Source organism: Arabidopsis lyrata, assembly GCF_000004255.2.
Source record: "Arabidopsis lyrata subsp. lyrata unplaced genomic scaffold ARALYscaffold_8, whole genome shotgun sequence".
In the NCBI taxonomy this organism is placed as follows: Eukaryota; Viridiplantae; Streptophyta; class Magnoliopsida; order Brassicales; family Brassicaceae; genus Arabidopsis; species Arabidopsis lyrata.
Window position 1 is genome coordinate 1415006 of NW_003302548.1, and position 137684 is coordinate 1552689.

General features: G+C 34.2%; 27 protein-coding genes, 3 long non-coding RNA genes and 2 other non-coding genes across 36 annotated transcripts; 16 read left to right on the top strand and 16 right to left on the bottom strand.

Annotated features, from left to right (window-relative positions):
• Positions 1 to 4368: 4368 nt before the first annotated feature.
• LOC9301296 (protein DELAY OF GERMINATION 1) lies at positions 4369 to 5984 on the top strand. The gene is made up of 2 exons (XM_021023539.1): positions 4369 to 4936; positions 5358 to 5984. Exons 1-2 carry the CDS (start codon positions 4543 to 4545, stop codon positions 5795 to 5797), a joined length of 834 nt encoding a protein of 277 aa, XP_020879198.1. The 5' UTR covers positions 4369 to 4542; the 3' UTR covers positions 5798 to 5984.
• Positions 5985 to 7128: 1144 nt separating this feature from the next.
• Positions 7129 to 9065, top strand: LOC9299528 (CBL-interacting serine/threonine-protein kinase 20). The gene has a single exon (XM_002863406.2). It carries the CDS (start codon positions 7636 to 7638, stop codon positions 8953 to 8955), a length of 1320 nt encoding a protein of 439 aa, XP_002863452.1. The 5' UTR covers positions 7129 to 7635; the 3' UTR covers positions 8956 to 9065.
• A 1032-nt stretch (positions 9066 to 10097) lies between these two features.
• LOC9299529 (CBL-interacting serine/threonine-protein kinase 19) lies at positions 10098 to 12044 on the bottom strand. The gene has a single exon (XM_002865176.2). The coding sequence runs from the start codon at positions 11743 to 11745 to the stop codon at positions 10294 to 10296; it is 1452 nt and encodes a 483-aa protein (XP_002865222.1). The 5' UTR covers positions 11746 to 12044; the 3' UTR covers positions 10098 to 10293.
• Positions 12045 to 19212: 7168 nt separating this feature from the next.
• LOC9301297 (probable LRR receptor-like serine/threonine-protein kinase At2g24230) lies at positions 19213 to 22778 on the top strand. 2 transcript variants are annotated; one of them, XM_021011769.1, is made up of 2 exons: positions 19213 to 20856; positions 21576 to 22778. In XM_021011769.1, the coding sequence occupies exons 1-2, from the start codon at positions 19476 to 19478 to the stop codon at positions 21665 to 21667; spliced, it is 1473 nt and encodes a 490-aa protein (XP_020867428.1). In that variant the 5' UTR covers positions 19213 to 19475; the 3' UTR covers positions 21668 to 22778. The 2 variants fall into 2 exon arrangements, with proteins under 2 accessions (XP_020867428.1, XP_020867421.1); XM_021011762.1 differs by having other exon boundaries at positions 22013 to 22778.
• Positions 22779 to 25617: 2839 nt separating this feature from the next.
• LOC9299530 lies at positions 25618 to 26234 on the bottom strand. The gene is made up of 2 exons (XM_002865177.2): positions 26163 to 26234; positions 25618 to 26067 (listed from the first exon to the last, which is right to left on the bottom strand). Exons 1-2 carry the CDS (start codon positions 26205 to 26207, stop codon positions 25783 to 25785), a joined length of 330 nt encoding a protein of 109 aa, XP_002865223.1. The 5' UTR covers positions 26208 to 26234; the 3' UTR covers positions 25618 to 25782.
• A 129-nt stretch (positions 26235 to 26363) lies between these two features.
• LOC9301298 (protein ROOT PRIMORDIUM DEFECTIVE 1) lies at positions 26364 to 27974 on the bottom strand. Its single transcript, XM_021030246.1, has one exon. The coding sequence runs from the start codon at positions 27891 to 27893 to the stop codon at positions 26616 to 26618; it is 1278 nt and encodes a 425-aa protein (XP_020885905.1). The 5' UTR covers positions 27894 to 27974; the 3' UTR covers positions 26364 to 26615.
• An 827-nt stretch (positions 27975 to 28801) lies between these two features.
• Positions 28802 to 31939, top strand: LOC9301299 (probable LRR receptor-like serine/threonine-protein kinase At5g45780). Its single transcript, XM_002863408.2, has 11 exons — positions 28802 to 29172; positions 29259 to 29391; positions 29483 to 29554; positions 29641 to 29784; positions 29866 to 29937; positions 30034 to 30093; positions 30170 to 30243; positions 30325 to 30471; positions 30561 to 30899; positions 30988 to 31379; positions 31512 to 31939. The coding sequence occupies exons 1-11, from the start codon at positions 29058 to 29060 to the stop codon at positions 31803 to 31805; spliced, it is 1842 nt and encodes a 613-aa protein (XP_002863454.1). The 5' UTR covers positions 28802 to 29057; the 3' UTR covers positions 31806 to 31939.
• Positions 31940 to 32109: 170 nt separating this feature from the next.
• Positions 32110 to 33723, top strand: LOC9299531 (60S ribosomal protein L11-1). Its single transcript, XM_002863409.2, has 5 exons — positions 32110 to 32214; positions 32306 to 32413; positions 32537 to 32579; positions 32660 to 32855; positions 33368 to 33723. The coding sequence occupies exons 1-5, from the start codon at positions 32212 to 32214 to the stop codon at positions 33564 to 33566; spliced, it is 549 nt and encodes a 182-aa protein (XP_002863455.1). The 5' UTR covers positions 32110 to 32211; the 3' UTR covers positions 33567 to 33723.
• A 2695-nt stretch (positions 33724 to 36418) lies between these two features.
• On the top strand, positions 36419 to 37789 carry LOC110229651. The gene is made up of 3 exons (XR_002333021.1): positions 36419 to 36684; positions 36771 to 37143; positions 37222 to 37789. It is a non-coding gene; the product is annotated as an uncharacterized LOC110229651 (long non-coding RNA).
• Positions 37790 to 38301: 512 nt separating this feature from the next.
• LOC9299533 (receptor-like protein 55) lies at positions 38302 to 40196 on the bottom strand. Its single transcript, XM_002865179.2, has one exon. It carries the CDS (start codon positions 39768 to 39770, stop codon positions 38505 to 38507), a length of 1266 nt encoding a protein of 421 aa, XP_002865225.1. The 5' UTR covers positions 39771 to 40196; the 3' UTR covers positions 38302 to 38504.
• Positions 40197 to 40374: 178 nt separating this feature from the next.
• On the bottom strand, positions 40375 to 42518 carry LOC9301300 (WD repeat-containing protein 53). The gene is made up of 10 exons (XM_021032371.1): positions 42240 to 42518; positions 42040 to 42136; positions 41890 to 41951; positions 41743 to 41805; positions 41588 to 41647; positions 41443 to 41499; positions 41318 to 41360; positions 41170 to 41247; positions 40663 to 41081; positions 40375 to 40581 (listed from the first exon to the last, which is right to left on the bottom strand). The coding sequence occupies exons 1-10, from the start codon at positions 42345 to 42347 to the stop codon at positions 40492 to 40494; spliced, it is 1077 nt and encodes a 358-aa protein (XP_020888030.1). The 5' UTR covers positions 42348 to 42518; the 3' UTR covers positions 40375 to 40491.
• A 527-nt stretch (positions 42519 to 43045) lies between these two features.
• On the bottom strand, positions 43046 to 44648 carry LOC9301301 (ras-related protein RABA1c). The gene is made up of 2 exons (XM_002865181.2): positions 44248 to 44648; positions 43046 to 43636 (listed from the first exon to the last, which is right to left on the bottom strand). Exons 1-2 carry the CDS (start codon positions 44466 to 44468, stop codon positions 43207 to 43209), a joined length of 651 nt encoding a protein of 216 aa, XP_002865227.1. The 5' UTR covers positions 44469 to 44648; the 3' UTR covers positions 43046 to 43206.
• A 192-nt stretch (positions 44649 to 44840) lies between these two features.
• Positions 44841 to 46339, top strand: LOC9301302 (ubiquitin domain-containing protein 1). Its single transcript, XM_002863411.2, has 4 exons — positions 44841 to 45207; positions 45790 to 45912; positions 45993 to 46112; positions 46191 to 46339. The coding sequence occupies exons 1-4, from the start codon at positions 45165 to 45167 to the stop codon at positions 46271 to 46273; spliced, it is 369 nt and encodes a 122-aa protein (XP_002863457.1). The 5' UTR covers positions 44841 to 45164; the 3' UTR covers positions 46274 to 46339.
• Positions 44844 to 44915, bottom strand: TRNAG-UCC. The gene has a single exon. It is a non-coding gene; the product is annotated as a tRNA-Gly (tRNA).
• A 497-nt stretch (positions 46340 to 46836) lies between the features above and the next one.
• Positions 46837 to 48877, bottom strand: LOC110225912. Its single transcript, XM_021016262.1, has 2 exons — positions 47259 to 48877; positions 46837 to 47180 (listed from the first exon to the last, which is right to left on the bottom strand). The coding sequence occupies exons 1-2, from the start codon at positions 48856 to 48858 to the stop codon at positions 47089 to 47091; spliced, it is 1692 nt and encodes a 563-aa protein (XP_020871921.1). The 5' UTR covers positions 48859 to 48877; the 3' UTR covers positions 46837 to 47088.
• Positions 48878 to 57324: 8447 nt separating this feature from the next.
• LOC9299535 (ubiquitin domain-containing protein 1) lies at positions 57325 to 59643 on the top strand. Its single transcript, XM_021022374.1, has 5 exons — positions 57325 to 58042; positions 58140 to 58304; positions 58919 to 59041; positions 59125 to 59244; positions 59330 to 59643. Exons 2-5 carry the CDS (start codon positions 58262 to 58264, stop codon positions 59398 to 59400), a joined length of 357 nt encoding a protein of 118 aa, XP_020878033.1. The 5' UTR covers positions 57325 to 58042; positions 58140 to 58261; the 3' UTR covers positions 59401 to 59643.
• A 6725-nt stretch (positions 59644 to 66368) lies between these two features.
• On the top strand, positions 66369 to 70468 carry LOC9299536 (protein STICHEL-like 4). 2 transcript variants are annotated; one of them, XM_021015343.1, is made up of 7 exons: positions 66369 to 67088; positions 67217 to 68770; positions 68840 to 69059; positions 69137 to 69514; positions 69605 to 70019; positions 70096 to 70159; positions 70247 to 70468. In XM_021015343.1, the coding sequence occupies exons 1-7, from the start codon at positions 67077 to 67079 to the stop codon at positions 70346 to 70348; spliced, it is 2745 nt and encodes a 914-aa protein (XP_020871002.1). In that variant the 5' UTR covers positions 66369 to 67076; the 3' UTR covers positions 70349 to 70468. The 2 variants fall into 2 exon arrangements, with proteins under 2 accessions (XP_020871002.1, XP_002863460.1); XM_002863414.2 differs by having other exon boundaries at positions 66369 to 68770.
• A 233-nt stretch (positions 70469 to 70701) lies between these two features.
• On the top strand, positions 70702 to 70773 carry TRNAE-UUC. The gene has a single exon. It is a non-coding gene; the product is annotated as a tRNA-Glu (tRNA).
• A 117-nt stretch (positions 70774 to 70890) lies between these two features.
• On the bottom strand, positions 70891 to 73117 carry LOC9299537 (heat stress transcription factor A-4c). The gene is made up of 3 exons (XM_021015622.1): positions 72692 to 73117; positions 71932 to 72218; positions 70891 to 71838 (listed from the first exon to the last, which is right to left on the bottom strand). The coding sequence occupies exons 2-3, from the start codon at positions 72145 to 72147 to the stop codon at positions 71017 to 71019; spliced, it is 1038 nt and encodes a 345-aa protein (XP_020871281.1). The 5' UTR covers positions 72148 to 72218; positions 72692 to 73117; the 3' UTR covers positions 70891 to 71016.
• A 132-nt stretch (positions 73118 to 73249) lies between these two features.
• On the bottom strand, positions 73250 to 74169 carry LOC110229508. The gene is made up of 3 exons (XR_002332900.1): positions 74048 to 74169; positions 73855 to 73936; positions 73250 to 73400 (listed from the first exon to the last, which is right to left on the bottom strand). It is a non-coding gene; the product is annotated as an uncharacterized LOC110229508 (long non-coding RNA).
• A 585-nt stretch (positions 74170 to 74754) lies between these two features.
• On the bottom strand, positions 74755 to 75891 carry LOC9301303 (probable C-terminal domain small phosphatase). Its single transcript, XM_002865183.2, has one exon. The coding sequence runs from the start codon at positions 75732 to 75734 to the stop codon at positions 74916 to 74918; it is 819 nt and encodes a 272-aa protein (XP_002865229.1). The 5' UTR covers positions 75735 to 75891; the 3' UTR covers positions 74755 to 74915.
• A 2118-nt stretch (positions 75892 to 78009) lies between these two features.
• Positions 78010 to 79627, top strand: LOC9301304 (oil body-associated protein 2A). Its single transcript, XM_002863415.2, has 4 exons — positions 78010 to 78328; positions 78669 to 78751; positions 78881 to 78995; positions 79239 to 79627. Exons 1-4 carry the CDS (start codon positions 78040 to 78042, stop codon positions 79493 to 79495), a joined length of 744 nt encoding a protein of 247 aa, XP_002863461.1. The 5' UTR covers positions 78010 to 78039; the 3' UTR covers positions 79496 to 79627.
• Positions 79628 to 85187: 5560 nt separating this feature from the next.
• On the bottom strand, positions 85188 to 86925 carry LOC9299539 (peptidyl-prolyl cis-trans isomerase FKBP13, chloroplastic). The gene is made up of 5 exons (XM_002865184.2): positions 86529 to 86925; positions 86346 to 86438; positions 86190 to 86250; positions 85533 to 85601; positions 85188 to 85411 (listed from the first exon to the last, which is right to left on the bottom strand). The coding sequence occupies exons 1-5, from the start codon at positions 86865 to 86867 to the stop codon at positions 85347 to 85349; spliced, it is 627 nt and encodes a 208-aa protein (XP_002865230.1). The 5' UTR covers positions 86868 to 86925; the 3' UTR covers positions 85188 to 85346.
• Positions 86926 to 87387: 462 nt separating this feature from the next.
• On the bottom strand, positions 87388 to 89649 carry LOC9301305 (GDSL esterase/lipase At5g45670). The gene is made up of 5 exons (XM_002865185.2): positions 89089 to 89649; positions 88874 to 88998; positions 88272 to 88517; positions 87900 to 88155; positions 87388 to 87815 (listed from the first exon to the last, which is right to left on the bottom strand). The coding sequence occupies exons 1-5, from the start codon at positions 89318 to 89320 to the stop codon at positions 87592 to 87594; spliced, it is 1083 nt and encodes a 360-aa protein (XP_002865231.1). The 5' UTR covers positions 89321 to 89649; the 3' UTR covers positions 87388 to 87591.
• A 1602-nt stretch (positions 89650 to 91251) lies between these two features.
• Positions 91252 to 93157, bottom strand: LOC9301306. Its single transcript, XM_002865186.2, has 2 exons — positions 92460 to 93157; positions 91252 to 91745 (listed from the first exon to the last, which is right to left on the bottom strand). The coding sequence occupies exons 1-2, from the start codon at positions 92967 to 92969 to the stop codon at positions 91575 to 91577; spliced, it is 681 nt and encodes a 226-aa protein (XP_002865232.1). The 5' UTR covers positions 92970 to 93157; the 3' UTR covers positions 91252 to 91574.
• Positions 93158 to 95851: 2694 nt separating this feature from the next.
• Positions 95852 to 97503, top strand: LOC110225655. The gene has a single exon (XM_021015497.1). It carries the CDS (start codon positions 96200 to 96202, stop codon positions 97376 to 97378), a length of 1179 nt encoding a protein of 392 aa, XP_020871156.1. The 5' UTR covers positions 95852 to 96199; the 3' UTR covers positions 97379 to 97503.
• A 3676-nt stretch (positions 97504 to 101179) lies between these two features.
• Positions 101180 to 101727, top strand: LOC110230011 (uncharacterized protein At4g04775-like). Its single transcript, XM_021031532.1, has 2 exons — positions 101180 to 101347; positions 101425 to 101727. The coding sequence occupies exons 1-2, from the start codon at positions 101180 to 101182 to the stop codon at positions 101725 to 101727; spliced, it is 471 nt and encodes a 156-aa protein (XP_020887191.1).
• Positions 101728 to 102572: 845 nt separating this feature from the next.
• On the bottom strand, positions 102573 to 103876 carry LOC110230013. Its single transcript, XM_021031536.1, has 2 exons — positions 103481 to 103876; positions 102573 to 103374 (listed from the first exon to the last, which is right to left on the bottom strand). The coding sequence occupies exon 2, from the start codon at positions 103203 to 103205 to the stop codon at positions 102573 to 102575; it is 633 nt and encodes a 210-aa protein (XP_020887195.1). The 5' UTR covers positions 103206 to 103374; positions 103481 to 103876.
• Positions 103877 to 113161: 9285 nt separating this feature from the next.
• LOC110228015 lies at positions 113162 to 113735 on the bottom strand. Its single transcript, XR_002331614.1, has 2 exons — positions 113456 to 113735; positions 113162 to 113361 (listed from the first exon to the last, which is right to left on the bottom strand). It is a non-coding gene; the product is annotated as an uncharacterized LOC110228015 (long non-coding RNA).
• A 753-nt stretch (positions 113736 to 114488) lies between these two features.
• LOC9301308 (subtilisin-like protease SBT5.6) lies at positions 114489 to 120262 on the top strand. The gene is made up of 9 exons (XM_002863417.2): positions 114489 to 114678; positions 114891 to 115083; positions 115203 to 115418; positions 116252 to 116363; positions 118009 to 118576; positions 118665 to 118759; positions 118846 to 119203; positions 119300 to 119513; positions 119630 to 120262. The coding sequence occupies exons 1-9, from the start codon at positions 114604 to 114606 to the stop codon at positions 120172 to 120174; spliced, it is 2376 nt and encodes a 791-aa protein (XP_002863463.1). The 5' UTR covers positions 114489 to 114603; the 3' UTR covers positions 120175 to 120262.
• Positions 120263 to 122064: 1802 nt separating this feature from the next.
• LOC9299540 (subtilisin-like protease SBT5.5) lies at positions 122065 to 127843 on the top strand. Of its 3 annotated transcripts, XM_021028769.1 has the most exons (9): positions 122070 to 122333; positions 122519 to 122711; positions 122825 to 123055; positions 123288 to 123399; positions 125162 to 125729; positions 126066 to 126160; positions 126302 to 126692; positions 126768 to 126981; positions 127132 to 127843. In XM_021028769.1, the coding sequence occupies exons 1-9, from the start codon at positions 122262 to 122264 to the stop codon at positions 127677 to 127679; spliced, it is 2424 nt and encodes an 807-aa protein (XP_020884428.1). In that variant the 5' UTR covers positions 122070 to 122261; the 3' UTR covers positions 127680 to 127843. The 3 variants fall into 3 exon arrangements, with proteins under 3 accessions (XP_020884421.1, XP_020884428.1, XP_020884432.1); XM_021028762.1 differs by having other exon boundaries at positions 122065 to 122333; positions 126302 to 126981; XM_021028773.1 differs by lacking the exons at positions 122070 to 122333; positions 122519 to 122711 and having other exon boundaries at positions 122985 to 123055; positions 123281 to 123399; positions 126302 to 126981.
• Positions 127844 to 128582: 739 nt separating this feature from the next.
• Positions 128583 to 129458, top strand: LOC9299541. Its single transcript, XM_002863419.2, has one exon. It carries the CDS (start codon positions 128931 to 128933, stop codon positions 129264 to 129266), a length of 336 nt encoding a protein of 111 aa, XP_002863465.1. The 5' UTR covers positions 128583 to 128930; the 3' UTR covers positions 129267 to 129458.
• The last annotated feature ends 8226 nt before the right edge of the window (positions 129459 to 137684 follow it).

A 137684-nucleotide genomic window follows, 5' to 3' on the forward strand; every position in this document is an offset into this window, starting at 1 on the left:
TATTTTAAGATAATAAAACGTTTAAAGTATTTATAATATTAAAATTTTATAAAAAGTTTATAATATTAATGATATTTGAACTCTATAATAATTAAATATATATATATATATATATTATGGGAGCCGTTTAAAGCAAACTTTTAAATTGACTCAAATTATATATGTCTTTTAAATTAAAATATTATAAAAAACAATAACAAAATAATGTTTAATTTCACGGGACATGGTTATATGGTAGGACGGGTTTGAATCAATATTAATACGAGGCAGTACTACGAGTGAAACCGTATAATTAACTATCAAAATACAATAAATGCTAAACAAAATAAACAATATTAACAAAATAAATTCAACTTAAAATTTCAATTTTTAGTTATCAAAAATCGACCCGTGGGTTTAATGCGGAGTAATATATATATAATAAGTACATTTAAATCAAACAAAACAATAGATAATTTTCAAAAAATTTATAGCCCCGCGGTGTACCGCGGGTTAAAATCTAGTCTATATATATTTGTTCCCACGAAATTAAAAGGAGGTGAGTTGAAGTCATTATTTATGACCGGGTAGCCAAATGTGTCAACACCTCTTCACAATTTAAAAACTGATTGATATTTAATATACTGCAGATACCCATTAATTTTCTACATTTTCTTTTGTTTTTGTCAACTGGAGTACTACATAAAATTTTCAAAATCCCAATTACACAAATAATCACAGTCAAATAGGATTTTAAAAAGACAAAACCGACGAATTCATATAATCCTCATAAAACAAAAGTCCAACGAATAAAACCATAGAAAAACAGCAAAAAAGCAAAAGAAAACTAAGAAGTAAGAATTAAATTTTGACTGACATATAAAAAGGAAATAATGCAAATACCCAATAATGTATAATTAAAAGATATTAGTCATATGTTCAATAACCTGATACGGATAGAAAACGACGACCGTGGCGTACATTTTTTTTATCAAGCACGTTACACGACGAGACTCGCCTGGAACGTGTCAAACTATCATCATACGTGTCTAACTAAATATAGCCAATTATATCTTTGGTTTCATATTTTGGACCGCTTGTCCATAATTTCCTCGGGAACCAAAACAGGTAAATTAATCTATTTTCTTAGATCAAGGATTCGACGTCGTGATTTTGAGCTGCATTCTTTTTTTTTCTATAGGTTTCCTAGCGCAGAAGTTCACTACAGTGGATCAGAATTTTATTTTAGTAATTTAAGCAAACTTTTTATATATAATTTCATTTCGAAAATGAAATCTACCTTTCGAATATGTCTTTTTTCTCTGCCGCTTCCATTTGATGCTTGTGAATAATTTTCGCTATTAGTACTATATATATCGATTTTTCTAATCATTTTCTCCGTAGTAAAAGACAAAGTAACTTAAAGAAGCTCGTTAAAATCCATTAGTTGGAGAGGACTCGTTCCAACACATTCTACACCTCTTTTTAAGTCTCTGATCCCCAAAGATATAATATATTTATATCAACAATAAAAATAAGGAATAATACTTTTCCCAACCCGTTGTCTCAGGACAATATCCAAATTAGACACTAGCTAGTAACTAAAATATTTTTTCCTTTGCCCTAGCTAGTAACTCCGTGAACTTATATTGTTTATAAAGTTAAAAAAGATATATATCGTAAAAATAAAATAAAGTTTACAAACAAGTGATAGCAACGAATTAGTTGTTGATAGCACTGATTTATAAGACTAGACTAATACATACAGTATTTTTTTGGTGAATATTATAAATGAAAATTATAAATGTATATATATGGTAATTCTCCAACTCTTTTCCTCTTTAAAGAGGTAAAGCTGCCACCATTTGACATCATTCTGAATTTCTGATTCCGGAACGTTGTATCATATCTGCTCGTGTAAGTCTTAGATCGATTTAGAACTTAGAAGAACCATACTTATTGTTTTATCCTAACTAATATATACAATATATCCATGTAAAATCTTGTTTTTTTGTGAATTGATATATTTTTTTTTCTGAATGAGTGTGTCGGCTTCCGTTACTTAGATGAAGGGTTTTCACTTTCGTTTTCCCGATAATGAAGAAAAAGAATATACAACCAAATTTACACAAACATAATGGCAAATTAACTATTTTTGGAACGACAAGTCGAACTTTGTCTATTAGTCCTCCACGTAATGCATGCATGCGTTATATCTTTTCTTTTTTTTTTTTTTTTTTCAACACTAATAATACTCGTTATATCTTTTCTATTCCTCGCAAAGCACGTATGTAATCTTCTTAACTTTCAATACTAATAATACTCGTTTTAAAATGTGTCCAATTAAACATTTTCTGTCCAAGTTCATTTTCGACGTTTGAGTTGTCAATTTTCCACTTTTCTTAATTTGTTGACATTTGTCAATGTTTCCATATATAAAATTTGAAACGATAATAATTCTGTTTGATAACCCTTTTTTGCGTAAATAATAGTATTTAACTTATGTTTTAATTTGAATTGAGCTTGTAGCTAAATAGGTATTACTAATTAATTAGAAGAAACATTAATTGTTTTTTCATTATATTCTGTTTATTCGACATTTTTATCCATTAATATTATGTTGTATTATATATTTATACTAGGATTTAACCCGCGGTACACCGCGGGGTCATATTTTATTTCTTTAATTAACAATGTTTAAATTTTTTTAAAAAATAGTATTCAAATTAGATGATATAAATTTTTGATGTTTTTAAATTTGACCCGTAGAACATATATAATTCAGTAACATAGTATTGTAATTACACATTTAGAAGTGTCAAAAGAGATTAAAAGATTCAATATCCGTTGTTGCACTTCTTTCTCTGTTTGTATAACCCGTCAAAATAAAAATTAGAATTTAATATTGTCATTTTCTCTTTACAAATTTATTTTATGATGTGTTAGTATTACGATTCTCAATTTTTTTTATATGCAAACAATATCAAATGCATGGAGAAGAAGGTATGATACATTTCTGCTTTATATTTAAATATTCAATATATTGATAAAAACTGAAATCAAATTTTTTTTAAAAAAACTAAAAATTGAAACTCTAAATTCAATCCGACGACTACTTCTATCTCCTCGATCATCTCTAAGCCTAGAAAAAAACAAAAATAATCCAAATCAGTACCTTCAATACAATCGAGAAAGGAGTCTCTAAACTGAAAAGATGATTTCAATTCAAGAACAATCACCTATTATGGTCACGATCACGGCATTAGCCATAGTCATCATCATCTCTTCTACCACGTTCTCTTCTTTCACTACGCTCGGTTCTATGATCCATGACGACTGTTTATATGATGACGCTCACAATTTCTGTATGTTCTTTCCATTTATATCGCTTCTTCTAAGAGAGACTTTAGAGTCATTTTTCTGTCCTTATCACGGCCATTCTCTCTTTCTTTATCATTACCTTTTGAAGTCTCTCTTCCATGGTCACGTGTTTCTCTCTGCACAATTAAAAACACAACTCATAAATTAGTTTTAAGAATCAATGAAACTAAACGAAAATCATACACAAAATCAATGAAACTAAAATAGATTACAGCTAGTAGATAAACTAATGATATAAGAATAACAAAATTGTACTATATTTATAGTGTTAAGAGAGTTGTTTGTAATTTTCGGGTTGATAGAATATAATTTCTCGAATAAATAATGAAATCAAATCTAAACGATAAAAATTTTTTTTGTAAAGAACGCATTTGGATAGTAATTATTATATGTGCATGTATACTATTAAATAGGTATTAAAACAGAAATGTAGGATACTGTTTAGATTTTTTATAGAAATCTTAAACTAATTAGATTCCAAGATTTGTTACGTGAGAGTAATTAGGGGGATCACATTAAATAATCGAAATTTTGAAAAGAAAGATGCGAGATTATTGCAAAAGATTAGAGCAAATATTTTTAATCCGGCGAATATATTTAATGTTTTACTTGGAGATGACAGATGAGTAAATAATTTATTGATTTTAATTTTCTTGTTGTAGATATGGTTAGTAGGATTATCGAAAATGTTAAGTTGGTAGTAATTAAATGAGATTTGAGATCTCGGATGAAAATATTTTTCAAAATATAGTCGAGTTAATATTGAGAGATTTGGGGAATAATTGGTTAGTAACTAATTGTTTAAAATATGGATCTTTAATTCAAAACGTGTAATCAATAATAACAACCATTTAATGTTTTTTTTTTTGTGCAAAATTAAAGGAAGATCCGTTTAAAACGATTTCGGGTCAAAAAATAAACAAAAACCCAACCCACCAGTGGCATTCTATTGTAAATACTTATCAACTTCAGAATTTATTTGCTAAAAATCATCCAAAAATGTATATATAGATAGTATTCTTTTTAGAGATAATCATTAATTAGAAATAAAAGATGGTTCGGGTCCATTTAACAACTTTATATAAACTCGACGAGATGGAACCAAAAACACACAAAACACACCAAAAGAAATAAAACCAAATACCAAAATATTCATCACTATATCAAAAAAGGTAAAGAAAAATGAGGTCTTCAACAAAGAACATCGAACAAGCTCAAGAAAGTTGTTATCACGAGTGGATGAGTTTGCAGTCTCAACGCATAAATGAGGTCAAACAACTCTTAGTTCAACGACGATCTCACCGCGATGAAGAACACGATAAGAAGCTCCGTGAGTTAACGGGAAAGATCCTTGGAGATTTCAAAGATTATGCCGGAAAAAGAGCTGATCTTGCTCACCGATGTAGCTCGAACTATTATGCACCGACGTGGAATACTCGTTTAGAGAACGCTCTAATTTGGATGGGTGGTTGTCGACCATCTTCTTTCTTTAGGCTCATTTATGCTTTGTGTGGGTCACAAACTGAGATACGTGTGACTCAGTTTCTCCGCAACATCGACGGCTACGAATCTTCAGGTAGGGTTTTGGACGTTTTCGGTTATTTCGGTTTTAAGAATGGGTTTGTTTGCTAACTAGACACTTTTAGAATAATAATTATGAGGAATTAAAAATAAAATAAAAAGACAATTTTTTGGTTCGGTGCAGCAAATTTTTGGATTGGCGTGGTTTATCCGATTTTTCATATTTTCCAATAAAGAGTTTTGAGAATTTTGAAAAATGAAATTAACATTAGATTGGTTTGGTTTTAATCCGATTTTATGATCATTCCGATTTAACCGAGTTTAAGAATCTAGTATTCGGTTCATTTTTTGTTTCAAACAAAAATGTTTTGTTTTTGTTTTGTTTTTTTTTTTTTTTTGAAATATAAAAATGATGAAAGCAAACTTACTTCGGTTCCGGTGGTTCGGGTTTGGTTCAATTTGGTTTGGTTTGACAGGTGGCGGCGGTGGCGCATCACTTAGCAATCTAAGTGCGGAGCAGCTAGCAAAAATCAATGTGTTACATGTAAAAATTATAGACGAAGAAGAGAAGATGACCAAGAAAGTCTCAAGCCTACAAGAAGACGCGGCGGATATTCCCATCGCCACTGTGGCTTACGAGATGGAGAATATCGGAGAGCCTAACATGGTGGTGGATCAAGCTTTCGACAAGCAAGAAGAAGCTATGGCCGGTTTATTGGCCCAGGCTGATAATCTAAGAGTGGATACTTTAGCAAAGATCGTCGAGATTCTATCGCCGGTACAAGCAGCGGATTTCTTACTCGCCGGGAAAAAGCTTCATCTTTCGATGCATGAGTGGGGAACTACGAGAGATCGTCGCCGTCGTGAATGTATGGTTGACGCCGAAAGCGATACCGGAGGAGAGGAAGAAAACTAGTCGTTATTATATTAGAGATGATCTTAATATTATAGGTACGTGTCATATATAAAATTACATAATAACAAGATTTTTAATCTTGATATTATAAAGTTATATATATGGCATATATTTTAGGGATATATAACCCTTATATGTGTTACTTTTATTTTCTGAAGACTTATGGTAGTAAGGTTGCAATGCGTTATATATGTTGGTTTATATTATAAATAATTAAAATAGGACTTTGTATAAGATAGAGATGGATGTTTTTTTAATGAATGTAAATTTATTGAACAAAAAAGTTTTATTATTTCAGAAATATAGTTTTATATATAATTTTGTCTAAAAAATTATTGTTTGATAAATTTACATTTATAAAATACATTTTGATGTTTTAAATATTTTATTTGTCAAAGATATATTTGAATGCCGACAAAATTAAATTTTTGAATTTTTTTTTTAGAGTTTATTCACGTGACATTTTACGAAATACATATTCGATGCATCATGCATGTGAATAAATGGCCCACGCCCCATGGAGACGACAAATAATGAGAGAGAAAAAGATCTCGTGTCGACAAGTAAGCTAGGACATTTTTATCCAAGCAGTGGATTTTTATATTCTAAATAAGTAGATATTTTCTCTAATTTTATTTTGTATGTTAGGGAATATCCAAAAAGAAAATTGTTGGAGTATCTAATGCCATATAAATAGATGATTAATTAATAAATTGTTGGAAGCAAATAACCACTATTATGAGAATTTAATCTTTATACGTTTCGAAAACTTACATGGCGGTTATATACAGGATCGATCTTACTATTTTTGTGGCTTAAAGCATATTTGGCTTTGAAAAAAAAAAATTTAAAAAATTAAAAAACATCATCCATGGGGACTCGAATATGAGTTGAGCTGAGCCAGTTCATGAGTTGCGAGCTCATTTTGACACCCTACCAAGCTCTATATATCTTAAGATAAGATTCCACCAAATTTGAAGTATTCATAATGGTGAAACAAAAATACATTATAAGATTCCAAGTATTCATAGTGATCAAATTCTTAACTTTAAATCATTAAACCTAACCACTAATCCTCAGCCAATTCATGGTAATATGGTTACATGATTCATCCTGTAAATTGATTTGAGTCTGTTCAGTGCCATTTGATGATCACTAAAAACTAGTTTTTCTACAAATTGGCAAGAGATCAAATCTAATCATTTAAATGAAAATAACACACTAAAACCTTATTAAAACTGTTAAATTTAATCAACCCACTTGGTTGTTTTTTTCTTAGACTCAAATCAAAATAAATTTGATTTAAGCGTCAGAAGTTTATCGAAAGAAAGATATCATTTCGGTGCCCCATGTATTTGCAACTCCAAGATTTAATTATCCTCCACTATTTTCAAATCATGACATTTTATGCAACAATTCTTAGTTTAAATCATCTCAAGATTTATGGACAGGACCGTCATCGAAGTCCACATATATTTGTAATTACAAAGCTATTAAATACACACAAAAAATCTGGGATATTCAATAGTAACAACAACTAGCCTTCACTATATTTAGAAGGCCCACTCGAAGCATCACCACGACCACACAAATCTAAGATCTTTTCCTCTTGTATTTGTTTTTAGCATTACTATTTTAATATAAGCAAGATTTAGACCCAAATAATAATAAAAAAATAATAATAATTGAAATTTAGTCTTTTTCTCCTCTCATGAACATTTCCAGAATTTGAGCTCTGTCTCTTCTAAGCCATGGAAGAAACATTCCAAGACTAAGATAATCAATAGCTCATCCTCGGATTTTTCATAAAGTTCCTTGTTCACCAAAGTGTCAAAACAATGGATAAAAACGGCATCGTTTTGATGCGAAAATACGAATTAGGTCGACTTCTAGGTCAAGGCACTTTTGCAAAAGTGTACCACGCACGCAACATAAAAACAGGAGAAAGCGTAGCGATCAAGGTGATCGACAAACAGAAAGTCGCGAAAGTCGGATTAATCGATCAAATCAAACGAGAAATCTCAGTGATGCGTCTCGTTCGTCACCCGAACGTCGTCTTCCTCCATGAAGTAATGGCGAGCAAAACAAAGATCTATTTCGCTATGGAATACGTTACAGGCGGAGAGCTTTTTGATAAAGTCTCTAAAGGAAAGCTTAAAGAAGACATTGCTCGAAAATATTTCCAGCAATTGATCGGAGCAATCGATTATTGCCATAGCCGCGGAGTTTACCACCGCGATCTCAAACCGGAGAATCTTCTTCTAGACGAAAACGGCGATCTGAAAATATCCGATTTCGGGCTTAGCGCTTTGAGGGAGTCGAAGCAACAAGATGGCTTGCTGCACACGACATGTGGAACACCTGCTTACGTGGCACCTGAAGTGATCGGCAAGAAAGGTTATGATGGAGCGAAAGCCGATGTTTGGTCTTGTGGGGTTGTGTTGTATGTGTTATTAGCTGGATTTCTTCCGTTTCACGAGCAAAATCTTGTCGAAATGTACCGGAAAATCACAAAAGGCGAATTCAAATGCCCAAATTGGTTTCCTCCCGAGGTCAAGAAGTTGTTGTCTCGGATTCTTGACCCTAACCCTAATTCAAGAATCAAGATCGACAAAATCATGGAGAATTCTTGGTTTCAAAAGGGTTTCAAGAAGATCGAAACGCCTAAATCTCCCGATAGTCATCAGATCGACTCACTGATCAGCGATGTCCACGCAGCGTTTTCCGTAAAACCGATGTCTTACAACGCGTTTGACTTAATCTCTTCGCTGTCTCAAGGATTCGATCTCTCGGGTTTGTTTGAGAAAGAAGAGAGATCAGAATCAAAGTTTACAACGAAGAAAGAAGCGAAAGAAATAGTGTCAAAGTTCGAGGAGATAGCATTAAGTAGTGAAAGATTCAATTTGACGAAGAGCAATGTAGGAGTGAAGATGGAAGATAAAAGAGAAGGAAGAAAAGGACAGCTTGCGATTGATGTTGAGATATTTGAAGTGACAAAGAGTTTTCATATGGTAGAGTTTAAGAAAAGTGGAGGTGATACAATGGAGTATAAGCAATTTTGTGATCGTGAGCTTAAGCCTTCTTTGAAAGATATTGTTTGGAAATGGCAAGGAAACAACAACAATAGCAACAATGAGAAGATTGAAGTGATAAATTAAATCTGTTTTTCATCTTAAGATTTTCTTGATTTGGTTGTTTTTCTTTTAATCTCTTTGTAAAATGTGAGATTTATGATAATGGCTGCAATCATCATCACATATCTTGGATTGTTTGTTTGTTTTTTCGGGTCAATAGTTACACAAAGATTTGAAGTAAAGGAAAGTGACAGAAAAAAAAAAAAGATGGATTAACAAATTGTATATGGTTAAAAGGTGCTCTGTGCTCAACTAGAATTTAACATATTTATAATAACAACACAAATTTGAAGTAGCTAATGGTGTGGCAACTGTCTTATAGGAGCCAGATATCAGCGACTAACTCTTCACACCTTTACTCAAAACGGAAGTTTTGATCTGAACTATCTCTTGTTAGACAAATTCTATCAATTTTTTTTTTTTTTTTTTGATATACCCGATCGGCTAATCCGATCAGCTCCGGAGGAAACGCACCGAAGTGCTACCATGTGGACTCGTCGCCAACACCTAGGTGTTGGACTACCACACTGCCTGATCCCGACTAATGCCCGGGGGTATCCAGTTAGCTTGATCCCGAATACCATGTGAATTGCTTGGGTCAAAGTACAAGCCCAGACTTTCCACACAAATGTGAACGATTTTTGTTTGCAGAGTGGATCGAACGTGGGTTAGACCACAGTCGTGTAGGCATATTCTATCAAATTCCAAAGAAATATTGTTTATTAGAGTTTGTGAATTTTACGACATGCTCTTTTCATGGCCAGCTTTTACGACACACTTGGTTTATTTTTTCCGCCTCAAAAGAGAGTACACTTATGTATCTTTATCGATAATCACTAGCTCGTACTTTAAATTCTAAAATCGATTGTTTGGCTTGCAATGCTATACTTTTTTTTTTCTCAAGATGTGTAGTTTTTGTAAACTCTACATGTTCAATTTGAGCTCCTAAACTGTCAGGTTAATTGTAGTTTATCAGTATACAAAAATAATTACCTAAATTTTGTTATAAAGTTATTTTCCCATTCCAACAAATCCCACGATATTTTTCGAAGTAAATTCTGCCATATTTCAAATCTTACTGCTTCGAAATATGGCAGAGATTAAGACCAAACTTCTGCGGAAAAAAGATTATTAAAAAAAAGAAATCAAAATCGCAAACGATCAAATGTGAAATAACAAACATGTTTATTCAATCAGTGTTTTCCCCGTATACACATCAATGATTCATATCTCACCACTCTCTTTAGGTCTAATTCTAATGTCTCTCACACACCATTCAAAGAACAAGAACATTACAATTCGTCAAAATCACATATACTTCACAAATCTAAAACAGATAACATAATTTCATTTTTCATCTTCCTAATCAGTATCAGAAAGTAAATAAGCTGGCAAAGAATGCGAACTAGAAACCGATTCGCCGTTTTCCGAAGACAAATTCTGCAATTTCGGTTTCAATTCTTTATTACAAAACTCATCATACTCCATTTTATCACCTCCTTTCTTCTTAACTTCAACAACAACCAAAGCTGGAGTCAATTCAAATATCTCAGCAGCAATTGACAATGGACCTTTCTTACTTCCTTCTCTTGAACCTTCAAGACTCACTTTACAATCCTTCTTTCGCACCGTAAAACTCACGATTTTCGCGATTTCCTCCAATTTAGATATGATCTGAGCAACAGGAGCACCAGACACAAACCTAGAGCCTTCACGATCATCCTCAAACAAACCCGAAAGATCAAAACCAGGCGAAAACGAAATGAGATCGAAAGCATTCAAACTCGCGGGTCTAGGCATCGAAAACGCCCTTCTCCTCCCATCAAAAGACTCTAAGTCATCCGGTTCAGAAACCGTAGAAGACCTCCCCGAAACCGATTCAATCGATTCGATCTCATCATCATCAACAACATTACAAAGCTGATGATCATCTTCAACATAAAACTTAATATGCTTAAAACCTTTCTTGAACCAATTAGTCTCCATAATCTCCGGCATTGTAAACCGTCTTTCCGGTTTAGTCTCCAACATTCGAATCAACAACCGGTTAATCTCAACCGGAAACCATCTCGGACACCTAAAATCTCCTCTATAAATCTTCTTATACATAGCCATAACATTCCGATCATGAAAAGGTAGAAACCCCGCCATTAACACGAACAAGATCACTCCACAAGACCAAATATCAACTTTAGCTCCGTCGTAGCCTTTCCGAGCAAGAACCTCCGGTGCCACGTAAGCAGGGGTCCCACAAAAAGTATGAAATAACCCATCTTGTCGGATCTGATCTGAAACAGCACTAAGACCAAAATCAGAGACTTTTAGGTTTCCATTTTCGTCTAAAAGAAGATTCTCCGGTTTCAAATCTCGATGATAAACACCACGGAAGTGACAAAACGATACGGCGGAGATCAATTGTTGAAAATATTTACGTGCCATTTCTTCTTTTAACCTTCCTTTAGCTACCTTGTTGAACAATTCACCTCCTTTAACATATTCCATTACGAAATAGATCTTGGACTTCGTAGCCATGACTTCGAATAGCTGAACGATGTTTGGATGACGAACACGACGCAAGATCGAGATCTCGCGTTTGATGTGTGCGATTAAACCAGATTTGAGAACTTTCTCTTTGTCTATTACCTTGATGGCTACGCTTTCTCCAGATTGAGCGTTTCTTGCGAGATAAACTTTAGCAAAGGTTCCATGGCCAAGAAGCCTACCCATTTCATATTTGCCAAGGATCAGAGCTTGTTGATTGCTCTGATCCTGCTTCTTCTTTATCGATTTCACTTTTCTTAACAAATCCGCCATTGAAAGTTTTGATTTTGTGATCAAGATCGTCTTGATCGGAGATCGAATTTTTCAAAAAAGATCAAGTTTTTTGGGTTGATTCTTGAGAGGTTGTAGAAGAAGACGATCTCTCTGACTCTCTCTCTCTCTCTCTCTCTTTTTTTCTCTGTTCTTCTCGTCTTCGTCTATTTGTCTCTGCTCTGTTTTTAGGGTTTTTTTCCAGAAATAGGATTTTTTCTTGTGTATATTTGGAATTATTTCAGAATTGGTATGCAAATAAAATCTCACTTTCGTATTGTACACCGACACATATATATAGCCTATTGGTCAACTGTTTTAGTTTTTTTTTCTTTAATTACTAATACTATGTTAGAGAACTAGGATCGGATCCGCAGTCCACCGCGGGAGAATATTGGTTTACATACGTTGCGTTTAATATTGTGTGTGTTTTTTAGTAGAATGAATCGTGTAGTATACTTATAAATATTCATAATAACGAAATGTAGAGAAAATGTAAAATTGTTTATAAATATACCCATCGTATTAATTATGATTTACAAAATAGAATTTTGTGTTTTAAAATTCTAAAATTAGACGATTCATAGGAATTAGAGCAGTCAAATAGGTCAAAAACCGCGGGTCGAGCCCACATCATCTCACTATGGGGCAGATTTGGGAAAATATATTAAACCCGCAAATAAGCGGGCCACATGGATTAATTCGCAGTGGGTCATAGGTTTAATCGGTTTTCATCCGCAGGTTGGCGGATCAGCCCGCATATTAGTATTTATTGATAAAATTATAACTTATTCAACATGTGGTAATTTAAACAAACTTTTAATAGTATTTTGATTTATTTATTTATATTAGTAGTATTATAAATTTTGGTTACTTTAAAATTATTTAAACAAAATTCATGGACAATCCCGCAAATCCGCATACATTCGCGGGACGGGTTTGTATTTCATATATGCTACCCGCGGGTCGTGCGGACCGACTAACCACAAGTCAAAATATTTTTTGTCTATCGCAAAACGAACTTAACGGGACGAATCAACTCGCTTTGACAGTTCTAATGGCAATATTATTTAGTCATACAATAAAATGAAGTTTGGACATAGTAATAATAGAATATGTATCTTATTTGTTAGATGAGAGATTGAAAGATGAAGTATAATGATTACAAATTAATTATTATTTTTCATGATTCACAAAATTTAATAAATACTTATCATCTTGTTGAATAATTCTAAAATCATATTCAAGAAATCTTTATAAATTGAAAATTAAACTTCTTTGGTAAGCTATAGGTATGAAAATATCATAATTTCGATTTAATCTAATTAAATTAAAATTAGTTACATGGATTTCATATCTATTTAATTTACACGACCAAAATAAAAATATCTATTTAATTTACACGACCAAAATAAAAATATCAATTTAATTTATAAAACAGATGGGTTATTTGTGAAAAAATTTCTAGAAATCTTTAGAAGCAAGTAAATATCTTTCAATTAATGATAATTGGCTAAAATGAGCGAAATTAATGACAAAAACGTTGATTGTTATGGAATTAGTCCCAAAAATATATGAACAAATTTATTATACGTAATTAATGTATAATATTGTTTGGAATATGCTTTTATTATTAGTTACCATAAGTACAATCAGATTTTATTTGATTTCCATAAATATTTGATTTTATTTCGATTTTTCATTATCAATTCGAATTTATATTCCAAAAAAATTTCAAAGATCCGATTTCAGAATTTCGAGTCAATTTTCTAATTTTAACCCGATCCATTTTCATTTGTACTTCTCTTTTAATAGTATAGAGATTTTCTAAAACAGTTTGATGATACAAGAAAAGTAAATTTTTATTCAAATAGAAAAGTAACAACGATTTTTTTTAACATATATATAGAAATAATGGAAATGGGATATAAGTAAAAAATAAAATGTTTTGTCTTGGACTCGTAACTAGAGAATTTCCAAGCATCAAGACTCGAATCTAAGACATTGAAACGCAGAGTCTATCTGAAGAGTAAAAAACGAAAATGATCACATCTTGGCATTATAGAATATTCAATTACAAATCGTAAATGTCATTATCATTGTAATGGTTTTTTCTAAGTTTCTACCTTGTACGTGTTTTGCCTACGCATTTTCTCAAAAACGAATCAACAGCTGTGAATAATTTATAACCATTAGATGCATGATATTGTACGGTGTAGATCATTCGATAATACTCAATTAAGAAATTATATAGTTTTAAAATCTTACACCACAAATAAAGAAGTGGCTAATTATATTAGACTATTAGTAGACAAGTACTTAATTAATTCTAACACATGACTAATTCCAAAATTGAAGTATCACCTAATTAAATCATAAGAAAACTCAACACTGATGATATATTGTACTATATAACTTCTTTCAGATTTTCATGTTTTTGAAATATAATTTCATCGATTACATATCATTCACAATATATTGCATAAAATAAAACGATAAAAAAAAATTAAGATAACAAATAATTTATTTTTTCACTCCCACAATCATCTATCGTAGTTTTTTGGTGTTTATTTGAGAGTTGAGATTACTAGTCAGCTCAATATACAAGTCGTATTAATTGTTTTTAATTAGAAAACCAAAATATAAGTCAACGTAACATAATGGTCGGTCAATATTTAAATAAAAGCAAAAATGAAAAGTTTCCACTTGTCGTGAATTCGAACTTATTGCTGTATTTGATATATAACCCAACCCAACTAACAAATCTTATTAATATTATTAAGAGTGTTACAAATATTTAAATCTAAGGTTTTTTATAGCGTACATTTTGATAATAACGTGCACGTATCAGGCCACACTTGTAGTTTGGTGAATTAACCTCTTTTGACAGGTGTGATTCGTGTGAAATAGAGCAATAAGTTCATTTCTTTTGGAAAAATTTAGTCATGTTTATTTTCTTTATTGAGAATTTGAGATCTTTTAAAATTAGTCAACAAAAAAAAAATCTTGTAAACTTTTCTCTTTTGAGACTAGGCTTGCCCCAACAAAAAGAGAGAGATTTAGGTCAATATATAATCATGGACCAGAACATTGGGCTGGATTTTAACTTTATTATGGGCCTGAAAGTCCAAAATGAATGAATTCGGCCTAAATATTGTCTCTGTCTAAAACAATTTATCTATTGCAGAATTGTGATTTTTGCTCTATAGAAATTTAAAATATACATCGATTCAAAACTTGATTGATTTTACAAGCTGATATAACTCTTATCAAATCATAGTTGCGCCATTGTAAAACATACATATACCGATCAGTTTAAATTTTGATTATCACACAGAGGCAACACTGATACAATCTATCAAATCATAAGCTCCAGTCAAAGATCCAGTCAGTAACATAAGAATAACCCAATAACATTAAACTAGAACAAAGAGATCGCACATACACATATAAGCAAGCACATGGACCAACCATGTTGGTGGGGTGAGTGGTTAAAATGATAAAATAAAGAATGTGGATTAACTTTTAGGTTTGGTTGCTCAAGGAGAATGTGAATGTGTTAGATACTTTGTGGAATATTAGTTGGCATTCTATGGATCTTTTTGTCTTGGGATTTAGTGGATTTGTTTGGAATTTCCCAAGGTCATTCTTTCTTCATTTTTTAATTAGTTGTTATGACAAGGTATTTTTAACATAAAAACCATTTTGCAGCACATTACTTTCACAATAATTACGTGTTGCTAGACTTAAATATATACACCGTGATGTTCTAATTGTGAAGAAGATGAGACTCCGACTAAGCGTTTTTAGGAAGTTCAGTGACTTACTACTGGAAAACAAAAATTGGATGGATCTGAAATAAAACCTTTTGTATATAAGTGAATTAAATTTTGGGAATTTTTTAATCCTACCATCATGACAAGAACAAATGGCCACACCAAGTACATATATCATCAATCTTATTAAAAACATTTTGTTGCAATATGTAAAAGAGGAGCAAATTACTTGCTCTTATTTAATGGGTAGTGTTGGCTGAATTCAATGTTTAGTCATCATGAAATTTATGTAATTAATACATAAATGTCCTGAGGTAATCTAGACTTTTGTTTTAGGAGATCTAATACCAAAAGATCTTATTTTTTGGTCAACACCAATGTCATAACACAATGAAATAAACAGGAATATGGGGGTTATATAGTATATGTTTTTCTTAGACAGCTACAAGCACAATCGAACCACATGCATTTGGATATACATTTTGACTAGAACTCTTAAAAGTTTAAGAAATTTTAACTAAAGAATTATGTAATTATGAATTTTCAATTTTTAGTGGTGAAGAATTTTTCCGGTTGGTATCAATCATGCAAGTCCTCCAATCTACAAATTTTATTATTAGTTTTTTTTTTTTGGTTTGTAAACGGTTTAAGTCGCTAAACTTTAACATTTTTAAAACCTAGTTTTTTTTTTTTTTTTTTTTTTTTTGCATATTTTGGATATTTGATTAAGTTTTAAACTTCTAGGTTATATATCAAAAAACAATAAATAATGTCTTGATAAAATATGCTTCCACAGAATCCGGTCCAACCGATCTCCTTGGTGCATGTACCATATATTTATATACGGACGTATGTCCATTAAAACATTAAACTATAGTCTTTTCTCCGGCGGACATTTTCTTTAAGTCATAAAATTTGCAATGTTTTATTAAAACTTTACAATTAGTAAAGTGTTAATATGGTAGTAAAGTCTTAATATGTTTGAATCTTTCAAAATAGTAACACACTAACACCAAAAATAGTATAATATTCATATCATTCAACGCAAATTTGAATTTGTGTGGTTTCTCATTAGAATGTTTTGGACAGCGATATATACTCTACACAATTATCAATATAATCAAGCTTTACTTAGCTAATTTAATAAAAATGTTAGTCCTCTTGAAATAAGTTAAATGTAAATTCAGACTATACATACTGCGAATCATGGACACATGGATATGTGTATATTGTTTACGGCCCATTTGAAAACTTGGGGGATCCTACCTGTAGGACACCCTCTCCCCAGGAATTAGTCTTACGAATTTACCCTGAATTATCAAAAAAAAAAAAAAGTTAAATGTAAATTTTGATACTTTAATAACCGAAATGTTAGATCAAAACAGAGACTCGGATAAAAATCTTGTTATTCAAAAAGTAATTGTTTTGTTTTATTCAACTGCACCATTATTTACTTTTCAACCAAACCCATCAACAAATAACCGATAGTAATAAATATAAACATTTATTACAAGACATGAGTAAATTTCTTAAAACACGTTTTTTGTTTTAAAATTTAAAGATAGTGAGGATATGCAAAATTACACCTGGGATACAACACCGAATGACATTAGATAATTAAATGGATTTTGTTAAAAGATAGGGTCCACGTTTCTATTTCGCATCATCTGCATCAAACTACCACACAAAGTCATCGCACCAACCATACCTCTTTGCTTACTTCACTTGAGTTTCAAACCCATAAACAACAACAGACTATACATACTGCGAATCAAAATATAATTTTCATTTTTATAGTAATGTTTTTTTTTTTTTTGACATATTTGGATCGACAAAACCCGATCCATACTCAAATCCTACTACGCGAGGTAACGCGAGTTAGTGGAGCTCGAGTCGAACTCCGGTCGGAAGGCAGAGTCAAATGGACTTAACCACTTGACTAAAGACACATTCCCATAATTTTATATATATGCAACGATTTGCATATATATTGACAACGTTGATTATTTGATTATTGCACTTTAATATCACATGCGAACCTATAATAGACTCATATTGTAAAAAATTATAGACAATAAATATTCAATAATTAATAGATATAATAATTAATATTTATAGTGCTATACTATTCTTTCCTTGTTTATGTTTCCTGTATATAAACAGTGTTTTCACGTCCGACCCGGACCGCCCGGTCCGACCGGTTAACCTACGATCCGAGCACTTTTCCGGTTTGGGTTTAGTGCTAATATCCACCAATTTCAAAACCGGAAAAATCCACAAAAACCCGCCATTAACCCGCGACCCAGTGAACCGGTTGAACCGGCTGGGTATGAGTTTTGAAAATATCATTTGATTTTGGAATAAAATATAGATTTTTAGACTCTATTTAGTTATTTAAAATAAAAATTTTAGTTCTTAAACTCATTTTGTTTTAGATTTTGATAAAACTTTACAGTACCGTCTAAAGAAAATGAATGTAATGGTGAAAGAAATAATCAAGATTAGTTGTTTTGAATTCGCGATGTTTTATTAGTTTATTTCTGTTATTGGCTATTTTCTACTATTTTAATATTTGGTACGGTTTTAGACTTTTACTTGGATTTAATTTTTTTTTTAATTTGAATCACTTTAGTATTATTGTTAGACTTCATATTTTGTAAATATAGTATAAATATTTTTATTTTTATATTTATAAAAACTATATAATTTCTATAAATATTAAATATATTAAATAAATTTTAATCAATTGACTCGTGGTCGAACCCAGTTGATCCAATGATCCAGTGACCCAGAAGATAATCCGGTTCAATGTCTGGGTCGGGTTTAAAAACAGTGTATATAAATGACAATCTAGTAGTCAAATTCCACTGTAAAATCAAATTCCACATAATGCACCGATTTTCATTTTCAAACTAATGGACAATTACATAGTAGTATAATGACTGATGCATGTCTTTCGTATTATTACACTAAATTCAGTTATTGCCTATCCTTTTTTGAAGTATACAGATTTGTCCATGATTGGAAAAAAAAAATGAATTCCATGATTTCTCTTTTGATTTATAGGATACCAATCATGTACTTATCATCATTATCTTTACAAGGTACTTTTTTCTTTGCCTCTCTTTTCTTTTGAAAAAAGTGAAAGGTAAAAATAAAAGTTTTTAAGGAAAAATAGTTTATCAATAATCCGAATCACTAAAATTATTTGATTCACTAAGTATATATAATCTAAATATATACACATTTCTTTGTTGAAGAAATCAATTTCAATTTACCACAAAGTAAAATTAATTCAATGATTCAAAATAATTAAAATTGTTTATTTCCTACATGAAGTTTAGTTTAACTTTCGCTTTTCCAAAAGAAAAAGAAAAAGTACCTTATAAAGATAATGATGATAATAAACACTTGATTACAGAATCCTATAAATCTATAATCCAAAAGATAAATGATTCAATTCAACTTTTTATAAACAGATAATGTTCATGCAAAATTTTGAGATAATTATTTGGGAATGGTTTTTATAAATGTAGAATTTCACCGTTTTTATAATACATTTTAACGTATAGTTACTACATAAATCGATTGTTAATAGCTAAAATTTACTATTACCACACAATAATTTTCTTTTATTTTTGAAAAAAACTTATTTAACTAATTAAAAATATTTTTTGTCAGTTGCATAATATTATTTGCCATCATTCCACTGATTAATTTATTATCGAACTAGTTTATAACATTTTGACTTTTACTTTTTGCATCATAATCCACGTCATCGTTAGCATATTATCAACCATATGTATCTCTCTATCTCTCTTCTCTGATAAACCTCACCAGCTCCTCTCAAATACTGCAACTACTAAACCCTCTCTCTCTCTCTCTCTCTCTCTTTCTCTCTCTTCACCATTTCTTTATTTTCCATGGAAAAACAATCATCAACAACAAACTAAAAACATGTTTCTAAAGTTGTTTCTTCTCTTGTCTTTGGTCTCCTTCTCACACTCAGACTCTTCCACAGTTTCTTGTCCTAACGGCACAGACTTCCGTCAATTAACCAGAGTTTTCCGTTACGTCTCCGGTTTCAACTCTTCTTGGTTCTCCTCTAACTGCTCCGCCGTCATCACTCACGTCGTTCTTCCGTCGAGAAACTTAAACGGCACCGTTTCTTGGAACCCTTTACGTAATCTCACGAGCTTACGTGTTCTTGATCTCTCCAACAACTCTCTCGATGGTTCTCTTCCCACTTGGCTCTGGTCTAAACCAGGTCTTGTCTCTGTTAATCTCTCCCGGAATCGGTTTGGTGGCTCTATACGAGTGATTCCGTTTAACGGTTCGGTTTTGTCTTCGGTTAAGGAGTTGAATCTCTCGTTCAATCGGTTTACCAACGCGGTAAACCTAACCGGGTTTACTAACCTCACATCTCTCGACCTTTCGCATAACAATCTCGGTGTTTTGCCTCTTGGTTTGGGTTTTCTCTCCGGTTTACGCCACCTTGATCTCTCCAGATGTAAAATCAATGGCAGTATTAAACCAATTTCCGGTTTAAAGTCATTGAACTACTTGGATATGTCGGAGAACTCAATGAACGGTTCGTTCCCGGTTGATTTTCCGAATTTAAACCATCTCCAGTTCTTGAATTTATCTGCAAACCGGTTTTCCGGTTCGGTCGGATTTGACAAATACCGAAAATTCGGCAAATCGGCTTTCTTACACGGTGGCGATTTCGTCTTCAACGATTCCAAAATCCCTAACCACCACCGTCTCCACCATCTCACTCACCGGAGTCCTCCACCGCCGTCGCGTCATCGAACCGTCAAAACGCATCGTTTAAAACACACTCCTTTGGTGATTGGTTTATCGTCTTCGTTAGGAGCTTTGATAATCCTAATCTTCGCGGTGGCTATAATTTTAATCCGCCGGAGAATGAAATCAGCGAGGACGAAATCGAGATGGGCGATTTCGAATCCTACACCGTTAGATTTCAAAATGGAGAAATCTGGACCGTTCGAATTCGGAACGGAGTCAGGTTCGTCGTGGGTCGCCGATATAAAAGAACCAACGGCGGCTCCGGTTGTGCTGGCATCTAAGCCGTTGATGAATCTGACTTTCAAGGATCTGATTGTTGCCACGTCACATTTCGGAACGGAGTCTGTTATATCTGACGGCACTTGTGGTCCACTTTACCGTGCCGTTTTGCCCGGAGATCTCCACGTGGCGATCAAAGTTCTTGAGAGAATCAGAGACGTTGATCAAAACGACGCCGTTACTGCGTTTGAAGCTTTAACTCGGCTTAAACATCCAAATCTTTTGAGTCTCTCCGGTTATTGCATCGCAGGTACTTAACTAATCTTTCCGAATATTTTTAATTTCTTTTTAATTATGACCTAAAGTTTTGAAATCGACTTTAAAGGACATGCTTATGTAGCAAATATATTTTGATGCTATATATAACTTTCGATAATATGTAACGGAACAAAGTATTTCCGTTTTTAACCAAGTTACTAAACGAAGTATAAACGCTAAAAATCTCATAAACTAAGTATATTTCAAGCAAAAAATTAGAAAATAGGTTAACTTTTTCTTTTTGTAAACAAAAGATAACAAAATCATGTAATTTTTTCGCCAATTATAATTAGTGAAGTAAGCTAATTTAGAACCAAAAATATTAAGGATTTGACTTTTTTTACTTTTTCTGTAGAACATTTTTTGGGGTTGGAATTTAAATCAATAAAATATGAAGGCGTAGACGTCATTTAATGAATTTTTGTCTCTACTTTCACGGGTTTTTGGATAAACACATTAATGAGGCATTAAATGCTGAACGGTGTCGTATTCAATAGTAGTATCTTCGTATGCGTTGTTGTACAGACGAAAGAAGTCAGTTCTGTGATGATACGTCACGTAAAAAAAATCTATATGTTTTTTGTGCCATGATTACTAGATTTTATGATTTTTTGTGATCTTAACGTAAAAATGTATAATTATTCCAAAAAGTTTCTCAGAGAAAATAAAGTAATGTGTGTGTGATAGATTCTTACAATGACTTGTTTTTAGGGTTGTTTCATTTGGTGTTTTTGTTAGTGGACGACTGGGACGACTTTAAAAAATGTGCAGACAAGTCACATCCTTTGCTTTGGGACTCGTAGAGATTATATTTAGCTTGTCGGGTTTCTATAATCTTTTTCCTTTACGTATATGCTAAATATGTTTTCTTTCTGACCTTATTTACCATGTTCACCACAATATGTTTTGCAGTATTAACTCTGTTTTAAATGGTGAATTTAAAATTTAATACTTAAGAACAAGTTTAGCATCAGTTTATTAATTTAAGTATTTTAACCAAGATTTACATTTTATTGAATTTAATTGTCATGGTGAATTAGGGAAATGCAATATTAATTTTCATACGTAATTTAAAACATTTTTGTGAAAAAAATCAGCATTATATTTATTTGTTCCTAACTAATATTGTGGTTTATCATTAATTTTAGGAAAAGAGAAGCTTATATTATATGAATTTATGGCTAATGGAGATCTTCACCGATGGCTACACGAGCTCCCGGCAGGAGAAACCAACGTGGAAGATTGGAGTGCCGATACATGGGAAAGTCACGTCGGAGACTCATCGCCTGAGAAAACAAACTGGCTAATACGTCACCGTATAGCCATTGGAGTTGCACGTGGTTTAGCCTATCTTCATCACGTTGGTACTACTCATGGACATTTGGTCGCTACCAACATCCTCCTAACCGAAACCCTAGAGCCGCGAATCTCTGATTTTGGTATAAACAACATTTCGAAAACCGGAGATGATACTAATAACAACAATGTAGAATTCGATGTGTATAGTTTCGGGGTGATTTTATTTGAGCTATTAACCGGGAAGCAAGGGAGGGATGAGAATGTTAAATCAGTTCGACGGTTGGTTAAGGAGAGAAGAGGAGAGGAAGCTCTTGACTCGAGATTGCGGTTAGCGGTTGGAGAATCGGTTAATGAGATGGTCGAGAGTCTTCGGGTTGGTTACTTTTGCACGGCGGAGACGCCGGGGAAGCGACCAACAATGCAACAAGTCTTGGGTCTTCTTAAAGACATACGTACGGTTTCACGTTGAGTTAGGAAGAAAAAAAGTTGGCTTTAGATAAATCATGTGAGTATTAGATTCGGGTGTTGTTGATTTGCGGTGTGTGAGATATATGCACTTTTGTCAAGGTATTTTGTAATTTGTTTATCTAAAATTACAGAAAGTTATTTTCAAAATTGACAAAATTTTGTTAACCAATGCAATTGTAAAAAAAAAAACTTAATTTAAAATCTACTTCTTTTTACTACAAGTGACGAAAAGTCCTAATAATCACTAACACGAGATCTTGATTATTGGTTTGACACTCTGAATTAAATTAACTGGCAAAGGACTAGAGTTTGGCATTGATATTTGATACGTTAGTTGTAATCTCAATGAAATTAGAGTTTAACATTGACACGTCAGTCATATATAGTCCGAATTAAATCAGGGTTTGACAATGACTTATAAAAAATGAGGTCAGAAGCCAAAAGAAGAGCAAAAGTTAGAAGCCAAAAAAAAAAAAAAATGAGGTCATGAAACGTTAAGCATTTTAACAAACCACTAACGATATCATCGCCATTGCTTAAAGATATTGATGGTATCACTTAAAAGTTATCGAAAGAAGTATCTTAATCTTGGATTCAATAACTAACATTTACTGAAGTATATATATGTCATCGATTTGTCCAGACATTTCTATTCATTGATTTTTTTTTCTCGACCCGTACTACATCATGTGATAGAATCACAGAATAATGAGGAAAAAATGTTAAATGAGGGAAGACAAAACAAAGTGGGTAAGGTGGAAAAGTATTGGTAAGATAATGCTGAGAAGCTGGTGAGAGCTTATTGGTTTTTTTTGTTTGTTTTTTCTACGATGCATAACCTTATTTTAGTCCAAGTATTATATTCGGATTCTAGCGAATAAGACTCACTTGACAATAAGATGTAGTTTTTTTCTTTTCTTTTTTTGGTCTGAATCTTTTCTATTATATTATATAATTGAGATATATAAGGTGAAATACATTTTTAATATATAAAACTCGCCAAAATTAAACCCTAAATAGAGAAGCAAATAAAAATATCGAAGTTCCACAGAAAATAAAGCAAAAAACCATGATTAACGACAAAATCTCTTAAGAAAACTTGCCAACTAAACTCCCCAAAATTAAAATGATCAAAGCTAATCGCTTATAACAACCCGATCAGCGAAACAATATTACCTTCCAACCAAAGCGAACCTAGATTTCTATTGTGGCAAGAAAGACCGACAAAGAGTTTAGGTCTTCATATTTCTTCCGAAAGCAACAATGTCAAACTCAATGACTTTAAACGGCTCTATAGAAACCTTTGAACTGACCAAACTTCGATTAGATTTTGAATGCTGAGACAAAGAAGCTAAACCAATCTATAATCTGGATGATACCATACTCATAAAAACATAGCGGATCTAGTTTTGTTTATTTTGGTTTAAATTAAGGGATTATTACTGAATTGGGCATTTATTGGGCCAAAAATTTTAGATAAGGGATTATTTACCTGGGCTTCAGTTTTAGGTATTTCTGGACTACACGAAATTACGCATTTACCCTTTTCTTCTACATCTCTTCATCCTCCTCTTCCCGAGCACAACCCACGTTTCTTTCCCAAAACCATAACCCTTTTTTCTGACGACAACCATCATCTCTTTTCCCAAACACAACCATCTTTTCAATTAATCAAGGGTTGAATAAAGAAAACTAAACCCTAGATAATATAGACTAAACCCAAGGGTAAATGCGTAATCGTCGGAGAGAGGTTTTCATGACCGGAAATGCTATTTCTCCATTCATCTTCAATTCCAGCAATTCAACTTCATCTCCATCTTCTATATTCTTTGGAGATCATTCTCTTTTGCCTAACTGAATTGAAATTTGATTGAATTTAAAGTTTAGATTGTTGTTTCTTTGAGTTAGGTTGTTGCAGTTTTGAAGGGTAAAATCGTCATTCTATGATAAAAGTAATGCCTAAAACGTGAGTCCCGACGATCTGTCCCAAATCTATAATTTTTGCTGAAATAAAGCCCAATCCGGTAATTCATTCTTAAATTAAACAAAAAATCATTTAAAAATGTATGTGACATGAGTGTTCTATTATTGTGTTCTATTATAATTGCAATTTAAATACTTTTGACATAATTTGTTGTCAGTGTAAAATTAATATGATATATACCGGTAATAATACTAGTACACTACAAACTATTACGTTAAACACTTCAATCAAAATACTATATATTATACTCCCTTGATATTTATGCCTCTATACTCTCTTGGCTGCCTTCATTTTGTTTTGTCTGATCCATATTTTTTTTTTCTCATTTTTCTCTTTGTTTTGTTATGAATTCCACTTTATTCCGCTTTCAAACTTTTTATTTATATATTAATTTTCTTTTAAAAATCATATTTCGATGTTGATATTATTCTTCTTATATTCACCAAAAAGAGAAAACAAAGTAACTTAATCCTTAGCACTTTCGTCACGTCTATATCTTCACATCCTTTCATTCTCTTCTTGAGTTTTTTTCTTTTTCACTTTTCTTTCTTTCTTTGGTTAAAATTTGTCACTGTTTTATATAATAAACAAAACATTTATTTGATCTCTCCACCTTTTTAGTTTTACTGGCTATTTCTAACATTCAAAAACACTTTAATATCTGCAAGAAAATAATATTTCTGAAGCATTTTTACAAGTTGACAAAACCATTGTTAGGATATCTATACCAAGTAAGATGTTTATGAGCCTACTACGTGAATACTGTTCTAAAGTTTCATGGGCCTTATTGGGCTTTAAGTCGTATAAAACCTTTACTTGGAGATTTGATCGCAATATAGTCCGTTGGAGAATACTCTTACTTAACTCTTCTCTCCTCCATGATCAACCAAATTGTTTGGAGCCCATTTTGCCAAAATCATTTCTCTTAGTTTCAATTGTTGTTACTGAGAATTTTCGCATAAAGCCAAAGTGATTTTCTAATGAAGTTATCTTCATTTCGTGTTCCTCTTCCTACTGATCAATTCTTAAATCAAAACCCACCAAATAGTTCTTGTTTGCTACAATTTCATCATAAAAAACATTCATGGCGACAAAAACAAAAATTTACAGAGATATGCAATCAGATATGAGACAGGATTCATCTAATTCACAAACATGGTTTGCTAGCTACTCCAAAAGCCGTTCGTTTGCGGTCAAGGACATTGCTGATGAGTTTCTAGTTCTAGAGACAGCAGAGAGTTGTTTGTGCATGCCAATCTCATTCTTCATCCAAGAAGTTGTTCTTGAACTGCTAGATGAAGTTTCCTTTGCAGATAACTCGGTGTTTGAGTGAGGCAGAATTGCGATATCATTGAGCAATTCTTGCACCGCTTTGAATTGCTTCATTAACAGACGTAACAGGTAAAGTTTCCTTTGCCTAGTACTCTTAAACGATCTCTCAAAAGAACCAATCTTATCACCATAGACCACAAATCAAAGGCCAATTTCGTATCAAAAGCAGAGGCATGTAATTATGGGAGATATAGATAGAGAGAGATATATCGAACCTTATTGGCTTCGGCTTGTCGTTCCCCAACGCTTCGTCGAGCCATAGGGTTTTGCAGCTTCGAATAGAGAGCTAGGGTTAATGGTAGAAGATAACTTACACGAAAAGAAATCCGACTAAAATTGGATACCCTAATTAATTAATAAATAATCACTTATTGTTTTTAGGAAATTTTAAATAATTTTTTTTTTTTTTTGGGCAAAGGAAATTTTAAATAATTTAATCAATAAAAATACATACTACTGTAGTTAGTGATTTTCTGATGAAGTAATCTTCATTTTGTGTTCCTCTTCCTCCTGCTCAATCCTTCAAATCAAAACCCACCAAATCATAATTACAGTTATGGCCACAAGAACAAAACTCTGCAGAGATATGAGAGATAGGATCATCTAATTCACAAACAAGATCAATCTAATACACTTTCATACATTAAGATGAGACTTTTGCACAGACTTCATTTCCCCAGAATTGGTAAGACCCAATCTCCATCTCTCTCTCCTTCCCAATCTTCATGAGAGCTAGTCAAAACATCTCTACTCTTCTCTTCTTCATGAGTTTCATCTTCTGTTTGTAACAACTTTCTCGTATGTCGCGTTTTCAACAACACAAGATCCAGCATTTTCCTCCGCACATTGTATATCGGATTTGGCTCAATCAAACAGCCTTTGCTATAAGCTTCTCTTAGAAACAAAGTCTGCGTACTTCCTTTCGTCGATACATAGAAAATCCCGGGATGTTTCAATATTACTTCCCTGACATTTACTTCAATGCCAAGATCCTTTCGGAAATGAGCTAATCTCTCGACTTCAACCATTTTCTCTACCGTTAAGCTCAGAAGCTCATGGATCACTGCAACAACTCGCTTCTCGAATCTCTCTAACCCTCGAGAAATCTCCTTTCTCTCATATGGCTTCACATAAGGAACCCTTTGCCAATTCTTTAACTCTTCTCTGAAACCTTTCTCAATCTTGAATCCTGTAGGAAGATGAATCGGAAACGCGTAATTCGTCTCAAACTCACTCAACCATTTCTCTCTATATTCAACTTCTCTCCACTCCTCAACTTTTGCCACACACAAACTCTCATTCTCACCACCTCCATCAACTAACTCCAAAGTCTCCAAATCAACCAACCTGAAATCTGAACTATACTTAGCCAAAATCGAATCTCGAAAATCCTCAGGCAAACCCAATTCCTTTCTAATCAACCTCAAAGCATGAACACGAAGAACACCGGTTTTCGACATCAACAACAACTTCTTTACCCTCTTCACAGCATCAACCTCACACTCTCTAACAACACTCTCTTCCTCATCAATCAAAACCTTAAACTTCTCAGTAATCTTACAACACAGATTCTTCCTAAAAGGATGTGTAAAGATCTCAAAAGCATGAGGATACTTACCAATAAAAGCTCCAACATTTACATTCAAACCAACGAGATTCTTCCATCTAGACATAAGCTGCAAAGACACAAAAGGACCACGCTTTTTGCTACAACAAAGTCTAGAAATCTCGAGAATGATGTTTAGTTTCCTAATCTGGGCAATAAGTGTGTCTAATCGATGATCTCTTGTTCGATTCTCTAACCTAGTTTGTGCTGAATCTACAGGCTTTAACCATCTTTTTTGATTGTAGAAGTAAAGTGGACATAAAAATGGAGACTTTGTTGGGTTTTGATGTGTTAAAACTTCTCTAATGCTACTGTATCTCAAAGATTTTAGAGAATTCATATCTTTTTACTGTGAATTTGGAGAAAAAGAAAACATTTTACAAATATGAACATCGATCACCATTTGAGAGAGAAAGCGGCGCAGAGACGATTTTAGAGGGTTCGGTTTTAAGGCTGGGCGAACCAAACGGTTATTCCCGAACCGAAATTTTATCAAACCGAATTCAAATTGTCTGAGAATAAACCAAACGGTAATCAGATTCAACTGGGCATTCGGGTAAGCGAATCGGATTCGGATAAAACCCGATCGGATACGAATCTTTTTGGGTAGAGGAGTTTAAGATCCAATAGGATAACAAAAAAAATTGGTTCGGGTTCGGTTCGGGTCGGTTTGGATATAGATTTTTAGATCCGTTAAATACTCGCTATATAAATATTCGGTTAAATTCTCGGATTTTAGGTAAATACCCGGATTCAGATAAATACCCGGATTTTCGGGTAAATATTCAAGTTTTCGGATAAAATTTCGGGTTTTCAAATAAAATATTTGGGTATTTTTGGGTTTGGATCAGGTTTGGATTCGGATTTTCGAATATATGAGTTTATGACCTACTCCCTCCGTTTCGTTTTAGTTGTCGTTTAAGGTTTTTTCACATAAATTAAGAAAAGCATTAAATTTCTGTTTTACTCTTTATTAATATATTTTATAAAAAAATTCATTGGTCACAACATTAAAACAATAGGGATAATACTGGAATTTTTACCAAATATTTGCATTGAAAACCTAAAACGACAACTAAAACGAAACAAAATTTAAGTCCTAAAACGACAACTAAAACGAAACGGAAGGAGGAATAGATAAATCTAAATTTTCGGGTTCCAGTCGGTTCCCATTCGGGTACTGAGTGTGTGCCGGTTGTACCATTGTTATCGTACGTTTGATTACAGAGGATCTAATCTCACTAACACTGTCAAAGTCAGATATAAAAACAAAAAAAAAAGTCTTACAGAACAGAAGACAAGGGAACAATGGTGTGACAATTTCGAGGATTTTCCCGCTTCCATTTTTATTTGTCTTCTTCTTCATCTCGATTCAATTCGTACACAATTTAATGCAAAAAAATTTGTCTTTTTAATGTATTTATAATGGTCTGCCCTAGAAGAAAGGGCAGACAAATGATAACTGACATTGAAGTCCAGAGATTTCTTTTACGTACTCTCTTAGATGGAGATTTTTTTGATAAAGTTTCTTTTTTTAGGAATCTGGGTTTATTACTCTGTTCTTGATTCTGTTTTTGCAATGGATAGTCTCTTATCTCCAAAGGGTGTTAACTATGAAGGTGAAGAATTTATCAAAAATCTTTTTTTTTTTTTTTTTTTATTATGTAAAAAGGTTTTAACTTTATCGATTTTTTGGTTCTTGTAGTGGCTGCTTTAATGTCAGTGAAGAATAAGATGAAAGATGAGAAAGAGGTTTTGTCTGGTTGGGATATAAACTCTGTTGATCCTTGTACTTGGAACATGGTTGGTTGTTCCTCTCAAGGTTTTGTGGTTTCTCTGTGAGTATCTATCTATGCGCACCAATTGTTCGACTAAATGTCTCTGAGAAACGTTTTTTTTTGCTGAGTTTATTGAAATTTTCTGATGCAGAGAGATGGCTAGTAAAGGATTATCAGGGATAATATCTACTAGTATTGGGGAATTAACTCATCTTCATACTTTGTGAGTTAAAATGAATTTTTGGTTAATGTTGGAGTTCAAGAATGTGTTTGTTGTATCTAATTCGGTTACTTTTGTTATTTTTATAGGTTACTGCAGAATAATCAGTTAACCGGTCCGATTCCTTCTGAGTTAGGACAACTTTCTGAGCTTGAAACTCTTGATCTATCTGGGAACCGGTTTAGTGGAGAAATCCCAGCTTCTTTAGGGTTCTTGACTCACTTAAACTACTTGTGAGTTTTGATATTAATGATTCTTGTTTCGGTTAATGTTGCAATTGTTATTATCTTACAAGTTCTTTTTAAGTCTTGTAGGCGGCTAAGCAGGAATCTTTTATCCGGGCAGATTCCCCACCTTGTCGCTGGCCTCTCAGGTCTTTATTTCTTGTATGTCTTACTCTACCTAACATTACAGTTTATCGAAGTTTCTATTTCGTATAATGTTTCTTAGACTAATGTTTTTTTTATCAAAAACTTGAATAGGGATCTATCTTTCAACAATCTAAGCGGACCAACTCCAAATATATTAGCAAAAGACTACAGGTAAGATATGCGAAAAACACATGATTATTAACCGTTACAATGTATGTGAAAGCTTCTTGATAAATTTCTGTTATAGGATTGTAGGAAATGCATTCCTTTGTGGTCCAGCTTCCCAAGAGCTTTGCTCAGATGCTGCACCTGTGAGAAATGGTATCTTGCCTCAAAAATTCTCTGGAAAACTTAATTTAAAACATGATTTCACTTGTTTAACTTGCTGCAATCAATCTGCAGCGACAGGCTTGTCTGAGAAGGACAATAGCAAACATCACAGCTTAGTGCTCTCTTTTGCATTTGGCATTGTTGTTGCCTTTATCATCTCTTTAATCTTTCTCTTCTTCTGGGTGCTTTGGCATCGATCACGTCTCTCAAGATCACACGGTACACATCTCATAGTCTCTATCTGTCAGTCCTTTATGGTAAACGTCAAGACTTTGCTGAACTCAGCATTATTTTTGTGGATTTCTTAGTGCAGCAAGACTACGAATTTGAAATCGGGCATCTGAAAAGGTTCAGTTTTCGCGAAATACAAACTGCAACGAGCAATTTTAGTCCGAAGAACATTTTGGGACAAGGAGGATTCGGGATGGTTTATAAAGGGTATCTCCCAAATGGAACTGTTGTGGCGGTTAAAAGATTGAAAGATCCGAATTATACAGGAGAAGTTCAGTTTCAAACCGAAGTCGAAATGATTGGCTTAGCTGTGCACCGTAATCTTTTACGTCTCTTTGGATTCTGTATGACACCAGAAGAGAGAATGCTCGTGTATCCTTATATGCCAAATGGAAGCGTGGCTGATCGCCTGAGAGGTTTTAACTTATAACATTTCTCATCCTTCTTGTTCATTTGATTTTGATATATAACACAAAAAGTTCATTAAAAGAGGACATGTTTCAGACAATTATGGAGAAAAGCCGTCTCTAGATTGGAATCGGAGGATAAGCATTGCACTCGGCGCAGCTCGAGGACTTGTTTACTTGCACGAGCAATGCAATCCAAAGATTATTCACAGAGACGTCAAAGCTGCAAATATTCTACTTGATGAGAGTTTTGAAGCAATTGTTGGAGATTTTGGTCTCGCAAAGCTATTAGACCAGAGAGATTCACATGTCACAACCGCGGTCCGAGGAACCATTGGACACATCGCTCCTGAGTACCTTTCCACTGGACAGTCCTCAGAGAAAACTGATGTTTTCGGATTCGGAGTACTAATTCTTGAACTCATAACAGGTCATAAGGTGATTGATCAAGGCAATGGTCAAGTTCGAAAAGGAATGATTTTGAGCTGGGTAAGTAAAAAAGATTGAAGCTTTCTGTTATATCCATTGAGTCATTTGCTTAAAGTATGAAACTTTACTCGACTTAGACAGAACCCATGAGGCCAAAACTTAATTCAAAACCATTGGCTTTTGTTGGATCAGGTAAGGACATTGAAAACAGAGAAGAGATTTGCAGAGATGGTGGACAGAGATTTGAAAGGAGAGTTTGATGATTTGGTGTTGGAGGAAGTTGTGGAATTAGCTCTGCTTTGTACACAACCACATCCGAATCTAAGACCGAGGATGTCTCAGGTGTTGAAGGTACTAGAAGGTTTAGTGGAACAGTGTGAAGGAGGGTATGAAGCTAGAGCTCCAAGTGTCTCTAGGAATTATAGTAATGGTCATGAAGAGCATTCGTTTATTGTTGAAGCTATTGAGCTCTCTGGACCACGATGAGACTTCAAAAGTGCATAAATTGTCATTATCCTTGTAGATGAGTCACTATTCGAATTCAAACTTTGTATAATGAATTGCATGTGTCGATTTTTTTCAACCTAATTGAATCCAAAAAAAAAGTCTCGTAAAAGTCATCAATTGTCTCGTTAAATTCAAAACTCATTTGGTGATTGAAACTTGAAAGACTTTTTGCCTTATAAGGCTCAATATATGGTTTTCTTATGGGCTTCGTAATTTGGCCCATTAAGCCATTTTGATAATTCAAAGGGGTAATTTCGTCATTGCGTTGGTATCAGAAACCCTAAGTACCAACACATATAACTCCTCTCACTTCGCACGCAACGCAGTTTCGTTTTCGCAAACTCTACATTGCTTCCTCTCTTAGCTCGACTTTGATCTCCTTAAAATGGTATTTGTTTCGTACTTCTCTGTAGATCAATTCAATGAAAATGTGTTTTGTTCAATGGGTTTATGATTGAACTTTATTTTGTTTCTCGTAGGCGTCGGAGAAGAAGCTCTCGAATCCCATGAGGGACATTAAGGTTCAGAAACTTGTTCTCAACATTTCCGTTGGTGAGAGTGGTGATCGTCTCACTCGTGCCTCAAAGGTTCGATTTTGTTTGTAAAAATCTAAACTTTATGATTACCCTTCTCTGTTTTTAGTCTAAATCAATGGCTGGCTTTTTTAGTGATTAGTTTTGAATTGATGTTTTTGGTAATATCGGTTTTAGGTGTTGGAACAGCTCAGTGGTCAAACCCCTGTCTTCTCCAAAGGTATGAATGCTAAATCTCTTAGGGATTTTGATTTTGTGTTGGTCTTGAATCTGATGTATGCTATGGTTTTGTTATGACAGCGAGGTACACTGTGAGGTCTTTTGGTATTAGGCGTAATGAGAAGATTGCGTGTTATGTGACTGTGAGAGGTGAGAAGGCAATGCAGCTTCTTGAGAGTGGTTTGAAAGTTAAGGAGTATGAGCTTCTTAGGAGGAACTTTAGTGACACTGGTTGCTTTGGATTCGGTATCCAAGAGCACATTGATCTTGGAATCAAGTAAGTTTTGCAAGAAAATTCCTTGAATTAGTTACATTATTGGCTTTGTATAAAGATTTTGGTACTTCGTGTATGTGTATATGTATAAGATTATTTCAGTTGCATCTAAATGACTATTCTCTAAATATGTATAAGAGTGTTTCAGTATCTAGTCTCCAAATTTGTGGTTTTGTGCAGGTTGGTCAGGATGGTAGGTTTTAATTTTATATAAGATGAAGACTTTCATTGGTTTTTGGTGAATGTGTTAGATTTGTCTTTGATGTACCCTGGCTTTTGTGGAATGTTAAGTTTGGAATAGATTATAGATGCGCCGTTTACTGGTTTTTGTTGAATGCTAGATTTGGGTTTAGTAAATGATGAACGCTTTACTGGTTTTCAAGGATGTTATATTTGAAACTGATTAACACTAAAGCCTTTACTGGTTTCTGTGGAATGTTAGATGTGTGCTTGATGAAAGATGAAGTGATTACTGTTTTTATTTTATTCTCATGTGTTTTGTTTTGTGTATATAGGTATGATCCTTCCACTGGTATCTACGGAATGGACTTCTACGTTGTCCTTGAACGCCCAGGATACCGTGTGGCTCGTCGCCGAAGATGCAAGGCTCGTGTTGGTATTCAGCACAGAGTAACTAAGGACGATGCAATGAAATGGTTCCAGGTCAAGTATGAAGGAGTTATTCTCAACAAGTCTCAGAACATCACTGGTTAAAAAGTCTTTTGATCTTTAAAGATTTTTGTTGATTCTAGCTTATTTCAAGTTGTTATCTTTGGATGTTAAAGAGTTTCTTGTTGTAGTAAAACCTTTTTGACGTGAGTTTGGTAGAATCTGAATCTTCCAAGAACCTTGGAGATATGTTTTTTATTTATTCATTGTCATCATCAAAACTTAAATCAATCAAAAGCAAGATAGTTAATTTTCTGATATTGTTAGAATTTACGAAGACAGAAATTGCCCCGAGAGATTTATCATTGTTATTGAGGTTTGATGAAATGAAGAATATCATTGACCGATTTTGTTACAAGTCACAATGCTTGATCTTATCTATACTAGTATTTTCAAAATACTTTGGTGACGGGTGAGTAAAAATGCTTCTAGTTAATCGGATATCGGATCTGTTTCAAAAAATTATTCACAAAAAAATTTATTGGGTCGGGTTATATTTAATCTAACTCATACACAGGATATTCTATATTTAATAATTTAGATGTTTAGAAGATTTGATCAAGATTTATAATTATGATTCTCCTATCATCTTTGTTTGATTTGTTTTTAACTATTTTGAATCATCATATAATACATAAAGTAAAAAAAATCAATTTTTTTCTGCATATACTGTGATTCGAAATTTTAAAAACGGACATATATTATCCAATTGACGAAAATGTGTGTTCAACGTTCTACATCGATTAAAATATTTAGACAATGATTCAGAATCATATCATGAATAAAAAAATTAATAAAATAAATGAGTTTTTTGGCCGGACGGGTTTTTGAATCAACAATAATAAAAAGATTAAAATATCATTAATCCGCCGCTTCAATACTGATTAAATCCTTTTTTTTTGTAATACCACAAATATTAGACATATTAAATCATTCTCATTTAGAAAAGATTGTATAAAACCAAAAATTGTCCCGTGGTATAATGTTACTTAATAACAATATTTATAAAATTTTAAAATATCATTAACATGCCATTTTAATACATATTAAATCTTTAGTTTATTTAAATATAAATGTCTTAGAGAAAGATATGATTTGTAAACTTTTATATATAATAAATAATCATTAAATTTAAAAATAAAAACAAATCACGGGACGAGTTAATAAATTACGGAACAGATTATATTTTGGAAAGGATTTATGTGGCGGACGAATTTGAATCAATATTTATTACCGCTTTAACACAGGTTAAATCCTCAGTTTATTAATAATTGTCTCTTGGACTCAGTATACCGTTACTTAATAACAATTGTAAACTATAATATAAATAAATATGTTATAAGGAGATATAATTTACAAAATATTTTTATACTAACTTTACAATTAAATCATCCCGCGGTGTACCGTGGATTAAAATATAGTATTCTTTATAGCATGAACAAAGCTCTAAATAAAGCCTAAACGAGAGATCAAACCAATCTTACTTAGGCCTTCAATCTACCAAGATTACTCTGAACCAAGTTTACACTCACATTCCCTAGCTTATCATTTAAGGATCTATTATGAATTATTCACATTAAATGTAAATAGAAAAATGTTTGATACTCCCTCCGTTTCATAAAGAATGTCGTTTTAAGGTTTTATTTTTGTTTCACAAAGAGTGTCGTTTTAGGTTTTCAATGCAAAATTTAATGATTTTTTTTATGTTTTATGACTATTAGTATTCTGCATATTATTTTACTATTGGGCAGATTATGTTTAGGTATATAGTTAATGATGTTTTTGTTTTCAAAAAACAAAAAATTAATGTTTTCTTAATCTGTGTGCAAAACTCTAAAATGACACTCTTTGTGAAACAGAGGGAGTATTTAGATTTTTTTTTTCTTTTTCAAAATCTTGTATCTAAGTTTCAAGATGATGCTTTTCTTCAAGATTGGTGGTCTATGTTTATTTTTCTCATTATTCTCTAGACGGAACCATTATCAATCTTCCATGGATGATCAAGAGATAGACTATGTGAAGAGTCTTCCTGCATTGTCACTTAGACTCAAGGTTTGGTATAAAAGGAAAAAGGTTCACGAAAAAGAGGCAAAAGATAAAAGAGAAAATTCAGTTTTTCGTGACAGGTTATATCTAAACAGAGTTCGTAAATTTTCTCGAGGCTAACTCGGATGGTGTTAATGCACCTGTTGATATCGCTACCTTTTAGTGTGAAATATTTCAAATAAATTTTAAATAGTATTTTTAGTAATATATAGTTTTGGAGAATTTAGATTTTGTACGAAAGTTTTACAAACTAAATTCTACATAAAAAGATAAAACTAAACGTAAAACAACTAAAATGACAAAAACTAGCATGATAAATCTACGGTTGAAAAGCTTCATTATTTATAAGAAAAAGAGAAATTACACAACTATCGATAGAACGTATAAAATTTCACTCGGAGATGAGTTGTTGAATCAGTAAATCGATTTGCAAGGAGTTGAATCTCACTCTACGGAGAACCAAGAGAAATGTTTTCTTCGGATATGTGGTTCAAGCTACAAATAAGACCTTTTTCACATTATTTTCTTCTTGAGAAGTATTGTATTCGAAATGCGTTTAATTGTGGAGTCAATTTTTGATTCACAATAAAATATTTTTGCTATCATGACATTTGTTTATAATAATAAACAATATTTTTGCGTCAATGGTTGTATTGGGAATGTTTAGAGCATCTCCAATGCAGGGTTCTCTTCAATGTTTTGATGAGTTCTCATCTGAAATTGGCAAAAAAATAATTCAAAATTAAGAAAAAAGAGAGAATCGATTCTCTTTAGAGTGCTTTGAGATTTTGAGAGAGCCGGACATGTGTCAGTGTTCAATTGGAGGGACTGTTATAACAAAAGAAAAAAAAAAAAACATGAGTTTTTTCTCACGACCAAAAAAAAACATGACTCCTCTCTCTCTCTCGATTGCGATCAAAGAAGCTGATGAACAAACGCCGATTTCGTGAGATTCCGATGAGTCTATGCTGGAATCGTGGTATGTGAGACTTACCTACCGCCGGAATCATCAGCGAGATAGACGGTTAAGACTATCGGCGAATGGAGTCAAAACGAATCGAAGATTGGCGATGGAGAAGAAGGATTCGTTGAAGGATGGTCCAATTTCTTGTTCCAGGTATGAATCTAGCCCCTTCCCCATGTGTATCATGACTTAATTCGTTGTATTTTGTGTTTTAACAAAAGAATTGAAACCGATCGTAGCAAGATCAGTTTCATACTCTTCCTCGCCGACAATGATCCCACCACCGGTCAAAGCTGGTGTCCAGGTCTCTATCACTCTCTTAGGGGTTTCTCAATTTTCGTCCAATTTCGATCGATTTCATCTTCTCGATCGAATCAATGGTTTTGATTGGTGAATCAGACTGTGTTAGAGTTGAACATGTGATTTACAAGACTTTAGAGGAATTTCCAGAGGAGGAGAATCTTATTCCTGCTTACGCCGGTGACATACCGGCGTAGAGAACTCCGACGCATTCGTGGAGAGTTGACTCTGTTAAGGGACGGCTTGAGGATCATCAAGCTCACCTGATTCTGCCCCTTCTTGCGCCATCCACTTGATTCGTTCGATTTCTCGGTAAGTTTGTTCTCGGGGTTTAGGTTAATGAATCTCTAATCTTCTTGGAACATTGATTGATATTGTTTTATGTTTTAGAGACTATGGTGAGATTGAGGATTTCTTTGTGTTGTTTTCCAATAAGTCATCATTCATCTGCTGGGAATTGCTTTCATCTCTGCTTAACAACTCTCTTAATCTAGAAACTCTCATCATCAAGTTATTATACAAAAGCAGTTATATGTTGGAGGTCGGGGACGTTTCCAACTTTCCATTGTGTGATGGGAGTCATGTGAAGCACAACAAAGCTAATAATGGAGATAACGTTGGTCCTCTTCTTCTCAATAACTAAATCATTTGTGTCTCACATACAATATTGGCGCCAAGGCTCGCTCTTGACTTGTATCAGTATCAGGACAGTGATGCTTGGCCATAACCATGATCTCACATTGGCTGCTCAAGAAACACTAGCAAAGTTGGTTAGAGTGAGAAGCAAGATTTGAAACTACACTCAAACATTTCTCCTGGTTATTATTTCCACATTACTACTCTAAACTCAGTTTTGTTGAAGACATCAAATCATGTAATGGGTACTTTAAACCTTTTTAGAACAATCTTATTCCTATGTACATTACCATCTTCCTTAATGATCATAGTCTTATTTTAATTGAGTTTTTCATAAAAGTATAACTAGAGAGAGCATCAAACAAAACAACGTTTAAACGCATTGAATTCTCAAGCCAAAAGATAAGTTAAACCAATCAAACAAAAGATTCTATTGTCTCTTGTATTTCTTTACTTTGTCCCAATCAAACAAATGTGTTTATCAACACTTAAACACATTAATAGTTATTCCGGTTTTTTATTTGCACACCTACTTTTAAATGTTTGAAAATAATGTATGTTTAATATTTTATGAATTGCTATAATTATTAAGTTTTATGAATTAAAATTTTTAATACATTTTTTTTCTAAGAGAACTCCACTTGAGAACCTACCATTGAACTATGAATTTTTATTTAAAAAAACAAAAGTTCTCATCTCACATTTTCACAAAATTTATACTAAAAAATTTGAGAGAGTCTCATGGAGAGAGCTTCCCATTGGAGATGCTCTTATATACTTAGTAAACTCTTCATGATATAATATGTTTGATTTGTCGGAAAAAAAAAAAACAAACACAACAAACTGCAGTTACTCATAATCACAATTCACAAATACAAAACAGACAGTACATTTAGAGGAGGAAAAGGGTAAAATACCAAACAAAAACATAAACCGGATTTGTACCGGTTTGGACATAGTAATTTCTTGAAGACCCGGTCTGGTTATTCTCAAAAGAACCCTAATAAAGTAAAGTCCACACAAAAAGATCAGACTTCTCAAATCCAACGACACCTTTTAGCAAGATAAAAGAGGAAGAGGATTAAGAACACAATCGAAAAAAGACCAATGCCGAGACCAAACAGAGTCTTGTTGGAACCATTGTGTTCTTCTTCTTCTTCCTTCTTCTTCGTCATCTTCTCATTTCCTCCTTCACCGTTGTAATCGCCGTAATCGTTTTCTCCTGACAAAGATTCCTCCTTTTGCGACGGAGACCATAAAGGAAACCCGTATTTATCACACGGAGCAAGACCCTCCAATTTCAAGTTCGAGGATACAACAGTTTTGTTGTAACAGAGCTCACTGTTCCCTCCAATTTCGAAAAAGTTGAGATTTTTAATGAAGATTTCGTTGAATGGTAAAACTCCATGGAAGGAGTTATCAGCGAGATTCAAGTGTTTGAGATTCTTCATCTCGGAGAAGAAACTTGGAACCGTGCCGTTTAGTTGATTCATGCTTAGATCCAAATGTGTAAGTTCAGAAATTGACGAGAGTGAATTTGGGATTGTTCCTGTTAATCTGTTTGAAGCTAAAGATAAGTTTTTTAGAAAGATTAAGTTTTTGATTTTGTTTGGTATTTGGCCGGAGAGAGAGTTATGAGATAAGTTTAAGGACTTGAGGTTTGTGAGACGAGTAATGGAAATGCGTATTGAGCCTTTTAGTGAATTGTTTGATAAATCGATGTATGTGAGATTGGAGTGGAAAGATTTAGGAATAAAGCCAGAGAGATTTGAGTTTGAGATTGTGAGGGAAGTGAGTTTATGCATGTTTCCGAGGATTACATAAAGACGACGAGAGGTTGAGATTGGGGTTGAGGAAATGTAGAGGGTTTTGAGGTTTTTGAGACGAGCGAGGAAGAGGCCGGAGAGGCGGGTATGGTTGTTGTGGAGGAAGGAGGAGACGGCGGAGAAGGAGTGGAGGGAGATTGGGAGATGGTATGGAGGAGAAAGTGAAGGGCAGTTGTTGAAGGAGAGAGAGAGGAGAGATTTTGACAGTGGTTTGAGGGTTTTGGAGGGGAGAGATAGAGTGGAGGAGCAGTTTGTGAAGGAAAGAGAGGTAATGTGGCGGTAAGGAGAAGCGTTGTCGCAAGTTATGGAGGTGGAGGAGGATTGGTTGTTGTTGCAGGGATCATTGGTTGGTGTAGAGATGTTTAAAGATTGGAGAGATTTGAGCTGTTTTGGGTGTAGTGGAGAGGCGGAGACGGTGGCTAAGAGAAGTAGGATGAGGAGGAGGAGCAATGACGGTTGCGGTTGCTGCGGTTTCATAGTGGACAGAAGAGGAATGTTGGAAAGGTTGGAATTTGAAAGAAGGGTCTTGTAGGTTGTGACAGTTTAGAGACTTCTTTACTTTTAAGAGGGAAGTGTTTGATTTGTTATTTTTCCAAAGTCTCTCCATAGTATCCAAAAAAAATTACTTGTTGCTCCAAGCTTAGATTGTTAGAATGGTAGGTTATTTTTTGGATTTATGTATTTTTGTTATGATTATAACATAATTTATTGAAAAATAAATTGGATTTTAACTTCGTAACAAAGTCTTAATTGTGTAAATGAGGACAACAAGAAAAATCTGACAGGGAGAAGTTGAATATAAACACACAAAAAGTATAAAACAAGCAAATGGTACGTAATAAATTTGATGATAGTAAAAGAATTTAACAATTCAAAAATTAAATAATCATGAGATCTTTTATCAACAAAATTTGTTTTTTTTTTAATTCAAGTAAACATCTTAAAAAGCGTAATAATTTTAGACAAATATAATTCAATGAAACAAAATAAAATCATATAAAGCAACACCAATATAGTAAGTTCATATAGCATTTTGATCCAAGTATTGTTGTTGGTTTAGAAGCCGGTTCTGTCTTTATAATTTGGTTGTCAAGAACAAATAAACTAACTTGTAGATCAAGCAACCACTTGAGAAACTCCACTTATAATACCAATGTCCAAAATAAAGATGAATCTTTTATGGTCCCATACGGCCTATTTAAGAGATTGAGTAAACCTTAACTACTCTCGTTGTGTCACAGACAACAAGATTCTCAGAATCAGATTGATTCGTGCAAAGCCAATTCACCTGTTTAAGAAAAAAACCCCAATTAAGTGTCAGAATCAGACAAAAGAGAAAGAGCAGAAGAACAATGTGACCTTTAGTTACCTTCTTGCTTAAGTTAATATTCAAATGGAGGAAATCTCTGTTATTGTTGTTGTTGTCTGGATCAAGACATTTAAAGCAATCCCATATTTTGACTGTCTTATCATTACCACCTGAGATCAAGAATCTACCTTTCTCCTTAAACAGAGAAAACGCTACACAAGAAACAGCAGCATTGTGTCCACCAACAGAGTAGTCTAAACAAACCCTTTTGATCACATTGTTGCTGCTGCTACTTCCTTTTGATGATGTTCCTTTTCGGGAAAGTTCTGATTCGATATTGATCAAATCGACAATTCCATCACCTCTAGCAACCACGCATATCTTGCCTAACTTATCAACCATGTCCATTTCAGGGATTGCTATCGAGTGAACAAACGCAGGGTTTAGGCATTGTCCTGAGTTGCTTTGTGTATCAGACCCTGAAAGTTACCACAAATAACTCGCAAAATCAGATTTGTTGCATATATATATGGCTAAAGATACTCGAATCAGTGGCATAGTCTTTACCAAAGTCTATAATCTTTTGCGAGCGACCTTTTGAGAAATCCCATAAAACAAGCTTTGAATCAAGTCCACCAGTTATAACTGAAAGAAATTAGACATTTTAGAAAAGATGTGTTTATATAATAACAAATCACATTAAGATGTTAGTTACCTTCCCAAGGTCTCCATGGAATGAATTGTACAGAACTACATATCTTAAATGTCACATTAAGGTGTTGACTTGAGAGATTTTTTCGAGACTCATAGAATTACATAGACGCAAGGGAGCAAGGATACACTTGTATGACCAGCTCTAAGGGTTTTATAAAGGCATTTTTGACCAATGTCGATGATCTGTGTTCGAGCAAACTTATCAAACCGAGAAAAGTCCCACAAAAATTCATGTTATGTAATCTGTAAGTATCAAAAACAACTATTGAACCTTAACATCACCAGAATCATCTGCAGAAGCAAGAAAAGATGATTTTCCATTGCATACTACCTTTAACAAATCAAGAAACTCAAAAGATATCAACATCGATTTCATAGGTAAATATGACAACTTTTCGAAAAGTCTGAGTTTTTTAGTATCTCTACCTGGTTTACTTCATCTTTGTTGTAACTAAAACTCTCTAATGGCTTCCATGAATTAGCACTCAGCTATGAAATAGCAGAAAGAGACGAGCTTTTAACTGAGTGAAGAAATTTGTTTACAGTTTATCAAAGTTTCGATTTTTGAATTACCGTATGAACATCGAAAGACTTGATATCGTTTCCATGAGAAGCATAGAGAATGTTCTCATTACCTGAAACCAATTCAAAGTTATCACCAAATGGAAACAAAGAGATGAAATTGAGAGAGAGAGAGAGACACACACACAAAGAGACAAGAACCTGTCTTGAAACAAAAAGATGAAACCGGTTCTGTTCCAACGTCGATAATGAATTGAACATCTTTACACCGTAAATCAAACCAGCAAACGCAACCATCCTATAATCAGAATGATCGGAAACTATGAATCTTGCCAAGTAACAACAAAAACGAAGCCCTAAATTCATCGGAAGAAAGAGATTTGAAGTAGAGATTTAGAAACCTCGCCGGAAGTGAGAACAAGACCAGGCCGATCACGTGAAGCTATACAACAAGTGGCAGTTGATTTGTGGCCTCTCAGCTTCCGTGGCTCCTCCATTGCCATTGCCATTAACTGTGAGTGAGTTTCTCCTGCGATTGCTGCACAAAATAGGGATAGACAAAAAAAGCTAACCGAACCGAACCAAACCGTTTATACCAAAATTAAACCGGATATTTTCATAAACCATTCGGTTTTGTTACTTCAAAACTCGATTGCTGTAGGATTAAAAAGTTCGCGTAGAAGTCTTTCACCCCTTTATGCAGAATTGGAGACTCTCTTGTGGTCGATGAAGTGCTTATTGGCGATCTCTATGACGAGTATTCTCATGTTGACAGATTGCTCTGATCTTTTAGTGATGACTACCAACCCCGAAGAGTGGCCTACTTTTTCTATAAAGTTGAAGGATTTTGCGTTTTATAAGGCTTTATTTTCTACTTTTAGACTTTTAGTATTATGCATATCTCTCGTAGTGGAAATACTTTCGCCGACTATTTTGCGAAATGTGCAAAAAGTTGCGAGTTTTGTTTTTCTCATGTAAGTTCGACGGTACCTATTTGGCTCTCTTTAGAAGAGAGTCTTTTTCCGTGACTTAATATATGGTGTTTGATTGGAAAGAAAAAAAAAAAATCGAACCGAACAGATTTTAACTTAAGCAAATTGAACCGATACAATGAAATTAAACCGAACTGAAATCATCAAAGGCTGAATCTTTTATCTTTCTTTTCAACAATCCTATTGTTTGAGATGATATAATTTAGGGTTATGAAAATTTGACAAAGCATTTTCAAACAATAACATTGATAAATTTATATAAGTAACAGAAATACACCAAATGGTCATAACTCAATCTAAAAGCAATCTTCATATTCGATAGGAACCGTTAACAAAAACCGATCCTCAGGTCGTTAACAATAATTCTACTCTCTTATTAGTTTGAGCAGCATCCACCTTTCTTCACAGCGGAAACATCTTTACCGATATCGATTTTGTCTCCTTTCGATGGAACATTAGCGGATTCACTTGCAGCTTCCATTGCCTTCTTACTCACAATGTGGTGAATCTGAGTGAGTACTTCCGCGAAAGCATTCTCAACATTGGTGGCTTCGAGAGCTGAGGTTTCCATGAAGTAAAGAGATTCTTTCTCGGCGAATGATTTCGCATCTTCTGTCTGAACAGCCACGAGATGACGGAGATCAGATTTGTTGCCCACTAGCATGACTACAATGTTTGGATCAGTGTGGTTTCTGAGTTCTTTCAGCCATGTCTCAACGTTTTCAAATGTTGAGTGTCGGGTCACATCGTAGACAAGAAGCGCTCCAACAGCTCCTCGATAGTACGCACTAGTGATGGCTCGGTACCTATTCAAACATTGTTAACGAAACTGAGAATTAAAGTTAACCAAAAACATCAGAACATAGCTAATACGAAGAAGAACCGACTACAAAATCATAAAAAAGCAAGAAGCTTTTCAGTTTCGAATGCAGACTATGTACGCTTCGAAGCTTTTCAATTTCGAAATTAAGACCAAGTAAAGCTTCAAATTAAGAATCCAACTGAAACCAATCACTCATACATAAACAAGCAAAAACAAGAGAAGAAATCTGACTAAGCAAAGCTTCAAGACAGTGATCCAAGAGACCGATAAATCTGAGAAAGAAAAAGCTAGGAATCGTAGAAATGAAGCAACTGAAACCAATCAGGCTCTCTTACATAAACTAAATTAGCAAAGAGAAGAAATTAGATAAAGCTAAAAACTTTTTAATCATAATCGTATCTAAATTTCAAAATCACATACCAATCCAGATCTCTTCTTGTCAAAACCAATGGATCTAAATCAATTGACACAGATCTAACAACCTAAGCTCTAAAATTACTTTCATCGGCAATCAAACAAACCATAAAGCTCAAAACTTTCCTAATCAAAGAAACCAGATCGAGAAATGAACAATGTGGTTGAAAAAGATGAGACCTTTCTTGACCAGCAGTATCCCAAATCTGGGCTTTGATGACTTTATCATCAACATTCAAACTCCGAGTCGCGAACTCAACGCCGATCGTGGATTTAGACTCGAGGCTAAACTCGTTCTTGGTGAATCGTGAAAGCAAATTGGATTTGCCCACACCCGAATCACCAATCAGAACAACCTTGAATAGGTAATCGTATTCATCATCTGCTCTGTAACCCGCCATTGATTCTCTCCTTCGAAGCTTTTAACTTTACTCCTTCAGATTCGAGAAAACAAAACAGAGAGATAAAAATGGTTCCTTTTTTTTCTCAAAATGAAAAACCCTAATGAGATTTGAAACTTGCAAGATCTTTTCGATTTCAACAGAGAAAGAAAGACGCGGAATTGGAAAATATCAAACGAGAAAGAGAAAGGACTTGTGTACTGTCTTTATCACAAAAATCTAGCATTTGTTTTACCGAAAATTACTAAAACGCCCTTCTCACGCGTTCTGATCTAATTAAGATCATTGCTTCGATAAAACTGAGGCGTCATTTACTATTGTCTTTTATCTTTAATGTTATTTGTTTCCAAAGCAAAAAGAAAAACCAAAACTAAATGCGTCTGCCGGGAGTCGAACCCGGGTCTATTGCTTGGAAGGCAATTATCCTAACCGTTGGACTACAGACGCTGACGTTTAATTATTCCAAATATTATATACTAATCCGAAATAATATGACGTGGCAATTATAAATATCGGAGAGATCTGTTTGACTTTCTTCTCTAACAAACTAATTTCGGAGTCAAAACGGGATTGACTCTTGAAGACGACTCTCCGGCGATTCTACCGCCGTTTCGTCCCCGGCGGTCGATTTTGTACTGACATTTTACTTACTTGTTCGAAGCGACTTCCAATTTTACCTAATCAAACGGTTCGAGAATGGGTTGTATTGGATCTTCTCATGCCAGAAATGAAGGCGGAGGTTAGTGGAATCGATTCTCATTTAACCTTTAAATTCGCTCTCTGTTCGTCTGAATTTCGTAGAGTTTGTTCGTTCATGTTCACAGAATTTGGACTACGATTTATACTTTGTGTTGTAACGTTGAGATTCTTAGAGAGATTTCGAAAGAGTTGTTAGTTTTTGAACGAAATCTCAGTTTATTCTGGTGTTGTAATGTTGTGATTCTTGCGTGGAGGGATTTTTTAACGAAGTCTCAGGTTTCAAATGTTGCAGCTAATTCACCAATCAGAAGAGAATTAGAATGCTCTTGAACATTTTTCTACTGCTCAGAATTAGAATGTTCGATCAGAGAAAGTTGTTACCAATGGTGGGATTGAAATGGCCATTTACTAATATTGAAATTTTGTTCTATGAACAATAGACTATATCATCTGATTTTTCTGTTCTGCCTTCTACTGCATTTGTTGTCTTGATGAATTTAAAATTGTGATGATCTTCTGAAGTAGATGGATTTTAATATTGGTCTTAGTGAAAGAACTGTTTTAGAATTGGTCGTTGTTTATATTGTATCAGTCTCTTATGAGTTTTGTATTTTCGACACAGTAAAAAAGAAGAAAATCAGGAAACCTAAACCGTGGGCACATACTGAGCCAATCACAAGGGCACAACTTACGAATATGCGTGAGGAATTTTGGGACACTTCTCCACACTATGGTGGTCAAAGAGGTATATATATATATATATATATTTATATCTCTTTCGTGTAATCTGCATTTGGAAGCTGAGTTAAAATTACTGAAAACCAGAGATTTGGGAGGCACTTCGAGCTGCTGCTGAAGCTGACTTGAAACTAGCGCAAACTATTGTTGACAGTGCTGGTGTGATTGTCCAGAACCGTGACCTAACATTGTGTTGGGATGAAAGAGGTTTGCAAAACACAATCTGATGCAGTTTCTTTTTTCGTTACCTTACTTTAATAGTTTAATGTTCTTACTCAAATGCAGGTGCTAGATATGAGCTTCCTAGGTATGTTCTAAGAGCATCACCAACGCTCGTCTCTCTATTTCAGTTTCTCATATATGTGTGAACACAACTTTTAAATGTGAACACAAATAAATTCATATTTTATTAATAAATATTTTAGTTAGACTAATTATAGTAGGACATCTGTGAGAAACGTTTCTTAAAGTCTCCCAAAAGAGCGACGATTCTCTCCCTCTCTCCTCTTTTTCCTATTTTTTTCTTTATTTTAATAAAGAGAGACTTTGCAAAACATACCCGTTGGAGATGGCCTAAGTGAGCCCACGAATCTGATTCGAGAGGAGGGACAGTAACTTCCAAGAACATTGACACAATACTTAGTAAGTAGTAGAAGAGAACTAGAATCTGAAGTAAGTCTCTCATATTCAATACTTTTTGCAATTGATAGTGAATAGAAATGGTATATTAGTAGTAGACACTCTCTGTAGAGAAATAGAAGTAAAATCCAAGAGAAATAGAAAACTGCAGAGAAAAGGAAAAGCAACCAAGAAGAAAATAGAAAATGTTTAAACTTGTGTGACACGATAAGGATGTGCTGCATGAAACTTAAAGGAACTGAAGATAATCATTCCTCTGTTGTTATTATTAAAAAAAAAATACTGCATTACATAGAAGCAAACAGATCCTATTTATAAACCAAACCCCTCACACAGGTTTCAACAGGATCCAAATACAAATTGTCAAATTAACTCAGATTCTAGAAGAATCCCAAATACATGTAAAGAAAGAAAATGAGATAAAAATGATACAGAAGATATCAAGCAAACGTAAATATACTATGATACATCATATAGCTTCCCCTTTCCTCAAATAGGAGTTTGGTGGGTTTTCTGTGCCTTGTGGATCTTTCAGACATACTCATTACTCACAGTTAACTTTATCATACCACTCCTCCCAACGGTCGTGGCCTCGGTATGCACACTTTCTCGAACAAGCGTATACAACAGTTGAATCTGAATAACCAATACCCTTTAAAAAGAAAGGAAACATGCAACGCTTTTCACAAACTATGCAAAAAGGTCTAGTCATACCATCGTTGGGAACTAGTTCACCTCCCAAGTATTTGTTCCCTGGCTTGAAGTAATTCATGTCCCCAAGGACACAGTTGATATGGAGAGTGACCCCACAATCATCACAACTATAATACCATACGCTTGGATCTGTCTTTCCCTCACAAATATCACACCACAATTGACCGTTGGACCTTCCAGCACCATGATGCAACGATAAAACATGATCGTCGCATCTGTGTTTCACTTTTCTTGGTAAAGTGGCACACTCCATGCCTAAGGTGAACTGACAAACAATACAGCTTAAGACATACTCCGAATCTTCACCACATGCTCCACAAGTCTTCGGCTCGTTCGAGGTACGAAATAAGGGATGGGGATGCAGTTCATGCTGAAAAGGCTCAGAAATGGAACTACACCGTATATCTGATAAAATTCTCAAATTGAGACACATGTAGTAAGAACGGCATTTGTACCCGAAGCCATCGAAATGTTGAAGACAATATGTACACTTGAAATGCTTGCCATCCGCATCGTTATACACTACTAGAGCAAGCTTGTGGTTGTGCAGGATATTTCGTTTCTTCCGGGGAAGATTGGCACATACTTTATGAAGGAAGAACTCGCATTCCACACATTTAAAGAACGGATCAGAATTGATTGGCATGATGCAAGCATCGCACCGCATCTTTTCATAATGGGCAGCATTGTCATCATCACCAAGTCTTAGATTATGTTCTTCATGACTAAAATGAATGATTTCTTTCTCATTTATTACCTTGTATGGATCTTCTTCTTCCTTATCTTCAGGCTTATCTTCGAGTTCTTTTCCATCCCACACATCTTCCCTTGTCGCACACTTTGAATGAACAGCATAATTAGGACAAAGCGAGCAAGAGAAAGCTCCAAGGGTCCAATCCATCTTTTGGCGACAAACTCCACATTCCCAATCGCCGTGACCGAGATGATAAGTGCGATAAATCTTGTGGTCATGACGATTTATGTTTATGACTCGGGGCAAATTGATACAACCTTTGTGCAGCATGTAATCACACTGAAGACAAACGTAAGGATTACGGTCACCAACCAACCCGCATGCGTTACAAGTGAAGGAGTCCTTTCTCGCCATGAGGGTTAATGTATGGTTGTGGCTCTTTTGCTTATATATAGTAAGCGGTGCGGGGTTTAACCAACATCTCAGATCTACACTGAAATTACATATGGAACAATGATACATGAGATCAACAAGTGGGCTTCTACAAAACTGGCATTTACCATCAGTATAGTCAATTGTCTCAGGTGAGACTTTCTTGAGAGGATGTCTCGAGTGACAGGGGTGGTTGATGATGTCTGGCCAACCTATGCAAGCCACATGAGCTTGAATATTGCAGCTATCACAGTAATATCCGTAGCCAGAATCATCACCGCATCCATCGCAGTTATTTGACCGATCTGTAATCACTCTGTCCAGCTTCATTCTACCGTATCTTAACGGATGATTGCAGAATTGCTTCACTCTCTCCCTTTGTTGGTCCATTAGTGGATCTGGAAGATCTGCTTGAGTTCTTTTTGTTGGTACAAGTCGAAATATTGATAAGGCACAAGTTTGTAAGTTTCTCATGAGAGGGTAAAGTTCCTTGTTAATATCGGAGATATATATATATTAATGAATTAGCCAGTCAACCGATGCCACTAATATATTGCCCTTACCGACACAACCAGCTCATCGTGGCAGATTACACCATTTATACAGATCAATAGAATATATATTAATCATAGTCCATTACTCCATTAGTTTAAATTTTAAAATAGTCTACTCGCGGTTTAAGCGGTTTATAGACTCCATCTAGACGCTAGATGTTCAAATGACGTGTAGACAATCGTTTCCGCCACTTAAAATTCCATAAGTTTCGTTTGAATCTATTTTTTCAATTTCCAACTACATAAATTTATATTATAAGTTTTAACTTCATACATATTGTTTGATATAAATTAATTAAATGTTTTAGTCTAATTATTGTTCATGATTTAATATTTTTATTTTTCTAGTAGATAGTTTTATATGATTTTATTTATGTTTTAAATGTTTAACTACCTAAAATTGTCTAGCCTCCGATTAAACGTTTTAGACGTTAGGCGCTAGGTCACTGTCCGCTTAGCGCTTAGCGCTTTCTTGAACATTGGTTCTGCTTATAACCAGGGCGGCTCAATATGTTTAACTCAATATGTTTAACTGCTTCTTTTTTTTGTCATCCGCAATTAATTAGAACTCAAAAGAGTCATTCCTGAGGAATGTTTAACTGCTTCATGCGCTAATAATAAAAAGATCCTCTTTATACTTTAAGTTAAGCCTAAAATTATTTAACTCATCTGACAACTAAAGAATTAAAGTACCAAAGTCGATGGGTCAATTTAAAAATGTTGGTTCCGATTGGTACCACTGCATAAACGCATAATAATATAAGTTGCATAAATAAACTTGCAAAAAGAAAAAATCGCAGAATGAAATTACTTTAAAAAGTATATTGATTGGATCATTTTACGTAATGACAAAATATACTATTATACCACCAGTATTTTTAATAATTTTTAATTAATATTTGATAGTAAAAATATAAATATTAAAAGTTGTTAAAATGTTGTGAAATTTAAAATTTAAAATATTTTTTTGAAAAATGGTATAAGTTCCATAATGAGGCATTCCAAATCTACCACATTTGAGAAAAGCTTTCCAAATGTACCACATTTTGTTGCCACATGCCTAAATCCGGACGAAATTGTCCTTGATGGAGAGAGAAGTGTGTGTCAGAGAAAGGGACAACTTGGGACAAGAGGGAGCAGTCTGCATTTAATGCTGCACGTTTACAATTGTTCTCTTAATATATTAGATAATATTAAATTAAAATCGGAGACAAGTTCATATGGAATGAGTAATATAATTAGATCGGGGACAAATTCAGATCGAATAAGTAATATAATTATATCGGAGACAAGTTCATATGGAATGAGTAATATAATTAATTAGATCGGGAACAAGTTCAGATCGAATGAGTAATATAATTATATCGGGGACAAGCTCATATGGAATGAGTAATATAATTAGATCGGGGACAAGTTCATATCGCATAAGTAATATAATTAGATCAAAGACAAGTTCATATCGAATGAGTAATAAAAGTAGATCATGGACAAGTTCAGATCGAATGAGTAATATAATTCTATCGGCGACAAGTTCATATGGAATGAGTAATATAATTAGATTGGGGACAAGTTCATATCGAATGAGTACCAGAATTAGATTGAGGACAAGTTCAGATCAAATGAGTAATAGAATTAGATCGGGACAAGTTTATATGAGAAGAAACCCAGATCTAAATGTGTAGAATTAGATCGGAGACAAGTTATGATCGAATGGGTAATATAATTAGATCGGGGACAAGTTCAAATCGAATGAGTAATATAATTAGATCAAAAATTGAGCATGATGATTTTTATCATCTAATTCTCTTGATTGTCCATCGCCAGATGGTGTAGTTTTGTCCGCCAAAAATCTGGATTTACTCGGAGACAACTAGATCTTTCTGTTATTCCGCAATAGAAGGAAAAAAAGTTCAATAATCCGGGTAGGTGAAGACAATAGTGCTCAACGAATCTGTGGACCAGAATAGATGATGTGAAATCTATATAAAATTCAAAACTTTTAAACGAGAACAATTGGTGGACAAGATGTGAGATTCATGATAATAGAGCAGGATGATTAAATCGGGGACAAGATCTAGACGCAACAGAAAATTTCCAATCGAAGACAAGATTTCGAGACAAAACCGAAAGTTAATTGTTTAATCTCATGAGAGATAATGTTTCTCTGTTAAAGCGCACGTGTCCCGAGGGATGAGAGATAAATAGGAAAGCAAAACAGTTAAAGAGAAGTCAAATCGTTGCATCGTGGAACGCGAAAATTGCTTCAACAAGAGAGGGTAAAATTGTAACTCCACAAACCAAATGTGGTAGGATTGGAAAGACAATTCCAAATGTGGTACATTTGGAAAGTTTTGGGGAAAATGTGGTAGATGTGTTAGTTTTTTCTTTTTACTTCTGTTTATGCAAAATAAACAACGATATACCCATTTATTTGCATAATGAGCTTTTACTTCTGTTTTTTATGTGAAAACATAAATCCTACGTTTTGGTGTTTTGTAATGCGATTATGCAGATTTTTTTTATTGACAAACTTTTTGCATAATTGTTTATTTTGGAACTTTTAGTTGGTTCAAAAGATTCGACAAGGTTGACAATCAACCATAATCTACTTCTGATCTAATTCGTTTTTCTCGGTTTTTTTTGATAAATATGTGAAGATTTATTATACCAATTTTTGGTAAACACGGAAACTCAGGAAAGGAAACAAAAAAAAACAAAATCTACAAACAAACAACATTACAAAAGTACACGGCAAAACAAGAGAAAAACAATGGAATTAGCATTGTTGGAGGAGGAAGATTCCCAATTCAATCGGATTTTCCACGCAGCCGAGAAGCGCCCTCAAATCCTCTGACGTACGGGCCTACAGCTTTTCCGTGCGCAAATATCATCTTTCACCTGTACAAACAAACCATGTTGAAAGAATGATGCAGCGGGATCGTGACTTGGAAGTCAAGAAAAGAACGTGTGTTTATTGGTTTTGGGCATTATTATGGTGTTGGGCTTTAAGTGTTTTTTTATTGCTTTCGTCTTCTTCACTAGTCTAGGGTTTTTAGTTTCCAACTTCTTATTTAAACGTTTATCATAAGTTATTAGAGGGCAGCTTTTTTTGAGAATATTAATAATAGAGAGATTTCTCTTCTTCCTTGTTCTTGATTCGATTAAATTCATCAGACAAGAAGCCTTGTGTAGATTTGATTAACTTCATCTCACGAGAAGCAGGTCCCAAGCGAGGATTTTAACAAATCCCTTGGTTGAGCTGATCTATCCGGTTCGTACGCTGCGCCAAAGAACTTACACCAATAAGTGCCACCACCTCGGAGATACACACTTCGAAATTGTATAACCCGGCAGCAAAGAAAACTCGAGCTACAACACTAGAGCCAAGGTCAATGGAGAACCAGCTTCGCTTCAGCTTATGTCCAAAGTAACTACGAGCCACATCAACCCCGCCACGACAATTACAACTGCAGCTTCGCTGGAAAATCTAGGGGCTCTCGCCATTGGTCTCAAAACAAAGAATCCGTCCAAGCCACATCGGATCCACCACAACAGAAACGTCGCAGCTTCTCCGGAAAAAAGGCACCGTTAGCCGCACCACTAGCCAGCGTGGTTGACCATCATACCACCGTAGCAATACCGCGTCGAGCAATGGAAAAACAACACTGGGACAAAGAAGCAAAAACTATAACCGAAAAAGCACAACCAAGCGAAAGGAGCCAAAATCGAAGTTGGAGAAGAGGAAAATATAGAATTTGAAAAAAGAAAGAACACAAGGATTCAATAAGAATAACTCTCTTTATTGATGTTTAGAAACTAACTCAAAACTAAACAATGATTTCTCTCTTTCTCAAACTCTCTCACACAAAACTCATAAGGACTACCACACCTTGGCATCTCTTATATAGTAAAACCCATAAACCTAATCCAACTCCAACTAGGTTTAGTATTTAGATATCTCCTAAATACTTTAAGGATAATTTCCAAATCTCTCAAACTATATCCTTTTGTTAGCTAACTTATAGCTCAAGTTAACTAACCCGAGTTAACTAACTCTTATGCTTTGATCAAGCTTAACTCAACATTCTCCCCCTTAAGCTTGAAGTCTTCTTTCTTCACATCTTGAACTCCAATAAATCCTCTCATCTCCTTAAACTTGATTCTACCAAGTGGCTTTGTTAGGATGTCCGCCTTTTGCTCATTGCCGGGAACGTGCTCTACCTCTACTTGCTCATTCTCAACACATTCTCTAATGAAATGATATCTTCTATGTATGTGCTTACTTTTTCCATGAAACACCGGGTTCTTTGTCAAAGCTATAGCCGATTTGTTGTCGATTCTCAACAAGACCTTCTTCCCTTCAATGTTTAGTATTTCACTCAACAACTCTTTAAGCCATATAGCTTGCTTTGCAGCCTTTGTAGCCGCCATAAATTCAGCTTCACGGGAAGACATCGCCATGGTTTCTTGCTTTTGAGAACACCAAGTAATAGGCAAATCATTGAGGAAGAAAATGTGACCCGTTGTACTTCTACCATCGTCTAAGTCAACATTGTGCGAGCTATCACTATAGCCCATCAAATCTATCTTCTCTGTCCGTTTGAACAAGAGACCAAGAGAGGTGGTTCCACGTATGTACCTCAAGACTTGCTTCAATGCTGCTCCATGGGATTCTTTGGGCTCTTGCATATACCTGCTCAAGACACCAACACTATAAGAGAGATCCGGACGAGTGTGAATCAAGAAACGAAGGCAGCCAATACTTCTTCTATAATCTTTCTCATTAATACCCTTCTCATTCTGAGACTTAGACAATTGTAGGTTCATCTCCATTGGAACATGAGATAGATTGCAGCCTTCCATTCCTGTTTCTCCCAAAAAAATTTCTGCATACCTTTCTTGCTTGAGACTAATGCCACCTTCATGTTGATGCACTTCAATTCCTAAGTAATAAGTCAACTTTCCAAGGTCACTCATCTTAAATTTTGTTGCCATCTCTCTCTTAAATTCCCGAATCAACTTTAAAGAGGAGCCTGCAACAAGCAAGTCATCTACATACACTGCCACAATAAGTAGATGTCCTTTCTCTTCTCGTTGATAAAGTGATGGTTCCTTTGAGCACTTATGAAACTTGAATTCTCTGAGAATTGTGTTTAACTTGTCATTCCAGGCTCTAGGCGCCTGTCTTAAGCCATAAAGAGCTTTGTTCAATTTATAGACCTTATTTTCAGTACCCGAAACAACAAATCCTTTAGGTTGACTAACGTAAACCTCTTCTTTTAACTCTCCATGTAAAATGCAGTCTTAACATCGAGGTGATGTATTTCCCAGCCATTAGAAGCCGCCAAAGCGATAATGAACCGAACAGTTTCAATACGTGCCACAGGAGCAAACACCTCGTTAAAATCAATGTCGTGTCTCTGAACATACCCTTTGGCGACTAGACGTGCCTTATACTTGTTAACACTCCCATCTGCATTTCTTTTTATTTTGAAGACCCACTTTAAGCCAATTGGCTTAACTCCTATGGGGAGACTAGTCAAGTTCCATGTCTTGTTCTTCTCTATTGATGAAAGCTCTTCTTTGCAAGCATCTATCCACACTTTCAGTTCTCTGGCTTCGCTAAAGTCCCAAGGCTCTTCATTGATTACCATCAGAAGTTTTTCACACTCTGTTTCAGCGAGAAGGACGTAATCATTCAAATATGCAGGCTTTACTCTTAGCCTTTCTGATCTTCTCAGCGGCGGTGGTGGTGTTTGTTCCCTTTCATCATCACCACTGTCTCCATTACTCGGAGCATCACCATTCTCTTCTTCTTCTGTATCATCTTCGACCTCTATCAAATTTTCATCCGCAGCTTGAGTGATCCTTGTACCTTCCCCTGTTTCAATGTCTCTTATGCCTTTATTACCAAATTCTCCCAAGCTAATAAAGAAGGTTCTGGAGGTTTTATGAACTTCTCTTTCTCCTCTGTTCCAGATCCAAGCTTTGCTTTCATCAAAAATAACATCACGGCTCACAACTATCTTCTTAGTTGTAGGATCATATAATCGATAGGCTTTTGTACCAGGCTCTGTTCCGAGATGTACTAACATTCTTGACCTGTCATCAAGATTCTTTCTCCCAACAGTCTCTGTTCTTGCGTAACAAATGCAGCCAAATACTTTAAGATGTCCAAGATTTGGTTTCTTCCTTTTAAACACTTCATATGGAGTCATTTCAGTTAATGATCTTGTTGTAATCCTATTAATCAAATAGGTGGTGTGTCTCACAGCCTCTCCCCATAAAGAATTTGGCAAGCTCATGTGTTTAAGAACACTTCTAGTCATCTCCAAAAGAGTTTTATTTTGTCTTTCAACAACACCGTTTTGCTGAGGAGAGTAGGGTGCAGTCAAGTGTCTTTGGATGCCATGTTCATCACAATAAGCTTGAAACTCTTTTGACACGAATTCTCCTCCCCTATTTGTTCGCAGTGTCTTGATTGTTGCTCCTGTTTCTTGCTCAACAATTGCTTTGAACCTTTTGAATTTTTCAAATGCCTCACTCTTTTCTCTTAAGAGAACTGTCCACATATAACGTGAATGATCGTCAATGAGTACGAAAACGTACTTCTTTTTAGCCGGAGTGGAAGGTGTAATTGGCCCACATAGATCTCCATGAATGAGTTCAAGATTTTGATTTGCTCGATAAGAAGTTGCTTGCGGAAAGGGCTTCCTCGTTTGCTTCCCAAGTAGACATGATACACACGTTTCTTTATCAACTGTGAACTTTGGTATACCAGTTACCAATTCTTTGTTAATCATCATCTTCATTGTTTCCAAGTTAGTGTGTCCAAGCCGTGAATGCCACATAGTTGACTCGGTTGGTGACATCAATTGTAGGCATTTGAGATTTTCAACTTCTAATATGACCTTGTATAGACGATTCTTGGACCTTGTTGTCTTCACCAGCAGATGTCCAGACCGATCATAAAGAGTTAAAAAATCTTCTTTCATTCGCACTTCACACCCTGCTTCTGTCGCCTGACCAAGACTAACAATATTGCTCTTCAAATCCGGTATAAAGTATACATTCTTCAAAATTTTAAGCACCTTTCCCTTTCCATCTCCAAATACGAACTGAATTGACCATTTACCTTTGATATCAATGCGAGAATCATCTCCAAAACGCACCTTTCCCATGACTGTATCATCAAGATCCAAAAAGAAAGACCTATTGCCACACATATGGTTGCTTGCACCATTATCAAGGTACCATACATTTTTTGTGTCTAGATCGGCTTCAAAACAGCTTGGTTTTACTTTATTTTCATTAAGATAAACCACCTCATGCATCATTAATTCATCAGCTTCTTGTGTTGCTTCATCCTTCTTTTCAACAGTTTCTTGTAACTTAAGCAGTCTATCGGGACAATCCGATGCATAATGCCCTAGTTTATCACATCGATAACACGTTATCATTGACGCATCTCTTTCCTTTTGTCTGTATGAACCGTTTTGATAGTTGTTAAAACGTCTGCGGCCTCTACCTCGCCAATTAAACCGACCTCCTCTGCCTCTTCCTCTGTATCCTTCAGTATAAGATGCTTGTGAGTCTGAATTTGCATACATCAGCTTATTATGATCCTCTTGTTGCTCTTCATCTTCATCAACAATCCTCTCTTCATACACTTTTAAACGTCCAACAATGTCTTCGAAAGTCGTTTTGTTCAAATCAAGAACTTGTTCAAGAGCTGCGATGATATGGATGTATTTTTTTCGAGGCAAACTCTTGAGAAATTTTTTCACAAGCTTTGGTTCTTCAATGGTTTCTCCAAGGGATGCTGCTGTAGAAGAGATCTCCGAAAGTTTCCCTACAAAAGCATCAATTGAATCTGTCTCCTTCATCTTGATTCTATCAAATTCCGCCATCAAAGTTTGTAACCTAGCCTCTCTAACTCTCTCAGCTCCAACGTGTCTTCCTTTTATTGCATCCCAAGTTGCTTTAGCAGTGGTGTGTTTTCCAACTTGTAAAGTCAAGGCCTCTGGTATAGATTGGAACAATAAAGCTATTGCCACATCGTTCTTCTCCTCATCTAGGTCCCCCGGATCTATGGTGTTCCACACCTTGTTAACCCTAAGACCAACTCACATCCTCATAGCCCAAACAGTTTAATTAGAAGAGGTGAGCATCAGACACTTTATGGCAGAGGATCCGATCTCCTTTGACGTTGCTTTTACGGTCGGCTTCTCGTCTTCATCGTCAGACATGATAAATTTCTTTCACGTTAAGGCTCTGATACCAAATATAGAATTTGAAAGAAGAAAGAACACAAGGATTCAATAAGAATAACTCTTTATTGATGTTTAGAAACTAACTCAAAACTAAACAATGATTTCTCTCTTTCTCAAACTCTCTCACACAAAACTCATAAGGACTACCACACCTTGGCATCTCTTATATAGTAAAACCCATATAAACCTAATCCAACTCCAACTAGGTTTAGTATTTAGATATCTCCTAAATACTTTAAGGATAATTTCCAAATCTCTCAAACTATATCCTTTTGTTAGCTAACTTATAGCTCAAGTTAACTAACCCGAGTTAACTAACTCTTATGCTTTGATCAAGCTTAACTCAACAGAAAACACATGTTCACCAACACAGAAATCCATCAGCCACCATCAAAGGAGATCAATCTCCCAGCAAGCAACGGAGAGGATCTAACCACCACGAACCAAAGCGAGCAACACACCCGATGTGAGATAGGCCATCGAGGAGAGCCTTCACTCATACATAATCACCGTCCTCAAGCAATCATGGAAAATAGGAAGATGACCGAGAAGATGGAGTCGTCGTTGTAAGGAGGAGAGCCGAAACAAACCACCGTCGATTTGGCCTCAAATATACCTCCGACCTGAAGAAAAACGGTGCAAATCCGCCGCATGTACTTACAGAAAATTGTGGGAGATGGAATTGTGGGAGATGGAAGGAGCCGAACAGAGAAGACAACGGGCCCTCTCACAGTACCGACGAGGAGCGCTGGTGACCGGCGAGGCAAATTAGAGCAGATCTAAAGGTCTATTGCTTGGAAGGCAATTATCCGTATGACGTGGCAACTAAAAGTGGGTATAAATAAAATCTGAGAACTAATTTCCTCTTCTCCAAAAAACTAATTTCGGAGTCAAAACGGAATTGACTCTTGAAGACGACTCTTGACAGTGACTCTTGAAGACCTCTCCGGCAATTCTACCGCCGTTTCGTGTCCGGCGGTGGATTTACTTACTTGTTCGAAGCGACTTCCAATTTTGACCTAATCAAACGCCGCTCTCAACGGTTCGAGAATGGGTTGTATCGGATCTTCTCAGGCCATAAATGAAGGCGGAGGTTAGTGGAATCGATTCTCATTTAACCTTTAAATTCGCTCTCCGTTCGTCTGAATTTCGTAGAGTTTGTTCGTTCATGTTCACAGAATTTGGACTACGATTTATACTTTGTGTTGTAACGTTGTGATTTTTGAAGAGATTTCGAAAGATTTCTTAGTTTTTAGATGTTAATGTGTACTAATCTTGCAAATTTTATGATTCTTGGAGTGATTTTGAACGAAATCTCATTTTAGGGACTTGCTAATCTTGCTTGGTAATTTCGTTAAGATTGAAAATGTTGAAGCGGATTCACCACATTTGTGTCTTTTAGTTCCGATTAGCAGAGAATTAGAATGTTTGATCAGAGAAAGTTGTTACCAATGGTGGGATTGAAATGGCCATTTACTAATATTGAAATTTTTTTCTATGAACAGTAGACAATAGCATCTGATTTTTCTGTTCTGCCTTCTACTGCTTTTGTTGTCTTGATGAATTTGAAATTGTGATGATTTTCTGAAGTAGATGGCTTTGCCTTTAGTATTGGTGTTACTGAAAGAACTGTTTTAGGATTGGTGCTTGTTTATATTGTATCATTCTCTTATGAGTTTTGTTTGTGAATTTGTATGTTTGACACAGTGAAAAGGAAGAAAATCAGGAAACCTAAACCGTGGGCACATACTGAGCCAATCACAAGGGCACAACTTACTAATATGCGTGAGGAATTTTGGGACACTTCTCCACACTATGGTGGTCAAAGAGGTATATATCTCTCTCTCTTCTTGTAATCTGCTGCATTGCACTATGAATCTTTTGGAAACTGAGTTAAAATTACTGAAAACCAGAGATTTGGGAAGCACTTCGAGCTGCTGCTGAAGCTGACTTGAAACTAGCGCAAACTATTGTTGACAGTGCTGGTGTGATTGTCCAGAATCGTGATCTAACATTGTGTTGGGATGAAAGAGGTTTGCAAAACACAATCTGATTTGTTTGAATGTTTCTCTCGTTTCTTGTTTTGTTACCTAAATGGCTTATTCTTATTCAATGTAGGTGCTAGATATGAGCTTCCTAGGTATGTTCTAAGTGATCCCACGAATTTGATTCGAGAGGAGGGACAGTAAGTTCCATGAACATTGACACAAAAAGCAAAGCTTAGTAATAGTAAGTAGTAGAAGACTAGAATCTGAAGTCTCTCATATTGATTACTTTTACCAATTGATAGTAGTACACACTCTCTGTATAGTTACTGGAATCTAAAGTGTGAGATGGTGACATGTGGTGTTTGAGGTACAGATGTACAGTCAGGATTTATGAACTTTTTTGGGGGTCAAAATGATCTAATTAACCTTTTGACAGTTGACAAACTCTAAGTAGTTTGCTTAGTTTTAAAATTTTAATCAGCTTTGAGTTTACTGAATTAAGGATAGGATTAAAAATAAGTTGTGACAAGAAAATTAGAGTTTTTTTTTTTATGTCACTAGGTTTGATACAAAATGATTCCCTCCCTCCACATTTTTCTATAAAATTATCGAGAATGACAAAACTTTAAAAAACATTTGTGTCAGAAATGGTCTTCACTCTTATTCGTCTTTTAAGTTATCATGTCTTTTTGTTCCTTGGATTTTGGAGCTATTCATTTCATTTATTTACTAGCCAATTACAGTATTTGCTTCTTCTTTTTTTTAACAGTATTTGCTTTACATTGAGTTAAATGATCAATTTGTCAAAAAAAAAAAAAAAAAAAAGAGTTATATGATCAAAAGTAAGTATTATTTCTTGGATATATAATAGTAGTAAGTAATCAGTGTATGTCATTATCAGTGTACAGAATTAACAATAGTTTAATTTATAAGTCACAACAACTGATGGTGATTGGTGAATGAGTATATTCCAAAGTATTTCTAGTTTTTCTTAGGTCGATTGGTATTATGAGTCTAGATCTAAACTAATATAGTTTGGTAAACCGTTTGAACGAAACGATTGGATTATTTACCTGATTAGTTATTTTTAGGGTTTTAGAGTTTTATGGTTTTTCTTAAAAGGCTGGGTTTTTAGAGTTACGGATAATTTTGTATTTGCTTATATTAAGAAACTGGTTTAATTACATTTGTTAATATCTTTGGGTCCCAAAAAAAGACGATAATTGTCCTTATTAGAACAAGAGATAAAAGTGATTTAAAGAGATTAGGTTTAAAAGATCTCAACGTCAATAATATAAATTTATTTTCATTGCGATTTATAGAGAGAATTAACAAACCACCCAAATTGAATAAGCTAATCATCACTAAATGTGATCACGTGACAATGTCATTGACCATCGTACCATCATTATTATCGCCCTGAGTTTTAGTATATTTTTATACTATTTTGTTATTTTCTTAACTAGATATTAACCCGCGGTACACCGCGGATCTATAATTTTATTAAATAATAATAATTTTTTTTTTTTAAGATGATCTATACATATATGCCTTGTTTGAAAAATCGCTAGGCGCTAGTCGGGCGCTCGGCATGGGCCTAGCGATTAATCGGAAAATCGGATTAAAATCGGGGATTAATCGGAGATTAGTTTTAGGGTTATTTTAATATGTTTAAAATATATTAATCCAATATTGTTTTCAAAATTACAATAAAAACAAATTTTTATGATTTTTATTAAAATTTGAACACAAGTTATGTAAAACATCACAAACTCCCAATTCAAATGATTGAATAACAAAAATAAAATGTTTTTTTTATACTTGCAATCTAAAAAATAATCGGAGTATGTAAGATTAGGCGGAAAATAATCGGATTAGGCGGGAAGTAATCGGATTAGGCGGAGAATAATCGGGTTACTGATTTTTTAGGGGATTAGTCATTAATCGAGGCGGAGAGGGTGGGCCTAGCGATTAAGCGGGGAGTAATCGGGGTTAGGCGGGGATTTTTAGAACAGGGCATATATGCTATTGTTTTATTTGATTTAAATGTATGGTACACTGTATGACGATATTTATAACAAAAGATTTAAAATTTGAAGTTTTATTTGTTTTGTTAATATTATTTGTTTAGTTTTGTTTAGTGTTTAAAATTGTATAGTTATATTTTGATTGTTAATTATAGGATTTTACCCGTAGTATATCATATTGTATTAATATCGACCACAAACTCCTCCACGACCATATAACTCTGTCCCGTCCAATCTACATCATTTTGTCATTTTCCAATAAAATTCAAAGATTTCTAATATTTGAAACTTCATTTAATATCGACCCAAAATTCATAATAGTATTTTTATTGTTATATCTAGGATTTCACCCGTAATATATCGTCCCGTATCTTTTGTAAATATTTATAATGTTTAAATTTCTTATAAATTATTATTAAATTCAACTATTTAATATTTGAAACTTTATAAAATTCCTAATATTATAAATATTTACAACGTTTTATAAAATTAAACTTTTTAAAAAGTTTAAATAAATATAATATTTTACTTTTAATAAAGTTTAATAGATTAAATTAAGAACTTATATTTAAAATGTTTTCTTTGGAAACTTTAATAGATTAAATTAAGAACTTATATATAAAATTAGTCAAAACCAAAATATACATAAAAAAAGTATTAGAAAACATTAAACATGAAATACATTGGATAAGAAAATAAAATATATATGATGTGATTTTTAACCATATAAAACATGTAATTGTTATAAAAGGTTTTAAAAGATTAGAAAAATTACACTTACCAACCAAAACACGGATCCACAGGTTTTTGTAAAAGTATATATCATAAAAACAATTAAAATACATAACATTAGAATAATGAAAATTAAGAATAAGAACTTTATTTTATTAACAAATTCGTTTCCTTTTTTCGTTAAAGAAAATGAATTAATAGAATGGACTTGTTATGTTAGCCTATAAAAGAAAATCATTTACAATCATTATGAGGAAACATGAAATTCTGAAAATGTAAAAAAATACTGGACATTAAAAAATTTGTATCTGAAGATAAGAAGAAGGACTAACTAACCTTTTAATGCATACCTTATTTGATAGTTTCTTTGGAGACGGAGATGATGATGTTCATAGTTTCCAAGATCTTAAAATCGAAAGCTGCAACATAAGAAAAGTAGGTGACAATTAATTTTTTAAAAGAAAACAAACGTGAAATATAAAATATACTAAGAAATTGTTTAAAAGAAGCCATATAAATCTCTATTACGAAAACGTTTAGTATTGTGGATGTTTAGTATTGTGGATCAGTGGTTGAAAAGATCTTCTTTATATAGATGAATGAAAAGTACTCGAGAAGTTTAGGTTTGACCTACAAATTAAAACAATTTTGCAAATATTCGAAAATTATATATTTGATTCATAATATATTCGATTTTGTATTATCAACTGAATAACGTCTATATGCATGGTGAGATTTATGAATGAGGAAAGCTAATTAAAGATATTTCCATTTGTTTTAGGAAGTTTGTTGAATAATATCTAAACGAAACAAAAAAATCTTTTAAAGATATTTTATGAGAAATAATATATTCGCCAATTTGGGTTGGGGATCAAGTATATGAAAATCTCGTAAATATTATATGTTATATTTATTACATATACTAATTTTCACATTGTAGTTATTTAAATCAAAGATTTTAATGAGTTAATTATGGAATACAAAATATCTATGTAAATCAAAAAGTTTAAAGAACCAATAGCGCTGGAATTGATTTTTTTGCTATAACGATTACTAAAACATTTAAGTAAATAAAGATATTTCGTTATGATTTTTCAGCATATTCGAATTGTTGATTATTTCGAAATTTAAGGATGTTTAAGAAATCATGATTGATTTCCGATTTCATAAATTTTGATTAGAATTAAAAATAAAAGATTTAGTATTTAGATAAGGAATATACTATAATAATGATTATTAGTACTCGAATATATTAGGAATATTCGTATTGTTAGTTTATTTAATTCAAAAATTATAATTTGCGGATTTAAAGGAAGATCTTCTCGAGATTTTAGGAATATAATCGAGATTTTAGTAACAAATGTGATCACATTAAATTTTCGAAAGATTTGAAATATTTGTATCCAAATTGTTAGAAACAAATTAGGATAGATAATTTTTGGTTAGTATCTTTTTTAATATTTTCAAATCTTAAGAATTAAACCCATTGACATTATATTGTTGAATTTATTTTTTTAAAATTACGTAATATTAAATAAAAAAAATTAAATAACTAACTATTTTCATTTGATGGTGTAGACAAATTATTATTATTATTTATGTAATTTAATTACAAATAACAAATATTAATTTTTATAACAAAACAAATTATTTTTGTAAGAACAATTTTTTCCCAAATCAATATTTTACAAAATATTTATTTTAATCACATATTCTTTCTATATAGAAATAAATAGTTAAATAATTATTGTTAGAAGTAGTTAAGGTAATTAACAAATATGGTTAGTTTAGATATATTATATATATTTCCAATTTAGGTGTTAATTAAGAATTAATGTGGTTTTAAGACAACATTCCTAAAAATCCTTATCCTAGATCCGAATATAGTTAATCCCGGATAAAACCCGGATCCAAAAGACTTTTTGCAAAAATCCCCTGTAAAAATGTATATGTAGATGTTTCTTGTTTCTAACAAATTTGAAACTAGTCGGATTTCTTGTTTCTTACAAATTTGATTATTATTTTTTGAAATTTTCTTGTTTTCTACCATTTAATTTTGAGCATAGCTTGTGAGATAAAAATCATTCGTTTGATGAAATATATTAAACAATTGAACAAATAAGTATTCAGCTGTGATTCATACACTGTCCACTCAATCATTTGGTGAGCCTAATTCATTACTAAAGAGAACCTTATAAGTTGTATATAGAAAAGAAGAAAAAAGATTCCATAAATTGAGTAGCTTCTTATTGTTTGTTGGTCAAAGGCTAACATGATCAGTAACATTTTCATTTTGCAACTTCTGCCGAGTACAAAAGATTCGACTAAGTTTGTCAGTAACCAATCAATCATATTATAAGACTAACAAAACTAAAAGCGACGCAAGAATCCCATGCTATAAGAACAATAAAAATGATGATTCTTTATTTTGTTCACTTCAAAGATAATTTTATGATAATTCGATTGAAAATTATAAAAGTGGAATACGGTTTTGATACATGAAACTGCCAAAGGTCACATCCTTCCAAAAACTATTAAAGATCTAACCTTGCCAGTCAAACTCCCTTAAACCACAATTGTCAAAGCCAAACACCCAGCTAGCAAAACCTCTTATAACGAATCAATTCTACCTCACAAACCAAGTAAATCTAGACTCCAATTTCGCAAGAAAGAATCAAGACTAAGGGTCTAATACCCCATACTTCTCCCGATAACGGTAATGTCGAGTCAACCAAAAAAATAATTATTTAATTAAATTATTGTTGGTATTGAATATAAGAAGTACTTAGGCGACGAAAAAAAAGATATAAGAAGTATTTAGGTATATAAATTTTTTGAAAAAATAAACTGAAAATTTAGATTAGCATTCACTAAAATTTTAATAAATAATCTAAAATTATAGAAACAAAAAGTATTATATATAAAAAAAAATTCTTCCTTTCTTCTCTTACCATCTAAATATGCATAATGAACATACAAATTGCAGTTTGCCAAAAAAAAAAAAAGAACATACAAATTGTATAGTGTAAATTTTTTCTTTTTTTTGTATTGTTGAGGTACATATGTACAACATCACCCATCACATCATCACTTAACTACAATAATACAAACAATGAAACAGCTAAATTCAAAGGGGAAAAATGTCATTAAAATCCCCAACTTATTCAAAACGTTGATTTAAATTCTCAACTCATGACGAAACGAAATAAATATCAAACTTATGTTGACTTTCCAAATAAATATTAAACTTATGTTGACTTTCCAAATAAACACCAAACTTTCGTTGACTTTCTAAATAAATATCAAACTTCTGTTGACCTGACCATATTAGGTACGACGTTAAGTGGGTTAATAAATCCTCAACTCATGACAAAACGAAATAAATATCAAACTTATGTTGACTTTCCAAATAAATATCAAACTTATGTTGATTTTCCAAATAAATATCAAACTTCCGTTGACCTGGCCATATTAGGTACGACGTTAAGTGGGTTAATAGATCTCGTTAACGGAGGTAATTTTCTATTAACATATATGTTAATTAATAACGACATTGTTTCATATAACAACAAAACGACGTCGTTTTGTCGTAACGATTGAACTAAATCCCTAAAGAAAATCTTAGATCCCCAAATCGAGCAAAATCCCTAACCCTAAATAGAGTATGATTTGAAACTCGGGATTTTATTGAACAGTTACGACAAAACAACGTCGTTTTATGTTTAGAAGGAATACTTGTTAGTGTTTTGATCAACAAACGAACTCTGTTTTAACAGAGTATGAAGAACAAAACCAAAATGAAAAATAGAGTATAAAGAAACTTGATCTTTATTGATAAGATAAAATGTATTACACACAATGATGTTATTGAGTTTGACTCGATCTACTTATACAACACGAAACAGCGTGTACGTACATGTGTTAATCGAAAAGACACAACTTTACGAACAGACACAATTATACGAATGTATACGTACATTCGTGACTTACGTAAATAACTAATTTATATGAAATACGAATTTAGGTTATATATAGATGAGATTTGATTATAGTTCAATAATACTGTCATTTTTAATTAGCGGGTCTGTTAACAGAGAATTAATCCCGTTAACATTGTCTGTTAACTCACTTAACGTCATGCCTAATATGGCCAAGTCAATGAAAGTTTGGTGTTTATTTGAAAAGTCGACATAAGTTTAATATTTATTTAAAAAGTCAACATAAGTTTGATATTTATTTCGTTTCGTCGTGAATTGAGGATTTAAATCAACGTTTTGAATAAATTGGGATTTTAACGATATTTTTCCCAAATTCAAAGGTACAAACTCTTTGGTCTCATTTTTTTTCAAAACCCAACCAAATATTTTTTTTTAATATATTTTCCCAACAATTTATTTTTAAAATATGTAATTTTTAATATCTTTTTCACTTCCCGGAAACGGACAAACCGCTTTATTGGCAATGTGCTCTGCTTCTTCTCCATTGCCTCTGTGTTCGTGTCCGTAAACAGATCTCAAAATACAAAAACCCATCAAACCTCTCTCTCAAGATTCCCACTCTTTCTCTCTCTCTCTCTCTCTCTCACTCTACACTCGATAACTGTGTTTTCCTTTTCCTGCCATGTGAATGTTTGGTAAAGAAAGAAAGTAAGAAAAAGAGGAGAGACATCTGTGACTGCTTTTAAGAACGGTTTCTTCTTTTACTATTTGTTTGCTTGTCTCAAATAGTAAAGTTTGAATCTTTTCTAAAAAGAAACAGAGCTTTTTGAGATTTTAGCATTCTGGGTTTCTTTCAAATGTTTTCGTGTACTGGAAGAAGCACATAGCTCAAAAAAGTTTACATTTTTACTCAAATGGGTCCTTAAATTTCGGATTTTGGGGAGTTTTTTGATTGGCAAGTTAAGTGAATCTTGAGGAAATTAGGGCTTATTAGTTATTACTAAAGTCAGTGAAATCGTTTTCAAATTTGGAAACTTCAAAGATTACTCAAAAGAAAATGAGATACAGCTTGATTTGGTTCTTCTATAGATACTTAGACAAGATCCTATCGAAGAAAACAGAGCATTTGTGATCGTATTCATGAGTAGGGTTTCTTCTTCTCGGATTCTGAAAGATTCTAATGGAGATATCGGTGAGCATCTTCGTAACCATATTCATTTAACCAACTGTATTCACTTGAAGAATCATATGCACAACAACAAACAGAGTCCGGTTTTAAACGACCGGTCTCTTCTTATGAGAGATCTTGTCGTTCTCCAGAGATCAACATCACTTCGTGACCCATCAGCGAGCCCGAAGTTGAGAGAAGATCATAAGGATTCACGTGAGGGAAGAAGAAGATCTGGTCTTAGGTTGTCTGGTTCTTCTCCAATTGTGAGTTTTGGGACATCTAAAGTAACTCCTTCTGATGAAAAGTTTGATAGGTCGAGTAGGAAGAGTTATGGAGTAGAAGATGTGAATGAGTTTTATAGTGTTGCTTCGGTGAAATCGGTATCGAAAGATAGGGTTAATAAGGTTAATGAGGGTATTTTCAAGACTTTGTCTGATCAGTTAAATGAGGTTGGAGGTGATAGTGATGATTTAGTTTCTTGTAATGTTGGACCGCGCTGTAATGGGCGAAAAAGACGGAAGTTTAGAGGGACGAGGAGAGCGGGACGGGCGGTTATTGTTAGAGACAATGCTGGTAATGAGAGTGAGATGGCTATTGCTTCAAACTCGGTGCCTCGTGGTGAGAAGTATGAGGGAGAAGAAGGAGGAGGAAGAGATAGAGAACAGAACATGAGTGGAGCTGTTCCGAGAAACGGTTGTGGAATACCGTTTAATTGGTCAAGAATTCATCATAGAGGTAAAACTTTTCTTGATATAGCTGGTAGAAGTTTATCTTGTGGAATGTCTGATTCAAAGGGAAGGAAAGGCGAACTTGGTAGGCCAATGTTGTCTGATTCAAGCTCCTCTGATCGCGAGGCGTCACCTCTTTTAGTCGATAGCGCAGAGAATGAAGAATGGGTGCATGATTACTCGGGTGAATTGGGTATCTTCGCCGACAATTTGCTCAAGAATGGAAAAGATTCAGGCTTTGGTAAGAAGAGCAGCCGTAAAAATGCTCGGTGGCATCAAAGTTTTACGCAGAAGTACGCTCCAAGAACATTCCGGGATCTTTTGGGACAGAATCTGGTTGTACAAGCTCTATCTAACGCTGTTGCTAAACGAAGAGTTGGACTTCTTTACGTATTCCATGGTCCAAATGGAACCGGAAAAACATCTTGTGCTCGGATATTTGCTAGAGCTTTGAACTGCCATTCTACAGAACAATCAAAGCCTTGCGGCGTATGCGGTTCGTGTGTTTCTTATGATGGTGGTAAGAACCGGTACATTCGGGAAATGGGACCTGTAAAAAGTTTCGACTTCGAGAATTTGCTCGATAAAATGAACATTCGTCAGCAGCAAAGGCAGCAGCTTGTGTTCATATTCGATGATTGTGATACTATGTCAACAGATTGTTGGAATGCGCTTTCGAAAATAGTGGATCGAGCACCTCGTCGTGTGGTTTTCATTCTTGTATGTTCGAGTCTTGATGTTTTGCCTCACATTATTGTTTCGAGGTGCCAGAAATTCTTTTTCCCTAAGCTCAAAGACGCAGATATCATCAATTCTTTGCAACTTATTGCATCAAAAGAAGAGATTGATATCGAAAAAGATGCGTTAAAGCTTGTTGCTTCGAGATCAGATGGTTCCTTGAGAGACGCGGAAATGACTCTAGAACAGCTGAGTTTGCTTGGCACAAGAGTATCTGTTCCTTTAGTTCAAGAAATGGTAACGATCAGAATTATTTCTATAATTTCCATTGACATTTTTTCTCATTATGTTCTTGTTTTCTTTCAGGTTGGGTTAATATCTGATGAGAAATTAGTTGATCTTCTTGATCTAGCCTTATCCGCGGATACTGTAAACACCGTAAAGAACCTAAGAATAATAATGGAAACCGGCCTAGAACCATTAGCTTTGATGTCACAGCTGGCAACCGTCATAACTGATATCCTCGCGGGAAGCTATGATTTCACTAAAGACCAATGTAAAAGAAAGTTTTTCCGGCGACAACCACGTGAGTTTCATACATTTCTATCATCCTAAATGAGAAATATTTGTAACTATAATAACCGATTTTTTTCGTTGTTGCAGTGTCTAAAGAAGATATGGAGAAGCTGAAGCAAGCTTTAAAAACACTATCTGAATCAGAAAAACAGTTGAGAGTATCGAGCGATAAACTAACTTGGCTCACTGCTGCATTGCTCCAGCTAGCTCCTGATAAACAGTACTTGCTTCCACATAGTTCTTCCGCTGATGCTAGCTTTAACCATACTCCAATAATGGATTCGGATCCTTCAAATGACGCTGTAGCCGGAACAAGAAGAGATGGTAGTATGCAAGGTTTCAGTTGCAAAAACCGACCTTCGGTTGAAGATATTTGGTTAGCGGTTATTGAGAAAGTTCGAGTTAACGGTTTAAAAGAGTTTCTTTATAAAGAAGGGAAGATCTTTTCGATTAGTATCGGCTCAGGTAAATGCATATACAGAACATTGATCATATTAAAAAAAGCTTTTTCTAAACCGTTTATGTTTGATGATTCGAACTTCTTATCTTTCGCAGCTCCTACGGTGCAGCTATTGTTCAATTCGCCAATAGCGAAATCAACGGCTGAGAATTTCAAAGACAACATTTTGAAAGCGTTTGAGGCGGTTCTTGGATCTCCAGTCACGTTGGAGTTCAGAATCGAGTCAAAGAAACAACCGAAAAACGTCGATTTATCGTCATTACAAGGTTTAAGCAACGGTGAGAGATTCCGTGAAAGCGGAAGAAGCGAAATCGTTGAAGTGGCTGAATCTGAATCTCCAATGACTCGAGTTAGGAGGAAACACTTGGAAGCAAGTCAAAACCAGAATCAGAACCAAAGCATTGTGAGAGGAAAAGTTTCTTTGGCTCAAGTGATTAAACAAGCTGAAGGAAACAGTTGGTCGAAACACAAAGCTGTGGAGATTGCAAATAAGCTTGAACAAGAGAATTTGTAAGAACATTAACCAAAACTTGTTCCTTTGATTTGTTTTAAAACATGTTTGTTTGATAATTCGTTGATTTTACAGGAAACTAGAACCAAGTTCAAGAAGCTTGATATGTTGGAAACCATCAAGAACCACTCGTCGCAAGGTAAACATTCAATTTCTCTCAAATCTTTATACATATGACTCTATTTGTTATATTTCTGATTGAAAAAATTGAAACTTTGAAATGTAGCTATCGAGATTGAAGGTGAGAACAAGAAGGATACGATTACACTCGTTGTTGAAGTTTCTCTCTTGTGGGAAATGTCTATCAACTAGATCTTCTCCTAGCTAGATAGTTTTATTTTCTTCTCTTCTCTTCTTTACGCAGATTTTTTATGTAATCTTTGTTGCTTATATAATCTTTTTTTTTCAACAAGATTTCGTTAATCCGCATTATATTCTTTCTAGGTAATGATCAAGTGGCACATATAACAAAATCTTATTTTGCATCGTTTTTTATCAAAGAGTGGTGAAAACTCAAAAATAATCATTGATGTGTAAAAAGTAAAAAATGGAATCTTATTATATTCTTTCTAGGTAAATGATTAAGTGGTACATATAACAAAATGCATCGTTTTTTAACAAATAGTGGCAAAAACTCAAAAAAACGAATATATATTAGATATAAGTACTCTGAACATTAAATCCGATGTCGTCCAGCGGTTAGGATATCTGGCTTTCACCCAGGAGACCCGGGTTCGATTCCCGGCATCGGAGCTTTTTTTTTTTTTTTTTTTGGAATTCTATTTGTTTCTTCTTTTCCTCAGCTCCGTGACTCTCTTTGTTCAGATGCTTCCCTAGTTGCTTACAAAACAAAACCGACTCTGTAACTCCTGTCTCGAACAATAGAGATATATTTGGTTTTAGAGAAACAGAGTAGTAATAAATAATGAACACGAATACAATAATCTCAGAGGAAGTAACAAAAGAAAAATCTATTTTACAAAAACCTCATTCATATCAAGAAGCTTTCTCTGTAATGTTGTTATTTACATTCCCTGAATTCCACCAAAACGTCCTTTGATTTCCAATCGTATTACCCTTATCATTATCGACATCTCTTCTCTCTGACTGAACTTCTTGTTGCTCTGTTGATCCCGGGTTTTCTGTCAAACATTGTTCCCAAAAGTCGTCGTTCACCCCTGTTTTTGGAGCAGGTGTGGTAACGGTAACGGGTGGCTCTGAGTTCATATCAATCTTTGATGATTTGGGTTGGGTATCGCCAATACTGAGACTTGACTCAGCTGCATCAAGATCCATGCTTGATGACTGCATACCGCTCTTTTCGCATGATTCCGATACAAGATTCTCCCAAAAAGTTAGAGAAGATTCTAACTTTTCGACCTGTTCTGCGTGTGAACTGCTTGGAGGAAGAGAATTCTCTTGAAATCTTCTTTTTCTTCTCTCATGGTTTTCGAGGTTTAGAGAAAGTCCTGGTTTTTCCAAAACTTGTGAAACATATGCCACTATTGATTTCTGATGTTGCTCCATATGTTGTAACCGATCTTTCAATGTCATTACTTGCAGCTCGAAATCTTTCCGTTCTTGCTCTTGGTTCTGTAACTCCGCAAGAAGGCCTTCTTTCTCCCTTTTCAGTCTTTCGATCTGATCCTCCATGCTCCGTCTTTCTGATTCCGTCAAAGGATTTTGTGCTTGTAGATTCTGTAACGAGTGGCTATGAACCGGTTTTCGTCTATGAATGTTCTTCATAAGGTAAGGTCGACCTCTAACAAAATCATCATTCAAGAATTCCCATTTCTCAGGATCGACTTTTCGAAAACCCTACGAAAACAAAAACGCAAAAAGATTGTTAATCATGGAAAAGCAGCAAATACCTATCTCCAAAAGAGACGAACACAAAGCCAAAAACTTTACATATGTATTAAGCTGACGGATGAAACTTGAGAAATTCTTATGCTTGAAGAACTTCGGAAGAAGGTCTCTTGAAAACTCCGCTGGGTTCTTGACGATAAAACTTTTGTTGTTTTCGCTCCAAGAAACAATCGAATCAGAAGACGAATCATCTACCATTTCATATGTTTTAGTAAGGAAAGGTGGAAGTGAGCTTGAACCTCCATTATTTTCATCCATCCCTTAACCACTTCAAATCCAAGAACCCGAACAAACCCGCAAATCTCAATTCCCTTGATTCAATCTATTGTCTGTTGAATATAACAAAAGGTTGCAAATCAAACTCAACTAGAGAGACTCATTGATCAGAAATCAGATAACCATAGATTGAATCATTGCAACAATTCCAGTTTATAAAATTCGACAAAAACACAACTTTCAAGTGTTTGGATCAATCTACGAATCGATCTCTCAAGCTTTAAGAAGCTAAGTAATAAATGACAGTAAAAACCAAGACTTTCCCTCACAAGCTTCGAAATTTATTGACTGGGAGAAACTAAAAAAGTTTCCACCTTTGTAACATTTCTAATGAATCTACAAAGAACCCTTAAGCCAAAACCCTTAATTTATCCCCAAATCTATCCAAATCCAATAGAAGGCAACACGAGAGAATGACCGAACCAAACCCTTTTGCTTCTTATTTAAAATCAGACAGGATCAAATCAACAATTCGAACATTTCTTGTCCTCTCATGTTTCTGATTTTGGGATTGTCACAAACATACCAGATGATGAGTGGAAGAAGATTTGACTCGATCCCGATTGACGCAAATTGGGAAACAATAATCTTCAAAGTCTCTTGATTTGATTGATTAAAGGAACAGACTTTCTTATAAATATGAATTGAGAGAACGTAAAGCAAACGAAAAGTTTCGAATTTTGAGGATTGAAAGGTTTGATTTGGCTTCCAAGACCAAAGGGTTGATGGAAGCGCGTATGAATGGCAACAACAACAACAACTGTTGTGTCAAAAGACGGGTTTGGTGGTTTATTATTTACCAACTCTCTTTTCTTTTCTTTTTAATTTACCAAAAAATAGATATTATGAAAACATATTATTTTGACCAAAAAAATAAAAACATAATAATGTTGTTTATCTTTTTGACTTTTGACTATTGATCAAATTAAGAATATATGATGTTGAGTTTCTAATAGGGATAAAAATACAAATGAGAATCTGCATTTTTGTTGACAAAAAAAAAAACTTCTTTTTGACTTTTTATTTTATTTTATTTTGATAATTGATTTCCACTAACCAATTAATAAATTCCCTCTCCAAAAATTATTAGCAACTAAAACAAGAGAAACAACCTCCTCTTGCCTTAGATTCATTCAGAAATTTATCTAATTTTTTCTTAATTTTACGTTCATCGAGTTTTTCTCCCTTCACAATTATTGTGGTGTCTTCCTCATCAAAATCAACAAAAGCAACTCCTAACAAAAAAAAAAAAAACATTTGTACACATTAATTGTTTTAAGACTTTTAGAGAGAGTACTTGAAGTTTATGCCAAAAAATTTAGTGAAATTTTTTAAAATTACAACGTATAAATTTCCAATCTCAAGTATTACCTCATGACTCTATATTTACAACTTAACGTGTACTTATTTTTGTATCCAGCTACAAACTATATTATGAAATTTATGTTGTGGGAGTCAATCGCCAAATTTCATGTCCAAGTTTTTTCAATACCTATTATTTTGTCATTTACTAACAACAATTTATTTGTCAATTCAGTAAATAAATTTTATGATTCTTGTTATTTACCAAAATAAGTAAATAACTAAATTATTAAGCCTAAAATAAAATGATCTAGATCTATATTATTACCCCTATATCTCTCAAGAATGATTTCATTTAGCTCATTATAACCATTCGGTTTGGTGTACCTTCACAATTAGCGATACATTGTAGTGCGTCAAGTCTAGTCCCTTGGTCAATAGATCCAACCTTAAATTGAAGTTCCTCCTTCTGTAAACAATAAAATTCAATCAAGTCTTTAATAAGTTTATCATATAGGCAATAACTAACTTCGTCGAATATGTATGATTATATTTATGTTTTGTTGGACAAGCTTCTTACAAAAAGTAAAACCATTTTTTTCCAAAAACTAGAAAACTATGACAAAAATTGAAATAAATTGGAAGTTGGAGATAGATGATCCAAACGAATGTGATTGCAACTTAGTCGCTTGCTCATCAACCTCTATTTATATAGGATTATTATAAAAACAAGTTTTTGGATATGTCTTAAGCCTTAAGTAGTAGTCTCATAATAGTTTGACACACAGTAATTTATTATTTATATATAATTTAGCTTTCAACATATGTTAAAATCTTACAAAATACACATCTTAAAGATCTCTAAGAGTTGATGAAAAAAAAAAAAAAAAAGATCTCTAAGAGTATGTCCCAAAAGCCAAAGAAAGTATATCTTTAAATGTAAATTAAAAATAAACATTTTTGTTCTCAAATCATTGATAGCTACAAAACAAAAAACTACTTTTGATATATAAATATATTGTGTGGCCTGTTTAATAATATTTCACTCTTCAGAAAAGAAAAATATAAACATATTGATCCATTTTTTTTTCTTTACTTCGTAATTATTTAAAATTAATATTTTCTTAAACCTAATATAGCTAATTAGTAAAACCTTTTTATTGACTTTTGATATGTAAAGCACACAATTGAACAAAATAAGAAGCCCAATAGGCCCATAATTTAATTCTACCCACAAAAAAAGTTCTTGATCTTGTCAAACTCTGTCCACTGTTCAAATGCAAAATCTTCATAAAAACCTTTTAATTCAGTCACAAAGAAAACACTAATCAAACAAATTAACAAATTGCTTTTCACGAGGATGTTTTACACAAAGACTAATTGAACAAACAAAGCTATTGTTCATTATCTTCTTAATCAAATCCTCTTAATACAAACTAAACCAAAAATCATTCATCTCTTCCAACAAACTCCTTCAAAGCAACTCTCATATCTTCAAACTTAACACAATCACCATCAAAAAACTCACCAAGTTTCTTCAACTCAACATCTTCCAAATCATCCGAAAACGGTTTAATCGGAAACGCATTCTCCGGTTGAAGCGCGTACGAGTTCGGATTATCATCAACAATCACCACGCGCCTCAAATCTCTCATCACAAACCCTAAATCCTTCACTAACCTCCCATCAATTTCGCTACACGCGTCTCTGTAAAAGCTTCGCGATATCACGCGCCGCTCTGGATCCAATTTATCGAGCACTAACGACGCGTACTCTCTCAATCCCGCCGTGAAAACAACGATCTGATACTTTTCTCCGATCTTCTTCAAAAACTCGTCGACTCCTGGCCGTTTGATCACGAAAAACGTTAAGATCTGACCGTCGATTTTGGGATTCACAACGAAATCGTAAGGAACTTCTGGTTTCTCCATTGATGAATGAACAAGAGTTTCGTCTAGATCTAACACGATCGTCTTCTTCGTCTCGTCGAATGATTTATCAGATCTTTCGTGAAACAATGAATACGGAGAATTTTGAAAATCTTCGTGAGGTTTGAGGATTTTGAATCCTTTGGTTCGAGGAAGAGAAAATAAACAGAGAAAGCTTCGGTGACATCTGTAGATCGATTTGTTGATGGTGGCGATGACGGTGGTTGTCACCGGAGACGGTGAGCATCCGATCTGAGTTTTCCGGTGACGGCGGAGGTAGTTACGTTGGTGACGGTTGATTGATTTTGTCGTTTTCTTGAGTATGAGTTTCGTCGCCATTGAAGAAGAAGAAACAGAGAGAAAGAGAGAGTTTGCGAGATTTTTGGGGAGAGAGAGGAGAGTGATGATGTGGTATTTAAATTAGGATCGGTGTAACGGTCATGTGTTTTATTTAGGTTCGGGATTCCGAAGCAAGCTTGATTCGGAAGCACTGTTTTTTTTTAAGTTTGGACCTACACGGAGTTTACGTTGTATTATTACCGTTGGGAATTCTATATTAATCTTGAGATTCATTTCCTAAATTAAGCACACAAGATGTATATATAGATAACACAGAATAGAAAAAGTATCATTTATAGATCTTTATCTTATTATATACAGATACTTACATTTTATTAATGGTACGTAAATTATAAAAGTATCTAAAGTCTTAACAATTATTGGAAGTCTTTTTAGCCAGTTGGTTGATCAAAGTTTAATTAATGCTTATATACCCAGAGGTCTGGGGTTCAAGTCCCAGATACTGCAATTTATTAATAAATTTGTAGATTATTAGAGGCAAATGTGCAAGAGATCTACAACAATGTACAATTATAGCCGTTCGCCAGGATTCTACGCAGAGAGGGAAGTGTCCATCAAGAGCATGAAGAAAGAGATGAAGGAGGTGTCATCTGTCGTGGATCTAATAAAGGTCGGAAAGAATTGTCCGTTAAAAAAAAAGTCTTAACAATTAAACCCAAAAAAAACGTATTCAAAGATTTGGAGAATGTAAATTTGTAAATCAATATATAACTTTTTCGTAGACCAAATTAAACCAGCTATTCGAGTGTATATGTTTTAATGGTGTATAAAACTGTTAACTACCGAAAAAAATGATTTACATTCATTGTGACCAAATATTATTATCTCAAAATCTTTTTCAAAAATATGTATATAGATTAATATCATAAATGAGATCCAACTTATGCAATTATGTAATGTATTTATGTGAATTGTATTATTTAGTTGCATTCACCAACTATAAATAAACCTCTTAGTAAAAAAAAAAATAAAAAAAAATAAACCTCTTAAAACTCGTTTTACGTCAAAGATAACTACATTAATTATATTATTTAGTTTTCATAACTTCTAGATTTTGATATTTTGAATTCATATATTTTCAATACATAAAGTCTAAGTTTTGGATCAAATTGATCAAACCATTTGATTAACTCACCATTCTAAATTGTAAAACCTGGAGATACAAAAATTGAGAACAGACCAAAAAGATCTTGAGTCCAATTTTTTTTTTTGTCGGCCAGTCCATTAAGGTAAAAAGCCCAATGGGCAGTACAAGGAGGTAAGATACAGAAGCCCATTTCCAACATTTGCAACCCTAATTAGAATAAAAAACTGCTTAATCTTAAACTCATTAGTGAAAGATTAAGATAAGAAGGTGCCACATGCAACACTACATGTCAACACGCAAGAAGGAAAAAGAAACAGTCGATGCCGGCCAATTCCACGAGTTGACACAGCGCCGCCGCCGACTTCGAGCATCCACCACCGCCATCCTTCTACAGATTTCGCCTTTGCCGATCTGATTGAAGACCACCGGTCCCGTCTGAGAAAGAAACCTCAAGAAGACTTCAAAAATCTTCACATCTTAACTCGATCTCTTGAATTGGAAGCTCCGCCTATGATCTAAAGAGGTCGCCGACTTCAACAGAGTCAGAAGCTACGACGAAGATATTACTCCGATAGAAGAGAGGAGTCAAGCCAACGGTGAAACGGGGAGATGAGTGGATCGCAAGGGGATGTTGATTTAATCCTTGTAGAAAAAGGAACAAAAAAAAATCCAAACTTAGAAAACTAAGATGGATGCTAATAGGACCGGATAGAACCGGAGAAAGATCCGACAAAACGGAAAACCGAAATCCGACTAAAATCGGAAAACTGAGTATATTACAAACAAAAACCGCGAACGGCGGAAGAGAATTCCGGTAAACCGGAAATCACCCTCTCTCTATAAAAGATAGAGGTGCGATAAGAGAGAAGAATTTTCTTGAGTCCAATTTAACCATCTCACTTTTTATGTCATCCTAATCGAATTAAAAGTGCCAAGTGTCCAGAGACTAATCCCCATCATTAACATATCCACGTGTCATCTACAAATCTCAAATCCCAACATTTTCTGCCACATCACCACTAACAACTCAATGACGTGTCCCTCTCAAGTCTTCCACGTCACAATTTCCTCATGCAACAATGACACCAAACATATGCACATTCCATCACTTATAAAAAAACCAAGATGAAAGATAATTTGAGTTTGTATAATATAAGAACAAAACAAACGTGGTAGGTTTTGTGTGTTGACATCAAAATGGCGTCGAGCGATGAGCGTCCGGGAGCGTATCCGGCACGTGACGGAGCAGAGAACTTACCTCCGGGAGATCCAAAGACGATGAAGACCGTGATGATGGATAAAGGAGCGGCGATGATGCAATCGTTGAAACCGATCAAACAAATGAGTCTCCATTTGTGTTCTTTCGCTTGTTATGGTCATGATCCTAGCCGTCAGATCGAAGTCAATTTCTATGTTCATCGACTCAACCAAGACTTTCTTCAGTGTGCTGTTTACGATTGCGACTCCTCTAAACCCCATCTCATCGGTCTGTATCTATATGTTTATTTTCACCAACATTCTTTCAATATACAAAAATAATTTTGAAGTCATAGTATGCATGCGTATCATAGTCATTCTTTACATATTTATATGCATGCATAGCATTCAAAAAGGAAACTTTATGGGGCTTATTTAATATGTTAGATTTTTTTTAATAATTCAAATTGAAGATCCTATTTCATCATTTACATAATCAAATAGATGGTATTGAGTCTAACACGTTTGCCTGTAAATTTTGAAGAGATATTTTGTTATGCTTTTTTTTTTTCGGTTCAAAAGATATTTTATTATGTATAATTCATGTGTTCCGTATTTACATCTGCCAGGGATCGAGTACATTGTGTCGGAGAGGTTATTTAAGAATCTTGCGCCAGAGGAGCAAAAGCTTTGGCACTCTCATGACTATGAGGTTAATCTCTATATAAGCTTTAATTAATCAGTTATTCTCAGTTTGGTTTATTATATAGACTTTAAGGTTAATATTTATATCTCTGGAGGCACTTTTCAGATTTGACTAGGCTTGTTCTTATTGTTGTAGATCCAAACAGGTCTTCTAATAACTCCAAGGGTCCCTGAGCTTGTAGCTAAGCCAGAGCTTCAAAATATTGCCAAAACTTATGGGAAGTTTTGGTGCACTTGGCAGACCGATCGTGGTAATTAAATAATTAATATATACATATCTTTTGAATTCTTGGATTAAAGTTTCTTTGTGCTATTGAAACATATATACATTGGTTACGATATATAAAAATAATCTGACAGAAATCTGATTGAACATTTTTTTACCAATATAATACAAATAGAGACATTTCTATATATAGTAGGATTTGTTTTTTCTCCGACAATTTCAAAATAATTTTTTTAAAAAGTTTGAGTGTGTGTTTTGGTAATTTCAGGGGATAAATTGCCACTAGGTGCACCATCACTGATGATGTCACCACAAGACGTGAATATGGGAAAGATCAAGCCAGGGCTATTGAAGAAACGTGACGATGAGTATGGAATCTCGACGGAATCTTTAAAGACGTCTCGAGTTGGGATTATGGGACCGGAGAGGAAAAATCTGATGGCTGATTATTGGGTTCATCACGGAAAAGGATTAGCGGTTGATATAATCGAAACTGAGATGAAGAAATGTGCTCCGTTCCCGTAATGAAGTTGGTGTGTAACGAATAATAATAAAATGTTCGTATGTCCAATGTTGTCCCTTGTCCGTAAGACCAGAAGTAAATCTAATTATCTTAATTATATAATGTAATTAATGTTGTTTGTGTTGAAATATGACATTTTTTGGGAAGAAATATGAAGCTTCTATTTACTATACATTTTTGCAGCAGTTTTTGGGTACCCAAATCGGGTCAAATTTATTTAATTTTGATCCGGAAATCTTCAATCGGATCTTTCCTTAAATTTTGGCAAAATTAAAAAACGAAAATAATTAATAAAATCTAAAATATATATACTTTCTCAACTAATTACTATATTTAAACGCTTTATTTATGGTATATTCTCCACGATTTTTATAGATAAAGAAATCAAATATGATGATTTAATGCTAATATAACAAATTTGCACTAATTTCCTAAAACCTCTCTACCTAATTTAAACATAAATATATGATTCTTATTTCACTTTTATTTGATCTTATATTTATATTATTTTAAATTATTATAAAATATATAAATAGTTAGTAAATTTTAGTTTTTTTTTTTCTGCATATGTTACAATTCAAATTTTATAAAACGGACATATATTACTCAATCGATGAATAAAAATATGTGTAATCTATATTAACATTTTTAAGAACAAATTGAGCATTTAATCATGTCGTTATTTTATTCAGACCCGAAATTGAGTCATTCGGATCTTTCTTTAATTTTTACAATTATCTAAAATGGGACAGTATATCACGGGTGAAATCCTAATTAGTATTTTAAGATACAATTATAAATTGTTTTTACGGGTTGGTCCAAAAACACACACTAATTTAAAAATATACATGGAAACTATTTGAAAGCAACTTTCAAATTAACTCGAATTATATGACATTTAAATAAAAGTGTTATTAAAAAAAATAACAAAATGATGTTTAATTTCATTTTAGATTATATGTTTGGTCGGGTTTGGGTCAATATTAATACGAGACAATATACCACAGGTGAAATCCTATAAATAACAAATCAAAATACAATTATACAATCTTAAACACTAAACAAAACAAATACAACTTAAAATTTTTTATTTTAGATACAACGCATGTTACCCGCGGTATACAATAAAAAATATTATACACAATAAATTCATCAATTTATAAAAATAAAAAAATCAAATAATTAACCCGTGGTGTACCGCGGGTCATATCCTAGTACGTATACAAAATTACAAATCATGGTTACGTTACGTATATAATCAGAATTTTTACTCCTTTTTTTAACATATATATAGTATTTTTAGTTCATGCCTTTTTTCTTTTATTTTTTTGCGTCAAGGTTTTTTTATCAATAGACAAAGCACTACAAAAAGCCGGCGTGAATTTAAGTCCCGGGAAAAATGTCGGTGAGGTTGAAACTTTGAATCTCTCGGAAATTTTACTCCAAAATGAGGGGAATCTTTTGTTGACACAAACGAAAGGATAAAAACTCCAAACATAAAAATTAAATTGTTAAAAATTCATACAGTTACAAATTTTCCGAAGTTTAAAAAGAACAGATGAAAATTTAACATTATCGGAAAACCTTGTAATTTCAGAACTTGTTCTTATGTTTATGTTTTCTTTGGTAATTGAGCTGACCAAAATTTTTTTTAAAAAAAAAAGATTGCAAAAAATATAGATCACGGTCGGATCATGTCGTGGATTCGAGTGGAAAATATTACAACTGAACCATCTATTAGAAGCACCCATCAGTTATCTTGTGAATAACAGTTTGGTCCGACACTAAAATTTCGGCAAAAAGAGAGAATAAATCTGCAACAAAACTATTAAAAACCGGACCAACATTAGAGTTTTGGAAGCCTCTCCCACAATCGACAAGAGGAAACACCGACACTTTCTTCATTATATTTAGATTTATATTCAATAAAATCAGAAAACATTGTAAATACTTAAGACTTTTTTACATTTTTTGTTACCTGATATATTCATTAAACGAAGATAAAGTAACAACATAAATCAAGAACATTACAGATATAAGTACATCAAAAATAGAGAGATACAAAATCATCTTCTCATCTCTTCTAGCACCTTCATATATAATCATGTCGGTCCTCCAAAGGCAATGTAATTTGGGTTTCATTCAATTCATGTACATTAAATTTTATTATATCTCGTTTTTTATTAAATGCTTTTTCAGAATTCTTGATAATTAGTCATTTTTATTCGTTAATTACTCGAATACTAATTTAACATATATATATATATATATATATATATAGTTTTTTTTTGCTAAGAAAAAACATGTAATTAATATATACTTAATTTCTCAATCTCTTGTTTAGATTCATTGAGTTTCAATCTTGTAGTCCTTAGTTCTTCCTCGCAATATATTTATTCATCAATTTTTCATAACTCATTTGTTTCTCAGCAGCTAAGTTATGATTATCCATTACATGCTGATAATCAATAAAAGAAGTAAGCTTGGTGAACTTTGTGGGCACACAGGTTATGGTGTTGCAAAGAGCAAGATAATCACGATTCTGCATGCCTCTGTGCTATCCAATATGGCTTATTCTAAGGACGAGAAAAGGTTTTCTTATGTTACTTCTGCTTATAAATTGGAAAACATGTACCTTGATACCTTTATCTATTAAGTTACATTTAGAAACTTCAAAACTTGTATATAAGACCATTCTGTTGTCCGTTTTCGCTCTATTGTGTCCCTCTTTGATCTGCACAATAAGAGTCAAGAGTGTCACATGATTCAATTAGACAAGTTAACAATTGTTGAGGTAACTGTGATTGTATTCGTTATAGGTTCTCTTTAATTTTTACATTGTTGTTGGAGATATTCCAGCAGTTTAGAGTTTCATTTCTTATTAGTCTGTAGTCAGACCATTTTTGTAGTACTTTTTGCTTTTTACTATTTCTAGGTATTCTTCTCTTCTATTTGTATAGTGGACACTTTTATTTGTTGTATTTATTTTTATATGTTATATGTGAAAGAGATAGTATCAGAAAAGGTAGAGCTCATTTTAATTTTCTTCAGATTATTGTGAACTTTGTTTTATCTAGTTAACTTTTCAGATTAGTTACTTATCCAAGTTCTAAATCATGTTTGGTTTTTGTTTTATTCTATCTTCCATGGAATTTTTATAGATACAAGAGGCTGCTATGCACTGTTGATCTCACAAGGAATATATTCTTCAGCTATTCCTTCCACATCATGCATACACTTCAAAGGAATATGTCTAACAATAAGGAAGGACACACTAACTATGAATCGATGTTTGTTTGGAACGAATACTTAACTCGAAGGATTCACAATAAAAGACTATATGTGGTCAGTTGCCTTGGTATATGGATTTTTCAAACATGTATTACTTGTAGCAATTTTTCCAAAGGTTTATATAATTTTTTTTCTAACATTTAGAGATACGTATATTACAAGCAGGTGTTGAGATATTTTAGCATTTCTCTGCAGCTAAGTTGTGGTTAAGTGATGAGTAAGAAACCCTATTTTTGAGTCTAATACGGAATAAAAAGAGTTAGAATCATGATTGCGAGAAAGATGATCAGAAATTTCATGATCAAAGATGAAAGCTACATTATTGTATAGGACTTTGGAATTACCAAATAAGAGTCATTGTGGTATGGATAAGACTTGTGTTTAAAAAAAAAAAAAAAGATATGTAATGAATTAGACAATATCTATATATCTTTTGAGATATCCACTGCTTAAAATCCTTCTACAGTCAAACGAAAGAAAACGAATCACTCATTACATGTAAACAATGATCAAGAAAATATACATGGTATATGAATAGATACTTCCTATAAAAATTAGAAAACATTAGTGCTTTTACCATCATTTGTTTTGAATATTATTATAGCAAAACTAAGACATTTACTATCTTTTCATTTGCTCTGATAATATCTCGTATTTCGCTTCCCAGAAAATAATGGTTTGTGCATGAGGTGTTCAAAGAGGTTTTTGAAGCCACATCGGATTTTATTTTCTTTCTTTCATTACATTTTTATGCATGATGATTGTTGAAGGCAGTTTTGAAATTAGATTTACGTTTTATTTCCTTTTAATTTTTCTTCATGTGATGTAATCAATTAACTAGATATGATTTCTTGCTGAAGTCAATCATTTTTTGTATTTTTTGCATTTTATGTTTATTGCTTTTTTTTTAAAAAAAATAGTTGAATTCGTTTTCTCAAAAGAAAAATCTCATGAAATTTTTTTAACGTGGCGTGACTTTAAACCTTCATGTTTAAAACGGTCTAAGGTCCCTATCTTCTATAGTTGTTACATATCTTACACCGAATTTGATGGGAGAAAGACTAGTCTAGGTATTATGAAGAAATTATCTCAATATGTCGACGATTCATTTAAAATCATCAAAGTGATTAACCAATTTTTTTTACTTGTTCTAATCATTGAGAGATGTTATAGGACTTGCGTCTATAAACAATCTTGTTCTCTTTGAATTTTTATTCCCAAAAGAATTGGCTTACAAAAATTAGAACAGATGAAAGGAAAAAAAACTCCGAACATAAAAACATAAATCCCTATACATAAATACAACTACAAACTCGCTGAACCTTAACAAGAAGAAATGAAAACCTAACATCATCGGAAAACCTTCGACTTCATAACTTTTTCTGATCTTTTGAGATTCGAAAAAAGCAAAAACAACATAGATCGCGGTTGGATAATGTTTTGGGTTCATGTGGAAGAGAATATAACTGAGTCACCTATCGGAGACACCAATCATTACCTTGTGAATAGTGATCGGTCCGATTTGAAAGCCATCAAAAAAACTTCGGCAAAATAGAGAGAATAAAGGGTGACTTTTATAAATATACCAAATTTTGTAAGAAATTTTTGGACAACATATTACAAGAACATTACAGATATAAGAACGTTAAAAATAGAGAGATACTACAGTAAATCATCTTCTCATCTCTTCTAGCACCTTCATCTATAATCATGCCGGTCCTCCAAAGGCAATGTAATTTGGGTACTAAATCATATTAGATGCTCTTTCTCAGAACTTTTTATAATTAGTCACCATCTAAGATATTAATCTTGATGATTAGTCATTTTTATTTGTTACTCCGATACTAATCTCAAACATGTATATTCTTCAATATTTTGCCTCCAAGAAGGTTTAGGGTTCAAAGTTTGTATGTTAACTTATGGTCTCTATCTTCGAGTAGGTTACTTTACACATTTTTATCCCTCAAATTAATCAATGCAATCAAATAAAAGTCCAACTAAACGTTTGATAAGATTGTGGAGTTACAGTTTGCATCTCTTATCATTCAAGAACCATAAAACACAAACTCTGAACCCTAAAACCACACAATGATCACATCACACATGATGATCTCTACAATAGTCTCTCCTCTCTATCTATACCTAAACAAACTAAGTCGGTTATGCAACTTGCTCTGTTTAACGCTCCTTTTCTAGTGCTTCTACTGCTGCATCTACTTGCTTCTCAAGTTCCTCAGTTAGCTTAATTATCACCGTTCTACTTCTAGTGTCTGAGAAATCGGGAGCTACACTATACGACGTTTGGATATTTCAGAGACCTTTTGACTAACTTTTTGTTTGAAAATTATCTCTCTGGATTTGAGTTTGGGTTTCAAGTTTTACTTGGTATGTTGAATTTTCTTATTTTAAAGGTATAAAACCAAACAAAGTTAAAAAAGCCTGAGAAATTCACTTGATGATTACATAATAGAAAAATAAATGACATTTTTTTTCTTTCTATAAGGTTGATTTGAACAAGATGATGGCTCAGAAAAGGCAAAGCAAAAGCAAAAAAGCTCTCTCTCAAGCTTTACCTATGAACTCAATGTCAAAGAGAAGGACCGAAGCTGGAGGAATAAGGCATGAGCCTGCGAGAAAGCAAGTTTAGGCTTCGTTAATTAAATTTAATTATTAACAATTTAACATGAGATTTTTTGATAAATAAATTAATCAAGAAAGGGTTTTAGCCTTTTTGGCTTTTCTTTTTACCTCCTTTGCAACCTGCGCCTCGATCACCATACGCGAGTTCTGGAGGAATCTTCAATGTTCGTTTCCCACCTGAAAGAAAGAAACCAAATTAAACAAATTAGAGCAAGAAAATGATGAAAACATAACAATGTTTCTATTGACATTATACTTGCATTTTGGTTTTGGGTCAATGATTTGGTTAATCATAATTTGAGGATCCTCTCCCTACACTCTTTCAAACATTATGTAGACTAATCTAAATATTTTGGTAAAAAAATTATAAAGGTTAGGATAAAAACTTTTAAATATTTGTAGTTTTGGAGACTTTAAATTTTAATACATGTTCACATTATATGTGTCAATGGTTGTAAATGAATGGTTCATGTATCATGTAAAACTTTTTATGATATAATATATTTGATTTGCCGAAAAAAAAAAAAAAAGTAGAATCAAACCAAAATAAGTGTGTTTCCAATACACATAATTTCTCTAAGACTTTACTAAATATCTTCGAAGAGTTTTTTTTTCCATATCTTTTGCATATTCAAAAGATTTTTTCGGAATTTCTCAAGTATTACGGTCTAAGCCTATTGCTAATCACTATCAAAGATACATGCAATTAAAGTTTCATGTATGCAATAACATATGCTATGTTCAATTTAAATAAATTGAGCTTACCTGTAAGCATAGGAGGAATTCCATCAGAGCCAAGGATTCCTTGGTCCCAACCTCTTATCACCTGTATAATATTAACCAGTTTTATATGTTTTCTGAATTTCACATAATGTTATAACAAATAGGTATTGGCAAAATTACTATATTTTCCTTAATTACCTCACCAACACCTATTCGAAATGTTAGAGGCTTTCCTCGATTATAGCTACTATCAAAGACTTTCCCATTCTCCAACTTTCCTACATAATGTGCCTGCAATAAACTTTCAAGAATCATCAAACATCATAAAGAAATTACAAAAAGTTAATTGTAATTTGAGATATTATTGATATACTTAATCACCTTGATTAGTTGCCCTTTAACAGCTTCAGGACCATAACCAACAACTTTATCACAAAAAGCAAGACCAGAAGGAGATACAGAGAATTCACAAGAAGTTGTTTCGGCTAATGCAGAAACATTATCAAGCAAGCCAATAGAGAAACCAAAACCAATAATTGCTTCTCTTCTACCACATGAGGATAATTGGACAAAACTTAACTCAGGATCAGAAGAAGCTTTTTGCGTGTTTCTCAAGTTAATAGTCTCTGCTTTGTTTAAGCTATTATTCACAAGAAATCTGCATTTTCTTTGCTCACTTGGAGGAGAACAAGTTCCAACTGAAAATCCCAAGGAGCTCATTTTCCTCTCTATCCAGAAAAAGAAATAACAATCTGAAAGAAGATAATAAAAAGCTGTGTGTTGGACAATCAGCAATCCTTGCTGGCAAACAAAGTAACCACACAAAATTGGGCTTCATGTTTATCACATCTTCAAGATTAGAGGCCCAATATGAATAGACTCTTAATTTCATTTCTGCTATTATATACCTTTGATGATAAGATATGTGTTGTAGAGTTTTACATTTTATCATCTGAACGCTCTTTGATGACTCAAAAAGAGAGTAACTATGAACTTTGCTCTAAAGCCTAATCATATTCTTTTCTTCTTTATTTTAGTTTTACATGTTTGTTTCTTATCAGTCCTTTTATTCTTAAATATTTTGTCAGTCTATCTAAAACTGTAATAAATGTAAAAATCAAGTTTGATCTATCCAACCAACTAACTACCCAACCACATTTCCGAATCAATATCCGGTCCGGTTTTTAAAACATTGGTTGTAACTTACTTCATTGGATCACTTTGTTTTAACATATGGAGAAAAGTAACAAATTTGTAATAAAAGAATCAAGTTTATAAAAGAGTTAAGAAAAAATAGAGAGAAACAGTAACTCCAAATCATTACATAAACAGTTATGACATCACATAACACAAACCAAATCACTTTTTTTTTCTTGAGTCCAAAACTCAGCTGCCATTGAAGGAACTATCAAAACACTTACACAAGCAAAAGATCTTTCCCTCTTTAGAGAGATGCTAGCTGCTGAATATCATAAGGATGAGCATCAGAAGCAGCTTCTCGCTTAAAAGATCGTCTTCCGATAACAATATTCGCAGCTTCACCGGGGTGAAACGCATCCCAAAACACATACTCATTCCTATTTAGACATGGTGCTTGACCTGGAAGACAAGTTATCTGTCCATTATTCCTCCCAACTCCACAACATCCTGCATTTGTCACACTAAACCCTGCAAATTTTAAACAAAAGTTTGAGTAAATCATCATAAGAAAAACATTTACTATGATCACAATTTTTAAGACTGATCGGTTACCGTATCGAGCAGGGTTTGTAACAATGTCTTGGAAGATGCCATAAGCGTTGATGTAAGTGAATTTTGCGTCTGGTGTGTTCTGGTTAAAAGCGTCAACTATAGATATAAGTTTGCTGTTGAAGATTCTGTTTGCTGAGTTGATTCTTTCGTCACACGTTCTTCCATCTCTGCTGTTCTGAGCTAGCTCGTTCGGGCTGCAACCGATTGCCCCGACTCCTATCAACGCAAACTTCCTCGCTCCATTGGTATACAATATCTGCTCCACCACAAAAACACACATAGAAACATAGACATCAAGACCTTAATCTCTCACTTAGAGGATCAAGAAACTAAAGAAACAGAGGATATAGAAGTTAAGAGTGTACTACGAACCCTGAGTTGCTCGGTGTAACGGGCAACGAGATCGTCGGCATAGGATTCGGGGGAGAACTGGTTACCGGTAGAGTAAAAATTGGGCATGAAGTAGTTGTTGAGATAATCGTTACTGCCTAATCCGATAGAGTAAATGCATTTGCTGAGGTAATTCGAGGCTTCGTTTTGATCACCAAGTATGTTCACTACTTGTGACACAGTGTTCACGTGATTAGCTACTTGTCCTGCAAATGCTATTCTACCTCCCTGAGGAACAATAACAAGAACTAGTCACATTTTAAGAAACTCTTGAATAAGATAAGCCAAATTCAAATCTATCAAACCAGACCAAAACCAAAACATTAAACGAACCAAATACAATCCAAATTTTTTTTTTTTTAAATTATAACTCTCTAGTTATAAATGTGTTAGAAATAGATTCAATCATATTAAAGTAATGGAAGATGGCTAATTTATTTATACTTTTAAATTTTGAAGTTAATTTAAACCAAATAAAACCAAACCAAAAATTTCGTCGAACCGAACGGTAAAAAATGGTCCTAGTTCCATCGTAATTTCTAAACTGGAGCTGAATCAAAATGCAGAAATAGTAATAGTTTTACCAATTGTCTGCCGGTTTCGTCTCGGATTCCGGCAGCAGCGGAAGCATAGTTAACTCCTCGGAGAATGTCTTGTCCTCTAGCAGAGGCGTACGGTGTAATGTAGTCGTCGAACCCCAAAAGCTCAGCTATTTTTTCAAAGAAACATAGTAAAATTAGTTTCAGTAGGAAAAAAAAAAGCAAAGGAAGCAGAAAAATATATAGTTAGTTAGAATTACCGATAACATCAACGGTGGTTCTGCCGTTGCTAAACCGACCGGTTGGACCGGCAGCAAAATCAATACCATAAGGAAAGTAATTAGCTCTAGCTAATGACTGAAGCTGATTGTTATTGCCATTATCAACCAAAGAGTCACCAAATATGAAGTAACAGGGTGCAATGGGATCACTCTTAGCAATGTTCATGGTCATAGCAACCATAATCATTATCATTAAACACATTCTCGCCATCTTTTTCTAAGAGCAAGATAGTGAGTGAAAGGGAGAAGAAGGAGAGAGATGTTTTGTGAATTGTGAAGAAACTAAAAATGTGTTTATATAATATAGTTTTGAAGAATATGGAGAGAATGAGAAAATGTTATTTTATAAAGTTTATTTGTTTAACGGTTGGAGAAGCATTAAATGTTCACGCGGCTATGAATTTTGGATGATAAATGTAAAAGTAAATGAATGTGTGTTTATATATGTGAAATAATTGAGTATTTTTGGTGGATCTATGATTCAGAGAGAGACATAGCGAAAGATGGTGGAGAGAGTTATTACTTGTGTCAATGTTGTTTATTTTCTTTACTCTGAATCCCAACTTGTGTGTGTGCATTGTGATGGTTCGGTTTTAATGTTTGCTTTGGAAATCGAGCTGTTGACTTTGGTTCCTTAAAGTATCAATGCTCGATAAAGTTTTTAAAAACCTTGTCTCGAGAAGGAAACTGATGTAGATAAACTAAAACTCTGATTTCTGCATTTGTGGAATTGCAAAATGACATAATACAATTATTATGTGATTTTATAACTTTTATAACCTTATGCAGAATCATGAATTTTTACTTTTGAGCGATTTTAATGAATGTTTACAATTAGTTAAAGATTACTAATACTATTCTAAATACCATAAAACAAAATTTATTTTCAAAACTACCAAAATTTGAAAAAGTTTTATCAATACCACAAACTTTAATTTGAGGGTTAATCAATCAAGACTCCTAACAATACTTTTAGAACTCTTTTCAAATTCAATTTTTGGTATTTTTGAAAATGTATGGTTTTTATTTTGTGGTCTCATTTTTAAATCCAAAGTTAGTTGTTATTTTCTTGTTTGATGATTATTGTTATTCCATTGTTCAAGACTATCTTATTTAATGTTGAGAGGCTACCATTGTGCAATATTATAATCCCCAATCTGGACTTTAAAACTATCTTCATTTTCTTCAAACTTCTCCGAAGTTTTTTAATTATAAAAAAAGAGAAAACAGTTTCCATAGGTTTTAGGTTCAAGTATCTATATATTCATCATATGAAAATCACGGTGATTTAAACCACTAGACAGTAACATCTTTCGTTGAACAAAAAAAACAAAAGACAGTAACATCTTTAAGCTAATTAACTCACCTTAACTTGTTTGGTTATTTTAGTACAATGCATGTGGAAAAAACAAAATGACTAGTCCTTGAAATGAAATTGGCATAGTGTAACAAACATAAAACCATGAACTGAAGGGTCCACATTTGCATTACATGTTCCTCTCATTCTAGGATACTTAAATCTAACGGCTGAGATCAATCTCGCTTGGTCGAATCAACGGTGAAGAATGATGTTGAGGATTTGCCATGTGTTAGGAAGTAAAATTAAATGAAAGACAGAGAGTGAGCTCCATGTCATGATGATGATGATGATCTTATGAACTAAATGTGAGTAGTTGAAAGTATTAAATTCTCATTTGCTCTGTTTTGCATATACTCATTGGGACCCAAAACATTACTCAAATCAAGATTCAAACTTTCTTATTCAAGCAGTCACCAAAAGGATTAATAAGACGAGAGAAAGTGTGGAAAATAGAAATCCCAATAAATTTGGTTACTATAAAAAAAATTGATGACATTCATCAATAAATTTGGATTATGACAGAAAAATTAGTTAAAAAAGCAAACATGTTCAAACAAAATAGTCTGAATATAAAACTGATTTTTCAGATCCATTGCACCATTCACCAACCATATAGTTGTTGTATTTATGACCTCTACTATAGAGGCAAAATTCCAGCAATGAGAGCCATGAAACAGAAGAATTTGAGTAGTTTTATCAACAAAATATTAACTATGAATGGGGAAATTTTACCAATCACAGCAAGTGTTGGATACCTACAATGGCTCTAGATGTCGGTAGACTTGTGTTTTTCAAAGATATTCACAAGATCTACAGGACTTTTTCGATTACAAAAAGCGGGCTTAGGTTAATGAAATTACAAAAGAACCTCGAGTTTCTAGTCTATGAATCTCTTAAACTTATAAAACGAACAAACAAATTGTTTTCTAGTCTACATATCCCTTAAAACTTATCTAGCAAAAGATGTAACGAGCAAAATGGTTCTGGCGGATTTTCCTAGAGGATTTGACTAATGCATAAGATAGTACAACGTGCCAAAAGGGTCACATCCGATGTGGAACAAAACGGAAAGAAGGAACGTACATGAAAGCGCTCTGCTTTGTAGCTAAAGTTCATCGGAGGAACGGCTTTGAGAAGAAAAAAACTGTAGAGCCATGTCCTTTGCTATTTGAAGCAAACTCTTAACGTCGTTTCCGCCTACTTCGAGACAGTCTTGTAATAACTCTCCATCGACTACTTCAGCTTGCACCATCTCCCAAAACTCTCTCAATGCACCCTAACAATCATAACACGAAAACACACAACAATGTACATAAGTGTTCAGCCTATTGAATACAGTAAATCTCCAATGAATGACTCGAGACAAAGACAAACTTTAATAACAAACATGGACATTAGGAGACATCAAAGCATGAGCTAAAACAACAATGAAGTCTCAACTACGAAATTCAAATAACCCTAATCAAAGTGAGCTTGAGACCTAATAAAACAGACAACTCTCAAATTCACCTATGCAACACATAGATATACATAACTCCAATAACAGAACAAGTAGCGAATTATCACAAGAAACAACCAATCAGCAACGAATATTAGACAATGCACATTCAAGATCTGCAGTAATCAAAACCAAATTTTCACTGTAAATTCTTGACAACCCCTGCTTTCGTTTTGTAAATCGATGATTAAAGTATCAACGTTTTCTCTACTTCAAGCAGATTTAGTGTAATAATAATATCAGTTACAAGAATCAAAGTGAGCTTGAGACCTAATAGAAGAGACAACTCTAAACCTCACCTACTCTAACACATACATAGAGAATTGTACTAGAAACTGCACATTCAAGATTTGCAGTAATCGAAAATCCAATTTTTGACCCTAGTTGTTGATCAAAGTAACACTCTTTTCTCCTACTTCATTCAGATTCTGTAATCCCTAAGTGTAAATGAATCTAAAGATCAATCCTTTAGGGTTTATTATGAATCCATACCGATTTACCAAAGATTCTAAGAAGACGACGAAGCAACTGCTTCGAAACACGAAGAGCTTTTCCATAACTCCGAGCAACAGAACTAGCTTTATCAGCATTAGATTCAGCTCTATTAAACTCAGTCACTAAACCCATAAGCTCATTGAGATCACCAATCGCACCATACATCTCACCGTAGTCAATCCCTCCCTTTCTCCAAGCGTAATTCCACATATAATCCCATCCAACAGACCAAGCTCTGCTTATAAACCCTAACCCTAACCCACGATCGATTTCATCAGCCATGGCTTGTACACGTGACGAACCCAGTGCGTCTCCACGTGAAGCGCGTAGGTTAGCGACGCGGAGGAGGAGAGATCGTGAGATTGAGATTAGGGTTTTGTATTGTGTGAAGGAGAATGGGAAAGTGAAGGCATTTACGAATTTGGGTGATGGAGATGTGATTGTGAGGATGAGAAATAGAACGGAGAAGAGTTTAATCGTCGCCGGTGAAGTTTTTATTCCGGCCATTGGTTCCGGTGAACGACCGTTTGACTTTAGTCAATAAGAGAAAAGGTGAATTAAGTAAAACGATGGCGGTGACCCTGCTGACGTGGATCTCGTCCCGGTTTAGATCGAATTTCCCGGTTTAGTTTCAAGTACGATCCGGCTCACTTTATTTTAATTATGTCAGTTAATATTAGTTTTATGTTTCTTCTGTGGAAATGAATAGAAAATAATTACATTAAAAATAAAATAAAATATATAGATGGCCAATATGGTTACACCTTACACGGACATAGGCCTGGGCATGTGGGTAACCCGTTTGAGTTCGGATAAAACCCATTCGGATTGAATGGGTAATGAATTTATAGTCTATTTGGGTATTTCTAAAGATTCGGTTTCGGTCCGGTTCGGGTATCGTCGGGTTCGGATCGGTTTAGGTAATAAGTATGAGAACCAAAAAAACCCGAAAAATTTGGGTCCCCATTGGGTTCGGATCTAAATGGGTAAAATTACCCATAAACCCAAAATATGACTCCAATACCCGAAGTTTTAAATCATTTTACATGCTCAAATGATCAAATAAAGAGAACAAAACATCAAACATGACATCTAAAGACTAAATCCAATCCAAAATCACAAAGATTACTACTTAAGTCTTAAGTGTTAAAAGTAAATTCAATCCAAAATCACATGACATCGGAATGTTCGGTGACGGTAAGGTCGCCGAAAGTGTCGCGACGAGGGTTTCCAGTTTCGATAATAAGACGCAAAAAAGGAATTTAAGCAGAGATTATCGAGGGAATATGAATTCTAGAAGGAAATTAGGAAACTCAATTGTCAAAACTCAAAAGTTATGGGTACCCTATATAAACACATGTCTAAAAAGCTTCGGGTTTATGGGTACCCTAAATGGGTAACGGGTATTTTCCGACCCGAACCGATACCCACGGGTAGACTAAAACTCTACTCAATGAGATAATTTCTTAATACCCTAACCCGCCCTAACTCTGTTTTTTCGGTCCAGGTATCGGTTCGGGTATCGGGTCAGGGCTTTTTGCCCAAGCCTACACGCACAAATTATAATTGTGTATGTAGAAATAAATATTCAAAATTGTATGTAAAAGTAATATATTATCCTATTGTATAGTCAACATTATATTCTTTTGTGATGTAATATCAATAAATTGGACCAATCTAAAAGATTTGCAACTTTTGGGAAGTCATAACCTAAATTGGGCCATCCCTATATCTTCCACTACTAAACAACTTGGCCCAATCCAAACATGATCGTTTACTATATCCAGTCCAGTTTAAGCCTCGTTTTCACATTGTTACTAACTACATAAGTGTTGAAAAAAATATTGTTATGTATTAACTTTTAAGGTGTTAAAAAAATGTATTAATTTATTTAAATAGAATAATATTCGTGATGATTCAAATACCGTTTCTTAAAATATGATAATCTTGCAAAACCCATATTTAGCTTATATTTTTTTTGAGGATCCAAAATTTTACCATCCGAATAATCTCCTCAAGGTGAGTATAGCCTGATAGAGTGATTTAGTAAATTTTGCGTTGGAGGGGAATCGATCTCTGACCTAGACCTACATGGCAACCTCTCTTCAAGTCGAAACCACTAGACCACTACCACTTGATTTCGTTTTTATGTTTTCAGTCAATTTTTCTAATCTATAGTCGATCCATGTATATGTTTCTCCTTAAAACATCAAATGAACAATTTTAAATTTAGAAAAGAAACTATTTATAGTTGTTAAAAATAGATGATCAGATATACATTCTTGGCTTACAACAAAAATTTGATGTATTTTAAATGAATATATATTTTAAATTAATCATTGGAAACTTGGTATATTGTTTTGAAAAATAGTAATGAGAAATATATATTTTCAAAGAGAATAGTATTAGTTGCAAAACTCAATCAGCCATCCAAAGTGGCTGTTCTTATCATAAAAGCATCCAAAAATCTCTAGTTAACCTCTTCAAAAACGCAACATGTCCAAGTCTTAGAGAAAAAGGATTTCTATTATTATTATTATTATTATTATTATTTGTTTTTTTTTTTGAATTCTATTATTTACATAGCAACTTATTATTTGTTTCTGAATTAGAGGAAACTTCAATGTATGCTTTTAAGATATAAAGGTTTCTCTTACTAATTATTTTGACAAACCACCCAACGCAGACCCACATCTCTTCTCTTGTTTTGCAAATTACAAGATATAACAGAAATATATTGTCACGTTCCGATCTTGTCTGACTGATACCAGTTGTGGACTCCGCAAACGCTTTTCTTTTGTGGATTCAATATTCGTGTAACAGTTGATTTGCTATTCTGAAATGTTAAAAACTCACAATTTTTTTTAATTACTACGAAAAATTTCCCTGTTTTTCATCGTTTAACTCTTACTAATAATCATTTCCGCTAAAACATACATTTTTTTTTCGCCAAACCCCATTTTATATATATATAAACAATTTACGGATAACATACATACACAATGCTAATATAGGTAATCAAATCAATTATTAAAGCATATATACATCCATTACTGTTCAAAAAAAAGTTGGAATATCATAATAATTATTAAAATATATATTATTGTAATAAAGTAATATTGTGATGAAACATGTATAATTTCTATTTAAATTTATCTATACGATCACGTTGTAAAAGTTTGAATTGTTCAGAAACTTGATTGATTAAAGGGCTAACAAAATTTAAAACCACAGACGACCGGATAATTAAAGATCTGGTAGTCAAAATAATGAATTTAGTTCTCTCTCTTGAAAAGGACGATACTAGCCCTATATCTGACAGAAATCGGTTTAAGTAAACGCAATCTTAGTTTATGATATAAAATCTTAGCATTTAATGCTTCCGACAGAACTGACGCTGAGATATGTCAATATATCGCCGGCGTTATGGGGAAACTAAAGATCTTGAGGAAAGAAAATGATTACACAGATATTTCTTGGGTTGTGGGTGTATCAGAGGGTTGCGTTCAGCTATTAATTACCGCAGTATAAGCGTTGGCGATGAAACCAAAAAAAAAACACACCATAAATGCTCTGATACACAGTTAATGTATCGAAGAACAGAAGCAACTTCTGGGTTTAATTGAAGATCTGCAATAAATACGCAAAAGGTATATATATGTCGTTACATATTTATTTTGAAGTTCTTAACATTAGTGTGATAATGTAATTGATATTCGGTACTAATTATGTAAAACATGGGTTTTCTCAGGTACCGAATGACTTTCGTAGTCCGTCTGGTTCGCGGAGAGTGGAAGAAGGACGACGCTGGATGTTTCGAACATGTGTCGGCTTTGGAAGGATTTACGATGGCAGTACGGCTAAGAGAAACAGATGATTACAAAAGAGTCGTTAACGCGGTAAAGGAGAGGTTAGCCCTGGCCGATAATGACGATGTAGAGCTCAGCTACCAGTGGCCTCAATGGATGATGGGCCCGGACTGGAAAAGGGCTAATCCAATAGACATCCTTGATGATGAAGATATGACCCTGTTTATGGCGATACGAGCAGACCTGGAAGAGGTGCACCTACGAGTTAAGGTGATAAGAGGAGGGATGGAGAAGAACGTTAATTCTTTCAAGAGCCACTTGGATCTGGGAGGATTGACATCTGAGGAGATATCCGATAAGTACTGGAATAGTGCAGAAACCCGTTGTGTGTGGAATAGCGCACTAACTAGACTATTAACGCGGAATGCAGGCGGGGGAAGGGAAATAGGAGTCAACCAAATGGGGAGCCATGAGAATTTTGGTTCCGTAGGAGTAAACGTAACAGGAGGGATAAGGATACAAGAACCAACAGACGCAACAACTGTTAGAGCATCTATACCAAATCTTCATGATAACAATGAGCTTCGCAAGGCAACAGCAGACGATAAAGGAAAGGGTAAAGTTACTGATGAAACTGTAAACCTGATGCCGCACGCCAATGGATTAGGGGGGAACCAACCGGTAAGTGGAGCACAAACATCTGCAGACGCGGAATTTGAAGCTTTCAGGAGAAACTACGTTGCCGAAATGTGGCGAGATGTTTGTGCAACAGAAATGACACTTGGGGGACTACAGGCTGCAGCTCCTCAGGTGAACGAGGGGACAAGAGTTGCTAGATCCCTTGATTTCAGAGAAACTGGGAGGGAACAAGATCCTGTTGAGGACGATAGCCTTCGACTATCACTTTCAAGGACGACATCAACAAGGGTGGCGCCAACAATCTTAACATTATCGTCATCGGACTCGTCGTACGGTACACCATCAACACAGTCGACAAGCATTTCGTTCTCGACTGAGGATCTGATGGAAGCAGAAATTGAGATTGAATCACCTGTAGGGGTAATAGGTACGTTATCCGTTAATGAAAATTGTTGTTCCATAATTTAAGAGTCTATTATTACGGACTAACAAATATATTTCCTCAGGTACTGATATCATGGAGAATTACTACACAGATGCCGATGGACCATTGTGTATGACTCCAAAGGGCCCTGTGGAAGTAGGAAACATCCAAGGCATAAGGGGTGAGAATGAAACTGGAAACTTTGAGAAGGGATCGGGCTCATCTATTGGAGGACAAGTCAATGAGGCAAACAGACAAATGATAGTAAGGGAGACACCAGTTCCAACGGTGTTATATGATCGGGATGCGCCTCCATACTTTGATGACCCGGGAGAGGAAGGTAATTGAAAACAGTTATTTTTTATATGATAAATGTTTTCTTAGTTGGTAACTGTATATATTTCATGATAACAATAATTATTCCAATTATCAGATTATCTTCAACGCGCGCTAAGAGATGCAGATTATGAAGGTGATGACATTTACGTAGGCAGGCTGTTCAAAAATAAAGACGACTGCTGTACAAAACTAGCAATACATGCAATCCGGCGAAAGTTTCACTTCATCCATGCGAAATCATGTCCAACAATGGTGATAGCGGTGTGTGTGGGTACAACGTGCCCGTGGAGAGTTTACACAGCAAAATTGGAAGATAGCGACCGTTTCGAAGTCAGGACAGCAATATTGCAGCACACTTGTAGTGTTGACGCAAGAGGAGACTTCCACAAGCAAGCATCAACAGCAGTAATTGGGAAGCTAATGAGGACACGATATGTGGGTGTAGGTAGAGGTCCAAGACCAAATGAGTTACGAAGAATGCTCCGAGAAGAATTCAGTCTTAATGTTTCATATTGGAAAGCATGGAGAGCTAGAGAGATAGCAATGGACAATGCTATGGGGTCGGCTATGGGGAGTTTTGCATTGATCCAGCCATACTTCAAGCTTCTGTTGGCAACAAATCCAAATTCCCTTGCTTTGCTAGAAACTGAAACCGATAACTCTGGAGTTATCCGGTTTAAGTATCTATTCTTTGCATTACACGCCTCGATTAAAGGGTATGCCTTCATGAGAAAAGTGATTGTCATAGATGGAACTCACTTGAGAGGACGATATGGGGGATGTTTAGTAGCTGCAAGCGCACAAGATGCGAATTTCCAAGTTTTTCCACTCGCGTTTGGAATTGTTAATAGTGAAAATGACGAAGCGTGGACGTGGTTCATGAACAAGCTAACAGAAGTTGTGCCGGACGATCCAGACCTTGTGTTCGTGTCAGACAGACACTCTTCCATCTATACGAGCATTAGAAAGGTATGAATAACAGATGGTAAACAACATATCGCAGTAAAACAATTATTATCTGGTTTGTTTAAATATTTTTATTGGAAAATGCATTTTATATAGTATACCTATATTATTAGAAACAGACACATATGATATGTATTTTGTTTGCCCAACTAAATAACATTAGGAAAATGTGTTAACGAACACATTAATAATTAGGCATTGATAAATGGTCTTGATAAAGGAAAATGAAGAAATAGTCGAGGGTCACTCACTTATAGGATAATATGTGAATGAATTTGTTATCGGGTTAAATGAATACTTATATAAATAGACGTATGATGTACTAACATTTGTATTATGGGGAAATATCTTCAGGTATACCCAATGGCATCACACGCGGCATGTGTAGTTCATTTGAAAAGAAACATTATCGCTATCTTCAAATCTGATGTACTAGGGAGTTTGGTGTCAAGTGCAGCAAGAGCTTACCGGCTCAGCGATTTCAACAAAATATTTGCGGAGATAAGGGAAATGAACGGACCATGTGCTGACTATCTCACTGGGATAGGGTTTGAGCATTGGACACGTTCTCATTTTGTTGGGGATAGATACAACGTGATGACAAGCAACGTGGCAGAATCGTTAAACAATGTGCTGACAATGGCAAGAGACTACCCGGTGATCTCAATACTCGAGTCTTGGAGAACTACTTTGGTTACGTGGTTTGCTCTACGACGGGAAGCAGCTAATATGGAAGACAACATATTGCCCCCTAAGGTTAATGAAATGGTCATTGAAAACTTTGAAAAAGGAGCAGGTTACGCAGTGTTGAAAATAGGAGATGGGCAATATGAAGTAAGGGATATGATGGATTGCGCATATGCGGTACATGTGTGGGAAAGAACTTGTACATGCAGACAGTTCCAACTACTGACAATTCCATGCTCCCATGCAATTGCGGCTGCAATCAGAGAAGGAATTAGGGTTGACACCTTGGTTGGAGTAAACCACACCGTTCCGATACTAAGGTTGTCTTACAAAGAAATGATTATGCCAGTCCCAGATATGGCCACGCTAGCCCCATCACCAAATGACGTTGGCGGAGGAAAACTAGCGCCACCATATGTTCGAAGGCCACCAGGTCGTCCAAGGAAAAGGAGGATATTTTCAAGTGGAGAATTCAAGGTAATATTCAACTTATCTAGATATTGCATAGATATATATATAAGAAAATAAGTAACGGATAAAAATACTTGATTTAGCGGACCTCTGGAAAGCGATGCTCACGCTGCCGTTCACTGGGGCACAATCGCGCAACGTGCAGGGGACCTATAACGGTAACAAACTTATCGTCGTTATTTATAAAAATCATGTTAGCCTATAAAAACAGATATAACAGATACATGACTACACAGGACGGGTAGATCGAGAATGGAAACAAGTTTTTTGGCGACTGACAGAAAGGATGGAAGACGATGGGCAAGATATAATGCTCAACGGGATGTTAAATAAATAATGATGATGTAGCCGGTGGAATAATTTTGATGTATACAAAGCGGATTCTATTGGCTTATTATGTATAATTATGTAACCCATCCGATATTTAAAGTCAGTTAATGTTATACAAGAAGTTAGTACAAACTTTTGTTTGGGTGAGCTAGTGGATGCCCCAAAAATTTTGACATTAAAAAACACATCAGCAAAACAACAATAACAAAGGACGACAAAAACATTAGGAGCTACAAAGAACTTCAGGTCAATTAACCAGCGGAAACAGAAGCTACCAAAATTTTCAAACGATATAATTGGCATACAAACTAAAAAATGTTAACAAATATAATAGTAACTAGCCCTAACGTAATATCTAACTGTAGTGTTAGCAGGTAAATCAACATCCGGAAACAGAAGCTACCAAATTTGCACACAATATAATTCGAATTAAAAACAAAAAAGCGGTAACAATAATAATAGTGACTACGGGAACAAATTTATTCGTTAACAGTTTGATCAGTCCATGGGAAATCGGTAACAGAACCTACCAAAATTTAGATACGATTTAATTAACATACAAAATAGAAAACAGAACCAAATATAATAGTGACTAGCCCTAACGACATAACAAATTGAAGTGTTAGCAGGTAAATAAACCTACAGACACAGAAGCTACGAAATCTGCATGAGATATAATTGGAATTTAAAAAAACAAATCGGTAACAAAACTAATAGATATTAATATAACAAATTTATACGTTAACAGTTGTATTAGACAATAGGTAATCTCATAACCAGAAATCATTCTTCTATTTGATACAGAGGGTTCGACTTTTTCGGTAAACCCTAACAAAATCAAATTGGGGATTATTCTTCTCCACCCACCCGAGACCCTCTTCTTCCTCTTCCGACTGCGACTTCTTCTCCGACAGAAACTGAGACTTCTCCGAGTAACAATCTCTTCCTCTGCTTCTTCTTCTTCGTCTTCTTCTCCGACATCAACTTCTTCGCCGACAGCAACTTCTTCTCAGACAGCGATTTCTTCTCCGACAGCGACTGAGAATCAAGTGATGAGTCACTCTTCTACTTCTCGTACGTCTCAAATCACGTCTACCACTAGGGAAGTTGGCAGAGGTGTTCCGATTAAGTGCTGGTGTGGTGACGAGATTACTACATTCACTTCGACGACAGATGAGAATCCTTATCGGAGATTCTACAGATGCGTTGCTGGCCTGAAGGTATATAATGTTCTGATTTTTGAAAATTTTTGTTTTTCTTTACATAGATTGAACCTTCTATTTGGGCGAAATGGTAGGATAAAAAAAAGAAACACCTGTTCCGCTGGGTTGATGATGCTCATCTAGAGGAAATTAGAATGGTTGAAAACAAACTCTTGGGAGATGTCAATGATCTAAGGAAAATGGTGATGGAAAATTTAGAGGTCCAAAGGAAGATGGGGAAGGAGATAGAACAAGATATGAAGAAGAAGGTCAATGAGATCGTTGAGCAAGAGCTAAAAGTAGCAAAAGAGCAAATGGAGGAGGCGAGGATGAAGACAGTTTGTCTACTCGTGGTTGTATCAATTTCAGTGGGATGGCTTTGCGGAAAGGTCCTGTAATTTGGTATGTGGATGTGTGATCCGTTGTAATCTTTAAGACTTGTTGTTTATGTTCAGACTTGTTGTTTATGTTAAGACCCTCGTTATATGCTACCACTTGTTGTATAAGTTATAACTTAATCCGTAATGTTAAAGCTTGTTGTTTATATTAACTTCGAAGAAAACAAAATTGTCCAAAATAACCAGGGTAATTAATCTGTGGTTTTAAATTTTGTTAGCCAACATCTGAGGTTTTCTATTTTCTTGAACCAAAATTAACTCATATATTCGGATAAGTATTTTCTTAACCGATACTAACATATTAAATCATGTAAGAGCTTAGGTCATCATATAACACATACACTACCTTAAGAAAATGTAATCAGTACATAATTAAAAGGATATAATATTAAACAAACCGATAAGTATTTGCTTACACCGATAACGCCAATTAGCTCATATATTCGGATAACAAGACAATAATGAGATAACTAAAGAATTAGTCCATAAAATTTGGGTTACGGTTATATCAAAATGTCTATTATATAAGATTAAGGATTATCGGGGATCGGTTATGAAATCATTATATAATTATAATGATAGAATATAAAATAAACGGTAAGTATTTTCTTAACCCATACTAACATATTAAATCATTTAAGAGCTTAGTCCATCGTATAACACATACACAACCTTAAGAAAATGTAATCAGTACATAATTAAAAGGAGAGAAATATTAAACAACCCGATAAGTGTTTGCTTACACAGATAACGCCAACGCGGGCTAGTAGAGAAATAAGATGTCTAATTAAAAAGGGTGGCAACAAGTTCATGGTGCATAAAACAAATCGTAAATAGGCCCTGCCCTAAGGAACACCTGCGAGAATAATAGCAGATACAAGTTTTTTGGTTTCAGCGTCAATAGAATCTGGTGGAAACTCCACACAATCATCCATCCCACCAGCTGCGTGACCATGAATGAGGAAAAGAGTCATGAGGCCGGAATCAACATGGGCTGTAACCTGAGGGATGCAGAGAGACCTTTCAATGGAAAACGGAGACGTTGACATCTGGCTCATTGTTGGATTACAGGCCGCCTGTCTAAATAGAAAGGGAAGCATTCTGGCAAGTGGCTGGAGGTCCATCTTGAGACTAGCATCGGTGCGCAAATGAACATTGCAATCAAGAACAGTAATCTTTGCGCAGTTAAGCTCGACGACTAGGGCAACCCAATGTTTTTTGTCAAAGTTGAATGGCAGGTATAGATAATCAACTTCAGTAAAAAGCTGAGCACGATCCAACTCTCCCACACCAGCAACAGCATCAATCAAAGCTTTTGGAAACTGAAAATCCTCATGGACAGGAGCTTTGGAAAACTTTGGAAATAGACGACACAAGTGAGAGATAAACTTGGTATCAAGCAAATCTACACGCAATTTCTGTCCATCGACGTCGTCAGTCCTCAGAATGTGCCTACTAAACTTCAAAAGCGCATCCATAACCTATTGGACAGAAAACAAGTTAACATCAATAACTAGTAACAAACATTTTATAGGGAAACTATATGCTTTAGCTAAAACTACCTTGTTAGACAATGGTTTTTTCCTGTCAATAAGGTCAATGATGTCCTTGCTGGCAATGGAAACATCGTCGCCCAAAGAAATAGAGCTAAACAATGAAAAAAAAAAGATTAGTTAGTTAACAAATGGATTAGTTATCAAGTATGTTAACAGATAACATACAAATTTATAAAGTAAACGTCAACCCAACAAACCTAATAGCTTTTAGTTTCTTCATGGAGTTGTTAAAACGCTCATCAGGGTCTATAGATCTAGTAGAAAGAGTTGCGATGGGAGAAGGGTGCCCAACCAATAGCTTGGTTTTCTTGTCAAACTGAAACCTTCCGTCTAACTTGGAAGATCTGGTCCTGAGCCTTTTACTCTTTCTACCTCCTGGATAACCAACAACACTCCTCTGCGATGGAACATGAGCCTACAAAAAAAAATGTTATGAAACATTAAATTAAAAAAAAAAAAAATTACAAAGAAGTTAAACAATTACACGGTAATGAATAATTTAGCAAACATTTACTGTAATATGAAGGTAACATATAATTTATCAATGATAAATATTGAAGGACTATACCTGCAGACGCTCACTTCCCATTTGACCCACCCCGGGAGTGTTGGAAACATGAACATCAGGTTGAACTTGAATTTGGGAGCCCTATAAGTCGTTAATTATTAATTTAGCAATCAATTAAAGGTTTCCCAAGTAACTTATATATTATCAATGGTTGGTCTTAAGGGCCTATACATGCATAGGATCACTTCCCAATTGAGACACCCCTTGGGATTCGGGGTCCTGGAAAGATATGTAACAATATAGTTTAGCGGATAATATACAAAATATCTGATAAAAAAATATATAGCATAAGAGATATCAAGATAAGAACAAACCGCATAATCTCCAGGCGAAGAGATGGATTGGTTGCTGCTAGCGGACTAAACACCAAAGAAAAAAAAAAAAAGTTGATGACTTATTGTACTCAGATCAAATTAATAAGATAGGATAAACAAACCTGAGTTGACGAGTCACTGTCAACCTCTTGTTCACTTCCCTGAAACAAAATAGAAAGTATAACATATTTAGATAGGAACAGCTCCAATCAATAAAATAGCAAACATAAGGGGATAATATATAACGTGTCTGTCAAAGACTAATAAAGAAATTGCTTTAATAGGCTTACCGTCTCATCAGTTGCCATACCATTGCAATGATCATTGCTTTCCTCAACAACAGGGGGGTGCAATGCAACCTAATTTGATTGGAAATGCTTAAATCAATAAAATAACAAACATAAAAGGATAAAAGATAAATTTTGTATTAACGACTAATAAATAAATTGCTTTAACATGCTTACCGTCTTCTCAGTTGGCATACCAGTGGATAGCTCATTGCTTTCCACAACATTAGGGGGTGGCACTTCAACCTATATTGATTGGAGAGGCGTAAATCAATAAAAATCAAACATAAAATTAATAAAGATAAGTTGGATATTAACGAGTACTATATAAATTACTTAACAATGCTTACCGTCCTATCTTTTGCCATAGCATTGGAAATATGAGTGCTACCCTCGACAGTAGGGGGAGGCACTTCAGCCTATTAGGATTGGAAAGCCAAAATTGGAAATAATGGCGAACAAAAAATGATAACAGATAACTTGTGAAGTAATGACTAACAAAAAAAAGCAGGAAAATACTTACCGGCTCTTCTATATCCATACCATCGCCAAGTTCGCCATCAGGAGAACCATCGGTACTAACTTCCTTTGCAGGCTTCTATTTAATTGAATATATAATTGTTATCGGGTAATAAAACAAAAGGAATACATCAATGTTAGCAGGTAAGATATAGCGCAAAATTAATAATCGTCCTCTGGGCAACACACTAACAAAAGTTACTCCACTAACCTGAATATTATCAGTCACAACTCCATCTCCATTGCTGCCATCGACATCATGGGGAGGCACTTCAACCTATTTTGATTGGAAAACAGCCACTCAAGGATAGAAAACAAAATGTGATTTGCTATAATTTGGCTGTTAACGTGTAATAAAGAAAATGCTTCAATATACTTACCGGCTCCTTCCTTACCATACGATTGGCAAGTTCTCCATCATTTGCAAAATCACCCCTAACTTCATTCCCCGTCTACATTTTTATTGAATATATCGTTGTTAGTGGGTAATAAACAAAAATAATTTGTTTGTTAACGTGTAATACAGAAAATGCTTCAATATACTTACCGGCTCCTTCCGTACCATACCATTGGCAAGTTCTACATCATTTGCAAAATCACCCATAACTTCATTCCCCGTCTACATTATTATTGAATATATCGTTGTTAGCGGGTAATAAACAAAAATAATATACAAATTATTAGCAGCCAAATTTCATTCATCATTAATTATCGCCTTTATCCCAGACAAATAATATTGATACCCCACTAACCTGATTGTTATCTGCGCCAACTCGATCTCCATTACCAGATTGGCCAACGTCATTGTTTCGCCTAGGACCACTGAACTCCCCGCCGTAATTCACATTATAAAAATCAGCTATAGCGTCAATAGTACCATCATAATCGACACTCCGTTGGGGCGGTTGGGATGATGCAGAGGCATTTTTGGTCCGGCGACTAGGCCGGCGAAAAAGACTGTCACCACGATCATCTTCAGAGTTACCGGCAAGATTGTTGTCAGACAACTGAACTTCTTTCCCATTCTCCGCAGATATGACGGTGTTTGCAAGAAACCAATCAGTAACAGCTTTGATAATCTTTTTGGAGTGGGCATTGAGTTTAACATCTAACATACGAGATAGCTCGTTCATGTCAAACGGTCCAGAAGCAGAAGCCTCCTCAATCGGCGGTGATTGGTGGGACCGTCTGATACCAGTTGGGTTTCTTTGATTTATGCCCTGCTTCTTGCCTTTCCTAACACGCCCACCTTTCAATACTGCAGATCTTTTTTGTTTTTTTGGAGCTACTACAACTTGAGAGGGGATGCAACCACCGGGAAACATATCGTTGTTAAACTTGAAACCTTGCTCCGCGAGAGACACCATCTTATCTACACTGGGATCTACTTCGTCATCTGACCACGATAGATCTTCCCCATCATCAAGAACAACTTCAGGACAAATTATAGGAGCGACAACAGCCTAACAAAGTTAATGCGGTAACAATTATATTAGTTAAACCAAAAGAAAGTTTTCTGCTAATGTGAAGACAACAAAAATCACATTAGTTGCTAAGAAAGTACGGATCGGTTAAAAATCCATTTATTACCTGACATTTTACATCTATTGCTTTGGCGTTTCCGAGCTTAAAAGGTACCACCTGATGAGGGATAATTTCCACAGCCTCTTCATCAGACTCAGACCCAATTGCTTCTCCCAACCCAGGACCTTCTTGAATCGCAGGGACGGCTTGAAGAACAACAAGCTGCAGGGCGTATAATAAACCTTGCACAGCCACCGAAGTAGTTGCGAGCTGTTCAAGTTCTCTTTCTTTAATCGAATTCATCATCATCTCAAAGGTCAGACGACCCCAGGGGTAAGCGAGAAATGAAGTTAGATTCTCAGACATTTCGGCATGCTCTTTCACAATTTTTGGATAATGAGATGTGGGCAGTAGATAACCGTCAACCAGTGCAAGAATAGCATAGCGAATCCGCAATGATGGATCATCAGTCACTTTCTTCTTCAGCATTGTAATAACTCGTTCAACAGTGACATCTGTCTCGAGCCCAAACAACGTGCTATAGAAAGGAATCTCCTTCCCAGCGGTCCCCTTCCTTTTTTTTTTAGGGACAGCGGGATAACGACCACACGCAAGTCCGGTTACAAGACGAAACTCCCGGAGAGAGAATCGAACCGGCGTCCCAGCATAAACAACCCAGATCTCATTTGATTTGGCGATGTCCAACTGCCGACCGAGCAGGCTAAGGCCGAAACTAGCGGACCAAGCAGGCTTGTTTGGAAAATCCAACAACCCACCAAGAGGAGAGTCTCGGATTAACTGTATCTCGGTTTGATCCAACGAATCGATAATACCTCTTAGGGTTTTCATTTTGTTGTAAACATTAACCCTCTCTCCAAGGGGTTCTTCACCAGCAGCGATAAGGCGATGAGGAAGCCCGAGATCTTCCATCTACGAAATCCAGAAAGAAAAAACTGTTAAACCCAGAAAAAAGGGCGATTAGATGGAAACGTTAATAAATTAAATCCTTACTTGAACAAACTACACGATTGAAGAGAAACAACTGAAAGATTATAGACCCGAAATTTGATCAGAGAAGAAATCAAAATCAACTATAGAAAACAATGAGACCAACGGAGAAAAAAAGGAACTCAAAGAGGGTGAAAATATAGAAAGGGAGGAAAACAAATAAAAAGCAGATGATATAGAACCCAAAAAAATCGGATCCTTCGATTTCTCGCAGTCTTAATGATTTCTCTCGAAAATGCAATCGAAGAGAGATATGATATCTCCGTTTCTGACACACGTATCCTGTACATGCAATATTTCTCGCTTTTACTCGATAGGTGGGTAGGGGTTTAATTGTCAACAAATTGCTACAGAGGCCTAGCAAACAGTGTCAAAATCTGTCAGTTAATTTTTCAATCGTGTATGGTTACCGCCTATAGATTCCCTTGATTAAAATATTTTTAAAAACAGATCATACTATATTGTACCTTATTATGAATTAAGTTCCAACTTCCAAGTAAAACAAGGAATGACATGCTCGAGCATGGGGCTTACTTAGGCTTTGTATTTGGGACCTTGGCATATAGGCTTTTGCAAGTCCTAGTACAATACAAACATATATATAAGCACAAAATATATCAATTATATTGGTCAAACTTAACTAAGATTACAATCAAGTTCATATAATGTCCCCACCACTCAATTTGGTTAATTGGTTATTAGTAACGTGTTAAAACATTCAAAATCACATTAAAGGACTTCTTTCACCCCAGTAACAAAAACTGTAAAGATTACCAAAGGTGTCGTGAGTTGGTGGTTTGCACAAGCTCACAACCGTCTCGTCCTGAATTCTGAGATTAATCGAGTTTAGGTTTGAAATACCTAAAATTATAATTAAAAAGAAAAAAGAAAAACTTGAATTAAAGATTAATTGAATACCGTTGCATTGTTTATCAATGTGATATCCTCATTTTACTTTTCAGTTACATATTGTTGAATAATGAATTAGAAATATAAAATAAAAAAAATATATTTTTTGATCTCAAAAATGGAAGCTCGGAATTGGTGAAGATTGTGTCTTTTCCAAAGAAACATTGTTTCAACATTTTGTATTTTCTTATTTCTAGAAGAATTAGTATTAAAACGGACAAACTTGCATACATCTCTCTTGTACAACTGTATTATGTAACGTATGTAAACAATGTCTCTTCAGATTTGCTCACTTTCTCCAAAAAGAATTTCCATATAGACTTTTTTTTTTTGTCATCCGAAATTAATTAAAATTCAAAAGAGTCATTCCTGGGGAATGTTGTTTACATATGTGATATGAAGGGGTTTTGCACGAACTTTTCGTGTTAGATTATCCGCTTTTATATTTGCACTACGAGAAATCAAAGATAAAGAGAAGGTTGAGAATTCTTCTTTGTCGCTCTGGAATTCCTCCAAATACACTGAAAACGCCGGCCATTCGGTTGGAGAAGACACCATCTTTATCAGGTCTGAACAATCTGTAAAAAAAACTACATCTTGACTATCTACACCAATCATACACTTCATCGCCCAGAGAAAGGCCTCGACTTCTGTATGTAATGGAGATAGACTTTTACGGAGGTTGGCAGCTCGGCAGCTCCCATGGTTGGCGGCTCTCCACTTGATGATGTACAGAACCATCCTGTACCGGAGAACTTATCATTTCATTTCTATGATCTATCCAGAAAACAGCGGTATCTCGTGATCCATATAGACTGTTGACAAGAAAACAAAAACAAACTCGCAGCCGGCATATATCAACAAAAACAATAAAATAACTCAAAGTGAAATTAATAAAAAAAAAACATTGCCGTTTCTTATTTTGATAACTTATTGCAGTGGAATCATTCATATTTCATACATGGCTACAAAGCCACACATGTGAATCTCTTACTGAAAACCCAAATATAAAACAAAAGTATCCACCCATATTTTTGCAGGTCAGACTTTAAATTATGATACCAACATTAAGCTAATATCTTACTATAAATTCTAACATAGTTGTATAATATATATACCAATTTATTAAGTTACATTAACATAGATATTGTAATGGTTTGGAGTTTGCACAATATTTAGTTAATTTGTTTTAGTTACACTAACATATATACCAGAAAATTGTTTTTTTTTTTTCTCCTCAACTGTACGGGTTGCTACTTGCTAGCTGAACCCAAAAAAATGGATAAGAAGAGATATGGTGATTTTTGGATGAAGACAAAAACAAGTAGAGAAAAGAGATAAAATATTTAACAAAACTCGAAATAAAATATTATAAGACAAGGACAAATGAGTATGGTCGAATGAAATCTCTTATACTCCAAGAATAAACGTGCAAACAAATTAAATATTCTTTAAAAAAATTGGTTACACATATATTACTTTTATAAATTGAAAATCTCACTTTCAAAATATCTTTTATGCGTATTCAACTATAGTAGCACGTAAACCTTCTACAACATTATTGGAATATATAGTCAAGTGATTTGTACTAATATGATTAATGTGTTGCTCTCCAGTAAAATCTACACATGCATGTTGACATAAACAAAAATACTTCAATGTTACTTTAATTCTTGTACCATTAATTGAAGTAAAAAGGTAAATACAAATACACATATGATCTAAAGTAACGATAAAAATCTGAGCTATTCTTTGCTTGAGGATCAGATCAGTTGTCGTCTAACTCTAATTCTTGTTCTATCTTATGTCACCTCACAAAATGCAAGAAGATAATAAATAAATCAGTTTCAGATTATTAAAAAAAAACTTTGAATTTTGTTATGAGAGTTGTCATAGCAAACAAAAAATGGGCAGAAGAGAGATTATATTTTCCCAAGAAAACAGAAGGCATATGATGAAACAGAATCTCCCAATCAAATGCTTAGCTACTTTTTCGTAGCCAATTATGTACGTCGATGCCCCTCAATTATTTTTCTCACTTTTTTCAATTTATTCGACCGAGTGGGACTTACAATATTCTTACACTTTTATATTCAGTTGTCACAAAATATGTTATACGGTAGATATACGGTAGGAATTGTATAACAAAATATTTAAAATTTTCAACTTTGACAAAAAACTATCAAAATATTGTAATATTTAAAATTTAATCAAATATTTTATTTTCAAAAACATTAATAGAATGATATATTTTTGTTGAAAAAAATAGTTTTATTTTGGAATCATTTTAAAAATACAGTATACAGTATTCACCGTATAAATATTATATATACGACTATACAATTGCACCGTATAAAAACATTGTATAGCAAAAATGCACTATGACTTATCAGCGTACAACATATATTCACATATATACGGTTATACATACTGTATTTTAGAACATTAATTGTTAATTAACCCAAATATATACCATATTTTATATTTGGAGAAAATAATATATATATTCAGATAAATAGGTTTTTCTATACTATGTAAATAACTTAATATAAGAAAAATATCTTAAAATACTTGTAATGACGTGACTATCACCGTTCGTGTTCTCCCACATTTATCTTTAGTAGTTTGGTTCATGAACTCATTCTCGTTTAATGATCGGTAAGCTATTTCAAAAAAAGCTCCGACTGCTATTGTTTGTAGATTATCATGTGCCCTCTTCGTATGTGGGTCTCTTGAAGACCAGATCGTTATTTCAGAAAATTTTAATGATTTACCCACTGACCTTGCAAATTATCGTGAAATTTTTGTGTGTTGTTTATCCTACATATATCACTAAAAGATCATTTTTAAGTAACTAGATTTGAACCCGCAGTACACCGCGGGGCTATAATGTTTTTAAAAAAATCTAAATATAATTATTTTTGTTTATTAATAGAGAGTATAATATAATATTTTGACCTATTTTATAAATGTACCATCCATATATCTATATTAATAGTTTTGAGTATCTATATTGTGTTTTAGGTTTAAATAGTATATCTATATATACACTTAAACGACATTTGGCTTTCTCCTTCTTCTTGCCTCAGTTTAGGAGAAATATTTTTCTTGCGGAACTATTATTTTTTAAAAAAGATTTTTCTTTCTTAAACTTCTAAATCTAGATTTTACCCCGCGGTACACCGCGGGTCGATTTTTTTATAACTAAAAAATTATTTTACAAAATTTTAAGTTGTATTTGTTTTGTTAATATTGTTTATTTTGTTTAGTGTTTCTGATTTTATAATTAAATTTTATTTTTAATTTTAGGATTTCGTCCATAGTATATTGTTTAATATTAATATTGATCTAAACCCGTTGCACCATATAACCCCGTCCCGTAAAATTAAACATTATTTGTTATTTTTTTGACTAATATTTTTATCCACTACGGGTCGCAGATTCATGCGGATAAGCACGTAGAGAGTTGCGGGTTTGCGGGTCTGCGGGTCGACCCGCCAAAAGAGAAGCTATCTTTTGAAACCCTTTGTTTTGTTTAAAAGTTTTAAGAAAATATCCCTAAAAAATAATTTTAATTATATGAAAAAAAAAGTAGAAGAAATTGTAGTATCAACATTCCCGATTTTTACATCACTCGTTACAATTAATTTTTTTTTTAGCAGATAAAAATCAGAAGTTAACTAAGTCAAGATTTTTAAAAAGATTGTGTAGAGATTTTTGGTAAATTGTTGAGAACATATTTGATTCCAAAATCTTTACTTAAATAGATAAGGAAAGATTTTGTAGAGACTTTTGCTAAATATATGAGAAATTAATTTCAATTAAAAATCTTTACTTAAATAAAACAAATCTAAATAATTAATGCTAATGGCATGTCATTGTAAATACTTCTCAACTTCAGGATTTATTTGCTAATTGTGATCCAAAAATGTATATATAGACTAGATTTTAACCCGCGGTACACCGCGGGTCGACTTTTTAACTAAAAAGTTTTAAATTTTAAGTTGTAATTATTTTGTTAATATTATTTGTTTTGTTTAGTGTTTAAGATTATATATTGAATTTTGATTATTATTTCTAGGATTTTAACCCGTGGTATATCTTCCGGTATTATTATCGATCTAAACCCGTCCCACCATATAACCCCGTCCCGTGAAATTAAACATCATTTTTTTTAATAACACATTTGTTTAGAAAACATATAATTCGAGTCAATTTAAAAGCTTGATTTTAAGTAGTTCCATAGTATAAATATTTATAATTTTTATAGTGTTCAAATATTATTAATATTATAAACTTTTTATGGAATTAAATATTATAGATACTTTAAATATTATTAATTTATACTTCTTATAAGGTTAAAATATTTATAATATTTGAAACCTTATAAATAATAATAATCTAAAGCAACATATTATTCTTTAGACATAAATAATCTTTATATATTTGGTAATAATTTTTTGGGGTTAATCTAATTTATAAATAAACATTATTTATTGCCAAAATGAGTTTGGTTTAAAATAAGTAATATAGCCAAATGAGTTTGTCAAATAACGAATAGTAACCATAATTTAACTAATCTACATTAAAATAAATATATTTAGAAAATGATTTACTCAAAAAATTGATAAATATAGATTAATCTATAAAGGTTATTTTATCTCATGATTTTTTCATTTGATGGTAAACCACTAAATATTCTTTAGTAAACAAACCAAAGAAAATTTTCAAATCAATACTAAGAGCATCTCCAAATCAATATTAAGAAGCTACAACGGATTATGGTTAACCCTGCAAATATTTTCACACTCAAACATGAACCAATATACCAAAAAAATAAAAATCAGAATCATTTCCTCATTTGTCCAAACACAAAAACATGTAGATTAAGGTAACGTAGAAGGACCAGTTTCCGAATACACTGGGAAGCTCCTCAATTCAACGTGAGGCTATCAAACATAAAGCCATAGAAAGATGAAAGTGAGTGATTTATCAAAAAAAAAGAGATGTAAGTGATTCAAATCAAAGAAGAATAGGAAGAACCTTAGTCCAAGACATGTAGAAAATGAAGCAAATGATTTGCAGAGCTGAGGGACGGCGAGAGTGGAACCATGCACATTGATTTGATGACTAAATAACCTCACTTATATATAGAGAATAAGTAGTCCATTGATTTAGGTCTTGTTATGATACAATATTAACAAAAAAAAAAAGATTTGATGAGTAATTGTTATCTTTAAGTTATATATTTACGTAATTATTTTCCTAAAAAGTCTACAACAGTTATTAGGTTCTGTAATTGTTTTAGGAAATTATTTATTTTGCAATACATTTGTCGTTAGAAAGTTTTTAAAGTAAAAGGAAATTATTGTTTTTATTTATTATTGCAATTAATGATGGATCTTTAATTATGAGAAATCATACAAAATATATTTGAAGATTAGAGTAAATCACGGAATAGTTATTATCGAGATTTTTAAAGTAATTAGTTGGAGGAGATTTGAGGAACGATCTTTAGAATAATATCTTTAATTAATTTTTTTAAATCTTAAGAATTAACTCCAATGGCATTGTTTGTAAATACATTCCAACTCCAGGATTTATTTGCTAAAAGTCATCCAAAAATGTATATATAGATTAAGTTATTCATTCTTGAATGTCTCTCCAATTCAACCATGAATAACTGTAGATATACTACTAACTGTGAGTATATTTGGATAGATATATTGTTTTGTTTCCCTTGGTCAAGCTGATTATATATTGTTAAATCAAACCAAATTATTAATAGCTTATGCCCAGATTGCGGGGAAGGATCCAAGATCTCAGTATCCCAATTATGGTTTTTTTTCTAAATGTAATATGCGACTGTAGGTAGATAAAACGAAATATAACCGTAATCAGTATGTAATTTACCTAAACAATTTTCTAAAAATAAGATATGTGATAATAAAAATAGATTTTTTACCATTAATAACGTTTCTAGTGGTCAACATGAAGCTGTATAGCCTGTAGTGAGTAAGACTCATCCAGTTATCAGATCAACACGATTAATTAGTTAGGATAGTTTTTTAATATCTATATTTACGTTTTGAATTTGTTGCTCTTCAACTATTATAAATAGCCCATCAAACCCCTAGAAAGGATTAGGGCTATAACATTTCACCAAACTCAAAAGATACAAGTTTAAGACCATGAAGAAGCTAATTTCTCTCTTCCCTCTCCTCTTTCTCGTTCCCCTCTTAGCCTCATGTGCTGAAGAAAAACAGGTTCCTATTCTTTCTTTCTTTCTTTTTTTCTTTTCAGAGTCATCAAACTAATCATTGTAGACTTTAATGTTCACTGATTCTTAATTCCAACTATGCCTTGATTTGTTACCATAGGCAGCTTCCCATGAATTTCAAATATTCAAATGTCCAGATCATGTCCTTAATTCTTAATCAATTCCTGACATTTTCATAAAATCTTCTTTTTTTGGTAGGTGTATATTGTCTATTTTGGAGAACATAAAGGTGATAAAGCCTTACATGAAATAGAAGAACATCATCATTCTTATCTTCAATCGGTTAAAGAATCCGAAGAAGACGCTAGAGCATCGCTATTGTATAGCTACAAACATAGCATCAATGGCTTTGCGGCTGAGTTAACACCCGACCAAGCCTCTAAACTAGAAAGTAAGTAAGAAAAAAAAAAAGAAAACAAATTTTGAATGATACCCTTTTGATATTTTGTTATGATTGAAAAGGGTATGAAGTATTAATTAATTAAACCCAATTTTGTTTTTTTTAAACAGAATTGGCAGAGGTTGTTTCGATATTCAAGAGCCATCCAAGAAAATATGAAGCGCATACAACACGGTCATGGGAATTTGTAGGATTGGAGGAGGAAGAAACCGACAGTGATGTTCCACGTCGAAAAAATGATGCGGATGATCGGTTTCGTGTGGGAAGAAATTTTTTGAAGAAGGCAAAGCATGGTGATGGAATCATCGTCGGTGTTCTTGACAGTGGTAAGTTAAGCTGTCTCTACTAATTATTTAGATAATTATTGTTTTCTGTTAGTTAATTATAAATGCGAAAATAGGTTTTGTTTTAAGTGTCATCTATTTATTTATTTTTGGGGTAACTGAGATTAATTCTGTTAGATTATTCAAAACTAAATAACCATAACTTTTTTTATTAGATTATGTAAATAGCTATGAAATTCTTTTCGAAAATAAACTTAATGTGTGTGCTATTTCCTGATCAAATGTATTTTGCAAAATGAAAAAAATATATATAGTCAAGTTCATGGTTATTTAGCTAATGCATTTTTTCCGTTAATGAAATTTGGATAAGATGAACTTGACTATATTTTTTTCGTTTTGCAAAATACATTTGATCAGGAAATAGCACACACATTAAGTTTATTTAGCTAATGCATTTTTTTCCGTTAATGAAATTTGGATAAGATGAATGAAAAAATAGAATTGTGCAACCTTTGTGTTATCCTTTATTTGTATTTTCCTCTGTCTTCTGTTTCCTCACGCACACACATAATAGCGCCGAGATAATAGCCATAAGATTACTTTTAAATGTTAAAATAATATATTGTTGGATTCTGAGAATAATCACATTTTCTTTTTGATGAAAACGTACACCAAACTTAAATGGACCTAACTCCAACGTTGATAGTTGAATTATTACGTGACTAGAGAAAAAGAGTTGCGTTATGGTCAAGAATTCAAGATTCAAGGAACTTTTTGTACTAATTTATCTTTTGGAATCGTTAGGTTCATATCATTATTATATTAATCCGTCATTATTGATAGAATGATTTGTTTATCTATCGGGGAAATAATAGGTGTGTGGCCAGAATCAAAGAGTTTCAATGACAAAGGAATGGGACCAGTTCCAAAATCATGGAAAGGAATCTGCCAAACCGGAGTTGCCTTCAACTCTTCTCACTGTAACCGGTAAGACAATTTTCCTTTTTTTTCTAAGAAAATACAAATTTTTAATAGAAATTCTATGATTTAAATTGGTCAGATATTAAAAACAAACCAAAAAGAGCCAAATATATAAAACCAAAAATACAAATTTTAACTACAAACACACACACACCAGAACTAGAAGTCCAAAATAGATTAAAAGTAAATTATACGTCCATATCAGCTTTGGTTCTTTAGCAAAGATCCAAAGAACCTCATGCTTGCTGCGAGAATCTTCTTTTTTTATATGATGATGTGATATATTATTCTATATTGATCATTAAACCCTTTATGTAAACAAAATTATATAAAAATGTAACTTTTGACTGAAAATTTTGTTTTAAAAAAACTTTTTGACCTATGAAATGATAGAATTCTGAAATTATGTCACGACTTTTAAGTTTATGTTATAATTTAAAATCACAGGCTTTGAATAGTAAACACAATTGACATGAATATGATAATAATGTCACTCCACTAAGTCATCGACAATATAATTTGTATATTTCAAACTTTTTAACTAAAAGAGAATAATCAATAAACTTTTATTTTTTTTTTGGTTTTAGAAATCAATAAAATTATCATTGTAAGTAAATCTCAAAGAGATTCAAAAGTGATGCATCATACAACATATATTTTTTTTTTAAATACACACCCTTTATCATTCCATAATACTGCAGATTTAATATAAAAGAATCGTTAGTTTCACCGTTTTTTATAAAAGTTATTTCTAAGAAAATCATTACCATTATAACATAGATTTCTTTTAATTTTTCAAGGTTTAGCAACATTTATCAAAAAATGTTTTTGCAACATTTCCCATAGAAGTCATAGTTTCTGAGTCCACTGTCCAAAACATTTGGTCACAATCTCAATGTTTTTTGTTCGGTTGCGATAATTGATCACCAACTTTTAAGCTTGCGTATCATCATCATTCACGAGTCACCATTATTCTTTTGAGTCACCATTATTCTTTTATTATATTAGTAATATAAAATTATTTAACGAATTATTTTTCCTGCAGCCACTGTAACTGTTCACTTATGTAAGCCTGCAAATACAAATAAATTGATTTTTAAAAAGACATTTAAATTGGCTATTTTTATGCATGAAACCGAAACTTTGATAATTGATTGTATATGCAAGCTTTGGTATATATGTAAGGGACAAAAACTTATTTGCTTCTTTCTAGATAATATTGTACACCCGTGACTTCTCACTTGTTTCTTTTACCATCAATTCTTATGTTATAATCTCAATGTGTGCCCAAGTTTACGTGTCTACGTACATCTTTTTGATAAAGGCATCTCAAATGTTTAAAGACATAAATAAAGAATTCAATTATATAAAAATAAAAGTATAAAACACTAAATATCACATTGAAAATCATTTGTTTAAATATTCGCTTTTTTTGGAAGGACATTTCATTTATCTACTGATTTTTATATTCCGATTAGATTAAAGTTGGATATATATCTTATCTAGTTTTCGTTGTGTCATGATGTTTTTCTCAAAACATTTTCCTATTTTCTTATAAGTAATTTAGATTTGACACAAAATAATTAGTTATTGTTTAATTGATTATTCCATGAACCGGTTATAACGTAATGGATTTTTTCAATAATTTCAGGAAAATTATTGGAGCGAGGTATTACGTGAAAGGATACGAAAGATATTTCGGAGCGTTCAACGTTACAGAAACCAAAGACTTCTTGTCTCCACGAGATCCCGACGGACATGGGTCCCACACAGCCTCCACTGCTGTTGGCCGTCGAGTCTACGGTGCATCCGCACTTGGCGGTTTCGCCATGGGCTCAGCCTCTGGCGGTGCACCGTTAGCTCGTCTAGCTATATACAAAGCTTGTTGGGCCAAGCCCAATGTGGAAAAAATTGAAGGAAATACCTGTCTAGAAGAGGACATGCTTGCCGCGATCGATGACGCGATCGCTGATGGCGTTCACGTCATCAGCATTTCTATCGGAACGTCCGAGCCTTATCCATTTTTACAAGACGGAATCGCGATGGGGGCGTTGCATGCGGTTAAGAGGAATATTGTGGTAGCTGCTAGCGCTGGGAATTCAGGGCCAAAGCCGGGAACTTTGTCGAATATGGCACCGTGGATTATAACCGTCGGAGCTAGTACTCTTGATCGGGTTTTCATCGGCGGTCTTGTTCTTGGCAATGGCTATACAATCAAGGTAACTAGTCCACACTTATGAGAAAAAAAATTCAATTATATGTTACATTTTTGTGTATAATATAAATTCTTGTTTTTGTGTTATTTAGACGAATTCTATAACGGCATTTAAAATGGACAAATTTGCACCTCTTGTTTACGCTGCTAACGTGGTTGTTCCCGGCATTGCATTAAACGATTCATCGTAAGATTTGCTCACTAACTAATTTTGATAATTAAACTTATTTAATTTGATATTTGACATAACGATTTTATTTTTCTTTTGTGAAGGCAATGTTTACCAAATTCACTAAAACCGGAGCTTGTGACTGGTAAAGTGGTCTTGTGTTTAAGAGGAGCCGGTACAAGAATCGGTAAAGGTATAGAGGTAAAACGAGCTGGAGGAGCTGGTATGATTCTCGGAAATGTCGCGGCTAACGGCAATGAAATTCCGACGGACTCTCACTTTGTTCCGACTGCCGGGGTTACACCAACAGTGGTCGATAAAATTCTAGAGTACATTAAAACCGATAAAAATCCGATGGCATTTATCAAACCAGGGAAAACGGTTTACAAATACCAAGCAGCTCCTTCCATGACCGGGTTTTCTAGCCGCGGACCAAACGTTTTAGATCCCAACATTCTAAAGGTGACTTCCTCTCTCTTTTCTTTGTTAACCTCAAAACAAAACCAAAATGACTCATAACCGAAATTAATCGGTTTGATTCTTTTGCGGTTTTAACAGCCGGACATTACCGCACCCGGACTGAACATACTGGCTGCATGGAGCGGCGCAGATTCACCGAGCAAAATGTCAGTAGATCAAAGAGTTGCAGATTATAACATCTACTCAGGAACTTCAATGTCTTGTCCTCATGTCGCCGGTGCAATTGCTCTTCTCAAAGCCATTCATCCCAAATGGAGTAGTGCTGCTATAAGATCTGCTCTTATGACCTCTGGTAAACAAAAAATTTCATGGTTATTTCTCTGGTCTGGTTTAGCTAAACCAAAATCTTTTAAGATATATAGTCTTTTGATTATTTTTATTTAAATTTCTGTTTTTTGTTTTTGTTAGCTTGGATGACTAACGACAAGAAGAAACCGATCCAAGACACTACTGGTTTACCCGCAAACCCATTTGCACTTGGGTCAGGACATTTCAGACCAACTAAAGCTGCAGATCCCGGTTTAGTCTACGATGCATCATACCGAGCTTACCTTCTCTATGGCTGCTCGGTTAATATCACCAATATTGACCCGACATTCAAATGTCCTAGTAAAATCCCTCCCGGTTATAATCACAACTACCCGTCAATCGCAGTCCCGAATCTCAACAAGACGGTGACCGTTAAAAGAACAGTTACAAATGTTGGAAATGGTAACTCAACAAGTACATACTTATTCAGCGCTAAACCGCCATCGGGTGTTTCGGTTAAGGCTATACCGAATGTATTGTTCTTTAACCGGATTGGTCAGAAGCAGCGGTTTAAAATCGTTATTAAACCACTAAAGAACCAGGTGATGAATGCGACAGAAAAGGGTCAATACCAATTTGGATGGTTTAGTTGGACAGATAAAGTCCATGTTGTGAGGAGTCCTATTGCTGTTTCCTTAGCTTGATTGTTGTTTGCTTTTGGGATGGTTTTATTAGTCGGTTTGGATGTTATAGAGGTCAAAGTGAAAGAAATAGAAAATCTTTTTCTGATCACTCTATAGACTCCTTATGTAATCGTTGTTACTTGTGATATTGGGAGAAACGGAGATCGACCAAGATCGACGGTCGAGATGATTGCACAAGAATATGGAAATCATGAAGATCAAGAAGAATCTAGAAGATTATCATATCTTAGTTTAGAATATTTACCATTATCTCTAAATATATTATTTACATTTATATTTATCTTAAATTAGGAAATCTCATCTCTATATAAGAGAATGTATTTTGTAACTTTATTCGGATGAGAGTCTATTATAATTCTTCCTAAACACTTTTGTGTTCTTTACTCTCATCAATTTATCATGGTATCAGAGACAAGATCCTTTCTGTGGATTTTGGATCCGTTATGTTAGCTTCCGCAAAGAAAAAAAAAAATCAGTTTCGGGAACAATGATGTTTTCTCGCCCTCGCGAGTTTAACTTCTCCTTTTGATTAAACTACTCGCCCTCGTGAGTTGTTTTTTTTAGTCTCGCCATCGCGAGCAACATCCGAACCTCGCAATCGCGGGTGTTATTTTTATTACTTGAACCCTACGATCGGGTATAAACGTCGATGATCTAACGGCTGGGTTTTGTAGCCGCTTTGAACCCTACGATCGGGTATAAACGTCGATGACCTGACGGCTGGGTTTTGTAGCCGCTTTGAACCCTACGATCGGGTATAAACGTCGATGACCTAACGGCTGGGTATTGTAGCCGCTTTGAACCCTTCGATCGGGTATAAACGTCGATGATGACCCGACGACCGGGTATAAAAGCCGTTATTCTGAAGACTTGTCCAATCTCAAACGTGTAACCACGTATGAGCTTGCCGGGGGGGTATTGGGAGAACCGGAGATCGACCAAGATCGACGGTTGAGATGATTGCACAAGAATATGGAAATCATGAAGATCAAGAAGGATCTAGAAGATTATCATATCTTAGTTTAGGATATTTACCATTATTTCTAAATATATTATTTACATTTATATTTATCTTAAATTAGGAAATCTCATCTCTATATAAGAGAATGTAATTTATACTTTATTCTTATGAGAGTCTATTATAATTCTTCCTAAACACTTTTGTGTTCTTTACACTCATCAATTTATCATGTGAAGATGGTAGAAGAAATCACGTATCAACAATTGCAGTTATCGGAGTGATGGACTCATGGGCCTGGTTTGAGTTAAACAAGAAGCCCTACCACTATGTTGACTTGTAATATTAACAACCTAAATAAATCTATATAACCGACAAAAAAAAAATCTATATAAACAAAGCCAAGAAATAGTGATGAATTTCCTCAACAATTTGGATACATTTTAGCAGAAAATTTTGTGTTTTTAATGTATTCACTTTGAGTACGCTAACAAAAAGATTTATTACATTATTGCGAAAAAACATTTGTCGACAAAGAAGAATTTTACAGCATTTCTATTTTTAAAATTCTAAAAAGTACAATATTGAAATCTTTAATAAAATAGACTATTTTGAAAAGAAGAAAAAAAACACAACATTTGTTTTTGCATTTTATATACTTTTTCATATGATGATGAAGCATTGTAACATATTCGTATCTAGATTCTCGTAACAAATTATCGAATTCTTTTTTTGACGGCATTGTAACAAATTATCTAAGATCTTCGATTCCCTCAATTTATGTTTCTTTTTTCTTGTTGAATAATATACCAAAATTTGTAGAATATTCCTATAGTCATACTCATGTATCCCACCCAATCTAAGGTAAATGGATTTTTTTGTAGATCATGTAGATAATTTAATACGATGAAATGATCTGTTTTCAAAGCAATCGGTGAATATCAATTTGATAAATTTATTTGTAGACTAGCATAAATCTTAAAAAAACAATCAAACTTCTATAATTAGTTGGTTGGACCATTTTAAATTTGATGCTCTTTGTCGAATGTAAAATAGCCAATCAAACACCTATAAAGCATTAGGGTTATAACATTTCGCCAAACCAAAACAAAACAAAAAAACTAAGGCCATGAAACGAATTTCTCTATCCCTTCTTCTCTTTCTCCTTCCTCTCTTAGCTTCATGCACTAAAGAGAAACAGGTTAATTTCTGTTAAAATTTTTAATTTATCTGTTCAACACTTTAATTTGCAGAGAATATCAATTTCATGCATTGAGTCTGTTACCATAAGGTGTTCAAATCTCATATCATTTCCAATTTAAATATTCAAATTCATAGTTTCTTAATTCCTCACATTAACGTTTTTTTTTTTTTTGGTTTTTGTAGGTGTATATTGTTTATTTTGGAGAACATAAAGGTGATAAAGCCTTTCATGAAATTGAAGCTCATCATCACTCTTATCTTCAATCTGTTAAAGAATCCGAAGAAGATGCCAAATCTTCGCTATTGTATAGCTACAAGCATAGCATCAATGGCTTCGCGGCTGAGCTAACACTGGACCAAGCCTCTAGACTCAAAGGTACGTAAAACCCTTAAAACTAAAAATTTTGAGTGAAACTAAGTATACATTTTGCTAATGACTGAAAATGGTACTAGCTAAAGCTATTTTGTTTTTCATTTTTATTGTTATAGAACTCAAAGGAGTTATATCGGTATTCAAGAGCGATCCGAGAAAGTATAAGATCCATACGACAAGATCATGGGAATTTGTAGGGTTAAAGGAGGAAGAAGGCGAAGATTATCGTAGTGATGGTGATGCCCCACGTCACAAATATGATGTGAGTGACCGGTTTCGTGTCGGAAGAAAGTTCTTGAAGAATGCAAAACACGGCGATGGGGTCATAGTTGGTGTTATCGATAGTGGTAAGTTTTCTAAGAAGTTTATTTGTCCATACTTTATGTTTGTGAACCATTTTGAATAACTAGTGAACCTACTTTTTTGTTTTATCTTTAACCAAAAACATATTTTCTGTTAACAAACTAGTCTTTTCCACAAAATATATATACTCGGTTACTAAAATCTTTAAAATATTTAGTTTGTTGAATATATTGTATAATTGGGAGAATAATTTGTTTATATTTGGGGAGATAAAAGGGGTGTGGCCAGAATCAAGGAGTTTCGATGACAAAGGAATGGGACCAATTCCAGAATCTTGGAAAGGAATCTGCCAAACCGGTGTTTCCTTCAACTCTTCCCACTGTAATCGGTAATAAAAACTTGTTTTGTTTTCTTTAATAAAGATATATCTTCATTAATTTTTTAAAATATATAATATACAATGTCCTTATCATGAGCTCGGCTACATAACTATTTTTCCTTAGTTTTTTACTTTAAGCCGCGGGATGATTTAATTTTAAAGTTAATATAAAAATATTTTGTAAATTGTATCTCCTTATAACATATTTATTTATATTATAGTTTACAATTGTTATTAAGTAACAGTATACCACGAATCCACGAGACAATTATTAATAATCTGAGGATTGAACCCGTATTAAAGCGGTATATAAATATTGATTCAAATTCGTCCGCCATATAAATCCTTTCCGAAATAATCCGTTCCGTAATTTCTTAATCCGTCCCGTGATTTGTTTTTATTTTGAAATTTAATGATTATTTATTATATATAAAAGTTTACAAATCATATCATCCTCTAAGACCTCGTGACATTATACCACGGAACAATTTTTGGTTTTATACAATCTTTTCTAAATAAGATTGATTTAATATGTCTAATATTTGTGGTATTAAAAAAAATAAGGATTTAATCCGTATTGAAGCGGCGGATTAATGATATTTTAATATTTTTATTATTGTTGATTCAAAAACCCGTCCCGCCAAAAAACTTATTTATTTTATTAATATTCTTATTTATGATATGATTCTGAATCATTGTCTAAATATTTTAATCGATGTAGAACGTTGAACACACATTTTCGTCAATTGGATAATATATCTCCATTTTTAAAATTTCGAATCACAATATATACAGAAAAAAATGATTTTTTTTTTAACTTTATGTATTATATGATGATTCAAAACAGTTAAAAACAAATCAAACAAAGATGATAGGAGAATCATAATTATAAATCTCAATCAAATCTTCTAAATATCTAAATTATTAAATATGGAATATCCGGTGTATGAGTTGGGTTAATTATAACCCGACCCAACAAATTTTTTGTGAAGAATTTTTTGAAACGGGTCGGATATCCAATTAACCCAAAAGAATTTTAACCCATCCGTCACCAAAGTGTTGCAAAAATACTAGTATAGATGAACATTTTCACCAAATATGTCAAATCTTCAAATTAACTTACAATTTTTTTGATTGAAATTAGTCGAAATATATGTACACTAGTACATACATATTGTATATATATATATATATATATGATATATATGCCTGAGAAAATTTAACACTCACATTTTCCACAAATATCATATAAATCTTAATGTGGGCAATAGAAAGCATTTTAGACTAGAAAGCATTTTAGAAATGGTTATTATTAATTAATTACGATTATTACTTTTAGATTAGAAAGCATTTTAGAAATGGTTATTATTAAGAGAAATCTAACTAATGTGTCACTTACTGTTAAAAAACTTAGCAAAAATGTCACAAAACATATAAATCTTTCCAAATGTGTCATAATGGTGGACAACATTTCTTGTCTATCCAAATTTTTGTATGTCGTTTCGAATTCTTGTCCTCTAAAAGTCCTTTGTTTCAAAGGTGTATAAGATTTTTTGTCCACCAAATATATTTTCAATCTGTTGTTTGGACAACATTCATTGTCTACCAAAAAATTTTGGTTCAAAGTCTTGTCCACCATTATGGCACATTTGGAAAGACAAATGTTTTGTGGCAATTTCTGTAAGTTTTGCTATGGCACATTAGACTAAAATCCCTATTATTAATGCTTATCATCATTTTCGATTTTAACGTCATTAATCAATAATCACAGGAAAATTATCGGAGCAAGGTACTACGCAAGAGGGTACGAGAGATATTACGGACCGTTCAATGCCGAAGCTAACAAAGACTTCTTGTCTCCACGAGACGCTGATGGACATGGTTCCCACACAGCTTCAACCGGCGTTGGTCGCCGAGTAAACGGTGTTTCTGCTCTCGGCGGTATTGCTATGGGCACGGCTTCAGGCGGCGCCTCATTGGCTCGTCTTGCTGTTTACAAAGCTTGTTGGGCGATTCCAAACACGGAAAAATACGCCACAAACACTTGTTTTGATGAAGATATGTTGGCTGCGTTTGACGATGCGATTGCTGATGGTGTCAATGTTATCAGTATTTCTATTGGAGCGGTTGAACCTCATACGTATATGGAGGATGGAATCGCGATAGGAGCGTTACACGCGGTTAAAAGAGATATTGTGGTTGCGGCTAGCGCTGGAAATGATGGACCGGCGGGGCAAACTCTGTCGAATCCAGCTCCGTGGATTATTACCGTGGGAGCTAGTAGTCTTGATCGATTTTTCGTAGGCCGTCTTGAACTTGGTGATGGCTATATATTCGAGGTAATAAACCTAACATCAAAACGTTACAACTTATTAAACCATATACATTACAAGGACAATTGTGGTTCGAATCCAAAAACATGTCTTCGTCAGATTGTCATAATTCACAAAGCTATCTAATAATAATTTATCTTTTCCCCGCTAAATTATTATTAGATAGCTTTTGTGAATTATGACAATCTTAAATTTGGTAGGTAAATAGGGAACTATGTGATATATGCATTTTGAGTATAATTCTTTCAATATAATTTTTTAGTATTGATATAAACTTAGTTCTATTAATTAATATTGTATGTGTATAATGAAGTTAACATCATGAAGTTTTTTATTTTCTAGTCGGACTCATTAACAACATTAAAGATGGACAATTTTGCTCCTCTAGTCTACGCTCCTGACGTGGTTGTTCCCGGCGTTTCAAGGAACGACGCATTGTAAGTTTTTACCTTCTTTATCAAAGGATGAATGGCGATGTTAATGTTAGATAAAAAAAAAAAAAAAATTTTTACTTTTGTTACAAATTTTAGATTATTTGGCTTATATAATAGTATTTTTTTTGTTGTGTGGTGATCAAGGCTATGTTTACCGAATTCACTTTCACCGGATCTTGTGAGAGGTAAAGTGGTACTATGTTTGAGAGGTTACGGTTCAGGTTCAACAATTGGTAAAGGTATTGAGGTAAAGCGAGCCGGAGGAGTTGGTATGATTTTAGCAAATGCTCGGGATAACGATGCATTCGACGTTGAGTCTCATTTCGTACCAACTGTTTTGGTTTTCTCATCCACGGTCGATAGGATTCTCGACTACATCTACAATACTTATGAACCGGTTGCTTTCATTAAACCGGCAGAAACCGTACTTTACCGAAACCAACCGGAAGATTCAGTTTACCTATACAAACCGGCTCCTTTTATGACTAGTTTTTCTAGTAGAGGCCCAAATTGGGTAGATGCTAACATTCTAAAGGTAAACTCTTTTGTTCTTGTGACTTCAAATATTTTTTTTCAACTCAACACAACCCTTTTTGTTGGTTTTTTACAGCCGGATATTATTGCGCCAGGACTTAATATATTAGCCGCGTGGAGTGGGGCGGATTCAGCGAGCAAAGATTCGAGAGACCGACGAGTTTTAGGTTATAATCTCGACTCAGGAACTTCTATGTCTTGTCCTCATGTTGCTGGTGCAATTGCCCTTCTCAAAAGCATGCACCCTTCATGGAGTAGTGCTGCTATAAGATCTGCCCTCATGACCACTGGTAACAAAAACTTTCGGTTATTTAGTTGGTTCAAAATAACTAAACCAATTTTTGGTACGATTTCGGGTCGGCACAGATTTTTTTTTTTTTTTTGCTAAGAAAGTCGGCACAGATTATTACTAAACCAATGAACCTTTGTTTTTTTTGTAGCTTCGATGACCAACGAGGACAATGAACCAATCCAAGACTATGATGGTTCACCCGCAAACCCATTTGCGCTTGGGTCAGGACATTTTAGTCCAACAAAAGCTGCATCTCCCGGTTTAGTCTACGATGCATCATACCAATCTTACCTTCTATACTGTTGTTCGGTTGGTTTAACCAATCTTGACCCGACATTCAAATGTCCAAGTAGAATTCCTCCCGGTTATAACCTAAATTACCCGTCAATCTCAATTCCATATCTCACTGGAACAGTGGCCGTTACGAGGACGGTCACATGTGTTGGACGACCGGGTAATTCAACAAGCGTATATGTCTTCAACGCTCAACCGCCGTATGGTGTCATTGTTAAGGCTGAACCAAATGTTTTGGTCTTTGATCGGATTGGTCAGAAGAAGCGGTTTAACATCATTTTTACGACACAGGGATACGGGTTTACAGGTGAGGCTCGGAGGGATCGATATCGGTTTGGATGGTTTAGTTGGACCGATGGACTTCATGTTGTGAGGAGTCCAATTTCTGTTTCCTTAGTTTGATTCTTTCTTCTTTGGGTGGTTTTAGTATTTTCGAATTTTACTAGAGTGTGATCACTGATCAGTCGTTTCTAATCATTATTTGGGTAACTGAAAGAAAGAAATAAAACTCTGAATCATTATCTAGCTCTCGTGTTATATTTTGAATACAAATGTACATTTTATTTCTTGAAACACTAAACCTGCCAAAAATGATCTATAATATTTCAAGAAACTTGTTTTAATCTTCAACATGTCGTGTTACGACTTCCTAAATTTGCCTCGCAATTCGTCTGTTTCATGAGATAAAAGAATATATGCCGTTAGCGAACGACGCCACGTAAACGCATAAGAAAGGGACTCTTGTGTTGTGTTGTGTTGGACAAAAACAAAAACGTGGCACTGAAGAGCCCTAACCTTGTACTAATACACGTGTATGGATATGAGTGGATGGAATTGGATTTAAGCGTGTAACCGCGTACACGCGTGACGTTGAGATTGAAAACGCGTAATCCTCCGGACGCGCCGCTCTGGTTGCGTTTCACCGACGTAGCTTAATCATCAGTCATTGTGACTTTTTGTTGTTGGAGATACTCAATTAATCAGATGATCAGATCTTCTTCATTAATAATTAAGATTCTCAATTGGTAATTCAATAAGATGACAGAATACTTACATGGTTCAATAAGATGTTATTAGCACACAATTGAATAAAAATATAATTCATGTTTTAGTCATTCTACAATTTTATTTTTCTTTTTGGTTCATAAATAACCTAATATGAATCAAATAATAATTCATGTTGTAGTAATTCTACAATGTATGATGATTTATTCATGGTAAAAGAAAGTGTAAATTTAGAATAGTTTCCTTTTAAAATTCAAACACAATAGAAATCATTAATAACTAATTAATGACTAAAATCAAAATAATTAATTATACACGGCAATGAAAACTTGAGTGATGACAAAGAATCATATTGTAGAATTATGATTTCACCCAAAGATATCCTAATGACATCATCATATTGAAATACTAGATTTGCTTATACGTACACGTATACATACAAACACATACATTTACATTTTTATACGTGATTCTTACGTGTATATAAGACATACGATGCTCTATATGGCCACATATGTGTCTCAATCGGTCTATATATTTCATATTTCCTCATTGTTATCTTTTTCTTCTCCATCCTCATCGATCATATCATCTCTCTTTAACTCTCTCTAGTCTTCTCGAAAAATATACATTTTTGATATTACAATAATGTCGGAAGAATTTCAAGAATCAGATATTATATTTTCCGACCAATCCAAAATCCAGAAAACTAAACTCTTTAACACAAGAAACGACGAGAAGAAGGGTACAAGACGGCAGGTGACGGCGGAGAAAACATCTCCGGTGAGAATTCCGACGAATAATTTTCGATATTTTAAATGGGACACGACGGAGGAGGAGGAAGAAGATAAGACTCCTCCACATGTAATTATCGAAAGAAGAATGAAAGAGCAAATTGCGTTTTCCGTTTGTACTCTAAAAGGAAGAGACTTGAGCCGTCACCGGAACTCCGTTCTTAAGATGACCGGTTTTTTAGAAGCTTGATTACTTAACCGGCCGGTTCAATTTGTTTTATTTTCATTAATTGACCGGTTTAGTGTTGGGAGTTTTTTTTGTTTTTTGTTTTTTATCCACTGTTGGGAGTTTTTTTTTCTTCCCGTTTGGGAGTGTATTGGATAAATCCCCGACATGTCTTGTAGTACTATCTAATTAAATTATATTTATTTGGTTACTTGAGAAGAAGAAAATCCAAAATATAATGTTTAGGTTAAACACTTAAATTGCGTTTTGGGTTTGCTTGTTGTGAAGTAATTGGTTTCTTGGCTTAGGGATTTTAATTTGTCTTTGGTCGCATTCATTGGATTATGCAACTTGCTTGCTAATGTGAGCCGAATGTAGATGGTCTCACTTGCTAATATAAACGGCATCGACTACCTGTATATTTTGTTGCAGTTTAGTTTCCTCCACGCGAATAAAACTAAGATGGAAAATATATAATTCGTATCACTTTCACAATGCTAATATAAACGGCATCGACTACCTATATATATATATATATTTTGTTTTAGAGTTTAGATATATTCAAAATTATAATCCTAGTTAGTAAGAATTGTCTATTAGTCATTGCAAAATATGGCGACATATTTTTCTCTATCTCTATATATTAACATGTCATCAATAGTCCTTTTTTTTGGTGATCACATGTCATCAATAGTCCTAACAATGAAGGTTGAATATTTGCCAGAACTCAACAGTAGCTATGAATTGGTCTTTCTAAAGAAAAAAGGAAGAAGGAATTGTATACGTTATATATGAGAGTAGACTAACTAGCTTTTTTCTTTTAAATTTATAGACTTCATATGATAAGTCAAAATTAATTAATTATTTCTTACTGTAAAGGGCGACATATTCGTTCCCGCAAGTTGATTCCATATGTATGTTGAATATTAAAGGTTTGCATATTGTTTTAAATTCACTATCATTATTCAAAAAGGCCAAAAAATTTGCGACAATAATGTAGAATCAAAATTTTATAAGAAAATAGTGAATCATCGTACAGACAAGACGATTCATGGCCATGTGGTTTCTGCCATTTTGATCACAACTGTTCTTCTCGGGATTCTTATAATTATGAGTTCTGTTGAATAAATAAATCCATAAATAGTACAATTTTTTTCTTATTATCTTGTAGACAAATATTTACTAAATTCATTTAAAAATTGGACTTTCTATTTTGAATTATTATTGTTGGTCTCTGATTTATTTATATGAATTACTAACTAGGTACAATAATTTCATTTGTAAAAATTATAAGGAGAGATGACATGGCAGAATGTTGTCCACATTTGCTTCTTAGGCTCCGAATGGTAACCGCGTTTTGCGGTGCGGGAGAAGTGCGGTATTATAGTGCGGTACGGTTCAACTGCGGGACGTGCGGGAAAAATATATTTGCGGGACAAGTGCGGTTTGTATAAAATAAACGGTACGAAATACTATTTGATTGGTGAAAAAGCTATTTGCGGGATAAGTGCGGTTTTATATATAAATATATATATAAATTAATAATTAATTTTTTTTTTTGTTAATAAATAAACAATAACAGATATTTATAAACCATTAATACACAAATTGATAAAATATAAATTTAATTTTTAAACATACATATTGTTGAATCCGTTGAATAATTTTATCATAAAAAAAGTACAACACATGAAAAAGTATTATCTATTACTTTGATTTTCCCATAACATATTTGCAATATTATCTCTTATTTGCTTCATATATTCTCCATCTCTTATCTCCGTTGCTTCTATGTCATCTATTCTATATTTAAATCATTTACAAGTAGGCTTCTATGTCATCTATTCTATATTATCTCATATATTATATATCATCGGTTATTTCATAAATGATATATATATATATTTAAATAATTTACAAAAGATACACAATAATTCATATTATTTTTCATAACCTATTTAAATATTAACATCATTTACATTGATTAATGCAAAATTTTAATTTTTTTTTTCAAATGACACAAATTAACATCAATAATAACAAATGATGAAAATAGTTGCATCACTTTTTTAAATGGACACAAAATATTAGAGTCACCATTTTTTTTTTTTTTGGGCAAAGAGTCACCATTTATAAATTAAAATATTACCTGAAAATGTGGGAGACTTGAGAATAAATTTTTAAAGAAAAATTATCAAAAAAAAATGTTAAAGTTTGTATTTGTGTATAAAAGAGAAGTTTGTATTTGTTATGAAAGATATTAAAATGTTTGTGTTTGTGTATAAAAAAATAAAACATGTTTGTGTTTTAACATGTACTAGAAATTGACCCGCGGTACACCGCGGGGCTATATTTTATTTTTAAAAGTCAAAATTTAAATCTTTTGAAGGTTATCTACAGATATAACCAATAGTTTTTTTTAAAAAATGTACATATATATCTATATATTATTTAGTGTTAGTGTACGATTAGTATGTTTTAGGTTTCAATTTTTAAAATATAGAAATGAAAACATACAGTTCATTAAGTAACGATATATGGCGGATTTAAATTTAATTTCTTTTGTTGTTTGCATTTTATTATAATATTTTTAAATAATATAAGTAATTTTATATATGTCAAAAATGATATTTTTGGTTTGTAATTTTTTTGAGTAAATAAATATTATAACAATGCAGTATGGATGTAATTGTAGCAAGGATAGTTATGGCTAATAAATATATTTTGTAAAGATTTTTCGGCAATGATTGTTTAGGTTAATATCTTTGATGTAATTTTGAAAATCTAAATAATAAATGCCAATGGGATGCCATCGTAAATAGTAGTAAACTCAAGGGCTATGTTTCTTTTTAAAAAATCGATTTTTTTTTAAGATTATCTATTGATATAACCTATTGTTTATTAAAAAAAATCAACCCGCATGAAACAATATTCTTGAAGAATTTTTGAATTAAGAAATAATTATTTGTTACTGATAAATCGATATTAATTACAATAGGTTTCCAAATATTGAGGGATTTGAAAAAGATTATTTTCTATTTTGAGTTTGTATAATCATTTTAAATAATCTGCATTCAATGCGATAATTAAGGGATTTTGTTATAATTAATGGAAATATGAAAAAATCTTGGAATATCTTTCCATTACTCAATTTTTTTTTTTTTGATTTTGTCATTAACCTCTTTTCATTAATATTTTTGTTTTACATAATAAGAAATTAAAACGGATCAAAACTAACTGTAATTCATAAAATTATTATATAATAAATGTGATCAAATTACATATATATTTTGTTTTTAAAACATTTTTATTGTTGATCCTTGCTTAAGTAGTACACCACATTACTCTTTCTCCAATAATACTTTCATGCTTAAAAAATAAGATCAAATCAAAAGAGGATTGCTATAAACTTCTATTTTCCTGCAAAAACAAATTAAATTAAGAACTTATATATATATATATATATATATATATATATATATAATTAGTTAAACTTCTATTTTCCAACCACTCTTTCTTTGAATTGTGATTTTGTTTTGTTTTTAGTTTGGATTTTAATCCAACCACTCTTTCTTTGAATTGTTAGAGCCATATTGACGAATTTAAAAGATTGTATAGTAGAATTTAAAGGAACAATAGATGAGATAAGATATGTGATATTAATTAGTTTAGATTGTGAATATATTCGAAATCAATTAGAGAATAAAGTTATTAAGTTACGATTAATGTGGCAATTAGTTTAGGTAATAATAACAAACTGAATTCTGCGAATTAATATTGGCCAACTATGAGATTGTTTTTATTACAAATTTCCTTAAATCTCTTATCCAGGATCCGAACAAATTAAAACCGGGTCAAAACCCGGATCCAAATGAATTAAAACAAAAAAGTACTGCTAAAATGTATATGTAGATATGTATTTTGTTAAACAAAAAAAAAAGGGAAAAAAGCTGTATATGTACTAGTAGTTTTAATTATTTAAAATGCAAAAGCATGTTTTATTATCCGTTGTATTATTTGTTGCTGCGGTTTTGAAAACCGCTGGATAATGACCAGAAATTTTTTAAAAGGCGGTCCAAGGCTTTAACCGCTGGACAATTCCGCAAATTTTTTTTTTTTTTTTTTTTTTGAAAAACGCAAATCTGTTCAAAAAATGGTGAATGGTGACCAATTGACGGATTTGCTGAAAAAGGTAAAAAAAACGCCTTTTTTAGTGTTACCATTCACACCCTTAAACTCTCAATGCACAAAACCAAGATAAAAAGCAAATACATTTTCACTTTTAAATCAACAATTTTCTAACACAAGATGAAATTTAGGATTATGAAAAGAAAACAATTAAACGACAAGTTCTATGAATGCGTAAATGGGGGAGAGTTTGTGCATCAAACCACAATAGCTAAGACATTTCATAAAGAGAAACCAAACCATCAATGAGAACATCACACCACTCGACTTCAGTTGTTTCGAGTGCAATCTCCACATACCAAACCTCTGTTGTTTTCGTCTGGGCTACTACTCCTCTAGGAAAGAGCACATATAGTTTGTGCATCAAACCATAACATCTAGACATCTCACAAAGAGAAGATCACTATTGATGGTGGGTTTTGGGCTCGGGCCCAAACCCCTTTTGAAGGCCCATCATTCCCACGTCCCAGCACTCTTAAAAGATAACCTGAGGCCCGTTTAAGGCCCGTTAGATGCTCCACCGACCAGGAGGGCAAAAAAGACATTTTACACGCACAGGGTACCCTACCCCTGTACCCTATAAATAGAAAAAAGAATGATTGGAGAGGGGATCCCGAAATAACCGCTATTACAGAGAATATCGTACAACCGTCAGAGCACTTTGCGGCTCGGCTCGTACTCTAAGTTTTTAGCTCGTCTATTTTTGCAATTGTCGGCTCGTTCTTTAAATAAGAGATTCTTCTTTCGCCCTTAAGACTCCGAATACGTACTTGTGTGATTTTGAGGATCAATAGTTGGCGCGCTAGGTAGGGGAGAAGCTCGAAGATTTCTCTCAAAACTACGAACCGACGAAACAACAAAGATGACAGACGCATTCCACAACGCACTCGGCGCAAGTGCCTCCAGCTCGGGAGGAGAAGCATGCACGCCCGCAGCCGCACCGCCTTCGCTACCCCCGACGCCGGAAGGACCTACCGCGGCAGCTACCAGACCGCACCCGGCACCACGTCCTGATGCTCAGATAACTCCCTCGAACGGACGTAACACGACGAACCCGCAGGTTAACGCCAGAGCCGGGACAAACTAAAGGAGTTAGGACCGCAGCGAACCAGACGACCTGCTTCAAAACATCCTCACGCACCTGAGCCAGCAAGAGGCCAGGACGAACGTGCGACTCGAATCTCTGGCAGCAGCCCAAGCTTGCGCTCAGGATGAAATCAATCGCCTAAACGCAAGTCAGACGCAAGGTGTGCGACCCGCTCAAGGAAACCAAGTGCCGACCCGGCAAATCCATCCTGTCACTTCGTCGAGCGAAAATACCCGAGACCTAGAGCTCGCCGAACTACGACGCATTGTCCAAGATTTGAACACAAAGGTTCATAAGGCCACGAGCGCCGCACCAGAACTCGACCGCGTCCTTGAAGAAACACAGCAAACTCCTTTCACTCGGAGAATAACCAGCATCTCACTCCGAGGGCGCCAAAAGATAAAGCTCGAGCCCTATAATGGAAAGGGCAATCCAAAAGAATTCCTAACATCATTCGGCATCGCGATCAACCGAGCTGAACTAACCGATGAAAACTTCGAAGCAGGACAATGCCAGATTTTCACCAAGCATCTAACCGGTGCCGCCCTCAACTGGTTCTCAAGACTTAAGCCAAACTCAATCAGCAGTTATCGTGAACTGTCCGTAACGTTTCTCAAGCATTACTCGCCGCTTATACAGAACCAGACGACCAATGCCAACCTCTGGTCCCTTGCGCAAGGACCCACAGAGTCCCTCCGATTATTTATCGACCGTTTCAAGGACGTCATTACCCGGATCGTCGTCCTAGACGAAGCCGCAATCGTAGCTCTGCACAACGCAGTGTGGTATGACTCTAAGTTTAGGGACGATATCATGCTCCATGTCCCGAACACGCTCGAGGACGCACTTCATAGAGCGACGAGGTACATCGAATTAGAGGAGGAGCGGCTCATTCTGTCACGAAAGCACGGAGTGACAAAGGCATCGGCGCCGAAAGAAGCTCCTGTGGCAAAACCTGCGGAGCCAAGACAGCATCTCGACCGCAATACGAGCCAAGGTAGAAAGCCGGCCACGTTCGTCATGAATAGTAAAGGCACGACGCCCAAACAATGGAACAAATGGGCGAGAGATATAGATGCCGTTACTACAGGGCCGGTGTATTGCGAGTATCATAAAAGCAAGGCCCACGCGACGGAGGACTGTCGCTACCTGCAAGGACTCCTCATGGCTAAGTATAAGAGCGGCGGCATCACCATCGAATGCGATCGTGCCCAAGGGAGTAATAAAAACCAAAGACATAACGAAACAACCGCTCGACAATTCCTTCAGGACCGAGCTGAAGGAGCCACTGCAAACGACGACCAAACAAACGATCCGGCCAAAAGACAACGCCAAGGCAAAGCTATCGCTGACGCTCCCAGCATCGTCCGACAAATTCATATGATCATGGGCGGCCTCCAAAATTGCAATGATTCAGTCTGTTCGATCAAGCAGTACCGAAAGAAAGCCGAAATGATGGAGACGTGGCCAGTAACGCCGAGCCAACCTTCCGTGGAGATCGAACCCATTTCTTTCACGAAAGACGACCTCGTCGGAGTCGATCTCCCCCACAACGATCCGCTAGTTGTCGAGCTAATCGTCAGCGATAGCCGAGTTACGCGCGTCATGATCGATACAGGCAGCTCAGTCGACCTAATCTTTAAAGATACCCTCACCGCGATGAACGTAGCTGACCAGCGTATAAAGCCGCGCTCTCGACCATTGGCCGGGTTTGATGGCGACTTCATCATGTCTCTCGGTACTATCAAACTACCCACGTTTGTCGGCGGTACGATCGCCTGGGTTAAGTTCGTTGTCATCGATAAACCGACGATATACAATGTAATCTTGGGGACACCTTGGCTTCATCAAATGCAGGCCGTCGCGTCCACCTACCACAAGTGTGTCAAGTTTCCCACTCATCAGGGAATCTTCACTCTCAAAGGAAATCAGCAAGTAGCGCGGACGTGTTTCCTGATCGAACACAAGAACCGCGCCGAAAAGAAATTATAGCAACCAAAGAAAGAGGAGCCTGCGCCCAGCTCCGTAGTAGTAAAGACACCGGGCAAATCCTACGAGGAATCGGAGCTAAGTCGAACGGAGCTTGTGAATATCGACGTGTCGGATCCACTGCAATGTGTTAGCATCGGGGCTGAAATTAGTCCAGAAATCAAAGCGACCCTTGTAGCCCTCCTCAAAGAGAATTCGTCAACCTTCGCTTGGAGCGTTGAGGACATGCCGGGAATCGACCCCTCGATAACGTCCCACGAGCTAGGTGTGGATCCGACATTCAAACCTGTTAAGAAGAAAAGATGCAAATTGGGTCCAGAACGAGCCAAAGCAGTAAATGACGAGGTCGAAAAGCTACTAGGCGCCGGCTCCATCATCGAAGTCCGATATCCAGAGTGGTTGGCAAATCCCGTCGTAGTCAAAAAGAAGAACGGTAAGTGACGGGTGTGCGTCGACTTCACCGATCTGAACAAGGCGTGTCCAAAAGATAGCTACCCTTTGCCGCATATCGACCGGCTCGTCGAAGCCACAGCAGGGAATGAGCTCCTATCGTTCATGGACGCTTTCTCTGGATACAACCAAATTCTCATGCATAAAGACGATCAGGAAAAGACGTCCTTCATCACCGATCGTGGAACGTACTGCTACAAGGTGATGCCTTTTGGTCTGAAAACGCCGGAGCAACGTATCAGTGCCTCGTCAACAAAATGTTCGCCGAACAGCTCGGCCGAACTGTCAAAGTCTACATCGACGACATGCTCGTTAAGTCATTGAAAGCTGACGACCACGTTCAGAACCTCCGACAATGCTTCGACGTGCTAAACAAATACCAAATGAAGTTGAACCCGGCCAAATGTACATTCGCGGTAACATCCGGCGAGTTCTTGGGCTACGTCGTCACCAAGAGAGGGATAGAAGCCAACCCAAAACAAATTTGCGCTATACTGCAGTTACCCTCTCCCAGAAACGCCAAGGAAGTACAACGGCTGACCGGCCGGATCGCGGCTCTTAATCGATTCATCTCGAGGTCGATGGACAAATGTTTGCCGTTCTACAACCTACTAAAGCGGAGAGACAAGTTTACCTGGGACGACGTAAGCGAGAAGGCATTCGCCGAGCTTAAGACGTATCTGACGACGCCATCGGTACTCGCAAAACCTGAGAACGGCGAAACTTTA

Coding starts and splice junctions, on each gene's coding strand:
- LOC9301296 (XM_021023539.1), top strand. CDS start 4,543: ATGAGGTCTTCAACAAAGAACATCGAACAAGCTCAAGAAAGTTGTTAT. Junction 4,937..5,357: donor CGACGGCTACGAATCTTCAG/GTAGGGTTTTGG, acceptor TTGGTTTGACAG/GTGGCGGCGGTGGCGCATCA.
- LOC9299528 (XM_002863406.2), top strand. CDS start 7,636: ATGGATAAAAACGGCATCGTTTTGATGCGAAAATACGAATTAGGTCGA.
- LOC9299529 (XM_002865176.2), bottom strand. CDS start 11,745: ATGGCGGATTTGTTAAGAAAAGTGAAATCGATAAAGAAGAAGCAGGAT.
- LOC9301297 (XM_021011762.1), top strand. CDS start 19,476: ATGTTTCTAAAGTTGTTTCTTCTCTTGTCTTTGGTCTCCTTCTCACAC. Junction 20,857..22,012: donor CTCCGGTTATTGCATCGCAG/GTACTTAACTAA, acceptor CATTAATTTTAG/GAAAAGAGAAGCTTATATTA.
- LOC9299530 (XM_002865177.2), bottom strand. CDS start 26,207: ATGGCTCGACGAAGCGTTGGGGAACGACAAGCCGAAGCCAATAAG. Junction 26,068..26,162: donor GACAAGCCGAAGCCAATAAG/GTTCGATATATC, acceptor TATGGTGATAAG/ATTGGTTCTTTTGAGAGATC.
- LOC9301298 (XM_021030246.1), bottom strand. CDS start 27,893: ATGAATTCTCTAAAATCTTTGAGATACAGTAGCATTAGAGAAGTTTTA.
- LOC9301299 (XM_002863408.2), top strand. CDS start 29,058: ATGGAGATTTTTTTGATAAAGTTTCTTTTTTTAGGAATCTGGGTTTAT. Junction 29,785..29,865: donor TTGACTCACTTAAACTACTT/GTGAGTTTTGAT, acceptor TAAGTCTTGTAG/GCGGCTAAGCAGGAATCTTT. Junction 30,900..30,987: donor CGTGGCTGATCGCCTGAGAG/GTTTTAACTTAT, acceptor GACATGTTTCAG/ACAATTATGGAGAAAAGCCG.
- LOC9299531 (XM_002863409.2), top strand. Junction 32,580..32,659: donor AACCCCTGTCTTCTCCAAAG/GTATGAATGCTA, acceptor TTGTTATGACAG/CGAGGTACACTGTGAGGTCT. Junction 32,856..33,367: donor CACATTGATCTTGGAATCAA/GTAAGTTTTGCA, acceptor TTGTGTATATAG/GTATGATCCTTCCACTGGTA.
- LOC9299533 (XM_002865179.2), bottom strand. CDS start 39,770: ATGAAACCGCAGCAACCGCAACCGTCATTGCTCCTCCTCCTCATCCTA.
- LOC9301300 (XM_021032371.1), bottom strand. CDS start 42,347: ATGGCAATGGCAATGGAGGAGCCACGGAAGCTGAGAGGCCACAAATCA. Junction 41,952..42,039: donor ATCTTTTTGTTTCAAGACAG/GTTCTTGTCTCT, acceptor AATTGGTTTCAG/GTAATGAGAACATTCTCTAT. Junction 41,248..41,317: donor TCCATGGAGACCTTGGGAAG/GTAACTAACATC, acceptor AATTTCTTTCAG/TTATAACTGGTGGACTTGAT.
- LOC9301301 (XM_002865181.2), bottom strand. CDS start 44,468: ATGGCGGGTTACAGAGCAGATGATGAATACGATTACCTATTCAAGGTT. Junction 43,637..44,247: donor GATACTGCTGGTCAAGAAAG/GTCTCATCTTTT, acceptor ATGTTTGAATAG/GTACCGAGCCATCACTAGTG.
- LOC9301302 (XM_002863411.2), top strand. CDS start 45,165: ATGGGTTGTATTGGATCTTCTCATGCCAGAAATGAAGGCGGAG. Junction 45,208..45,789: donor TGCCAGAAATGAAGGCGGAG/GTTAGTGGAATC, acceptor TTTTCGACACAG/TAAAAAAGAAGAAAATCAGG. Junction 46,113..46,190: donor ATTGTGTTGGGATGAAAGAG/GTTTGCAAAACA, acceptor ACTCAAATGCAG/GTGCTAGATATGAGCTTCCT.
- LOC110225912 (XM_021016262.1), bottom strand. CDS start 48,858: ATGAGAAACTTACAAACTTGTGCCTTATCAATATTTCGACTTGTACCA. Junction 47,181..47,258: donor TGAACTAGTTCCCAACGATG/GTATGACTAGAC, acceptor TTGGTTATTCAG/ATTCAACTGTTGTATACGCT.
- LOC9299535 (XM_021022374.1), top strand. CDS start 58,262: ATGGGTTGTATCGGATCTTCTCAGGCCATAAATGAAGGCGGAG. Junction 59,042..59,124: donor ACACTATGGTGGTCAAAGAG/GTATATATCTCT, acceptor ACTGAAAACCAG/AGATTTGGGAAGCACTTCGA. Junction 59,245..59,329: donor ATTGTGTTGGGATGAAAGAG/GTTTGCAAAACA, acceptor TATTCAATGTAG/GTGCTAGATATGAGCTTCCT.
- LOC9299536 (XM_002863414.2), top strand. CDS start 67,037: ATGAGTAGGGTTTCTTCTTCTCGGATTCTGAAAGATTCTAATGGAGAT. Junction 68,771..68,839: donor TTCCTTTAGTTCAAGAAATG/GTAACGATCAGA, acceptor GTTTTCTTTCAG/GTTGGGTTAATATCTGATGA. Junction 70,160..70,246: donor CAAGAACCACTCGTCGCAAG/GTAAACATTCAA, acceptor TTTGAAATGTAG/CTATCGAGATTGAAGGTGAG.
- LOC9299537 (XM_021015622.1), bottom strand. CDS start 72,147: ATGGATGAAAATAATGGAGGTTCAAGCTCACTTCCACCTTTCCTTACT. Junction 71,839..71,931: donor TCCGTCAGCTTAATACATAT/GTAAAGTTTTTG, acceptor TTGTTTTCGTAG/GGTTTTCGAAAAGTCGATCC.
- LOC9301303 (XM_002865183.2), bottom strand. CDS start 75,734: ATGGCGACGAAACTCATACTCAAGAAAACGACAAAATCAATCAACCGT.
- LOC9301304 (XM_002863415.2), top strand. CDS start 78,040: ATGGCGTCGAGCGATGAGCGTCCGGGAGCGTATCCGGCACGTGACGGA. Junction 78,752..78,880: donor GGCACTCTCATGACTATGAG/GTTAATCTCTAT, acceptor TTATTGTTGTAG/ATCCAAACAGGTCTTCTAAT. Junction 78,996..79,238: donor CACTTGGCAGACCGATCGTG/GTAATTAAATAA, acceptor TGGTAATTTCAG/GGGATAAATTGCCACTAGGT.
- LOC9299539 (XM_002865184.2), bottom strand. CDS start 86,867: ATGAGCTCCTTGGGATTTTCAGTTGGAACTTGTTCTCCTCCAAGTGAG. Junction 86,439..86,528: donor TTAAAGGGCAACTAATCAAG/GTGATTAAGTAT, acceptor AGTTTATTGCAG/GCACATTATGTAGGAAAGTT. Junction 85,412..85,532: donor AGGCGCAGGTTGCAAAGGAG/GTAAAAAGAAAA, acceptor GCTTTCTCGCAG/GCTCATGCCTTATTCCTCCA.
- LOC9301305 (XM_002865185.2), bottom strand. CDS start 89,320: ATGGCGAGAATGTGTTTAATGATAATGATTATGGTTGCTATGACCATG. Junction 88,518..88,873: donor ACGAAACCGGCAGACAATTG/GTAAAACTATTA, acceptor ATTGTTCCTCAG/GGAGGTAGAATAGCATTTGC. Junction 88,156..88,271: donor GTTACACCGAGCAACTCAGG/GTTCGTAGTACA, acceptor GTGGTGGAGCAG/ATATTGTATACCAATGGAGC.
- LOC9301306 (XM_002865186.2), bottom strand. CDS start 92,969: ATGGCCGGAATAAAAACTTCACCGGCGACGATTAAACTCTTCTCCGTT. Junction 91,746..92,459: donor TTAGAATCTTTGGTAAATCG/GTATGGATTCAT, acceptor TATGATTGTTAG/GGTGCATTGAGAGAGTTTTG.
- LOC110225655 (XM_021015497.1), top strand. CDS start 96,200: ATGGGTTTTCTCAGGTACCGAATGACTTTCGTAGTCCGTCTGGTTCGC.
- LOC110230011 (XM_021031532.1), top strand. CDS start 101,180: ATGAGTCACTCTTCTACTTCTCGTACGTCTCAAATCACGTCTACCACT. Junction 101,348..101,424: donor GATGCGTTGCTGGCCTGAAG/GTATATAATGTT, acceptor GCGAAATGGTAG/GATAAAAAAAAGAAACACCT.
- LOC110230013 (XM_021031536.1), bottom strand. CDS start 103,205: ATGGATGCGCTTTTGAAGTTTAGTAGGCACATTCTGAGGACTGACGAC.
- LOC9301308 (XM_002863417.2), top strand. CDS start 114,604: ATGAAGAAGCTAATTTCTCTCTTCCCTCTCCTCTTTCTCGTTCCCCTC. Junction 115,084..115,202: donor CCAAGCCTCTAAACTAGAAA/GTAAGTAAGAAA, acceptor TTTTTTAAACAG/AATTGGCAGAGGTTGTTTCG. Junction 115,419..116,251: donor CGTCGGTGTTCTTGACAGTG/GTAAGTTAAGCT, acceptor GGGAAATAATAG/GTGTGTGGCCAGAATCAAAG.
- LOC9299540 (XM_021028762.1), top strand. CDS start 122,262: ATGAAACGAATTTCTCTATCCCTTCTTCTCTTTCTCCTTCCTCTCTTA. Junction 125,730..126,065: donor GTGATGGCTATATATTCGAG/GTAATAAACCTA, acceptor TTTATTTTCTAG/TCGGACTCATTAACAACATT. Junction 126,161..126,301: donor GTTTCAAGGAACGACGCATT/GTAAGTTTTTAC, acceptor GTGGTGATCAAG/GCTATGTTTACCGAATTCAC.
- LOC9299541 (XM_002863419.2), top strand. CDS start 128,931: ATGTCGGAAGAATTTCAAGAATCAGATATTATATTTTCCGACCAATCC.